The sequence below is a fragment of the Acanthochromis polyacanthus genome, chromosome 19 (genome assembly GCF_021347895.1).
Source record: "Acanthochromis polyacanthus isolate Apoly-LR-REF ecotype Palm Island chromosome 19, KAUST_Apoly_ChrSc, whole genome shotgun sequence".
NCBI classification, from domain to species: domain Eukaryota; kingdom Metazoa; phylum Chordata; class Actinopteri; family Pomacentridae; genus Acanthochromis; species Acanthochromis polyacanthus.
Window position 1 is genome coordinate 22428476 of NC_067131.1, and position 143668 is coordinate 22572143.

A 143668-nucleotide genomic window follows, 5' to 3' on the forward strand; every position below is an offset into this window, starting at 1 on the left:
CAGCAATACACCATATTCTATAAGATTATCATATGTCTGTATCACAAAAAACAAACAAACTAGTTTTTAAAAAAGTTTTATGGCATTTGTATTAAGACTTTTTTGTTTACAACACAATTCCATATGTATTCTATTTTAATTTTGATGTCTTCAGTATTAACTAAAAACAAATAAAAAAGGAAAAAAAAAAAACCTGCAATATATAAATAAGGAAATAAAACCATTAAATGATTTAATATATATAAGTACAAGTACAGCAAATCTGTACTTAGGTACAGTACCTGAGTAGTTCCACTTCACCACTGGAATTCACATTTTTGCACATCCTTCATAACTACAGTGCATTTTCAGAAGTGTACTTTCCTACATCTTCTCATACTCTCTAAATCAACAATATCTATTTTTTCTCAAAATTGCTGCAGAACAGGCTGACGGCCTTCCTCCCAGTTCAATGAAAAACCTCTCAGAACTCATATAACATCCTTGAGATATTGTGTATAGTTTTAAGATAGCATTTAATATACTTGTACAAATTCCAGTGTAATTTTTAATGTTTGTACTATGTGTATCTTATCTCCATTATCTTATAACATATTATATTGCACTTTGTCCATGTTGTTATCTTTAGCACAGATCAGGTACCATTTAATTGCAAATCTTTTAGTTTCACTGTGACTCAACATAAAGCCAAGTCATCATTTTATCGAAAGCTTCCTCAACTGAACTTGTGGGTTTTATTCTCGATTTTACACTGACATGGAGTTGCATTTGGATAATTTACATACAAAAGTGGAAGTCCTACTTGTTTACAGCTCATTTATTCAAGCACACTCATGCTGCAAAAATGAAGTGTTTCTTAGTAATCCTTCAAAAAATCGAATAGCACACTTTCATTATATGCTTCAATCTTTTGGAGAAGGCTTTTAAGACTGATTTTCCTAATCAAAACACCTGCTGTTGAGACCCAGAGTCAGTTAGAGAGTTGTATGGGTGGGAAGCCAGTGAGGGACTTATCATTGCACTATACTTGGTTGTTGTTAATGATCATATTCACCAAACCTCCAGCATAACTGTTACTATATTTTGTAACCATAATCCAACTATATGCATCCATTAAGACTCCTAATGTAGTGAGCTTAAGGACATAATTAAGAGCCATTGCTCAGTGTCCATTTATCTCTTCTGAATTCTCACATCTTTATCAGCAAACTGCACCTGTTGTTTCAGTATGCGGTGAGTCCTGCAGCGTCCCGAAGCAGAACAAATTAGTAATGCAGCGAAAACAAACACTAACACCTTCTAAAGTCTTGTCACCGCATAATTTCCGCTACCTTCAAACATCTGCACAGGAGAACCAAAGAGAAATCTCAGACTGATACTAAAGCTTTTTGGTGTTGATTTCCTATTAGTAGTTGTGATTTTTCATTATTGTCCACCTTTACTGAACTTTAAGCTCTACTTTTGTCTGATTTCCCTTCTTTACTTCTCTCACTTTGGTTTCTATTGTAGTTTTTAACATTTTAGTGCAGCAGACTGACACATTATATGACTTTATAGGTGGCTTCCACTTTGCTTTGAGTGCCGAACTAGACAGTGAGGAAGTAGAAATACAGCTGAGCAGGGCTTTAAAGGTTTAAAGATGTTTTTCTTAATGTGCTGCAAAAAGGAAATCACTTGTCGTTCAAAGTGCACATTTTTAAGTGCTTTAGGCATTTATGCCCTGTTTTATAGAAATCCAACTGTTTTTACTCTTGGTTTTAGCATGAAGCTACATATGGATCCTGGTTTCCCATAAGAACAGAAGCAGAGATGAAACACTTCAAACACGTTTTGTGCCAGCAGAGAGTGAAACACAAAGTGTGGAATTGCCCAACAGTTTCACTTCTGAGGTGGAGAAAGTCAGTTTAGTCACATCTCTGCAACAACTGCCTGGAACACTCAGCAGTGCATTGTTACCTGTCAACACCAACTCAGATATTCTTCTATCTGTGAGAACTGTCTGTTTGGCTTATATGTAAGGTTATGTAAGGTTTATATATTATAATTGCACATTTTAAATCAAGTAGTTAAAAAACTCTGGCGTCTAATGCACTACATTATGCTTTGCATTTTAAGTGTCTTGTTCATGCAATGTTTACTTTTGAAATGTGTAAAATGTTTGCAAATTATTTTAAATCAGTTTGTACAAATGTGTAAAAAGCACAACTAAAATAATTAAAAATATCAAAATGATTTTACTAACACATGTTTTAGAGGTAGGCTGCACAGTGGTGTGGTGGATAGCACTTTCGCCTTGCAGCAAGAAGTCCCCGGTTCTAATTCCCAGCCTTGGGCCTGGATTCTTTCTGCATGGAGTTTGCATGTTCTCCCTGTGCATGCGTGGGTTTTCTCTGGGCACTCCGGGCTTCCTCCCACAATCCAAAAATATGCTGAGGTGAATTGGCTATTCTAAATTGCCCGGAGGTGTGAAATGTAGTGTGATTGTTTGTCTGTAATATGTAGCCCTGTGACAGACTGGCGACCTGTCCAGGGTGTCCACTGCCTTCGCCCGAGTCAGCTGGGATAGGCTTCAGCACCCCCCGTGACCTAGTGAGGGTAAAGAGGTGTATAGAGAATAGATGGATGGATGTTGTTAGAGCTAACATAGTAAGTTTTGTGTGTAATCAAGAGGTGAGATTTGTTTCAGGTCAAAATATGTCTCTGCAAAATATTAGTCAGTACAGTAGGTTTGTTTCATTGCAGGCATTTTGACTTGTCATAACAGGAAAAGCACAGGTATGACTAATATGACTAACCTTGCCTCAGTTCAGTCAGTGAAACTGAGAGTAGAACCAGGCCTAGACTGGAACCCCTAAATATCATACACTACTGTTCAAAAGTTTGGGGTTACTTAGAAATGTCCTTATTTTGAAAGAAGATGAAGATGACATTAAATTAATCAGAGATACAGATTAGACATTGTTAATGTGGTAAATAATAATTCTCGCTGGAGACGAGAAGTGTGAGTTTTCATAGAAAACATGAAATTGCCTGGGTGGCCCAAACTTTTGAACATTTAATATATATTATAGTATATTAATACTCTATAATAATTTAGGTAGTTACACTGGTGGATTTCTATGTTTCTGGTGATAGTAAAATAATCTGACATTGTGCACATTTTATTCTATAAGCCCTCTTATTTGTTCTTACAGTTTGTATGCAAATTAATGTTTTGGAATAACCTGGTTTTTCTGCATTAGCTGGCAGGATAGTGCACCCCAACACACCACAAGAGAGCTTAGGAGTGGCCGGTGAACACAACAGAGCTCAGGTGTTCATCCAGGTTCCACACCCCCAAATCCAAGTCTTATTGACCATTCTGTGTGATGGCCAGGATAAGCCTATAGGTAGATCCCACCCTGCAACCCCCCTGGACCCAATAGCCACCATATCGGTGCCACAGGAAATTCCCACGGGTCTGTATACAAAAGATAATACTACCAAGGGACGAATCCCTTGTTTAAAAACAAAGGTCTAATTGTATAGAATTCAATGAGAAATTACCCTAATTTTTAGACGATAAGGCAAAGTATGCTTTAGGACGTGTATACATTGTGATTAACAACTTGCTCCTGTATGGGTGTGCATCGTGTCCCGAGTTCTTCGTCAGACTCACCCCTCACATTGTCCTATTTCAAAAGACCAAAATTATGAAGTCTAAATTCCAACTTACGGCTTCAAAGCAGTAGTCCATATACCACCGGTTGATGTCACAATGGCTATGTCACTGCTTGCAAAACAAAACAAATGAACATGCAGCATGCCCTCTTTGAATGCCAATGTGCCAGTGAAAGCAACACAACAGAGAGCAAAGGAATGATGCTAGTTGTAGAAAATATTGCAGAGAAAAGACAGCGTCATTGTTTCTAAAGACTTACTTTATCCATTCTACATCCAATATAAAACACCAAACTAAAAATGGGTTCAGCAGAGTCCCCAAAAATCTTAGTTTTGGGGTCATCAAGTGCTTTGCAAACCACTACAGAAAAGTTATATAAGCACAGCTCATATACCATTTTGTTTCAACTCTCTCTGTTGTAAGCTTACTTTGATATTTAGGGTCAGGCCACCAATAAGCTCCAAGTTATGATGCTGCCTCCACATGCTTTACCTTGGAATGATGTTTTTGTGTTTTAACCCTAATGCTCTTCTTACAACACACATATCCACTGCATGTTCTTCACAAACAATTTAAAACCTAATTTATTCAGTCTACACAACCTTTTTCAATCATTATTGGGGAATGTCAAGGCTCTCTTGAAAACCTTTATGTATACAACTGTTTTTTTTGTTTGTTCTGTTTTGTTCAGTAGCCTCTCAATGGCTCAGTGCCATGGATTGCAGTTATCTGTTACTCAGAGCTTCCGATTTACCTCACTGAGCATACTGCATTGCAACGTAAGCATGAATAGTGTATTTTCAAGGTTATTGAGGTCCATTTGTATAAATAATGTATGTTTATAAAAGGACAATTACATCTACTATTTATTATTCAAAACATCGTAGTTTCTGCACATGGGTTTCTGTACATACAGCTCAAGAGGAGTGATTAATTCTACAAGCACTGGCATTAGACTGTCCTCATATGTGTGTGTTTGGGGGTGTGCGGGGGGATCCTCCTCCTGCACAGAGGGGAAGTCCCAGATCAGGGGGTGAGCTCATATACAAATTAGCTGGCATGCAGAAATATGGGTCGGTCTCACTCTCATCTACAAATCAAGGATTCTTCCACCACTTCTTCGGCATCTTGCCAGGTAAGTGATCTCCCCAGGCATCATTTTTTAATGCAAGGTATTACAACAGTACCATACAAAAGTTGCGTGTTCAGTATTCGTTGTGCAGGTGAGAATCAAACCCACTAATGAGTATGATTAAGCCAAGAGTGGGGCTCAAGGAATATTTCTACTTGCTGCAGTTAGTTAAGTTATGAAATCATTTGTATGGAAATAATTACTTTTGTTTTGATATTGGTGACTGCCAGCAGTGTATGTGTTAACAGTAATTACAGATTAAACTTACAGTACATTAAAGCTGAAGGGGAGTATGAGTCGGACAGTTGGTGCTGTTTACTGAGGGGTGACAGATATACTCAAGAATAAATCAGGCCTAAAACCCTGCGTGTGAAAGCAGTGGGGGAGGAGGAGGGGGATTTAGATCTGTGTGTCTTTCACACTCCGCTGACTCAGTGCTAGCTGAACCAAAGAAAACTATGTTTTGGAAAAAAGACATGATTTCTTAAAGGAGGTACAAGCAGGCTGGAATGTTGCCGTGACAGTTAATTGCTTTGATTTACTGAGTTGGTACAGGGTTTTTGTAAGGTTTAACTTGAAAAAGGTTTAAAACTCCAGCAGAAATAAGTCTGCACTGTGTTTGACAGAAAAGCATCTTCCAAACACCCAGTCTGCCCTAAATAGTACATTCTTTAACTGGTGTAGATGCAGTCCCGACAGTCTACAACTGTTGCTTACTATTATTGTTTACACTTGCTTGTTGCAATTTCACAGTAAAAAAAAAAAAAACTTTTTCATAGCACAAACTCCTTCGCCTTATCAAGGATTTTTGTCCATCGAAGAAAAATTGTACTTTTTAGGGATTTTGTCCAATCACTGCAACCTTTCTGTAATTTTGGTCCACCTCCCATGAGTTACACCAATCATAGCAGTCCCAACGCAAACGTAATGCACATACACACATGGACAAATTGTTGGTACCCCTCAGTTAAAGAAGGAAAACCCACAATTCTCACTGAAATCACTTGAAACTCACAAAAGTAACAATAATAAAATTGATTGAAAATTAAATAATCAAAAACAGCCATTACTTTTGAATTGTTGATTAACATAATTATTTAAAAAAACAAATTAATGAAACAGGCCTGGACAAAAATGATGGTACCTCTATAAAAGATTGAAAACTATTTGACCAGAGTGACATGATTAACTCAGTGTGGTCATTTAATTGACATCACAGGTGTTTCCAAACTCATAATCAGTCAGTCTGCCTATTTAAAGGGAGACAAGTTAGTCACCCTGCTGTTTGGTGAAAAGGTGGTACACACTGAACATGGACACAGAAAGCGAAGGAGAGAATTGTCCCAGGACATCCGAAAAAAAATATAGACAAACATCTTAAAGGTAAAGGCTATAAGACCATCTCTAAACAGCTTGAAGTTCCTGTGACAACAGTGGCTCATATTATTCAGAAGTTCAAGACCCACGGGACAGTAGCCAACCTCCCTGGACGTGGCCGCAAGAGGAAAATTGATGACAAATTGAAGAGACGGATCGTTGGAATTGTATCCAAAGAGCCAGAGCAACCTCCAAAGAAATTAAAGGTGAACTCCAAGGCCAAGGTACATCAGTGTCAGATCGCATCCATTCGTCGTTGTTTGAGCCAAAGTGGACTTCATGGGAGACGACCAAGGAGGACACCACTGCTGAAAAAAACTCATAAAAAGCCAGACTGGAATTTGCAAAAATGCATGTTGACAAGCCACAAAGCTTCTGGGAGAATGTCCTTTGACAGATGAGACCAAACTGGAGCTTTTGGTAAGGCACATCAACTCTATGTTCATAGACTCAAAACCAAGCATACGAAGAAAAGAACACTGTCCCTACGGTGAAACATGGAGGAGGCTCAGTAATGTTTGGGGCTGCTTTGCTGCATCTGGCACAGGGTGTCTTGAAAGTGTGCAAGGTACGATGAAATCTGAAGACTATCAAGGCATTCTGGAGAGAAATGTCTGCCTAGTGTCAGAAAGCTTGGTCTCAGTCGCAGGTCATGGGTCTTCCAACAGGACAACGATCCAAAACACACAGCCAAAAAACACCCAAGAATGGCTGAGAGAAAGCGTTGGACTATTTCTAAAGTGGCCTTCTATGAGCCCAGATCTGAATCCCATTGAACATATGTGGAAGGAGCTGAAACATGCCATTTGGAGAGACACCCATCAAACCTGAGACAACTGGAGCTGTTTGCTCATGAGGAGTGGGCCAAAATACCTGTTGACAGCTGCAGAACGCTCATTGACAAATACAGAAATCGTTTAATTGCAGTGATTGCCTCAAAAGGTTGTGCAACAAAAATTTAAGTTATGGGTACCATCATTTTTGTCCAGCCCTATTTCATTAGTTTGTTTTTTTAAATAATTATGTTAATCAACAATTTCAAAAAGTGATGGCTGATTTGATTATTTAATTTTCAATAAATTTTTTATTTATTGTTACTTTTGTGAGTTTCAAGTGATTTCAGTGAGAATTGTGGGTTTTTCCTTCTTTAACTGAGGGGTACCAACAATTTTGTCCACGTGTATATGTCACCGAATTCTCACTTCCTTGTTAATGGTTGCAGATACAGACATGTCCTATAATATCTTCATTTACCAACAAAAAATTACTGCTGTCTACAAATCCACCACTATGGACATATCGTAAATGATACATGGAACAACTGATTAAATTGTGGAGGGGTTTCTGAGTCCCATCAATTCCCGCCGTCTGCTACATATTCCGTCATGCGATTCGGCATATGTTACATGCATAACCACGCCTGTGTTCAGCACAAGTTCAGGGAATGAAAGTCTGGTGCAGTACTGAGCTCTGAATGCTTTCTTGTTAATTCACATGACAAGCTGTGAGCATGTGTGTGAATACGTGTGTGCCAGGAAGTGAAATTAACTTTTTAAGCCACAGACAGATATGTTCAAATGTGTTTCAGTCCAATAGTAAATTTTTCATTTTGTGCCTTAAATCTATCAACCACTTCATGTTATATGGCTAATCGTACAGTATATTGTAGTACAGTATTGTATAGCAGTACTGCACGATATACTATAGTGTCAGTCTATAGTACAGAGTAGTAAAGTATAGCAAAGTATAATATGGCATATTGTAGCATCTCTGGACAAATGACAAATTTGAAGATTATAGAAAAAAAAGAGAAAATGACCTTTCAGCAGCACCGACACATGCCAATGCACTCTTACTTTTAACTTCATGATCTTCAAAAAACAAACAAAACTACAGTAGTACTTCAGTATTGTAAATCTCTAAAAATTTCACTGACCCTGTAAGGCAGAAGAAGAACTGCATTGGGAATGCCCAGCTGATGACAAATCCTGCACTTCATCAACCTTCTCAGTATAATTTACATATTTGTAGATACTCATATGCCACAGCTGTTTCTCTACAGTTATCTGTTGTTTTTGTGTGTGTTTGGTCAGTGTGCGGGTTATCAGGGCTGATGGAGGCACTGCCCAGAGGTCAGTACCTTGGATAACTTGCTCCGAAGATGTATGGACTGTAACAGGGAATGTGGAAAACCGTATTTACCTCCCAGATGTACCAGTTACTGTGGTGGAGTACACATAGGGACAGATAGTTTTACTGAAGCTGTTGTCATTGGCTAATTAAATAGCGGCTTTTCACCTACTGCCATGAACTCTCATCACCCATGTTTGCCTCATGCAGAATCTGAGGTGATAATAAATGGATTTTGATAAAACTTGTGTGAATTTGCACAAACTAAGTCACTGTAGCGGTTTCTAATTTCCTGAATGGCAGGTGCAATCATTTAAATGTCACAGTTTAATTACAGTTGGATCAATGGCAACTTTTTACTAACTGTTTTTCACAGAAATGTCTTCAAATTAAAACTCACACTGTCAAATCTAGCCAGAATTGTACACTGTCCTCACTATCAAATTTGCAATACTAAAAAGGCTTGGATGTAACCTGTTTATAGAACCTGTTTTTTGTTACTTGTATGTGATTCAAGAGTAACAGCAAAAATAAGAAACATCTTATCAGCATTGGCAGTACCAGAGTTACCCAGTCTTTCTTATGTCCTCCATTTCTCCTCATTGTTTATCACACAATATGTCCTCCTATGTCAGAGTCCTGCCCTTTGTAAGGCTCTACCCTGGTCATACTACGACCTGCTGCTGAGAAATGCATCAAGTGTAAGAGATTTGTGGCCAACACACACCAGAATGCTCTCAGCACTGCCAGAGTGAGTACTGACCCCTTTGCCCTGGTTTAGAAACTGAATAATTTAGCAACTTCCTTTTTCTCTTGTTTGTTGGTGTCTGTTAAACCTCTGTGGACAAAGTTGCCAGAACACATGAAGGAAGGTCTGTGGTATCTCAAAGTGCTGTATGCTTGCTGCAATATAAACACTACTGCCAAGTCCAATAGAAAATCTGTTGGTATCCATAAGTAGCCTGTAAAAAGCCTCGTCTTTTCTCCTGCAATTCAGAGTCATTACCAATGTATTCTTCCTGTGTATCCCAACTCACCTTTAGCTCCGTCACCTCCTGTTACCACCAAAAGCTACTGGTTGAAGTTACCTCACATGTGTCGATCTCAAGAAGGCCTACATGGTTGGGAGACCACAATATCCTGCTTTATTCCCTCCTGGGTGTGTGCCTGATACTGCTGTTGTCTAGCTTGTCTCTAGCTTTGGCAGTCTTTCTGAGGGGAGACAAGACCAAATCCTCTAAGCCAAGACCTTCAGAAGGCACTCGTCGCAAGCCAAAGTGTGCTGTCCAGCAACGCCAGAAGTTTGGCCTTCCTAGTAGCCAGCTGCGGACGACCTCTACAGGTTAGTCAAAACATGTAGATACAATCAGTGCAATCAATGAGATGTTCAGGCCTGGGCATCTGTTTCATGATTTTGTTTCAACATGTGAGAATTACCCTCACTGTTTACAGATTACCCAACAACTTCATGCTGCCCCACTAACCGTGACCCGTCCGATGACTCCAGCCCAACAGAGACCTGTATTTGCATCCACTGTTTCCCTGATCTTAAAGCTCTGGGCCAGTGCAACAACAGGCCACCGAGAGCACCCTTCACATTCAACCAGGAAGCTGTTCTACAAAGAGCCCAAATCCAAAAAGGCGGCTCCCTATGGCCTGAGGAGAGCCTCCACATACCTGGACAGATGGTCCAGGGGGGTCCAGCAGTGGGATGATGATTATTTGTGCTCTCTTGAAGTGTCTCACTGGAATATTGGAAGGGATAAATATGTCCGAAACATGTCAAAGAAGGTTGTCAGTCTTAATACAAAAGTTCAGAAGACACAGTCTCAACATACAGCAAAAATGTAACTATTTAGGTTTTAAAATTGTGAAAACTTAAATTAAAAAGGTTGCATGGTCATTTACAACCCTTATAAACAGTTCAACAGGCAACAACAGTGGTTTCAAAAAGCTGTCCCTTAATAAAACAGCACAAATTTGGAAAAAATCCGGAAAAAAAAAACTTTACCCCTGATGTTGGCATGATGAAAAAATGTGGAAGGTTGTGTCATGAGAAGGTCTAGTTGTTTGCTCCTACTGTATTCCAAGTGCATTAAGTACCACTGAAAATATGTCCATGCACTGATCCGCCACAACATTGAAACCCCAAGGCTAACACTGTGAAGGTCCACTTCGTGTGTCAAAACAGCTCTGATCCTTTAGGCCATGAACACAGGACTTCCGGGAGTGTCCATTGGCAGGGGCTTGTTCAGGTCTTGTGAGTTGTGTGGTGGGGCGTCAGTGGATCAGGTTTGTTCTGATGGATCCTGTGAATAATTGATTGGATTAGGATCTGGGAGGCTATGTCAATATCAAATAGCTAAGAGAACACAACAGATTCAATATCTTGGACTCTCTGTTGTGTTCTCTTAGCTATTCCTGAGCAGTTTTTGCAGTATCTTGCTGCTGGGGAAGGTTGCCTTATTGGGGATGTTTGATCAAATTTTTTAATCCCAAATCAGAGTAATAATAAGTATCTTCTGATACATCTCAAATTAATAAAATCATTCTATTGTATATACACACGTGGACAAAATTGTTGTTACCCCTCAGTTAAAGAAGGAAAAACCCACATTCTCACTGAAATCACTTGAAACTCACAAAAGTAACAATAAATAAAAATTTATTGAAAATTAAATAATCAAAATCAGCCATCACTTTTGAATTGTTGATTAACATAATTATTTAAAAAAACAAACTAATGAAATAGGGCTGGACAAAAATGATGGTACCCATAACTTAATATTTTGTTGCACAACCTTTTGAGGCAATCACTGCAATTAAACGATTTCTGTATTTGTCAGTGAGCGTTCTGCAGCTGTCAACAGGTATTTTGGCCCACTCCTCATGAGCAAACAGCTCCAGTTGTCTCAGGTTTGATGGGTGTCTTCTCCAAATGGCATGTTTCAGCTCCTTCCACATATGTTGAATGGGATTCAGATCTGGGCTCATAGAAGGCCACTTTAGAATAGTCCAACGCTTTTCTCTCAGTCATTCTTGGGTGTTTTTGGCTGTGTGTTTTGGATCGTTGTCCTGTTGGAAGACCCATGACCTGCGACTGAGACCAAGCTTTCTGACACTAGGCAGCACATTTCTCTCCAGAATGCCTTGATAGTCTTCAGATTTCATCGTACCTTGCACACTTTCAAGACACCCTGTGCCAGATGCAGCAAAGCAGCCCCAAAACATTACTGAGCCTCCTCCATGTTTCACCGTAGGGACAGCGTTCTTTTCTTCGTATGCTTGGTTTTTGAGTCTATGAACATAGAGTTGATGTGCCTTACCAAAAAGCTCCAGTTTGGTCTCATCTGTCCAAAGGACATTCTCCCAGAAGCTTTGTGGCTTGTCAACATGCATTTTTGCAAATTCCAGTCTGGCTTTTTTATGAGTTTTTTTCAGCAGTGGTGTCCTCCTTGGTCGTCTCCCATGAAGTCCACTTTGGCTCAAACAACGACGAATGGTGCGATCTGACACTGATGTACCTTGGCCTTGGAGTTCACCTTTAATTTCTTTGGAGGTTGCTCTGGGCTCTTTGGATACAATTCCAACGATCCGTCTCTTCAATTTGTCATCAATTTTCCTCTTGCGGCCACGTCCAGGGAGGTTGGCTACTGTCCCGTGGGTCTTGAACTTCTGAATAATATGAGCCACTGTTGTCACAGGAACTTCAAGCTGTTTAGAGATGGTCTTATAGCCTTTACCTTTAAGATGTTTGTCTATAATTTTTTTTCGGATGTCCTGGGACAATTCTCTCCTTCGCTTTCTGTTGTCCATGTTCAGTGTGGTACACACCTTTTCACCAAACAGCAGGGTGACTACTTGTCTCCCTTTAAATAGGCAGACTGACTGATTATGAGTTTGGAAACACCTGTGATGTCAATTAAATGACACACCTGAGTTAATCATGTCACTCTGGTCAAATAGTTTTCAATCTTTTATAGAGGTACCATCATTTTTGTCCAGGCCTGTTTCATTAGTTTGTTTTTTTAAATAATTATGTTAATCAACAATTCAAAAGTAATGGCTGTTTTTGATTATTTAATTTTCAATCAATTTTTATTTATTGTTACTTTTGTGAGTTTCAAGTGATTTCAGTGAGAATTGTGGGTTTTTCCTTCTTTAACTGAGGGGTACCAACAATTTTGTCCACGTGTGTACTTGAATAGCTTTACAGTATATCCAAGCTAGTGGTGTCAGAAGGTGGGGGTACCGTGGCTCCACAAGCTCCAAAAGTTGGTGAAATACTGTAGTTACCGTAGTGACCCTGAGGAGACGGTCATTTGAACTATGGGAAGTTCTGTGTTAGCAAACGGAGCGTATTCTGGAGGTTTAACTCACAACAGGCACCATGACAAAGACTACTCAGATGCTTAATGCCCTTCGGCAGTGCTCGTGTTTTAAACAAGCGAGGACTGATTAGGAAATCGTTGCTATACTCAATGGTATATGTAACAGAGCTGACTCTTGGCCCATATCGTATGCCCCATGACTGAAACAGCAAGATCAGAAAAGACAAATGTCCGCTATGCAAAATTTGTGTCCATTAGAAATTAACTATTGATTAATTATTTAAAGATCTATAAAAAAACTTGCATCCCTGACATCCCACCACAAACTGTGCTCTCTCGTGACAGCAGACATAAGCAAAGGAACTGCTGATATCGATCATTGAAAAATGTCTTGATCAGTCTTGACCCCGATCTTTGACATTGGACCAGTACATCCCTCATCACTGCATGAGTGTATTTTTGCCATAGAGGGGGTGCGTTTGCAACAATATTTAGGTGGGTGGTACGTGACAAACTGGCATCCACATAAATGTCAGGACCCAAGATTCATTGCAGTGCAGTCAATAGTTGATGTTATTCATTTCAGTCAGTGGTTGGAATGATGTGGCTGATCACTATATATCAGAATCATATTCTGAATTAGCAGCGAACACATAACCCGCGGACTCTTACAAGGTCATTTAAAAGGCAGCAAATGCTCGGCCTCTGACACAAACACTGACTGCTGAAGACTGACTGATGCTTTACTTCATGTTTCTATTTCTTATAATGTATGTGAAGATTCGCTGCTCTTTTTCACAGACTGCCACTGAATCAGCCAGCCAAACTGGTGCCAGTGCCAAAGATGACTCAGTATCATTTAACTGCCAGCTGTCAGCTTGGCTAATAAGTCCCAATTCTGTAAGACATGCATTAGAAAGATACAGTCACAGAAAGATAATAATTGCACATCTAAGTTCACAACTGTCACTCTGGAGAGAATCACTAGTTGCTTTTCCAAGTGAAACGCAACATGCATGAAGAATGTATTTCAAGAAACCGAGAAACGCCATATACAGTAAGAAATGTCATCCAACTCTAAAAAGCTAAGAACAGTCAAGGACTCTAAGTCTCAGTGGTGGGGAAGTTCCCATCTGCCACCTGCAGCTCTACACGTCAGTTCTAAAATAATGAGCTAAATGTCAACCATGAGTTCATTTTGTAATCGGTTATATTTAGAATCTATACACACCCCATAAGATGAATTACAAAATGTGCATATACTGTATATTAACCTTCTCACTACTAATCTATGACTTTTTTGTCATCAGTTGCTTTATTTTGTCATTTCAGTTTTTCAATTCTTTGTCCATTGGTTCCTAATGACTTCATAGCATTGTGTTCTGTCTCTGTTTTAATTAGTACCTCATAAACAAAATGTAACAGGCTCCTCTAGGGGAACACAGATTTCCTCGTGTTCGTTCTGCTGACGACCTAAATATTACTCTTCTTAAAATACAGTGATCTTCAAAGTCAGAAATACAATACATGATTACAAAATAAATGATTCATGACAAAAAATCTAAATGTTAAGACCAGAAAAATCTTTGAAGCTGTAGAAGGAGACAGTGAGGACGGTGGAATTTGAGAAGCTTTGATCTGTTTCTTAGAGCTCCAAAATGTGTTTGACTGAGATAAATCTAGAGGATATCTTTATAGTGTAGTTTTGGATGATATCAGTGTTAATTATTTTAATTTACAATGGCCAGCAGATCAAAATTGGAAGGTGTTGCATAGACATAAAAATAGCATGAATAATACTCACTTAAAATAAAATGACATAGGAATGAGAGGATGATAAATGAGGTTTTAAGTGTGAACACGGATTGTACTTGGGATTAAACCTGCAAATTTGTAATTAAGAAAACTGTCCATTTTCCTTTGAACATCGACAATTTATTGGAATTTCCCCCAAAAATGTGTTTTTTGCAGATGATATTGACATAATTTAAAACAAATTTGATGTGATGGTTGTTTCATAGCAATTTGTCTTATGATATGATACTGTCGTATGTTATATATGTCAGTGGGATAAAGGCTACAGCCCACTCAACTCAAAACTTGCCTCATCAGTAACTCCACTTCACTGTTCAGAATGTACCTCTGTTAGAGCACGACTTTGTGAGACCACAACTGAAATCCAATCGTGGACGTACTAAAGTGAGCCTAAAATGAAGAATACATTCATATTCACAGATTATGAATTTTTAAACGAGAGAATGTAATTTTTAAAAAATGATCAGACATGAATCATTATGCAAAGCAGCATATTTTTGTAAGTCTTAAAACATCCCCAGTGGGAGGAGAGGCTTTCAGAGGCGTTCAGATTATCATCTTTTGTTTGCATTCATGTATATCTTTGTTGAGCTCTGTTCTAATCACTGGGAGTTAATTGGCAACATACAGTTAAGCCCCAAATTATTTATATGTGTCAAATTTTGATTTATAGTGAATTTCTATGTGACTGACAGCTTTCTCCTGGCTGGGAATTACATAAGTGAGAAAAAACAGCTGGACACTGTTTTAAAGATGGAAATTAGAAGTGGTCTTTTTGTTGTTGTTTTAACTAAAAATGTCATGTACCTAAAGTTTTTAGTTTCAGCCATGAGTTGCAATTGACCAGTGCCCACTTTATCACCTACTCTTAATGTATAGTGTATTGGAATGCTGAGGAACAGGGGTGTCAAACATACGGCCCGCAGGCCAAAATCGGAACTTGGAACGACATTGTGAAGTGTAAAAATGACACTTTAAAGACATAAAAGTCCCTGCTATTTAAATTTGTCCCCTGTACTGCCACATCAATGTATTTTTTATGTACATTTTATACATTTACAAGGCAGGGGGATAACTCAACCTTTTTTCTTGATAGTTCCCAGTTAGTTTGTTTGGGTGTCAGTTGAGGTTGTCAGGATTATTACATAGATGTGGAAATGAATGTAAATTTAAAATAACTCTAGATCTTGACAAGTTGTTTTGATCACAAAGTAAAATACTAGATGTTCAGTTTCAAATATCTGTGACTAAATGTTTTGTGCCTTTGTAGATACGCTGTCATCTATAAGTTGTAATTTGTAAATGATAAACTGAGGCATAATATTGCTGAAATTTCACTTATTTTTCTTAAGAAATTTCAGTTTGCTCATGATGTTTTGCAAAAGGATAGTTCATTAAAAGTGAACATTTTCAGAATTGTACTTTTTTGCACTAAAACAAAGGGAAACATTTGGAGTTACTTGTAGGTTATTATGCTTTGATTTTACTGTTCTGGCCCACTAGAGATCAAATTGGGCTGAATGTGGCCCCTGAACTAAAATGAGTTTAACAGACCTGATCTAGAAGATGGTACAAATGAACAGGACCATTTTGGTCCAGAGGCTTCATTTTTCAGGGGTATTAACAGTTTTGGGCATGGCCATTTTGAATAAAAACACCAAAAAAAAAAAAAAAAAAAAAAAAAAAAAAAAATTCAAAAGACAACATAGAAATGATTAAAATGTATCACTACCACCTCTAGCACAACACTTTTTTTTCCTTTTTTATGTCATCTACATGTACACTACTGGTCAAAAGTTTTGAGACACTTTCTCATTCAAATAAATGAGAACCTGTCTCAAAACCTTTGACCAGTAGTGTATTTTACAGCCAGAAGAAACCTATTGGTCAAATATAAAGTCTCTGTCAATCAAAGTTTAGCATGTGTATAAAGAATTTTTGGCTTACCTATTATAATTAGTACTGTTGTTCTGGTAACCTGCAGTGAGACGTAGCTCTCTCTCGAAGCCTTCAATCAGTGTCATCAATTTATCTACCAAAAACACAGGTCATACTACACAATCAAAACCCACAAATAAGCAGCAGAGATGCGTTTACAGATATAGATTTTTCTTTATTTGAGTGTCTTTCCATCACTGTGTCCAGTTCTTGCAGCAGTTGCATGTGTGTGCAAGGAATGACTGACCGGCTCAAGACAAGTTTCTTCTGATTACTACCCCTGTGGCTGGATCCAGCAAAATCGAAGAACGAATCAACTGAGGTTTCCCCATTTGTCTCTTACATACAAACTGTACATATATACTTATACATACATCATCAACATGTGGAAAAAAATCCTATCAAACTGTGATACCCAGCTCAGACGGCATGCTGAATGCAAGTACTGATTCAGTACACGAACAAATGGTACATACGCACGCGCACGATACACGTGCATACAAACAGGAACACATACGCACTTTGTTTTTTTTTTTGTCTCTTTACACGCAAGTAACACATTTTATACAAACACACCTACGCTGAGTTGTTTTTTTTCCCCTCCCATTTCTTGGGCACACACACACACACACACACACACACACACACACACACACACACACACACACACACACACACACACACACACACACACACACACACACACACACACACACACACACACACACACACACACACACACACACACACACACACACACACCGAATCAGAGCGACATGCGGCCGACAGTTAAAACTGCAGGATCGAGTTTCTGACCAACTCCAGTTTCCATTTTTACTTCATTTCTTTTTTGCCATTTACCTGAAACAGCATCACGACAACATATCTAAAACGTGGAGAATATGCCTTCGGAAAAAAGTTTGCCAAACAAACAAAGAAAAAAAACGATTAGAAGAAAGTAAAAGCAGCCATAGCAGCATTTTTTTTAAATCATCAGCACTATTTTGAATTTTGTGTACAAAAACATGATTGACGGCACAATGTAACACAGACGAACAACGCGTGAGTTTAGGGAGAATGCAAAACCGTAAACAAACCTTTTAATTGCAGTATGTATAAAAATATAATATTCACTGTGTAATCTATACCCCTCCTTTGACTGTTGGAAGCAGCAAGAGAGGCAGAAAATAACAGATCTTTCACATCCTTTTTGTTTTCTAAAAGTATCTGAGTGATAACTACAAACTCACGAGTAATAAATGGAATAAACTTCAGAATACTATTCGTCTGGTGATTCCCCCCCCCCCCCACTTTTCCCCGATAGTTACACTCTGAACAAAAATGCATAATAAGAAAACTTCCATCTCTGTGATATTTGGTCTTTTGGCGGAGTGTGGATGTGTTTGACAAGTGTGCTTGTGTCTAGAAAGTTGCCCGTTTGAATCCTCGCAGGTAAAGTGAAACACTCACTTTTCTTTTCTAAAGCAGAGCCTTGCACCCCAGTGGAAGGCTGCTGCTTTGCTTGTTAGCACACCTGGATGTTAATATTTGCAGCTGAGAAAGCATGGAGCAAGACATTGGTGAGGACCAACATTTGTGATCAAGTAAAACTTCCCCAGATAAACTACGCTTGTGTCTGATTAAGGAAAAATGTAGAGACTCTTCCTCTGTTATCTGCAAGCAAGTGCAGAGTGATTCTGTAAGCAGACTATAACAGTTGCTATCTTCTTCATCCCCTGAATTCAAGTGAAAACTTTTGCAATGTTCCTTTAGAGATTTCCCTTCCAACTATCTTGCATTTTATGTGGGTTCTTGTATTTTTGCCTTACACTGCACAGCAGACACTCCTTACAGAGGAACTAGATTAGCATGTAGTACAGGGTGGGTCCATGTTCGAGTGAGAGTTGCGACTCTGAGTGATTAAGGTAGGCTTGCGTTTCTGTTTCCTTGCCTCTCTCATCACTCTGTTTCCTTTTCCCATGCAACTAATTCTTGCATCCTCCCTCAGCTCCTCCTGCAGGCTGCACTGATGGAGGGAGCTATTCATACTCCAGGAACTGTTTGTGGTAAAACAAAAGGTACCTGTAGAGATGAAAGCAGCACAAGGTTAGCAAGCAGCACTTGTAAAAGGAGAGCAATCACTGTCAAACTTATACACAAACCTATTAAGTTCTGTCAATTTGGAGGTAATTTCTGCTCTATTCCTTGACTTTATATAACAGAGTGGCAGGATGGAGTGCTATGCCCAGTGCCATGATTTACTCACCCTTCACTATCCAGTACGTCCTTGATGCTGGCCTTGGTGATGATGGCGTCGTCACATTTGAACCACTGGTCCTTGTGCTGCCGGATGAAAGTGGTGTAATGTCCACTCTCTAGTGTCCCCTGGTGGTTCACCACTGCAAACAAACTATACCTGAAATACAGGACAGAAAAAAACCTCGAGGTGACGCATAAAACCCAAATGACGGGGCACAGTGGCTTAGCACACATAGTTAGCACATTCGTCTTGCAGCTAGAAGATTTCTGCTTCGCGTTCCACCTTTCCTGGGATCTTTCTGCATGGTTTGCATGTTCTCCCTGTGCATGCGTGGGTTTTCTCTGGGTACTCCGGCTTCCTCCCACAGTCCAAAAATATGCTGAGGTTAACTGGCTATTCTAAATTGCCCGGAGGTGTGAATGTGAGTGTGATTGTTTGTCTGTATATGTCGCCCTGCGACAGACTGGTGACCTGTCCAGGGTGTCCACTGCCTTCGCCCTAGTCAGCTGAGATAGGCTCCAGCACCCCCCGCGACCCTAGGTGCACTTTGCAACTTGGATTTTGGAAAGTGTCCTATAAATACCGATGATTATTGTTAGTATCAGTTTCATTGCTACTCTATAATTGTATTTGTGGCTTGGGGATTAAGCAGTGCATAAATGATGGATGGATGGACTATCCCATACACACTGACTAATATGCATCCCAAACCAAAGGAAGGAAATGCGTGAAGAGAGCAGAGCACTGAATGCAGAAGTACAAATCAATGCAAGGACAAGGAAGCAGTATAAAAATCAATCACTTGTGTTCATGAAAACAATGTTTTTTTAATATGTTTGCTGCACAAGAACTAAAATCTAATTTGTCAGGTCTGATTCCAGGAGAATCAATTTTAGGACTTTCCCAAGATTGGGGACAGATTGATAATAAACTGGTTACTTTGGATAAGTCTGGAAGGTTGTTGTTGTTGTCTTTCCTATTGTAAAGGTGATTCTGAAAGAGGCTACATGTAGACAGCAGAAGGGGAGGGAAAGCTGCTAAAAGTGCACAGCAGAAATGGCAGGATTATACCAGAAACCTATACACCCGATGAGTCAGACTAACTTTGGATTACTTGGAACCTGTGCTGGTTCAGAAACAGCCGTTTGACTTACTTGTTGTCGTTGTTGAAGGGGTCCACAGTCTGCTGGTACTGCCCGTTCATCCGGCTCTCTTTACTGAAACACACAGCAGAGCAGACTCAGTCCCAACAACACCAACTGTTCTTTGTGTCAGCAAATAGTTCTGATTTTCTTTAAACTGTCTTGTTTGCTCCATAAGTCCAATAAAACAAAGCAAACATTCACGTCTATGTGACGTTCTGTTTTCTGCTGCTAAGGACTCTCATGTTTTCTTTAATTCCTGTGTTTGTATTGGTGCACCCAGTGTGTATGTTCAGTAAGGATGTAAACAAATATGTTATTTGGATATGAACTGAAAATGCGTGGTGAACAGATACGATGCATCAAAGTTTTTGGAGCTGACTGACAGGCCTCTTCTTTTTCAGAGGCATAACTCAGTCAAATCCCAAAACATAGATATCATATATACTCGGCTACAATGATCAATCTTTACAGTGGTTGATTAAAGCCGCTGTCCGGAGTTTGAATCGCAGCGTCTCCCAAAACGCTGTTGGTCCCTCCCTCCCTCTGATTTCGCCCCTTTATTTGTGCACGCGCGCAGTACATGAGAGAAGTGCCCGGAGTGCTGCACCATCTCGCCTGTTTTGCTGTTTTCCCCTCTTCTGCATTTAGTACATTTAGTAAATAATAAAGGAATTACGTTAGAATGCTGTATTGAGTCTAACTTGTCCTAATACCAAAATAACATGAATCTGCTAGGACGAACGAGTAAAGTTTCAATATGTGATTACACTCGTGTATCCCTCTCGATGACGTTGTTTATCAAACTTAGTGCATTTACGCGTGTATATGTGTTAGATTGTTTATTTATTTCTATCTAGAGTTCAGAATTGCATGACTCCTCTGACGAAGAGTATGTCCCAGACGCCCCAACATGCATCTAAACGAAGCCGTCAGGCGGGCTATGGAGGCCGTGGTCGGGGAGCGACGCGAGCACCCCGAGCCAAAAAACGTCCTGCAGTCTCTTGGCCTGACAAGCCGTGGGATTGGTAACTTTTCTGGAAGTTGCTGATCCCTGATGCTCTCTCCTCCACAAGCAAAACAAATGTGCGCGCGGTTGCGTAGTGCGTAGCTCGCCCACCTCTGCATGGGCTTGCTTGCTGTGCGCGTAACCGTTGATTGATAGCATGACAAAGCTGAAGCTCGAACTTGATTGGTCGGCAGCAACCGGCGCTTTTTGGAATAACATGGGGGTCTATGAGAGGAAGGCGGAGCTCAGGAATAAATTTTCATATCGCGTTATACTAACATTATATTATAGTATCGAACTAGACTAACACATTTAAGCTTTGTTAAAAAATGATACATAAATTGAAAACAAACGGAAACTCCGGACAGCAGCTTTAAGGACAAACAACTGCTTAGGAATTAAAATCTATTTCGAAAATATAGAAAAAAGCTGATGCTTGTAACATTTTGTGAACAGCTAACACTCTTGATATTGCTGTTAACTAAACAGATGATCATATCGCTGGACGACTGAAGCTGAACACTGATGCTACAACACAGACATCATTATTTTTCTTCCACTACACAGGGTCTTCCTTTCATCTTGCCAGCTGTGTTAGTTTTGGTGCACCTTACTCTGTTTTCTTTTCTTTCAGTCTTCATTTGAAGTGTGCTCACCTCGAGGCCATGAAAGGAGTCATGTCCAGCTCCAGTGGAAAGGAGACATAGGTAGTGATCTTCCGCCGTAGTTTGGCCGAATGCTCAAACCTCTGAGAACACACACACACCAAAGTGTTAGAACACCGCTTTGCTTATCGACTGGCCGTAAATTAGCAGTCAAACATCTTACTTTGAGGTGAAAGCAAGCCACGATGGGCAGCTTCTTCATGGTCAGCTGCTTGGTGGACTCCTGGTAACTATGGCAACCACTGCACTTGATCTTGGCACTGCTTCCGAGGTGCTCTGGTCTGGTGAACCTAAATGGCAGAAGAAGCGATTTAGTTCATGTGTGTATGTGGAAGTCTATCAGTGCTGCTGCTTCCTGAGGTCTCTGCTCCAGTGAATATGAGAAGAACAAGGATTAGTTTCAGTGTTTTCTTGTTACTTGCGGCCCCTATAAAGATGAGTTTGGTGATTCTGGGAAGTGGTTCCAGACTAAAGATCTGTGACTCAACAGTGCACAAACAAACAAACTATAATGGATATTTCTGTTTAGGATTATATAGCAAGAAAGAAAATTCTCTGTAGAGATTCTCGACCATATTTGTCTGACACATCAGTTACCTGCGCAGACAGTCTGTGAGTGTTGTGGCTCCAGTGGTGTGACTTTCTCCATTAAGTGCTGATCCGTCTCCTCCGGGGCTGAGGGGCCAGAATGGTGTGGAGGAGCCTGGAAGGTCCAGGCTGATGTCCCAGAACGGGTCGATGGTTGTGGAAACGCCACTAAGGAAAAGACAGAAATGTGCACAAAAATGTATGAGGTGTATGAAATGAGGTAGCATTATGGCTTCACTAAACAGGTACAATATTTTAAAGTCCATATTACGTCCCTGTGTTTATGCAGTGCAGTGGTCGTCAACCCGTCGATCACGATCGACAGGTCGATCTTTGCCCTGTTAAAAGTCAATCTTTAAAAAATGTATAAAATAAATACATAATGTAAAATATATTTTTAAAAAAACATATTTACTACTTTACACCAATCATAGTTTTGTTGCAAATCTGTCACTCTGTCGGTCATCCAAATCCGCAGCTGCGGGCTACTAGCATTTTAACAAACGAAGAAGAAACCGCTCGGCAGGGCGAGCAGTCGAGATGGGGGATGAACACAGAAAAAAGGAGAAAATGTACCACTTCCACTCTGGGTGGGAACATGACTTTTTGTTCACATTGGTTAAAAACAAACCTGTGTGCCTCATCTGTCACCAGTCTACTGCTCTCTCAAAGAAAGGTAACTTGGAGCATCGCCACGCCCCAAACCACGACAAGTTCAGGGAGGAGTACCCGCTGAAAAGCGCCCTGCTCACCAGCAAAGTTATGGAGCTGAAGACAGCACTGAAGGCCCACCAGCAAGTTTTTTCCAAGCCAGTGGACAACAATAAGGCCACGACTGTCATTTCGTGTGAGTCAGCTTTTGGCTAAACACAAGAAACCCTTCACTGATGGAGAGCTGTTTAAGGAGGCAATGTCTGTAACTACGGACACTTTATTCAGAGATTTTAAAAACAAGGATGTGATCAGACATGCAATTGAGAGTGTGCCACTTGGTCCTGCAATGGTGGTGAGAAGGATCGAGTCTCTTTCATCCCAACAAGTCCCAATGTCGGATTTATTGTTGTGCGAGTGCTTTTCTCTGCAGTTTGATGAATCGGTTGACATGACTGACACAGCACAGCTGATGGTGTTTGCTCAGATGATTTTTGAGGATTTAACTTCAAAAGAAGCCTTCCTGACTCTTTTACCACTGAAGAAGAGGACCAGAGGCGAGGACATTTTCACCGAGTTCAAATGGCATGTGTGTGACAACAATATTCCCATTCATAAGTTGGTTGCTATTACAACAGATGGGGCTCCAGCAATGATTGGCACACATGCTGGATTTATTGCACTGTGCCAAGATCCTGATTTCCCCGTTTTAGTCAATTTTCACTGTGTTATCCACTAGCAAGCTCTTGCTAGTAAGGTTGTGAACTTTTCCCGTGTAATGATGCTGGTGACAAGGATTGTTAATTCAATATGAGCAAAGGGACCGCAACACCGTTTATTCAAGTCATTTCTGGATGAGATGACGCAATTTATGGTGATTTGCTTCTGCATGCTGAAGTGTGTTGGTTAAGTCGCGGAAACTTCTGCAGTGTTTTATTGACCTGCTGCCTGAGATTCACTCATTTCTGGAATCACGTGAAGAGCATTATAAAGAACTGTCAGATGATGCATGGCGGCGTGATCTGGGATTCCTCACAGACCTGACAGCCAAAATGAAAGAGCTCAACACGGAGTTGCAGGGTTAAGACAGAGATGTAACGCACATGATCAGCGCTGTCAGCACATTTAAGGCCAAACTCGTTCTGTGGATTTCTCAGCTGAGAAATGGAAAACTGAAACACTTCTCAAACCTGGAGAGACTTTCAAATAATGTAAGAGAACCCCACCCTGAACATTTCTGTGTCCATCTAGATAACGTGAGGGCTGAATTTGACAGGCATTTTCAAGAAATGGATAAAATGGAGGACATTGTGAGATTTATGAGCAACCCATTTATTCCCACAGACATCGAGGCACTCGCTGCTGTGCTTCAGGAGGTGTTTTCCTTACCTAATGGTGTGGACATGGAAATTGTTGAAGTGCAAAATGACACTGAATTGTAGGCAAGGGCTAATGACAGACACTTTTGGGGTCTTGTAAACAGAGAAAAGTTTCCCCTTCTCTCCTCCTGTGCTGTAAAGTTCAAATCCTATTTTGGCTCCACATATCTCTGTGACGTGGCATTTTCACACATGAAAATAAGAAAATCAAAGCGCAGGACCCGTCTGACTGACAGACACCTTGCTGGCTGTGTGAGACTAGGTGTCTCCAACTATGAGCCCAACTACACTGCTTTAATTGATGGGCTGCGGGTACAACCATCACACCAACTGTGATTGTGATGCACCTAAAAAAGACAGAGGTTCAGGTTGATTTGTCTTGTGCTGTGGTGTATCATTCTTGCCATGATTTGATGCTTCAGTTTTGAATGTTGAAATATAAACAAAGGCTCACATTTGTAAATACATTTAACTACTCTGCTATTAATTTACATGTCAGCTGTCAAATGTATGTTTAAAATGTTTTGGCAGTAAAACGACACAGCATGAGTCATGAATTAATTTCTTTATTTCCAAATTTTAAAATCTAAAAGCTGTAAAGTAAATCTGAAATGGATGGTAGATCTTTGCTTTTTGTCTGACATGAAAAGTGATCTTATATTGAAAAAGGTTGGTGACGAGTGATGTAGTGCTACATATTCAGTGTTTCCCCTCCTATATGACCGACGAGGCGGGCCGCCTCGCTGGTATAGGCCACCGCCTCATTACAATTTTGCCGACATTGCCCCCTTACTGGTCCGCACTAAAAAAAAAAAAAAAAAGAAAAGAAAAAAGTAATGCTAAATATTAGAAAGCATTGACACATAAGTCCGGTATATTCGCCGCTGAAATCAACAAGCCAGAATGGCAGCCTTTTCTCGCCGTGGCTGAAGACAGCAAGGCACATCCCCATTGGTAGGTAACACTCAGTTCTCGTATGACATCCCGCGAGATCGTGTTTCAAATGTCGGTCGTTTCGATTGGCGAACGTTCCTAGCGTCAACAAGCATGGCGGACAAGAAGCGGCAGCACTCCATCGTTTCATTTTTCGGGACTAAAAGCAGGTGTGTATCACTGACATATGTCAAATTAAGTATCAAAACTATCGCATGTCATCAAAATAAAGTGAGCAACACAGTGTAGGCATCGATCTCGCTTCCTTTACTGAGTTTGCTTACTGTTTTGTTGTCCGCGGCGATACGAATTGACAGTGACTGCAAAAACATCCCGTTAAAACATTTAGGTATGACAAAACCCGTTCTCACGAACGAGACAAATTATTTCACCAGAATATAAAGTTCCTAGTTTCTTTTGATAAAATGATTTATAGGAGTAAAATGAAAAGTAAGTAAAATGAAGGTCATGACATAACCTTTTTATTATAAATAAAAATGAAGTGGGAATTTGGTACCTAACATGTAGTTGTTTTTAGAAAAAAGTAAAAGTCACCACTTGATTCCAGATTCAAGTCTTTTGTCATCTTTTTCAAATTTGTAATAAGAACTGATGTGGCATTTTGGAATGGCTTGTGGAAATCTGACCAGAATATAATGGACTAGTTGACATGTTTTGATCGCAAGGACAAGTGGGTTTATATTTGTCATATTTTCTCCCCATCACTAATTTTTAGAAAAGAAACATGGAAATTTTATTTAATTTAGTTTTTGGAAATGGCTACAAATACAACAAAATGTGCTCCAAATTGTGCCAGAATGCCCCATTTTGCATCTTGATTTTCAAAATTTTTTCAGGGGGGCATGACCCCGGATCCCCCTAGTTGTTTCGCGCCTGCGGCGCTCGCTGATGTAAGGGCCTTTGGCCCTTGCCTACACCCCACCACCTCACAGCCATTTCAACCCAGGGGAAACACTGCATATTCAACAAAGCTTACAACCAGTAGAGACCATTAGTAGTGCAAATTTCTATTACTGGTTAAGAATTGCTGTGGGAGGATGAGTGCATCATCCGGTCTGTTCCCCACATCACAGGAGGTGCATATCAGTACATTTGTTTGGACACAGCTTCTCATTTAATGGTGTATACTTAAATATTTTATACACTGTAGATTAATACTAAAGATATCAAAGCTATAAAAAAATAGATATGGAATTATGTTGTAAACAAAAAAGTGTTAATCTTCAATATTAATCTATAATTTAGAAAACAATACAAAAATAAAAAGCATTGGTGTCCGAACTTTCACTGGTAGTGTATGTTAGTTTGCACTCACAAAGAAAATTTGTAACCTAATATTACTTCAGATTACTGTTTAACAAAGCTAGGTTTACAATTATCAAATCCTGATTTAAAATTAGGCAAAGTTCTGTCACAATGCAAAATTAATCCTTGTTTAGTAAATCCAAGGTTATCAATATACGTCTTGAACTTGGCTGAACTGCAGGCTGTGTTTACACAGGGGTACAGGGTTTTAGGATAGTGTTACTTTTAAACCAACAATTCAGTCAGAAAGGATGTTTTACCTTGGGATTCCATCCTCCAGAGACCACCAGATGCCGGGGGACATGGCCGGTCTGACAGATCTGTCGGACCGGCCACGTGATAAAAAGGACACGTAATGACACGTAAGATGATGCTCTGAAGAAGACGGCAGATGCCGTCGAAACATGTCAGCAAGGTAAAACATCCTTTCTTACTGAATTGTCGGTTTAAAGGTAATGCTATCCTATAATAACTAATGACAAAATGAATGTAATCCAACTAGTACAAGGTTTTGTTTTTCAAACTTCAAGAAATAAAGATAGTATTTTTCCTCATTATGATTTATGGCATTTTAACGTTGTCATACTGTACAAAAGGCACTTTGGAGTTCCCTCTACTTGTAGTCACGGTTGTGTTGTCTCCATAGAGTGAAAAAAAGCCCAGAAATTGCTTGAAGTTCAGAAGGTGAAACATTGTGGAGATGCTTGCTTTCTCTAATTAAAATAAATGACTACAAAAATAAAAAAATAAAAAAGATTTGTGTGCTGTCTGGACCTAGTAATAATAAAAATAAATTGGAAAGACTGTTAGTTTTTGGCTCCCATTTGACAGACTTGGATGTATTGGTTCTTCAGAGTTATCACAGACTGTGTGCTCAGCAGACAGTTGAAGCAGTTGTGCCAGTCAAACATGTTTCCATTTACCAGAAACTTTATGTCACCAGAAACATCTCAAGGCCACAAGAAGTTGGAGCTGCATTTCTTTCACTGCAATGCTTGGCAGTTGGCCCAGTCATCTGGTTCAGCTCCATATCAGCTTCTATAGTGAACCAGTAACTTCAGCAGCATCATGAAGCTTTATTGTGTCACGTTTATACCTTAACCTTAAATGAGGAACTTGATCATTTAGTCCAGACATCTCAAGAAATTAAGCTATTTTAATGGTTAATGATCCTCAAGTGTAAGTTTTAAGTTAATAAATATAAACACTACTGTTCAGTTTGAGGTCACTGAGAAATGTCCTTTTTTTTGTTATTTTACTTTTAATTAATTTTGTGTTAATAAATGTACATCATACCTTCGTATACAAGATATTAAGGCTAACATCTGTTTTTCCATGTGATAGTTATACATTTCACTGACTTATTACACAATTAAAATGCTCTGTAGCCATACAAATGCCATCTATATATAAACAGACATTGTGGAACTGATGTACATTCAACTGAGATTAGATAACAATGAAGTTTAATAACAAAACAGAACACAATGAACAATCCCCTTTCCCCGCCCTCCCCAGCCGTCAGTCAAACAAATGCACTATGAAACAGTATTAGTTAATTGATCAGTTTCAATTATATTCTGATTGTCAATTCCTAATTTGTGTTAAGAATGGTTCCCAGATTTCAGTAAAAGTGTCTAACCTCCCGTTTATTTTATATATTAATTGCTCATATGAGGCTGTTTCTGTTAACGCATTCAGCCATTCAGAGTAGTTTGGGTTATCTTTTCCCGTCCAATGTTTCAATATAACTCTTTTAGCAGTGGTAAGTGCTACTTTTAGCCACTTGGCTTTATTCTCATTTATTCTATTGTTCCCTTTCATACTATTCAAGAGACATAAGGCAGGAGTAAGGTTGATATTCATTCCAAGACTGTCTATGATTTTTTCTGTAACTCTCTGCCAGTAGACATTTAATATGGGGCAATAAAGAAACATGTGGAGAAGATCTCCTTTATTTGTTTTGCAGCGCCAACACGTTTGACTCAGTTAGCTCCATCCTGTTCATCCTCACTGGTGTCCAGTATAATCTGTGGAATATTTTAAACTGAATGAGTTTGGACCTAGCATCTCTCATTGGGTTTAACATCTGCCTAGTCAGTCTACTCCATTCTTCCTCCGCATAAGTCATTCCTAGGTCTTTTTCCCATGCAGCCTTTAAGCTTGTTGTATTACCTTTAAACCCATTTATAAGATGATTGTAAATTTTGCTTACCAGGTGAGGTGTTGTACTTAACAGTAAAAATTTTGAGGCAATAGGAGATTGGATTGGCAGTTCTATCCCTCTGGGAACTGCCTTAGACATGCAATCCCTGAGTTGTAAAAATTTCCAGGAGTCTTTATTGTGTATGTTATATGTTTCTTTTAACTCTTCGAAAGATTTAAAGGTTTTGTTGTGGTAAATACATTGAATATGATTGATTCCTTTGGTATGACATTCTCTCCAGAAGAACACCTTTCCCCCTATTTTTAATAAGGGGTTATTCCATATAGATGATGAACCTGTAAGGAAAGGAGACACGCCTTCCTTCTTATGTATGCGGTGCCAAATGTCCCTCGTATTGGAAATTATTGGATTTTCATCTTGAGATTTTGAACTATGACTCAGGTAATCTACTCTTTAAATGGAGCAATTAATTCTTCTTCTAGGTCCACCCACACAGGTCTGGTACCTTTCTGAATGAGAGTAATGATGTCATTTGAGCCCCTATAAATGATTCTTGGTAGAGCTTCATATTAGGAAGACTCAAACCCCCGTATTCTACTTTAGCTTGTAGCCTTGTCATTTTCATCCTCGCCCTTTTCTCAGCCCAGATAAATTGATTGAACATTTTGTTTATGGTTTTAAAAAGAGCCACTGGTATATTTAGAGGTATCATGTTTAAGAGATAATTCAATTTTGGGGTTATGAAATGTCCTTATTTTTGAAAGAAAAGCAGTTTTTTTTAATGAAGGTAAGAAATATCAGTCTAGACATTGTTAATGTGATAAATGACTGTTCCAGCTGGAAATGACTGATTTTTAATGGAATATCTCCATAGGGGTACAGAGGCCCATTTCCAGCAACCATCACTCCTGTGTTCTAATGCTACCTTGTGTTAGCTAATCGTGCTGAAAGGCTAATTGATGATGAGAAAACCTGTGTGCAATTATGATAGCACATAAACATGTGTGAGTGTGAGTTTTCATGGAAAAAATGAAATTGCCTGGGTGACCCCAACCATCTGGAGGGTAGTGTCAGCTTGAAGTTAAGTTAAAGTTAATCTAGGCTTAGAATAAACACTGAACTAAAATTAAAAGGGAGTTTTAAATTTCATTTTTGTTAAGTTTTATAGTTGGCCAGTTTTAAAGTTTGATGCAACACAATTTAACCCATAAGAACCCACGGTGACACCAGTGGTTGTTTTTCTTTACTGACAACAATAAGCAACCATATGCAACCAGAGTTTGCATTCAGTCATGCAGCTGTACCGAGGTCACAATATTTAACAAGCACTCAGAGAGCGCAGTACTCTGCCAAGGCTGTTCATTCCCCCATATGGCATTGCCAGAAATGCATTTTTTTTAAAACAAAACAAAATGACCTTGTGCTGAGCACAGGCATGTCTTACGCATGTGTACGTTATGTATGGATACCAAACCACATGACCTAGATATGCAACGAGCGGCAGGAACTGATGGGACTCGGAACACCTCTGCAATTTAATCAATTGTTCCTTATATCATTTCTGACAGACAAGTCCCAGTAAGTCCGGAAAGGTCAATTTGTAGTCGGATCACAATCGTGATCATCAGCAGGCAGCTGACGTTGTGTTCATTATGTCAGCTGCCAGCTGCCTTCAGAGCTTCAACATAAGGTCAGAAGCCTACCTAGCTAATGAGTGAAAGAAAAATTGCTTCCCCCAATGTATCTCTGCAGAAAATAGACAACATAATATTTATATAAGTTGTTGTCTCTTTAGATTTCCAAGTAAGTGACAAACATATGACATTATTTCAACAATTTTAGCTGAATGTAACAGCAAAGCATTGACTGTTTTGTTGCTTTGGCAGCGTAACTCTCTGACTGTTACACTCAATGCAATTACCTGCTTGTGAGATGTCAGGAGAGTAAATTATACCGTGATGGGAATAGCACTGTCACACTAGATAAGAGTATCAGCTGCTGGGAGCTCTCCAGATTTATTCAGGCTTTTGTTGAGTACATTCATCTCTTTTTGTTTGTAGCATTTGCAAGGTGCTTATTTTTAATCATTACATTTTGCAGTGAGGAGGGATTGCGCCAATAAGTAACATGGCTTTACATAATGATGGATGCTATGACAGATATGATGCCATAATATCTTGAAAGTGGATGCTTACATCTTGATCTACGGATATATGTGCAGCTACAGTGTCTTCATAGTAGTGACATCGATACCATCGGGAGCCATTGGCTATATTTTTATACTGTGTGTGTGTTCGGCATAGAGGTTGATTATGTTCTCCACTGGACTTCCAAAGGTAAGCCAATTTGTGAAAGTCTGCTTTGCTTGAAAAATCCTCAACATCATACAGCTCTAATATGATTTATGGCACCCACAAGGACACTTCTAGTGGGAAAAATATCTAAGTGACATGAAAGAGTGGAGAGGCACTGCAAAAATATACAGACAGCTACATTACCTTAATTTTAAAAACTAAATAAATTCTTACATAAACAAGGAACGTCCTCAGAGAGTGTCGTACTCCAGCTGCTCAGTAGTATCATTTTAAAAAAATAGTAGTAGAAATCAAGGCACTATAGAATGTGGCCATTTAATATAGATGTACCCATGAACAAAATGACCTTGCGCTGAGCACAAGCGTGTCTTATGCATATGCATGTTGTGTACAGATACTGAATAGTGTGACCTTAAATATGTAGCGGGTGACGGAAATTGATGGGAATCGGAAACACCCCCACAATTTAGTCAATTGTTTCTAGTACATTTCGGACAGATAAGTCTCAAAGTCCACAGCGGTCAATTTGTTGTAGGATCACAATCATGTGATTGTCATGATTGTGATGTAGTGTTCACTGCTTGTCATAGTTAAAGTGATGCCGTGCCGCTATCTTGCAATGATACAGAAATCTTTAACAAATCCGTGGATCCAGACTATAAGCCGCATCACTGCCAAAACCTAATCACTTCGTCCTTGTGTCATTTCTGACCTTCTCTGAAAATTTCATCCAAATCTGTTAGTCCGTTATTGAGTAATGTTGCTAACAGAGAGACAAACAGATGGACAACAGACAGACAGGCAAATGTAAGGTGATCGTCACATAACTCCGCTGTTCCTTGGCAGGGTGATAAAAACAACAGGCATATAACTGAATTCTTAGGCAGAAAAATGAGTCAAGAGCTGAATATTAAAAAATGCAATTTACAAAAAAAAAAAAAATTGAACTGTGGGCAGGGAGTTATGCTTTGCTTTAATTATACCTGAATAGAAACTCGACAGCGATGATGTAACAGTGAAAATCAATTAAGATGCTTACAGTGAACATTTAACTGCATTTACCTCACTGTTCTAGTGAATCATCAGATATATTAATACTATCACCGCCTCCACGTCTGTAGGGCTACTGTACAAGCTAATCATCTGTTGCCTTAGTAAAATCAGATGAAAAATACATAGAAATTGTGGATGCACATTCTTTAAGATTCTCTATATTTATGTGTATTTAAGTGCAAAATGTACATATCTGACGGATTAAACCTGCTACATCACGATCATCATGAGGGAATATATTTTGGTGGAATAGTCTTGATCCCCCCAGTAAAGACTTGTAGACCCAATGCCAAGGAACACTTGAGCTGTACTGCCACACTTATAGTGTTTTTCTTTCAATTTGTCTCCCTGTCAAAGCACAAAGCTCCAACAGTCTCAACAAACCACCAGGTGGAACTAGAGATCCGCTTTACAGACTGGCTGCCATTAAAGGCTTTTCCTGTTGCTGCAGTGTAGCAGCTCCAGTGTGTGTGATTGATGGTGCAGTATGTGATAGACTGAGGAAGAGGATGCAGAGATGAGGGTGGGTGGTCAGTTCAAGGCAAAAAAGTAGGCAGGACTCACACCCCATGTTCACACTTGTTGGAGACGTGTCCGATGATTGATTGATGTTGTAGAAATCATAGAGACTTAAACTGAGATGTGACTTGAATGGCTGGGACTGGCACTGCTGCTTGACAACTTTTCGCAAGTTTTCACCGCATGCAGTTTGGTAGTGTATGATGTCACCCTCCTCAAAGCGCACAAGAGACAGAATTCGTTGGTCGCTCACACATATGAAGCCTGAGATCCATATGTGTGAGCCCTGTTACAGAGACTTTTGATGCTGTTTTTTAAGCGAGTGCATGACGGAGTTGTTCGGTAAGACAGCGCAGTAGTCTGCAAAGCCACGGCTTTGTTGTATTAGACTCTAATCTCTTTACACAGTCTCTAGTGAAGCATAAATGATGTTTCAGGGTGCGTTTTGTTTTTCCGCACGCGCAGACACACACACGCAGGCACACACAAACACGCACACACACTTACTGGCAGACTTGACAGGTGACGTCAGACTGCAGACCCCCTGTAAAGATTTGGTCGATGATGCAGTTACAGTGGTTCGGGTTGTTGGCTTTCTTCCCGTTGTCATCTGTGTGGAAATAAAACACACACATACACACAAAAAAATGCACTGTCACTAAAAGCAATGCTGTGTAACTTCACAGACACCCACTCTGCTTATAAACTGATGAGAGAGACAGAGAGCACTGCTTCTCCATCCGTCTGTGTATCTCTCTCGTCTTTCTTCATCCTCTCAGCTCCACTCATCCCTCATACCAACCAGCTCTCCTCCTCTCTGACGAATGTCGAGTTGGAAGCCTCCTCTCTTCCGCGTCTCTCTCAGTTTTACTGTTCTTATCAAGGCTATTTAAGTGTGTCTGACTTTACCTTTGCAGTGTCTGTGCAGGACGTCCAGTGCTGCAATGAGGAACTCGTGGGCGTCCTGCTGCTCGTAGCCGGCCAGGTGACGTGCATGCGTCCAAACCAGGTGGAGCAAGCGGAATGGGATGTGAGGCGAGCGGTGACCTGAGTAGAACTACAAAAAGATGGCGTGTGTGAGAGGTGAAAGAGAGAAAACTTCTACACCTCTTAAATCCTCTTCTTCTGCTCCATTTGGACAGAACCGTCATACTTACCTCCTGAAACAGTTGCGACATTTCACAAACCAAGCAGGAGTTACTCTGCATCTCGCATTTGTGTCGGTCGGACAGGAAGAAGTCTCTCAGCAGTGGAGTGTGCGTCAGTGCCTGGACGATGCAGTTCATAAAGCATGTGTTGCCCAGGTTTATCAGACCACGCAACCCTAAGAATAGAGGGGAAAGACATTAAAAGTAGTCAAGAACAAAGAATATTAAAAGACACGGAATGGGTGGAGGAGAGGGAGGAATCAAGAAAAAGGGAGGACAGAGAGGGAGCCAGATAATTTTTCTCGGCTGCTGCAGTGGGGCAACTAAGCTGCAATGCTGTTAATAGTAGACAACACACACTTGCGCACACACTCACACAAACGCACACACTAATACCGTAACATCCCTGAGGCAACGTTGGACTGCATGCAGGAAAACCCTTGTCAGATTACAGCAGAGCCAACCACACACCGACACAGAGGAGGGAGGGAGGGAGGAGATAAGGTGGAAAGAAGGCAACAGGGGGACTTAGGATGAGGAGTAAGGAAGGAAGGAATGAAGGAGGTAGTGTTCAACAGAAGAGCAACCAGGCCTGTAATTTCTCCCATCCAAGACAGTGCCAGGGATGTTAATGGCGCGAGAGCAGATCCCCGCAGGCTGCTACAAGGTGTTAAATGTATGCCAGTTCTCCTCACTCCCACACACTGACTGATCCCTCAACTCCTTAACTCTAATATTCCCTATTGCTACTTACTTAAATAGGTTTTGTTACCTGAATAAACATCACCTCTTATATAGTATTTATCCACCTCTGCATGGCTTCTGGGCTCAAGGTTTTTATTGTCGACTTCTTCTTTTGCATTATTCAATAAATTATTGCTAGAAAATGGTAAAAATGGCCTAAAACCCAGCTGCTTGTTTTGTCTGACCAACAGTACAAAATGCAAAGATCTGATTCACAATTCTGTAAGCAGAAAAGAGTTCCATTTATGAATTATGGTCAGTTAATTTTTTAATTTTCTTGGTATTTGAATGTTTACTGTGAGGTGTAATTATTTGCTTTCTTGCAGAATGTTTAATGAGTTGATCAATAAACCACTAATGTCTGCATCAAGCAGCAACCTCCAGGGCTGAAAACTTTAGTCAACACAGTAGTGCCACAAACAACTGCAGTTCTTCTAAAGTCCACTTGAGGCTGGCTTCAAAAATGAGTCACTCCCTACGGAGCTTCATGTTAAAATGTCCACCTTGACAGTAGAAATAAATATGTTTCCATCGTGTTACAAAGAGCAGTTCTGCTCTCTATAACTAATCTCCCTGTTAATGATGTCTGTACAGAGCAGGGCTTTTCAACTTAACATGGGCCACATAGAAAAATATCTCTGTGTGGACCGCAACCTAAAAATTAGGAATTTAATAGGACTGAATTATACAAAAGACATTTAAATAATCAAGGTTATATTCAATAACAAAATATCAGACAGTTTTTTTTATAAGTAAAGAACAATTTCAGTCGGTTTTTATAAAAGTAAAATAAGATTTTGTGGCCTGAACATCATACTTAACCTTATAGATCTATTTGTGGCTGTTTTCTGTATTTCCATCACTGACAGTAAAAAGCAAAAGGCCAAACGCCATCAGACAAAAAGATTGTCATCAATATCAAATTACAAAATGAGGCTTTATTCACAAAATATGAACAAAATGACAGAAGGCTAAATATACTTACTGTGCATAATAGCACATTTATTTTGCAATAAATAAAAGTAATGTATTTTAAAATATTTTTCAAGAAAGGTTTTTTGAGAAGTTAACTAAATTACAAGTACTACTTAGTACAATTACTAAGTAGGCTTTATTCCAAAAAATAAAATAAATTAAGAGATTGCTTTTAAATATGAATTTGCCTACCACTAGAAAAAATAAATCAAGAAAAAATTAACTTTTGCACATAGATGAGAAAAAACTACATCTGTGGCCAAAAAAAACAACCATTGTAAAACATAGTTTTTAGGTGACCTACTTTTTTTTGAGCCATGAAGTATAACCAAACTAAATGAAATACCTTATAGGCTTAGCCTAGCCGCGCTAGACAACCCACGGCAACGAATTTAAGTCTCTGCCAGGGTAGGTCTAGTTACCCTCGGTAAGCCTCGAGGTTGGATGCTCCTAAAACTGGCCAACGAATCGCCATGAAGTGTAGAGTCAGAAGGCGGGCGTAACTAAGTGACGACAGAGGTGCGACGATTCTGACAGAAATAACCGGAAACAACTAGCCTAGCCGTGCTAGACAACTCACGGCAACGAATTTAATTCTCTGCCTGGGTACAGCAAAAACGACAATAGTCGTTGAGCTCCATTAGCACCGACTCTGAAAAATCTTTCTGTTAACATGTCTGTAATATACTTGAGCTTCACCATTGACTGTATAAATAAGGCTTCACCGAACTCGCGCATCCTCTGATTTCCGGCGCTCTAGGAACTATGTCAGCCTATTCGTTGCGCCGATTGGTTGTATACCTACCCAATTGCTGCAGAGTGATTTGAAAGACAACCTTTTAGTCCGCCTCCCTCCCTGTAGAGAGTTCCTAGAACCTTGTTTCTTCAGACCTGGGTCTAGCACGGCTAGGCTATTATAGGCATATATTATTCACAGAAATTGTGCATCAATAGGCAACCCTGATCTGTCATAGTGGTAATAGAGAGTTGCACGTTGTAGAATGGACTGTTTCTGGCAAAGAAGGCACACTGGTATGCAAATTCTTCCTCCCATGACGGCTGCAAAGTCCTGTGTTCATCACACAACTGGCTTGTAACTTTCTCAAAGGCAGCCATGAACTCTACTTCGATTAGCTTTCTTTTGAGTTTGATTGGTGGATAGCGAGAAATCTATTCGTGCCATACTGCCAAGAACTGTTATAGTCCCATATCACTTACCTGCCTGTTGTCAGAAGGTCAAATGTATCGCCATCTAGTGCCAACATGTCAGAAACTATTTGTCCTCATTAAAAGTAGAAAAGTATACCTGCGGGCTGTGCCATTAATGAGTTGAGTGGCACAGGTACAGAGAGAGAATAGTTATGCAACTCATTTGTTTAAATTGTATTAGTCTGTATGAAGATATGCATGCTTAAAAACAATTGAAACAACTGTGAGGAGCTACCACATTGAGCGTCAAAACTGCTGTGCAGAAAACTTTTGGGTGCCATCACTGAGGGTTTGTCCATCGTTATATACAGTCTATGGTCTGCATGCTGACAACAGGGAGATCGTTTTCTTGGTTTAGCACAAAGACCAAAACTTTGGGAGAATCGCTGGCATGGCACTATCTTAAGACAGACAAGAATCCAGAAAGTCACTACTCACCACACAAATTCAGCTCACAAATTATATGATTCCAAGCAGACAACTGGGAGAGGTGGTGGTGGCCTCTAAACACACACTGGTATTTTGTTTGTTAGATATGCAAATGTCGTTACCACCACTGAGATAATGGCTGTAAAGTTTGTGGTCTATCCATCTGAGTATCTGTTGATTACCATGGAATTAGTGATTTGTCATTGTGCATTACCATTGTTATCTCCCTCCTGGATGTCCAGTCTGTGTCTCAGAGAGAGTGACTGGGCCAATCAGCAGGACAGCCACCAGCTCAAGCGACATTTTGTGTATGAGAAAAAGAGACACTAACCAATTGTACAGTTGGAGGTAATTCTCCTCCTTTTGGGGTTGTGGCGAAGCAGCTCCAACTCCCTCTTTGTGGGCTCCCATGTTGAGTACTTCTCCCCTATGCCTGAGACAAATGCCAACACACACATGCATTTGAAGAATTTGTAAATGTATTTAAATAGCACCTTGCAAAAGCAAAGTGTTGTATCTAAGACATAGAAAGGTATAAGGGGGACAAAATGCAAAATAAAAAGACAAATACACAGATTATGAGTTAAATGCTGCAAATAAAATAGAAGGTAAAATAACCAAAGTTGAACTGAATAAAATTGACTAAATTAGGAAAGAAAAAGCTGTGTATAATCTGTTTAGATCAAACACTTTGCAACTAATATGTTGTGTCTCAAAGTAGTGCTGTTGTAACTTCTTTTTACACAGAATTTACACCTAATGACCACTGACCATGGTTTTTTCACTTAATATTACCTAAATTAGAGACCTGTTGTCTAGACATGACCCAGAAGGGATGATTCATGATATTGTTTTCTGCTGATTGGACGACTTTAATGTCCTGTTCTAGATCTCCAAAAGTAAACTTTTATCACGAACTCAGAATGCTGCTGTAAGGCCGCTCACTAGAACAAGACAAGTCAAACACGTCAGAACTGTTTTATACGTGGTTCTGATATGTTTGGCTTGGAATGACTTGAATGACTTTTGTACTTGTTTTTATATCAGTAGCTTTGGCTAGAAACATCTTTCTCAATTGGTAATTCTGTGTGAACCCACTGTATTAGTAGACCTTCTTGTTAACACAAAGCTTGTAGTTAATGATGCCTGGCACTGAAATAAGCTGCATGAAATTTTAAGATCAGTTTCACCTGTAGAAACATTTAAAACCAGACAAGAGCTTACCTGTTCTTCACTGCCTTTACTGAACACTAAACACACACTATCATAATGGACTTAGTGAAAATATTTTTTTAATTTACTTTTAATTAGGCATGCTTAAATTGTTATTTTTATTTCCCCCACAGTGGCATTTTCTCCATTTTTCTTTACTGTCCTTGCTGTAATATTCTTTCATTAAGCACTTTGAATATCTCTGGATATGGAATACGCAAAATAAACAAGGTTTCCTTGCTTTGCCTTGGCTAGATATGTGATCCAAACTTTAATTAAAGACAGAGACAACCAGAAAGACATGAAAGGTAAAATTGTGTCTTCCTGATTGCCCATACTTTAACTCTGCTAAGTTGCTTTTTAGTACTTGGACCTCAGCTGCAGGCTTCTCCTGTCTTCTAGTTTCTGAGGTTCCCCTGGTAAAAGTAGTTTTTGGGGTGCAAGGGTCCTCCTACAGTGTTTCCCCTGGGTTGAAATGTGAGGTGGTGGGGTCAGTTGGGGGGGGGGGGGGGGGGGGCAAGGAAGGAATTATATATACTATCGGGCCGTCTCCGCCGCAGCCGCACACCCCCCGAGTGATAAGTGATAAGTTTCACTGATACTTATCACTCTAAATGCAGTAATTGTATGGGACCATACCTAGTTGGTAACGTTATATAAATCTCCATGTGGGAGATAACATATTCTTGCCCAGCACTGGAAAGTCCAAATTTGCAATGTTTTTGCTAATCCTCTAACCTTTAAGAGCCGCACCACTGGGGTTTATCAATGGGGACATCATTTGGCATAGTGTGTATGTGCCACACTGTGTTCAGGACTGTGTGTTTAACGTTGCCTTACCTTGCATCTTCCAGGCTTTCCTTTGTTCCTCTTTGGCAATCTGTTCCATCTCTTTGTCATAAATGTAGTCTTGGCACATAAAGCAGTAAATTCCCCCATACAGCAGGTCAATAGCTGGAGAGACAGACAAAGAGAAGGAGAGAATGAGAAGCAGAAACAATTCATGGAAGCCATTTTATTGAAATGCAGGGACACTCAGTTTATCTGACTGTCAGAAGGTAATAAAGGGCCATGTGTCCCTGTGAGCTGTGTGAACCGTTAACTGCTTCATCTCTGTCATTTTCTATTCAGGTCATGTTGCCATGGAGCTGCGATGCCAGGTAGCTGGGCTTATCTGCTGACATATCAGTGATCTGTTTACACCATCCAGAGATGACAGAAGAGGCATCCCAAGAGGTGCAGAGAGCAATGAGAAGTCAGGAGGTGAGGAGGAGGAGGAAGGAAGTAGAGAGGAAGGGGGGGCGCCTATCTAAGCAATCTCTCCCCGTCACACACTCACTTAAATGTTCAGGAACAGTCCAAACCACTCCTTCCACTCCCTGTTCCCCTTCTCTCCTCACCTGCTCTGTATGCTGCAAGTACCTGTTTGCTGTTGCCATAACAACCTGTCTATTGGCCTTGCCTATCATCCTCTGCAGGTATATAGAGAATAAAGAAAAAGGAGGGAAGGATTGAGGAAGGCAAGGAGGTAGGGAACGAAAAGCCTCTCTTGCACTGATGAAAGACAAATAGAAATATGAAAAGGGAAAATGGCAAGAAAAGACGAGGTTGTTGGTAGAAGTGCAATTAGATGAAATCCTTTAACAATTCTGAATATCGAAAGGGTCATCAGGTAACCATGGGAACAAGAGGAGGGCAAAAGAGAAGAGGACAGAGAGCGACAGATGAGCCTAGTACAAGGCGGCAAACAGAATATGGCAAATGGTTGAGTGAAAATGCATACAACAGGCAGATGAAAGAGACGAAATGGTAAAAAAATAAAGGACGAGGAGAAACAGGAGGAGGGGGGAGGAGGAGGAGGGGCCAGGAGTATAATGGAGTCTAATTCCACAGGGTTTGTTAAAGATGACTTAATTACCTCCTGACCAGTCTGCTGAGATCTGTCCCTTTTTTAAAAAATCTTTTCTCTCCCTGTGTATGAGACTGTTCCTTACTCTATTTTTGCAGCATTTAATTTGGCAGCTAACCTAATTAAACTCACAATTACACTCTGTGGGAATCTCACACACACACGCGCACACACATACACCCCACAGGGGGTCTCCCTGAGTCGAGTGATAATGCAGAGTAAAGGAGGCTTCATAAAAACCAAACTGCAGATTCTCAACATCTGCCAAACCCAGCCTTTGTCATTGACACCCTGAGTGCCTTTGCTGCGGCAGCGCTCTCCTCCAAACGCTGCAGTGTAATGTACTTCACTTGGAGCTCAAACAGCCTAATTCTATTATGTGGAGAATAAAAAAGAAAGCTACTGGGTGTAGAGCTGGCATCGTCGCTTTCAGACTAACAGGATGATGTGTTGTGTTGAAGATAATATGCTGTTTTGAACGCTGCCTCCTAAGTCTGTCCTTGTTATTTTCTGCACTAATATTTTATACAATAAAAGGTTGTACAAATATGTGATGGCATATTACATCTCCGGCAACTGTAGCCTCAAAAACAATGTCCCTGAGTCTCAAAGCTGAATATTCTGCCATGGCTGGTTCATACGGCTCAGTCTGTGCATGTTTGCTGCACAGCAGTGCACATGACTGCCACCTACAGCATGTTTAAATTTATGAATGCACAGTGCCCCCAGGCTTTCACATGAACAACGTGTGGTACGCCCGCTGCAGGGATGCTCACAGAGTACAGAGGAGCCGAAAGCGGATGAAAGGATTCTTCATTTGTGCAAAAGCACAGATGAAAGCTCTCCCAAGACCCAAACCACCAGCCAACACTGGAACGTAAGAAGTATCTCCACCGCTGGTATTCAGTGTCACGTCTCATGATTTCACAGCACGGCACCCACAAGTGTGACAACTATATCGTACAATAATACAGAACTACAATCAACAATGTTTTTTTTAAATTACCAATCAATCAGACTATTATTTCCTTGTTTAAACAATACATTGTCATAGGTTTAAAATGTTGAAAAAATGTAAAAATCGTGAAGAATTATATTGTTTGTTTCATATGACCAACAGTCCTAAACCAAAACATATTGATTCTAAAAATAAGCAGAACTGTGATGCTGAACTAAATTTATTAATTGACGATCAGAGTAGTTCCAGACAATTTTTTGGTCGATCAGCTACCTCATTATTAAGTTAATCATTATAGTTCTACACAAATAGGGGCTTACTGTGCAAGACAAAATAACATGGATTTATACAAAGCTCACTGCATATAAGTATGCTCTTAACTAGTAGTGCTAGGTGTATCTGAGAGCACCACAACTCAACAAATTCCTTGTCTGGAAAAACAGTATTTAATGAACATAACTGACTGGCTGTCCATATCTTTCATATTAGACTTTAATGACTTCCACTGAAATCTTACTCTGATGATACTATGTACTGCTGGGTTGTTCTAAGAAGTTCTGCTGTCAAAATAAGTGACTCTAAACAAGGAGAGTTAGACTTCAAAATTTACATCCAGGAAGAATCTTGTCTTTACTGTAGTGACACGTAAGGCTGCAACAATGAATCAGTTAATTTTCACCTACTGTATTAACGGACAACTAATGTATTCGATTTGAGTATTATAAAAGAATAAGAATAACAAAAGTAAAGTCACAATCCTCTGATTCCAGCTCCTTAAATCTGAATATTTTCTGGTTTCTTTTCTGACATTTTAGAAACCAAACAACTAACGGATTAAGAAAACTATTTACAGATTAACTGACAAACAAAGACGATTGTCAGCTGCAGCTCAATGCTATGCTATATTTAACTTTCACTTGAATTAAACAGCGCTGTCTCACACCAAACATAAAACCCCAAATTGCTGGAATCTTCTTGTAACAAATGATGCTCATCCCATTAGCAGAGCTGAGGAGACTTGGAGAACGTATGATAAGAAGTATTGGAGCTGTTTTGGAAGCTCAGACCAAAACAACAAGATGTTTAATGTTGTTTCCTTTTATTTTTCAGCCATCTGGATATGAATATTGCCCATCCTTTACACACAGGACATTAGGTTCTTTAGCAGCTGGTTTCACTGCCTGAGTTAAGGTAATATTCACCAATATTCTCTGCAATAATTCTGTGATTTGTGAGCAATATTTTGATTATTACAGGCCGTGTATCCCTGTGGGAGTAACAGGGATAGGGGGAAACAGCCAACTGTTCCTGGTGTTCAGCAAACACCCACGTCTTTATTCAAATCTGGAGCCATCCAGATTGTGTCTGTTTGATGCAAATATTTAATTCAGTGAATTGTAATACAACTTTCCGTTCCTTACTGTGAACGCGTGCCAACAAAGCAGCCTCCGTGTGAGCTGTGGTGAGACACACAGTGTGATTGGATCAGTTCCTGAAAACAGAAGCCCTCTCAGTCACTTTTCAGGAAGAATATTTTAACAAATTCAATGCGCATTACCACTGAAAGCAGTGAGGTGCAATATTTTGCATTACCTTCTCTGACCTGGAATATTAATCCTGTCAAAACAAGGCAGAAACAAATCTTGTTGTTGTTCTCGACCCTATAAATACACATACCAATGAATGTTTTGAAGGATTTCAAAGGAAGCTGACTGTAAAGCAGGGACGTGTAACCAGTTAAGCACAATAGTAAATGTGCTCAACTTTACTCAGCCACCTAGACAGACGTCAGTCCCTACTCATTAGTAAGTTCACTAATGCATATATTCTCTCTAATGGGCTACATGAGGCCAAATACACAGGTGACACTGAAATCCCCCATGAGGCCCAGCCTTATAGATTGTGTTGCAATTACGTTGCATGAAGTTGCATAATAGCTCAAAGCTCATTTTCTTGGTTAAATGCGTCACAAAATTACAAATATGTCACAGTAAGGCCTGTGAAATATATATAACTAACTTAAAACAGGTCTTAAATACAGACTTATGTACACATGGTTTTAATGAAGCATGAGTGTTTCACAGTAACACTAGGCTACATCTTCATTGGCCACTTGCTGTATAATAATTGGCCCTTTAAGGAATATTTTTAGAGAAGCATTACTGATGGCGGTGTGCTCAGATGTGCATGGCGTGTATACTGTCTTCGTCTGCCTATAAAGAAGAGACCGACATATCTAAACAAAGGAAGGTTATTTGCAGTTTTGGATGTGTAATTACATCTACCTTCAAATGTACGTCACTTTGGATAAATGCGTCTGCTAAATGAAGTTGTAGAATTGTGATGTTACACGACATGCGAGCCCGATCTCACGAGGATTCGTGAAACTGTCACGTAAGTTTTAGTTTCGGTTTCGTGCGCACCAACATGATTTCGTCATGTTTTTCGTGCCGCTCACCACGAAATGCGCACCAATGTATTTTAAACGGCGGACTTTTCGTGCCACTCAGAACGTATTTCAAAAGAATGTGTATATTATATTTTTAATGTAAAACCGTGGCGAATCCAACGCTATATTTTGCATGACATCGTTCCTAAACATAACCCTAACCATAACCATAACCATAACCTAACCATAAGCCGGTGGTACACTTACCAATTTGCATAGGAATTTCAAGAATGTCCGGCGGCCGGCGGCCACAAACGCGATCACACAAGCAGTATACGCCGATGGACAGCTTAGATCGTCATGAATCCGCCGGTATAAACCACTTTCAGATGTGATTACCACAGCGAAAAACATTTCGTGGTGAGCGGCACGAAAAACATGACGAAATCGTGTTGGTGCGCACGAAACCGAAACTAAAACTTACGTGACAGTTTCACGAATCCCCGTGAGACCGGGTTGGACATGCATAACAAAAAACATCTGTTCCAGGTGTACTTGTGGACACTGAATGCTTTTGTATATGATAAGGTTGCATCAGTTACACTGTTCTCAAATGGTTTCCATTATATTTAACAGACAAAGTCTATTTACTGCTATGCTGATGATACACAAGTATACCTGCCACTGAATCTGGACAACTCCATTTGTAATACATCCATCCTTAACTGCTTTAAAGAGGGGAGTACTGGATGGCAAAGTATTGTCTTCAGCTGAACAGTAATCTAACAGATGCGACTGTTTTTTTTCTTTCCCAACACCACAAAGAACATAAGTAATTTAAAGACATTTACTTTGTATATTCAATGTTAAATAATGTTTTGCTTTGGATGCCATTCAGATCTGACTTGCTGGAACAAATTAGCCATTGCTTTGCACAGTGGCAGCAGCTGCAAGAGACTACTTACACAGTACCTGTTTTTAGTCAACATCATCATTTTTTTGTAGCCAAAACATTTCCACGCAACTGATGTGTTACTTTTTTAAGCCAAATTGGCACATTCTGAAATAAAAGCATTTTCGAGAAGGCCTAAATCTGTGTAAATGATGTTCCATCAGACAGACTTTTCCTGTAAATTCATGGAAAATGAGAACTGTGTGAGTTTTCTTTTGGTAACAAGCAGCAAAAAAAGTTAGCATCTTGTGTTTGAGTTAATTTCACATCACAACTCGTGTAATGGTTACATTACACACATTGCAATATCGAAGCTGAAACACTATATGGTGCAGCCTCAGCTGGCACCAAACAATGGAAAGCATTAAACCAATACTAGCATCTGTGCACTGGTCAGCTGGCCATACCGAATGGATTTTAAGGTTATTCTATTTGTCTATAAAGCCATGAGCAATTAGGTACATTTCAGAACTTCTCATCTACCTCAAGGCCTCTGATTTTAACTGTTCCTTGATCAGGGCTGGTGGGTAAACAAAATGCTTCCTTTGTGGTAGCAGTTTTGGAACAACTTTCCACTTTCAATTGAATGATTGTGCATACTGACAAAGACAACAATCTTAAAATGGGCATTCAGTGGCTTTTGGTTGCTCTTAAATTTTAGTATTTTACCATCTGATTTTACAATTTTTGTTTTCCATTTGGCTTTTTTTGGGCATATTGTTGCTCTTGCCTGTTGTACACACGTGGACAAAATTGTTGGTACCCCTCAGTTAAAGAAGGAAAAACCCACAATTCTCACTGAAATCACTTGAAACTCACAAAAGTAACAATAAATAAAAATTGATTGAAAATTAAATAATCAAAAACAGCCATTACTTTTGAATTGTTGATTAACATAATTATTTAAAAAAACAAACTAATGAAACAGGCCTGGACAAAAATGATGGTACCTCTATAAAAGATTGAAAACTATTTGACCAGAGTGACATGATTAACTCAGGTGTGTCATTTAATTGACATCACAGGTGTTTCCAAACTCATAATCAGTCAGTCTGCCTATTTAAAGGGAGACAAGTAGTCACCCTGCTGCTTGGTGAAAAGGTGTGTACCACACTGAACATGGACAACAGAAAGCGAAGGAGAGAATTGTCCCAGGACATCCAAAAAAAAATTATAGACAAACATCTTAAAGGTAAAGGCTATAAGACCATCTCTAAACAGCTTGAAGTTCCTGTGACAACAGTGGCTCATATTATTCAGAAGTTCAAGACCCACGGGACAGTAGCCAACCTCCCTGGACGTGGCCGCAAGAGGAAAATTGATGACAAATTGAAGAGACGGATCGTTGGAATTGTATCCAAAGAGCCCAGAGCAACCTCCAAAGAAATTAAAGGTGAACTCCAAGGCCAAGGTACATCAGTGTCACATCGCACCATTCGTCGTTGTTTGAGCCAAAGTGGACTTCATGGGAGACGACCAAGGAGGACACCACTGCTGAAAAAAACTCATAAAAAAGCGAGACTGGAATTTGCAAAAATGCATGTTGACAAGCCACAAAGCTTCTGGGAGAATGTCCTTTGGACAGATGAGACCAAACTGGAGCTTTTTGGTAAGGCACATCAACTCTATGTTCATAGACTCAAAAACCAAGCATACGAAGAAAAGAACACTGTCCCTACGGTGAAACATGGAGGAGGCTCAGTAATGTTTTGGGGCTGCTTTGCTGCATCTGGCACAGGGTGTCTTGAAAGTGTGCAAGGTACGATGAAATCTGAAGACTATCAAGGCATTCTGGAGAGAAATGTGCTGCCTAGTGTCAGAAAGCTTGGTCTCAGTCGCAGGTCATGGGTCTTCCAACAGGACAACGATCCAAAACACACAGCCAAAAACACCCAAGAATGGCTGAGAGAAAAGCGTTGGACTATTCTAAAGTGGCCTTCTATGAGCCCAGATCTGAATCCCATTGAACATATGTGGAAGGAGCTGAAACATGCCATTTGGAGAAGACACCCATCAAACCTGAGACAACTGGAGCTGTTTGCTCATGAGGAGTGGGCCAAAATACCTGTTGACAGCTGCAGAACGCTCATTGACAAATACAGAAATCGTTTAATTGCAGTGATTGCCTCAAAAGGTTGTGCAACAAAATATTAAGTTATGGGTACCATCATTTTTGTCCAGCCCTATTTCATTAGTTTGTTTTTTTAAATAATTATATTAATCAACAATTCAAAAGTGATGGCTGGTTTTGATTATTTAATTTTCAATAAATTTTTATTTATTGTTACTTTTGTGAGTTTCAAGTGATTTCAGTGAGAATTGTGGGTTTTTCCTTCTTTAACTGAGGGGTACCAACAATTTTGTCCACGTGTGTATGACTTTGTACAACACTTTGTTCAGCTCTGGTTGTTTTAAAATGTTCTATTTAAATAAATAAAATTGATTTGATTTGTTGGGACAGTGAGTGCGTGTGTGTCATACCTAGGTTATGCCTTTTGCTCTTGGCATGTTCGTGGATATGTTTTTTGGCAAAGCAGGCGAAGTAGACGCAGTAGAGGCAGGAGTGCAGTCTGTTGAGGTGGGCACCGCACATGTGGCAGATACATGACTTGGCCTGAAAGAGAGTGGGTGTGGATTGAGGAAACAACAGGGAAAGGGAAGCAAAAAACAGAGAGACAGAGGAGAGGATTGTGAGAATTTTTAAATCTTGTGCTCTGCACCAACAGATATGTTGCAAAGCTGAGCTGCTCAGCCTCCTCCGGCAAGACATGGGCCTAAAAATCATCTTTAAAATGGCATACAAATGGAAAACATAGGGAATATTCATGCTTGTTTTGTCTTCCCCATCAATCCACTCTCAAGAATGCATAATGACAAAGTGAAACCATGTTTTAGAGAATTTTTTGTCGATGTATTAAAAATCAAAACCTCTCATATAAAAACATATTCAGATCCTTTTCTATGCCTCCAAATTGTGGTCAAGTGCATTGTGATTCCTTTAATAACCCTTGAGACGTGTTGGCTGGCGTCCACCTGTGGCAGACTGAATGGTTTGGTCAAGAGTTTAGACAGGCAATTATCACCCGACACTGCAGATCCCTTCAGCCCTGAGGAGTGTTTCAGCATCTTTTAGCTCAATGTTCTGGCTTTTTGGCCCACATCTTTAATTTGCTGGTTCTGTCTCACTGCTTTCATCAAGTTTGCTTTCAGTCACAGCATACAGCTGTTTCCATCTAAAAAGCTTGAAGAAACTTAATGACAAAGACAAAATTAGCAACCAGCTGGTGAATATAGTGAAGCATTTAGCATCTAAAGAGCCAAATACTTTCCACGGGATTTAGTGGAGACAAAAAAGGAAGCTAAAAAAAAAAACTATTGCTGAACCTACATTTATCTTGAAAAATGAAATAACTTCAAAGTGAAAGATAATTTGGCTCCATAGATAAGCAAATGCTTGCACACATGCTCACCATAACTTGGGGAAACTGAAATATGTCAAAGTCTTGCTTTTAGCTTCTTTTTCTGAATCAAAATGGCCTGAAAAATCAAAAGAATGTAGCTTGATTTGTTCTTTTAGTCAAGACAAGAAAAACACAGTAATACATGACATTTCATGAAACAAACAGGTCATCTAATTAATAGACAGGAGCCATGCTTCCAATACTTATGATATGCCCATAGCACACTGAATAAATAATAAGAACCAAAATGAGCTGAAAAATAAAATAATTCTTATAATTAAATCACTGAACAACTCATCAGTATTCAGACAAACTCAATATTTGGTTACTTGTTATTGGTTACTTGCTATGTATGCATGCAAATTTACAAATATTTACGTATTTTCTTTCAAACTAATTTGGATGTCCAGTTTCAGGACAGGCATTTGGGGCAGAGCTGTTCTGTAGGCTGTGACGTACAAATTGCAAAAGCAGATCTGTGTAGAAGTCCCACATTAAACTTCTTACCTTAGTTTGAATCAAGCTCACTCTAGTTTGCACCCTCTCACACAGAGGGAAACTTTTTAACTTCCTGCTACAAACACAATAAAAAGCATCATTTGTATGATCAATGTATTTTAATAGGTGACTTCGTCCAGAAACACTAACATTTTGGCACACTTTTGTCCCCTTTTACATACTTATCCAGACCTGGAAATGATCAAATATTCCATACTTTTCCAAATTAATGCTATTGATACTACCTGTCTATCTGGGGGATGGGTAAATGAGCTATTCTGTTATCATAGACAGGTCCAAGCCAGGAAAAAAATGGCCAATTTTTCCTGTCAAGGTTTTCTCAGTGGATTCTGGTACACAAAGACATGCTCTTGAAAATTAGCCCTGGGGACATCTTTAATTTTGCTTCAAATTCAATATGGCCACCGAAATTCCAAAATGGCGACTAATAAACCGTAGCCACTGTTTGAAAGCATGTTATAAAGTGTAATGCAGTTCTTTTTTCAGTATTTTGTGATAATTGAAGGAAATAAATATGAAAAATTGGTTAGGCGTCATTTCAGCCTCATTGGCTCATAAATCTAATATGGCCGACTGCGTTAACATGATTTTGGAAAAAAGCTTGTCTTTCCTCAAATATTTGAGATACAAGTACAAAATTGGTGTCTACACCTAGGTTTTCAGGGACAAGGAAACCAAATATGACATCAGATTTTTAATTGGGTCAGTAGGTCATGAGATAAATTCAAAATGGCTGTTAAAGTTGACATCCATAGTTAGCATAGTTTTGCACTCCAAACAGTGGCAAAACCAACTTTAAGAAAAGAAATTATGTTTCAGAATATGTTTATTTGCCTAATACATTTACTTTTCTTTATGATTTTTTTTATCAATGATCAGCTGTTTAAAGCTTATGTGATACCTATATATATTAAGTTATATGTGTACACATATATATAGATGCTATAGGTACATATGAATGTGGCTGGGTCATTTGTATTCACCAAAATGTATTTATTTCCAAGTGACAAATGTTGAAAGCCATCAGAGTGGTTGGTACACAAAGTTCTGCATAGTTGTCATCACATCAAAACATGTAGATGTTTGAACAGAATAGTATCACCTGTACATCGGAGCTTACAACATGGCACTTGCACCTTTCCTGAGTCCCAAAGACACTGACAAGAAGAGATGTAGCCTTTGCAATGAATACATCAAGGACAATGAGTTCTGCAGAAGAGGTTCCAGAACATGAGCAGGATGATGTTCCCCCATACAGAATTCAAAGGTTACCATCCGAAAAGAAGAAACAGTGTTTCGTGTGTGACACAGAGACCCCAAATGATATGAAAGCTTACAATGATGGTGGCCTTGGACGATGCTCAGAGGACAATGCATACACTAAAATCGAACAGTCTATGAATATGAAGTTGCAAGATGATATCAAATATCACACAGCAGCAAAGCGGTTAGAAGTTCAACTGAGTGGAACATCCTATGATGTGTTTGCCCTTGATTTGTACTATCACAAAACTTGCCACAATAATTTCACATACACATACAGCAAGAATCAGCCACCCACAGACAGACTGGACACTCTGGTTATGGACAGATTTTACCAGCTATTTCACCGCAATGTCAACAAAGACCAAGAGGCCTTCCTTATGACCGAGTTGTTAGAAGATGTCAAAGAGCTCAGCCTTGAGAATGAACTTAAAGACCCACCAATAACAAAAACTGCAACCCTCAAGTTGAGACTGTCAGAGAAGTTCGTGGATGACATTGACTTTCACAAGATAGTGAAACGGCTTGTGGTTCATTCCAGCAATGTAAACCCCTTGTCATATACTGCTGCCACAATTGAAGGCCATGGTTTGAGGGAAAGCGATTTGACATTTGCCAAGCTAGTCCGCTGCAAGGTGTTCAAGCAAGAAGAGGTCAAGTGGCCTTTAGAAGCAAACGAACTGTTAAGCCTACTTGAAAGCCACAAGCCCCTTCAGTGCATTTATAATGCCATTTCTTGGTCCATCAATCCTCACAGATCTACAAATGCACTGGGATATGTTACATCTCCAAGCAAAGCAAAAGCAGAAAAGATCTCAGCAATTACTCAAAGTTGGGAAAAACTTGTAACTGGTCAAAGATTACCATTAGGAACAGCTTTGAGTCTCACAGTACACCGCCTCACCGGTAGCGAGGCAACCACTCTTCTCAACAGATGTGGAGTTGGTATACCATACACTGATGTTCGTGACATCAACAACAAATGGGAGAAGTCCGTCTTCATGCAGCACAAGCAGATGCTTCCACCTGGCTTTGTCAAAGGTCGCAGTGTGCATGTAACATTTGACAATTCAGATGGGAAGCAACAAACACTGACAGGAGCTTACACCACTCATCACACAACGGGTACCATATATTCCAAAGTAGACAGTCACTTGATGCAGATGTTGTGCGTGCAGCCCAAGAGCAGCCAGATGTGCCAAACATCATTGACAATGAAACGCCTGACTATGGATCATTCAAAATTCCCAAACAGAAGACAGACCCACCATCATTTCCCGATCTTACAGATGAGTACAAGGACTCAATGGTCTTGACAGAAGCAATGGAACGCAACATTGCTTGGGTGTTATTGTCTGCAGAAGGCAAAAATTGCCTGGAAGAACGGAGTCCTGAAACAGACAATGATAAAATTGGACCAGTTAGATCATGGACTTACTTCATGAAGAATGTGAGAAACTCATCCACTACAAAATGCAAATTTGATTAGATTTCAGTCATTCAGTCTGCCACCAGGAGATAATGTCATCAAATGGTACATGGACATGATGGTTCAAATCGCAGATGATCTTGATCTTGGTTGCATTTATCATTCACACTGGTAGTTCGTACTACAGATTTTTAAACAGTTGCAACTTAATTTTTATCATTAATGTTGGGTTTAAAACTGGTTTGGAAAGCAGAGATGCAACATCAACAATGTACGAGCATGAGCTTTAACAGCTATTTTGAATTTATCTCATGACAAACTGACCTGATTAAAAATCTGATGTCATATTTGGATTCCTTGTCCCTAAAAACCTAGGTGTAGACACCAATTTTGTACTTGTATCTCAAATATTTGAGGAAAGACAAGCTTTTTTCCAAAATCATGTTAACGCAGTCGGCCATATTGGATTTATGAGCCTGAAATGACACCTAACCATTTTTTTCATATTTATTGCCTTCAGTTATCACAAATACCAAAAAAAGAACTGCATTACACTTTATAACATGCTTTCAAACAGTGGCTAAGGTTTATTAGTCGCCATTTTGGAATTTCGGTGGCCATATTGAATTTGAAGCAAAATTAAAGATGTCCCCAGGGCTAATTTTCAAGAGCATGTCTTTGTGTACCAGAATCCACTGAGAAAACCTTGACAGGAAAAATTGGCCGTTTTTTCCTGGCTTGGACCTGTCTATCACTGTATAAAAAACATTTTGTTTTCACCATATTCTGCTGCAACAAATAGGTCTGAAAACCAATTAAAGCAGCTTTCAAGATTCATATAATTCTGTTTGTTCTCTCCGTGTCATCCATCAGTGGTGAGAGAACAAAATGAAACAAATAAAATGCAACATTTGAAAGTACCATGTAGTAATGGCCATCTCTCACCTCTGCAACAAGGACATCCATTGTACAGTACTTGGCTTTGACAGCAGGTCTGACATGTCCAAGCAGATACAGTAGATGCACTTATTATTTGACATTTCACCACGTCAGAACCTATTTTTCAACCATTATGCGATATGTTACCATTTGTTGCTGCGTTTCTAACTTCCATTGCTGTTTGAGTAATGATTTTTCTATCAGCATCCCACATAGCTTTCCTTCAGTCTGGTGCCCTGCTCAGAATGACAATAGGCGACAGGAAAGCAATCTAGCACGGACATTTCTTTCATTGCGTTTGTGTGTGTGGGGTTGTGTGAGACTTCATCACTAAGTGGATGAACACAGGCTCTAAAACCTCGGAGTATGCAGACCTCGGCTTTTTCAGTGTTACCCTGAACTACAGTGCAGCCCGCAGGAAACCCATGTAATCAATGTGTAAACTTAACATGGAGTATACAACTATTAATTATTAATTGAGCTTCCTATACATTCCGTTTGATAGTCATGTTGGAGAGACGAAGGAGGGCGGTGTGACTGTGGATGGAGGGCAGATAGCAACAGTTCAAAAGCATGCAGATAACAAGCTGACATGCCAGTGGCCCAGCATGAATATGAAGAGGTGAGAAGAAATGAGCAATGCTTGGAAGAGGAGAGCAGGGAAAATACGACTAACGACAGGAGGGAGAAGAAAGCGGACAGAGGACGGTATGAGGGCAATGAAAATGGACAGAGACAAGTGAGAAAATCAAAAGGAAAATTAAAGCTGAAAGGGAACCCATAGCCAAGTGGTTTGAGTATGAGGGGTGCAAATTCCCAGAGCAGTCGGTCCCCGGCCTGAATCTCAGCTGGCTAGACCATTGCTGCATGTCATTCCTCCACTCTCTCTCTCCCCATCACCCTGACAGATAACAACAAAAGATGAAAATGCTCCAAAAAATAATCTTGAAAAGAAATTTATGGCTGAAATCATGCAGATGGTTGATTTCAGTGTCAGTTTTATGCTTTTTTGTGGGTGCATTCACAGAATGTTTTTGTTTTACCTTCAAAAAGGAACTGCAGACTTGAATAATTAATAATAATGCAAGAAAATGGAATTTGTAGGAGTTGAACCTTTATAGAATGACTGGCATCCATATGACTGGTGGAAAAATTGCGTCTTCAATGCAAGATATTGTTCATGAAAAATCATTTATAATGCATTTAAAGTGGAACTACAGCACACCAGCATTATGTAATGTATTATTTATTCAATCTTTGATTAATAAAATGTCAGGAAATGGGGAAAAAAAATGTCCATCACAGATCCTGAGGACCCAAAGTGGTGTCTTCATGTTGCTTGTTATGTACAATCGACAAGCCTAAAACCTAACGGTAAGTCAACTGACATTGAGAGAATGACTAAATCTGCCAAGTTTCAAAGTGATGTGAAGACTGTCTAACACATTTAGTCTGACATTTTTTGCTCCATCAGTTACACTACATAAGCTTCTTGCTTTTATTTTCTAAATGCAACAGAGGTTAGCTTCGCGTCATATAACGACTGGAAACAGGGAGTAACAGCTAGCTTGGCTTTGTGCAAAAGTATCAAGCTTGCCAACATTACCCCTTTTAAGACATTAAATATGTATCATTGCCAGCCATATCAACCTATTAAGTGATGGCATTCTGACATTCAGACATTAGGTTACGTGATATTTGCCATACAGGCAAGATTGGACAGTACATCAAAGCAGCTACTAATAAACAAAAGACTCAACCTAAACTAACTACAATCTTAGGATTGGAGGGCAGAACTGGTCACGAGCGAATGGCATTATGTGGTTGTCTTTGCTTCAGACAGAGGAGCTGTCACACAGAGTCCCACTTTATAAGTTGCTATGAAATCATCTGTAACATAGTGACAGTCCTAAGATTAAAAGAGGCATCAAACTGGGTCGTGCTGATCATGCTCACCAGTAGTTCATATAAATGCCCTCTTGTGGTCTTCGCAACTCAATTAATGAGAATGTTCTGAAAGTTATGAGTCATGGAGATTCTTTGTTACTCTGCTAAGGAACAGTGGAGTTATGTGACGATCGGCGAACATTTGTCTGTTAGTTTGTCTGTCTGTTAGCAACATTACTCAAAAGTGAAGTCACTGATTTGGATGAAATTTTCAGGGAAGGTCAGAAACGACACAAGGACCAACTAATGACATTTTGGCTTATAGTCTGGATCCATGGATTTGTCAAAGATTTCTATATAAATATAAGACAGCGCCATTGCGTCACTCTAACTATGACAACAAGTGAACACTGCATCAACTGCCTACTGACAACCACATGATTGCGATCCTACTACAAATTGACCACTGACAACTTATTGGGACTTATCCGTCGGAAATGATACAAGAAACAATTGATTAAATTGTGGAGGTGTTTTTCAGTTCCATCAATTCCCGCTGCCTGCTACATATTTAAAGGGGAACTTCGGTTTTTTTCAACCTGGGGTCTGTTTTCATATGTCATTTCATACATATGACATTTGCATTCCGATCTGTTTATGTAGTTTAGACTTGGCTTATAATGCAAGTGTCTTTGTCTAATCTGCACACAAAAAAAGAAGAAAAACAACACCCCAGACAAGCAGCTTCCCTGCATTTCCCTTTTTTTGTGCTAAGCTAAGCTAATACTGCCCTAGTAGTAGCTTGTCATTTAACCCACAGATATGTTGTATTGATCTTTCCATCTTATTTTCAGTGAGGAAACAGATAAACAGTTTAAAAAAATGTCACACACGACTGGACTCCCCAGATTCACGTTAACTGCTTTGGAGACCCGCCCCATCAAATGGGGTCTGCCAAAAATTCATTTTGAAACACTCTAGATCTGACACTTTTGAAGTTCATGATTAGATCCTTAAATGTGTACCGAGAAGAAAAAAATCTTGTTGCTCTCCATTTTAAAACAAGCTTCTCATGCAAGGGACATACACACAAAATGGAAAAAAAAAATACTTACCAATTGTTATTCCAGTCACACACACGCCTCCCCATGCATAAGTGCTTAGACAGCACATGAATTATGAAAATATGCATCAATATGCAACAATCTTTCCTCACTCATTCTTCTAGCTGTCAGTGTTACAGTGTGCACGTGTATTTTTCTAGTCCCTGAGGACATGTTATTCATGTAGGAATTTGTGTCTGCTTTTCTGCTGTGCATCCCCACATCCTCAACTGTCATCCTAGGACAAGTCAAAGTACATATAGCAAGGAGTAGGTAAGTGCATACAGTAGTTTTGCTTTAGAACACTGGCAGTGAACTAAGAGGCCTTATGGTCTTCTTAACACCCGAAGAACAGCCCAAGTGCTGACCATGTCATATTTCTCCAAGTGCTGTGATGTCAGTGACAAAGCCATCTGCAGGCAGGATGTTATGTGAGAAGAGCAGGAGAGGGTAATGGACCGTAAAGTTCCCGGTTAGAAAAGTGTAAGTGAAGACATCAATACACTCTGAGCTGCATGCAGCAACACCTGTCTTATTTAGGGCAAAGACCTGCATCCACAGTATCAAGAAGATGGACAAATTAAAGGACTATTTCCTCCAAAACAAAGTCTCAAATATGTACCAAGTCTCAAACATGGAAGGGAAAAGTAAGGAAAGAAAGAATTGTGTCATTTAAGAAAGACAGCACAAAAACAACAAAACTGGCATGTGTTGCTTGTCCTCCAAAAGCAGCAGAATGGATAAACAGAATAAAACACTGCTTGCCAAGGAGACATCAGATCAACATTTATTTTATCATCAAAAAATGGAAATCCTTCTTTTCCTTAGCAATCTAAGAAAAAAAAAATACAAAAATAAGGGACAGACTGCAGAGCTGCAACTAAAATTATACTTACATTTAGCACAGCAGCTGCCACTGTTCTAATGGGAGATATTTCACTGACCTGTCTTTTAGCCACCAGATCTGAGCTTACAACTCAATGGACCTCTTTTCCTATTAATTCCATTTTGTGTTGCTGTACTGAAAGGAGGCAGCAGCAGCAGTGGCACAACCTGACAGAAGACAGCTTTAACAGAACTTAGAATAAAAGTAGTGCTGAATCTGTTAAGCTGTGATGTTGAATAAGACTGACTCACTATTTTGCAGGTCTTTGGTCTTATTTCACGTCTGCCTGCTGCACGCACATAAACATGTGCAGCACGAACAGGCTGTAAAATATGATTGTTTGCAACTAAAACACAACAATGGTTAATTATTGATCATTCTGTCCTATAATAAAAAATGAGACTGTGTTATCCTCTGTTCGACGTTCCCTAATGCAGCATCGGGGGAAAATGTGGTTTCCTTCGAGGTGCACTGATAAAATCCAATGCACCTGTCATTCAGATGTGATAAGACACTGCTGTGCTTGTCAGTGAAGCCTGCCAAAGAGTGGAGCCTTTGAATTCTCAAGGTGAAAGAATGCTTAAAATTCAATCTGCATCAAAAGGTCAGTGGGCTGTCTGATGCAGACCGAGTGTTGATCGTGACCATCTGAGACCGACACTAGAGGCAAATGGTCGGCCTGGAGTGGATAGGGAATGATGGAAGAGTTGTCTGATATGTATTTTCGGACCAGTAACACTTTCAAGTGTTGCTGCTCGAAAATGATGGGGGGAATAACTGTCAAAACGGGTGCAGTTATATTTCCTTTGGAGGGTGGTGGATTCACAGCATTTTTCTCTCTCCTCTGTATCACTGCTACACCCAGGCAGAGTGAATTAAGAGTGGAAGCAGCTTGGCTAGAATATCTGGTTACACCTATGACACTGCCCCGTGTCCCAGAGGATAATGATCCACGATAAGCTAATGGGTTCAAAGATTGTTCAAAGACAAATTGAAGCATGTGGCAGAGCTGAGATTAGACTGAAAAATAAATGTATGACTTATCTGATGGAAAACATCAACGACCCTCTTAAGTAGCTACCGAACTGATCTGTAATCACAATCTTTCAAAACATTCAAAGATGTTGTCAACCAATGTTTTTCTCTTGGCCAATACCAATTATAAGTAACCAAGTAGATGACTGTCAACATAACATTTTGAGGCAATATATATTTAGTAATAATCTTGTATTCAAATTTTAGAATAACAAACTCCAATACGGAACTTTATTGAAATGTCTTTGTCTGTGCTTTCTATATTTTTTAATTAAAAGGGAAGCTTTTAGCATTTATCCTTAAGTGCTGATATGCTATTATTTTTATTGTATATTACTTTAAAGAATAACTGATAAGTTACGCCTATAAAATCGTGAAAAATGACGATCGTGTTTCCCAAGGCCCAAGACTTGTTTTGTCCACAATCCAAAGATATTCAGTTTGCCGTCATTGAGGAGTAGAAACCAGAAAATATCCACACCTCGCAAGCTGGAATCAGTCAATTCTGAGTTCATCTTTCTAAAAAATTACTCAAAACATGAATGAACGAACTGACTAAGTAACTGGTGCTGCAGATGACATATTGTTTGAGATCACACGGTAATGACTTCAGATAGACAGGTCCTGCATCAGAGTTAAATATAACACATTTTAAGTTTATTCATTTTATGAGTGAAAATACATCAAAATCTGGATAAAAAACAATATGGATTATCAGAAAAATGCATGAAATCGAATCCAGTGTTTCACTTCGTTGATAATCAACACCAAGATTAGAATTTGTCACCCATTGAATAAAGTATATGGGAGTCAAAAGCAGAAACACCAACAAGAACAGTGTGTCTGAATGGAAAACTGAGCCACAATTAATAAAAATGCAGTTCCACAGGAACCTCTAAGCAGGGATGTGAACCCTCCTGCCAGCTTTATCTGCTCTTCAAGGCAAGGTGGAGCAGAGAACCCAGCAATCACAGCAGGAGGCCACCCTAAAAATAAAAAAATATTCCACTCAATTTGGCATACACGTCTCCTGGACTACAACCTCCCACTGGTTTCACACATGGCCAGGGACACAGGGTTGTCCCAGAGCACGCGTGGGTGCAGGATGCATGCAACACTACAGATGCTAACACTGTGCACATCTGCTCTGTGCCACATGTTATGTAAATCTATGGAATTCACATGACTCAATAAGAGAAGAGTCCTTATACAGAAGAACACAGGGACAGGCAAGCTGTTCTCATGTGATGACACACACATCCTACTGCTCTGCCAGTTAAACCTTGTTGATCCTGTCATGCAGGGATACATCTGTTATTTACACTGAGGATGATCGTAGGTAGAGAGTACGCGGAGGGGTGATACTGACGAATGTTTACTTGATTTTAAACCCATCGATGCTTCAAAATCGAGGAAATACCAGCGTCTAATGCAGGCCTGCGGTCTGCTGGTGGAGGGAGGTGGAGCCACTGCAGGCGCAGAGCCAATGCAAACAGATGCACATCAGCTTTCTGATCTATCATGCGGTGTGTAGCTTCGATGCAGGCTAACGCTCGGCTGTGAGGGGTTAACTGCTAGTAGTTTGCTACACAGAGTTATGCCGAGACAGTCAGGTGTTGCTGGTTCGATCCCCAAACGGAGGCAAAACAAGCCTCTGAGCGGTGATAGTATCTGACTGAGAGCTATCAGTCGTTTCAGGGTGTCTGTGTGTCGGATGTTTGTGTTGTTTGTGGAAGGGCGGGGAACTGTCCACGCACGCTCTCTCTCTTTCTCTCACACACACACGCGCTCGCTCGCGCGCACGTGTACACACACACACACACACACACACACACACACACACACACACTCCGAGGTACGTTAGAGTCCCTTCAAAGCACTTGTTTCCTCATTACCTTGCGTTTTCTGGTCTCAGCTGAACCGCTCCACACGAAACACTGATAAATAACCCTCAGGTTCTGCTTCCAGTTGTCCACTTTGAAGCCGTTGACATGGGGGCAGCCTGCGGGACTCATGGTAGTCACAGCATCCGGCTTTACGGTTCTCTGAGCGACGAAACCTGTTCCAATCCCTCACCGCAGACCGAGTCCAAATAGGCTCACTGGCTAGCTTGCCAGGTTCGTTATCCACCGATTGCTGCGTTCTGGCTAACTGGACATGTCCCGGTTGCAGTAACTGAGACGAGCGCAGTAGCAAACATGAAGACGAACTATCCAATGTGCTTATTTAGGAGATAAATGTTTTTAAAGCGTTTAAGTCCAGAATGGCGCTGTATGTGTAGTTCTTCACATTCGCGGAATTACATGTTAGCAAGCTGGCTAAAGTTGGTTAGCATTGGAATTTCAACAGTAGCTTACACGGTGAGCCTTGTCAAGACCCACCTCATTCATAGCGCCGGACCAATCAGGAGCGAGCACTGCTCTTGATTGACGTGTGCCCACTTTCTTGTCCCGCCTCTACGAATCGAGTGCTGCATCGCGATTGGTGGATTATTCCTGCAAACCACATCCGCCTGTACAAATACAATCATTGGCTGAAGGATAAATCAGCTCCATTGTATCAATCAAGAATGTTACAATGTGACAATCAGCAGTGGATGAGGATTTAAATGCATCTCACAGATACGGGATCGAGTCGATGAGAATCTTTTCACAAAGCCATGAAAACCAGAGCTATATTCTTAAACAATTTATTATTAACAGATCCACAATCGCAAAGCTCAAGCTCTCAAATGACATGACAGTTTGGTTTCATCTGTTGACTTCACCTCTTGTAATAACAACCTGTCAAAACGCTTTTCTGTACAGTGCACTAGCGACCTCTAGTGGATCCGACCTAAAAAAACAAAAAAAAGAAAAGAAAAGAAAAACCAAAAAAACAAAACAGTGCACCAGATCGTGAACGACTCCTCCATTGTGCCGGGTTTGGTCAAGGGCATGTCCATGTGTACAGATTTTGCTATTGATGATATCTACATTCTAACCAAAAGGAGTGAGTGGGAAACGATCATTGCAGTCTTTACAAATGTAGAATATAATCAGATTTATTCCTCGTCAGCCATGGATGTTTTACCTCATATGTAATGCCCTCGAGTTACGGCCATCATGCAGCAGAACCAAAACAAACAGTGAGATTATTCACACATATGTTTGGAACAAATAAGTCCAGTTTTTATTATTGTGGTTTCTGTTAATGTAGCAGTGGCGCTCCAACCTGAACATTGATAAATAAAACACTGACAAAATTGTAATCTTTTTTCCTTTTCTGCAAGAATCTTTTGTTATTCTTAAGACACTGTGAAGTAAGAATAACCAAATTTATCATCATTCCACACAATTAGATTTTCCTTGACCAATGTCCTTATGCAATAGAATGTTTGTTTTCTTCTTTTAAAAAAAATCCAACTCATCCTGGGAAGAACATGTTGGGTGGCTGCAGCGTTCTGTCCCTGTCAAAGGCCCCTCAGGAATAACTTGATGTTTTGCTACCAACATCATCCTCCTGCGATCCCATACTCTGGAAACAAGGAAATAAAGCATGTCAGACTTCAAAATGATGACTTGTTAAAGTCACAGAACAGACAAGTGGTTGAAAAGCTGTTTCACTGCACTAATGGCTGTTGGTAATGAGTCAACAAACAAAGTAATGAGAGTCCCTTTCTAGGAAGCATAGGCATGAGAGCTGTATTACAAAGGAAGTTTCGTAGTAGATAATGGGTATCACGAAGGTGGTTATCAACTTTCTTTGTTAACTCAGGTTTTCCGCTTTCTGCATTCACACAAAAGGGGGTGTTTAAACATGTCATGTCACTCTTCGGCACAAAATGAACCTATCGTACTGGAGCTGTTAAACTACATATATTCAAATATGATATTGTACTGAAGTGTATTCAGGTCTTACACTGTTCCATAATGCAAGATATCGTTTAAATTTTTGGCCAAATCAAAGTGAAGTTAATATAACTGATTGAATGTTCCCTGTAATAAATACCAGTAGAACAATCAGTTTTCTTATCTCTGTTCTATCAGCTGCACTACCAGCAGTGTAAAGGGACTTCACAGCAAATCAGGATCAAACATAAAAACATATTTATACAATTTCACCAACTAAATACATGTCATGTTCCCATGGCAATGTGATGTATACAGTGTGTGATACTGTAAGCTCAGGGGTGTCAAACTCAGTTCCTGGAGGGCCACTATCCTGCATGTTTTAGATGTTTCCCTCTTCCAACACACCTGATTCAAATGATCAGCTTATCATCAAGCTCAGCAGAAGCCTGATAACAAGCCTGATCATTTGAATCAGGTGTGTCGGAAGAGGGAAACATCTAAAACACGCAGGATAGTGGCCCTCCAGGAACGGATCTTGACACCCCTGCTGTAGCTGTATGTTTTCATTCAGTGGTTGTAGAAACATACAGCTCAAGGTGTTTACAGATAGAACATATTCTCACATATTTCTCATGAAAAATCATCAGGAAATGTTTTGGTTAAAGGGAGAAGCTTTTCAAAGCCGATTTAAATCCAAAACTGTGAACATAACCCAAGTTAGTGCCACAGCATGAGTTATCATGTCTCCATGATAACTTGTGCTGTGGCACTAACTTGGTCCAGCAGGTCAGCACAGAGCTTTGTGATCCTAAAGCCTCTGACTTTTGGCACAACATATCTTGCTAACCCACTAATCTTGCTTTGTAAAGCAAATTTTGCGTTAAGTGTAGTAAGTTCAGATTTAACTCCTGATTTTAGGGCTATGATGGTGGTTCACCTCATATGGGTGTACATCATCTTGGTAGCTTGCCCTATGCTTCACACCTAACCTGCTCTGGGTAAGGTTATGTTCAAGCTAACAGATGAGAACAAATAATAACACAGCTTTCTGATCAATCTGTTCTCTTGGAAAATAGTTTCATTATTCAGTCCTACAAGACATGGGGAGCTCAGACAGTGAGAAGTTTCCTTTTAGGAGGGAGCAATTACATTTTTCTGTAAGGCTTTGTATAGTGATCTTTCAGTAGAGACTGATTAAAACACTAAAGCTTCTTGCTAGCTGAAAATTTAATTATTTTTAGCACCACCAGGGTTGCAGGAGAAAGAATGAGGCTAAAATCGTCTGACAGACCTTGAGAATACATCTTAACACTTAAATTTAACAGAGCACACAGTTGTAAATACAGTAAGATCTACTTGTGTGATGGGGCAGTGATATTGATAAGCATTTCACATTACTCATTCACAGTCAGCTACTTTTTGCCAGCTTTTGCTTCCTAGCTTTGGCTGCAGCAACTGCATTAACCCTATGAGCCCCAGCATGTTTTCAGCATGATTTCACTACCTGTACTTTTAAAACTATTTGGTCATTATCGGGGCGAGTCATATATGCTGTATCTTGTGTTTTTTCAGGATGTGCAGTAAAAATATTCGATTTTCTCACCTGGTGTTGCCAGTAGATATCTTTCACAATTGTGTGGTGAAGATTGACTAAAATTTGGCATTATGAGAACTGTGACAGTGCAATGTTGTACAATTTAGAAATTGGAAAAAATATGTGCACCGAAACTTGATCCGTCTTCACAATATTATTAAGTCGGTATGTGCAATTATAATAACCACAAAGTCTGCGTTGCTCTTTCTTGTGATATTCAACGAGAGTACCGAGTGTGTGGATGGACACATAGCTGCATACAGGCTGTGTGTGATTAAATTTTATATAAATTCCTAATTATTTTTCTCATTAACACTTTGTCATACAGACAAGCAGTGGGCAGTGTTGGAAAGGTCAAGTTACACGGGTTTACTACTAATGCTGCAAGAAAAGCAACAGAACTGAGCAGACGTATTGTGAATGTGCATCTGTTGGGCTTTATGGGTTCAGGTACTTTCAGTCTGTATGAATTATATTTACATATTTTACCTTACTCGTATTGGTGTAGGATTATAGTTTGTTATTGTGAGCAAAATGCAGCTGTAGACCTGTTCATGTTTGTGATTGGTCCTCTGATGCAAAAACTGAATTTTTAATCCGTAGTATCTTCTAGAAAAACAGTTTTTGATATATATATATATATATATATATATATATATCTTTACCTATGTCAAAATAACTTATATTCCTTAGAATGATTGGATAAAACACTTGTGTCATTCTGTCATTTATAATGAAACCAAATACAGATGGAAATTTGTACCATAATCTGTCATGACGTCAATCTTGTAGCGAGGTGCAAGGCATACTCCATGGCAACAGGTTAATGCCACGAAGCAAAACACAGTCATATTCACATAGAACCAAGTGTAAGTATGAGGAAAGAGTGATATACTGTTATATAATGCCTTACCTTCTGCACAAATTGTGGGTTTACTGTGATTTCCTGATCCATAGACTTTAGTTTCTCATCCAGCTCTATACATTTCAACATCTGACGAGAAAAATCACATTTAGTCGCTTTAAAAAAAATAAATAAAAAAAAGCAGCTACCAGAAAGAGATTCAAGTATAACAATTCAAAAGCATTTGGGCAAAGCAGAGAAAAACTGAAAATAGATTGGGGCATCTTCACCTCTTGGTCAATTTTGTGGAGCATTGCTGGGTTGTTGTATTTTTCGGGGTTGTCATGGAAGCAGACCATACCATCCTTTTGGTTAATGCTAGCGTAGATCTCACCATCTTCAATCTGCAAAAGAAGTACAAGAGGAATTATAAGGAAAATCCAATGCAAAATATCAATCAATAGTAAATTACTAATTGGTAGATAGTCAGATTTAACTTTAAATAATACCAGAAATTGCAATAAAAGATTAAAAAATGAAAACTACTAGCTAAAGGTCTTAGCCGTAGAGTTGTAAAACTATTAGTGACTATGAATGGCAGACGTAATGCTGTATGTTGTAAAACATATTGTACAACTACTTGTGCTAAATTATCAAAAAGTGCATTCCCTATCATAATACCGATACTGATAATCTTTCTCCATCAGTATCACTTCGAAGCACCGATGACAGCTGGTTCAGCTTTTCAGGATTAAGTCCTTCTGGACCAACTCACCATGTGTAAGACGTATTTCTCTGCCTCCTGGGGGCCTGAAAGCTGCACTCGACTTGCCATGTCTTGCAAAGACAGCGTCAGGAAAGTCTGCAAGGGTGCGTGAAACAGAAATTCATGAGAGACATGGAACCTATGAGTGTGAAAGCATTTTTCTTTGGTTGAAAACGTAGTATCTGCAACTGGCTGATTGAAGTTCACACTGCTCAATTTAATGCAGGCAAATCACCTGAACTCACAAGCAGCTTGTTTACCAAAGAATTCCTCTAATTTCAGTAAAATATTCTTAATTAACCAATTAAAATATTCTTAATTAACCAATCTCTGATCAAATATCTCAATAAAAGAATATATTGCTATGTGGTTGTGATGTGGGGATTGAGTACTGTGTGCTTTTAGAATACGCTTCTAAATAGGAATATTTTCAGAGAGATAAGTAATTGCTAATGTGAGTAAGATGACTAAATAGGTGGAGTCATTATTCATTCTTACTTAAAACAGTCAACCAGGATCAGGATATCATACCAGCCAACACTAGCAAAGCCTTTCACACCAATTTCGTCTACTCTCATATCATGATTTAGATACTACAATGAGTAATGACTGAGCTCTAGGTGAAGACAGCGAGGTCTTGTTTCACTTGTGTGTGGCCTTCCTTTCCAAGAATAAGTAACAGCTGGTTATCAGATGTCTACTTCTGTCTTCATACAACCATATTTTTGGGATGCTTTCCTTCATTTAGAATACTGTGAATTCCAATGAACTGCTGACCTGGAAGACTGAGACACATTTTCGTTAACTCTTGTTTTTTTTTTTTTTTGTATTTTTCCACTGAAAAAATTCATCCCATATGCCCAGCCTGATGTCACCAGCACACCAGCTATGCATCATGTGAAGACATAAGGACTGCAAGAATTCCACCCACACTCTCGTGAAGACATCTGGTGTGTGTTAATATATAAATCAAAGAAGTCTCCATTTAAAAGAAATACACAGGCACACCCCACCTTTGTTAGCCTCTGGATGTTCTTCTTGTAGAGGGAGGAGAGGCACTGTTTGACCAGGCCTGTGTTGTTGTCTCGTGTGAAGGTCTCACTGTGTTTGTTGACCAGGCTCCGCAGTTCGGCCGGGTTGTTGGTGGTGTAAACCTGGGCTAACTCGTGGTATGCGTTGCTCAGGGGCTGAGGGCAGAGGGAAAAAAATAGAAAAGACAGTACAGAGAGGAAACACATTAAAGAATAAAGTAACAGATCAGCTACCAGCATAGATCTTTACTTAACGACACAATTTGTTCAGATAGCAAGATATATGATTATTCAGTCAGAGATGAATAGAAACTAGCAGATTACTAAAAATCTTACTCAAATTATAAGATTTACAGCTAAAATGTTTCTAATGATAGAACTCCTTGTTTCTGTTGCAATTGTATTATTTACCATTTTGCCACTGTTAGTTCTGCCTTTAAGTGTGAACTGTTCAAGCAGGAAATAATAACCACCCTACACTGTTTACAGCTAGTAAACAGTGTACTCAGATGCCCCTTTTAACTTTTTTTGCACAATCTCTAAGACTTCCTGGCACTGAAAAGGATAAGCTCTGCAATCTCATTATACATTGTATTGTATAATGACAATAAAGAATATTCTGTTCTTCTCTATTCTAACAATTTACATGAAACCTACTGAGGATAAATAGCTATGCATAGTGGCTCAACCTTTTACCTATTTAGAGGTGTGTATTATCCAAGCTTCATAAAACAATAAATACAAGGAGGCCTGCCCACACAGCTTTTTAATCACTATCTAGCAAATCAACAGCACTAACTATGTTTGTGTAGCCTGTTCACATTAACCTAAATTTATCAAGGGAATATATTACTGCACTCCTGCATACTATGAGTATATGCTTTCAGCCAATGTATAAATAAAGATTTCTGTATAAGTGATATTGCCAGCTGTGACAAATTGCCTGAAAGCCTGTCACAATTATCACATTGTCGCCTGATTGCAAGTATTTCAGCTCTGTGACCATTTTGTATAATCACTGGAGCTTTTTCCAGTAATTTGTATGATAATTACAGAATTAAAAGAAAAAAAATAAACAGTAATGCCATATTTTCATCACTATTCCCACCGTTTGTCCTGTCTTCCTCTGCTATGGTTGACATTAATGGATTTAGATACAAAGCCAAACACCACAGTAACTCAGTGAGCACACTTTGGTTTTAAGCTAAATGCAAAAGGAGCTCAATATTTCTAAGGAGATGATTTGTCAGATGTGCAGCAAAAGAGGGACAGTCGGAGGTTCAACGGAACAGATTTGTCAAGTCTACAGAAAAACACAACTGAATCATTAATTGGATTTATTTGTATGACAATGGATCATGACCTAAAGTTTCATGAGTGCAAACAGCCATAATTTCTGTGGCACTACTATGAGGCACAAGTGTGACAAATGAACAACACCAAAGCCACACTATACATCCTCACCTTGATGAACCTCCCTACTATTTGTGAGGTGTATTTGGGCAGCTGCTGCACTTTGCCGTGGAGAATGAGTGACACCAGGATGTATTTCTTATAGGCTTCCAACATAATGTGGCTCACTGCCATGGCTGGAGTGGTTATTGCCTGCCGGGGAAAATAACAACATGTAATCATTTACAGAAATGCCAGAAAGAAAGTGACAATTTATCATGCCTCACAGAATTACATAGGTACAAGTGACAAGTGCAGAAGAATTACTGGTCCCATGAGAAACCAAAGACTTCAGCTACTACAGAGCATCACAATCATGTAGATATGCATTAAAAAGTACCTGTTCATAAAAATACAGTGCTCTTTCAAAGTTTTTGAGGCCCGTGTAGATCATGCCACCATAGTAGTAGTAACATAAAAAGTGCTTTGCGTCGTAGGCTCCATTCTCCTTACAGATGTCCATCATGTCCAGCTCCAAGAAGGGTAGGGCAGGCTTGAAGCACTTTGCTAACAAGCACAGCTGCAGGGAGAAAGGTAAAATGTGAGGATGAACAGAGTAGGTTAGACTGGATTGTCATACTGGAGAGAACGTGTGCTGGGACTCAGAATCTCTTTGAATTATTTACCACATGGCATATCCAACAAACATGCATTTACCAGAGATAGATCAAAAACAATTACGATAACATGGCAGACTTAGATTATGATTACACATAATTTAGTAGCAAAATTACATGTGCAACATGACACCTTGTATGATCAAAATGATTTATTTCATAGTGATAATGCAGCAGAGCCAATTACTCACCTGACACAGGTCTGCATGAACTGAGGTAAGTTGGTTTGTGTTCATCTGCATTTTGTCTATTGCCTGTTTTAGGACGACGACACCCCTCAATGGCTGTAAGAGAAAGAGAAAATAGGATTTTTTTTAGCTGCAGCTTTCCTGAGACATTCTAACAAATGGTCTGGGTCTGTACCACACTCTAAAATTCATTAAAATATTTAGATCAACAAGGAAAAGGAAAACATGCTACTCTTGGATGCTGAAGCTTAGTGCTGTGCTTGTGATGGGATGACTCATGTGAGATTTGACTTTGTGGACAGCAATGAAAAGAAGATTAAAGTGGACTAATTCCACTGTCACAGAGGGAAAATTGTTTTTGCTACAAGGTGTATGGAAATGTTAAAATATTTCCTTCACACAAAAACTACACTGTCAAGATGCTGCACTGTGGCCTTTGATACGTCATACATGCCAGATGGGCCTGTTGATAAGCATACATCCTTTTAATGAGAACATCATGATCACAAAAATAATAGACAACATGCAACACATCAACACTAACACAATTATTCAGGTAGAAGGAAGTTGTGGTTTTTGTTTTCTCTATTAGGCAGCACAGGCTGGAGTCATATGACCGTCTGCTGAAGCGCAGTGGTTCTGGTAATGTATTAGTTTGTCAAGTACTATTTAGAATTTGAAAGTGCCTGTGAATATACTTGTGTATGTCAGTGGTGGCACATACAAGCTGTAAGTCAAATGGCCTATGAGTGAACACTATGGAAATCAACTGTTGATAAGACTCCAAAGCCCTGAAGCTTTTAGAGCTGATAGTCTGTCTACATCAATAGATCACCAGTCTGTCAATGAATACACACTGAAACTTTTTGAAGTCGCAAACCAAAGGCAGACTGGACAAGGAGACAACAGCAGACAGACAGACAGACAGCACTTGAAAACAAACAAATAAACCCCACTTGCATTCTGTATTCGCAAGTGATATTTAATTTGTTCAGTCTTCATTGGCAACCACAGCACTGCAGACTACTGCAAAGGCTACAGTCTGAGAATCACAAATGAAAACTAATTGTTTGGCGCAAGCATAACAGCATTATAAATTGTGTAATCTATGAAGAAGCAGACATTGAAGAATAGACATTTTCCTCTGAGGATGTGGAGAATTATATAAAGAAAAACATCTTTACTGCTAGATCTTAAAAGACAGAAGTGCATAGCAGTGCTTAACGTATTCTACTGATTCATTTGGAGATTAAAGAGATACTCAATAGTCTTACCTGTTTCCGCTCTACAAGGGCGTTTGTCAACTGGTGGCAGAGACCAGCAACTGTGAGAGGAAACAAGAAAGTGTTAAAAAGTATGACTGACTGAATTAATGATTGGTCATACACTATCATGCACTGCTCACATGTGTGAGCAGAACATACCTAAGCATTACTACCTGGAAAAATACATACTCCATTAGAGATGCCAAACTGTGGTAACAATACAACCTATATATGACCACACTGAAGCCCTTACAGAAGAAAGAGTTGGCATTATTGGGCAAATACATGTTCTTGACACATGAAGCAACAGACCACTGACCAGTGTAGAAATCTGCTATTGTGCAACTGGAAACTTACACAAAATAAGTACAACAAACAGGAAAGAGAAAAGCTCCCTTTAATTCTTGGATTGAGAAGTTGGTTGGTCAGGACTTACAAGTGTCTGTTGCATATCTAATGTGCTCTCCATTGCAGGTACTGATGAAGAGCTGTACTTGGGAGAAGAGCGTCTCGAAGTCAGGGATGTTTGGCATGGAGAACTTCACAAATCTGGATCAAAGGAGTGGAAGGTTAGCAAAGGCATTTCAGTGAAACAAGCAGACTTTCATGTTAGCCTGTGAGATCAAATGGTAAAAAACATGCCAGATGAAAACGGCTGAATGGTTTATTTTCAGAGAAAAACGCAGGAAAAAGGCATGAATAATTAGCAAGGAAATTAATCAATCTTTACTGGCAATTCATGTTCAGGAAACAGAAGTACATTAATAAACAGCTGGTGTGGTCATAGTTCATTGTTAGAAAAATACTTCTCCTGAGTAGTGGGATATATTTTTAAATACGTACAACTGAGCTCAAGTTTTAAAATCATACTCATAACCATTCAAATATTTGACACGCCATTTATTTACTTTCTAAATAACGAGAAATGATTCCCTTCATTGTTACAGTGTTAAGCTGCTTCATGCCTCCCAATACTAACTGTGCATGCAACAGGTAATAATAATGGATTAGATTTATATCGTGTTTTTCTAGGCACTCAAAGCACGTACAATGAATCCATTATTCATTCACTCACACATTCTTACTCTGATGGTGGTAAACTATATTTGTAGCCACAGCTGCCCTGGGGCAGACTGACGGAACGGTGGCTGCCAATCCGCGCCTACGGCCCCTCCGACCACCACCAACATTCATACACATTCATACACCAGTGTGAGTAACCGCACAGGTAGTCTTTCACTCCGTCGTGTCTGTGTAAAATTTGCTATGTAACATGAAGACTTTAATGTAATTTCTGTTAATCAGTTTGGTGGTTTATTTTTTAATGTAGAAACTGAGCTGGCACCAAAATTATGTGCACCATTCTCTCACAGTTAACAGTCTTCCCCCGACACTTTACTACTCTACACCCAGTTAATCACAGAAAGTACAAAATGACCTTCAGCAGACACACCAATAGCAGAGTTTTTTGGTCCAGTTAAGACAGATATTGAGGAGATACAAGGATCATAAAAAAGGCAAGAGTGAAGGGGAATGCTAGGCTGGACAGAGATGAAGAAAACAGTAAACAACACAAAAAAAACAATAGCACAGTCCACTGAAAAGCAAAGTAAGTCAGAGTTGTTGATTAGCGGTAACAGCACCAATGACAACAAATGAGGAATAGGCCAAGGTGGAAGTGGGAACTTACAGCACAGCCAGTACGCCTAGGGAGTGCTCCTGGATGTCCAAGGCCCCCAGCACCGTGTCCAGGTGGGACAGATTTTTGGCCAGCAGCTCCCCACTCTTGTTGATCAACTCGCACAGCTGAGTCATCTGGCCTAGGGGCCAAGGTGAAGGGCAGAAGAGCAATGAAAGATTAAACCACTTTGGACTTGCTTCCATGTCCTTAAAGTCATTTGAAGATTAAACCAAATGTCTCAAACGTTTAAGGCAGTTTACTTTGCAATTCTAGATGCACACTAAATGTTTTAAACCAGTGTTAAAGGGCAAACCCACTATTTTGTAACAATCAAGTTGCTGTAATGAGATTTATTGCCACTGTATTGCGATTGCATAGATTTATTATTACATTCTGTGATACCTGAGGGACACAGAAACTAAAATGTAACTGCAAAGGTTACCAAAACCAAATTGTCATTTCAACCCTCTCCCCTTCACAGCTATTCTACATACTGAGGTTACATTAATAAAACAAATAAATTAGAAAAGGACAATTTTCTTCATTGTTTAAGTGGTCAAATTAATGTAACATTTAGAATTTTTAATGTCTATGAAAGCCAAGAGGTTATTCTTTATAGATGTACAAGACAAACATCCGTATTAAAGTCTTTATAACCATCGTGTTGTGGGGTATTTCAATATAAATCGGCCGGTCAAGTGTGCTGTCAAGGCCTTGCAACAGAGGTAATGCAAGTGCGATTGACAGGTACCTTTGAGCCAATAATATTGGCTAATTCTGTTCATCAGCCAATCATGCTCGGCCAGGGCGGGACTACCGGTAGGCAGTCCCCAGAAATTATTTTCTAGATCAAAAACAAAAAGTGTAATTTTCACATTTGGTTTGATGAGCTACCAAGTTCGCGGCTATCTTTGCCGTCCCCGGGTACTACCGCATGTTTTGGTGATAGTTTACAGAACTCTTGCAGCCCCAAAAAGTCATATTAGCGGTGTGTTTACATGATAAAGCAAAAAGAGGGCTCTAACCAGTTTGACTGCTTAGCTATCGGCAAGGCATTGGATAGCATATGCTAGCTACCTAGCTAATACTTTTCACTCGAATGAGTTTAGCAAGCCTACCTTGAGCGGAGAGCTGCCGCACATTGTTCACAAACTGCTCCAAGGCTGAAGCCATTATTTCCTGGGTCCAAAGAGGAGGTAATTTGCACTGTTTTTCATTCAAACGTCAGAAACAACTCCGTCCGTACTGAGACAGGGGGCCACACAGCCGCCACCGAGGTGAACCTATCGCGAGATCAGAAGAACAGAACAGACTGCAACGATATTTACGAGCCGACTGTTGGATTCTTAAAGGGACAGACACACGATTTACTTAAAGCTTTTCAGTGTCGTAATTTTCTTAATGACATTTTCATTGGGAAGTTAAACTTTGTTCAACATATTTATGCATTAACAGGCTACAGGTTTCGCTTTCAGATTGCAGTGCCACTTTTCTATTGAAGAAATAAGAAACTGAGGAGCTGACTTACAATTTAACGGACAAGGTACGTTTTCCCCGGGATTTTTGATGTAGGAGCACTTGTATGATAGTGAATTAGAATTTCCTGTAATTATGCCTTTATTTTTTAAATTGATGTAATGGACAAATTTCAGTTATGGCATGCAGCCGGACAAGGTACGTTTTATCCGTTTGATTCCTGGCTGTAAAAGACACAAGCAGAAACAAAAAATCAAGCCGTTTTTTCGTTTTTTCATTTTGAGCAAAAAACAAAAAAAACAGAAAACGGTTCGTTTTTTCGTTTTTTCGTTTTGAACAAAAAACAATAAAAGAGGAAACGGTTGGTTTTTTCGTTTTTTCGTTTTCACCCCCAAAATGAAAATATGACTCCATATTTCGTTTCATTGGTGGGCGGGGTTTCAGAGCCCACCGGTGCACAATAAAGCTCCTGCCCATCACAATAAAGCTCTTGCGCTGGCATTCATAGACAGACTGACTTTCATTGTATTGCCTGCCCCCACTGCACTTCCCTAACTCTAAATCAAAGCAAGTCGTGTACACAGTAATGACAGTCATAACCAGTGGTGTAGTCTAGTTTTTTCTAGTGGGTATACTCCAACCTCATAAACCAAAGCCAGGTCAGGTTCTCATATATGTGCGCGTGCACTCACACGTCCACACACACACACAGCAGCTCCTTTATTTCAAACTACCAATTAGATACTTATAGACATTATAGCGTCAGCAGCTCCTCCTCCTGCCATCAGGTAGAGCTGATGTTTCCTCTTCATCAGGTAGAGCTGATGTTTCCTCTTCATCAGGTAGAGCTGATGTTTCCTCTTCATCAGGCTCCCTTTCCTAAATGTTAACCTTAGCTCCAGCTGTAGTGTTCCCTAAAGCGGCAGTATTCACAGGACAAGCAACAGGCTTATTAAAACACTGAAATAGTTTCATTTAGCTTTGCTTTCTTTTTCTCCACTGACTGATGTTGGGTCATTAGAAGATGTTGTCACGAGTTAGCTAGGCAGACCCGAGCCGAGAGCCACTATACCAGAACCGGAGAAGTTGAAAAAGGGTTTTATTGTACAGGGGTGGATATGGCTGGAGTGCAGAGACCGGGATGCAGGAACAGGGATGCTGGTGGAGGGAGGATGTGGCCGGGTGGGTCTGGGGACGGGGATCGGCGGTTGTCCAAGGTCCGGGCGGGACCGGAGCGTCGCAGATGGCTGTGGGGGATCCCTGGCGGCCAGACGTCAAAGGGCTCAGAGTTCGATGGAGGAGGAGGGGTTCGGAGGGAACGAGACGTAGCACTCTGACGATCCGGGGGGCCGAGGTGTTGGACTGGCCGGGCAGAGACGGCGTCTCGCAGGCGATGTTCCGGGACGAGCTCCGGGAGGCAGGGAGCAGTCGGTTGACTGCTGCAGCTCCAGCGGCCGGGAAGGAAATGGGTCGGGGGTTCCAGGAGGGGGTCCGGGCGGAATGGGGGATCCGAGTGGGGAGGAGACCGGTGCCGAATGGGTTGGGGGGTTCAGGTGAGGGTTTCGGGTGGGTAAGTTCCCGGGCAGCTGGGTCTGGAAGAAGGCAGGAGAGAGATACGCTAGAAAAACGTCAAATTTTCAACAAACTTTCTGGAGGCTAGAGAGTGAACTGACAGCAGTCTATTTCAACAATCTGGCAGGGTGTGGAGTGTTGAGCCGGTACTTATTGCTTGGTGAGTAATCAGGATGATTTCTTCCAGCTGCCCGGGACTCGTGGAGGAGGTTGATTACCTGAGTGGAGACGGCTGTGAAGCCGAACTCCACTCAGGTGCAGTGCTGTGAGGGAAAGCAGAGGAAAAGGGATGGATGGGAGACAGGAGGCAAGACAGGGAGGAAAAGGATAAGGGAGGGGGTTTTGTTTGGGATGCCAGGTGGGGAGGGAATGAGGAGAGGACCCTGACAGTTGTAGACTCATGTCCCTCTTCTGCTAAGCCAGGGGTATTCAGCTAAAATTCAGAGAGGTCCAGTCAGCAAAGGTCCAGAACATCATAATGTCTAACTTGAGTTACTGTGATATATGCTGATGTAACCTGGTAGTTTTATTAGAGTCTGCCTGTTATCAAAAACTGACCGTCAAATAAATTCAGTACGGTTCAAAAACATTTAGACATTTATTAATAAATAACTTATATATAACAGTATATCTTAAAATAAACTGCAGAACTTAAAAAAGCATGACTGAACAACCTGAATCAACTTCTATACATCACCAATTATGTAGGAGTTCAGGCATCCCACGTGATGCTACTCAGCCAATGACATCGCTGAATTGCATCGCAGCTCTGCCTTCAAAAAGCAGCTGAGAGATGAGGGACAGAGAGGACAGTAGTGATGCAAGTTCGGCTCTTTTTTTAGAGAGCTTTTGGCACTGCTTCCAAAGAAAAGCCGGTTCTTTCGGCTCCCAAATGGCTCCTAATTTATTATTCTTTGTAGCCTCATATTTTATCCTAACCTGGCAAATATGAATCGTTTGTGTTTTGACAAACTCTTTTTCATTCAGTGTTTTTATGAGAAGCCTTATAATTGACTCATTTTGTACATTTGCTCTGTTACAAAAACAGGTATTCTTGCTTTTGTTTAATATTTCAACCAAACTTTTTTGCACAAAAACAAATGAACAAAACTCTGCACATGAACCCACAGAACCAGAACAGAAACAGAACCAGACTCAGTATTCAAACAGTATAAATGTCCTCAGAGCAGGCTGACATTCAGAAAAATCAGATGGCTGAGCTTGGATGGGCTGATACATTTCCTCTTTCAGTGAATATCTGCCGTGTTTTTGAGAAGATTCTCTCAGATGGAAGAAGTTGTCTCTCCTCCATCACCTTCACCAGGTGGGGCAGACTGAGGCCTTGTCCTGCCTCCAGCTCAGTGGGTCGTCTGCTGGTTGGATGAGGGGTTCCTCTAGATATGATCCTCCATTACCACATCAGCTGTAGGATTTCTTCTGAATCATCTCCTGCAGCTCTTCCATCAAAGAGGCTCCACACAGCAGAAGTTTGAGGTTCCTCCTCCACTTGGTCCTCTAATGGTGGAGGTGTCAGACTGCTGCTGCTGCTCTTATTCTCTGAAGTTTCTCATCAACAGCTCTGTTGCCACTGAAGGCAAGCTTCTTTAATCTAGGATCCAGTAACGTGTTTTCTGTGAGGACAGTGTTAAACTCCATACTCCATTAAATACGTTAGGAGTCGGCTCTTCAGATTCACTACAAAGCATCGGCTGTGAGAGTCCTATCTTTTGTGCCTTATACATCTCTAGAGGACAGACTGTGGTCACATGCTGACCATGTTTGGCTCAGCAAACAGCTGTAAGGCAGCTTTCTCAACTATGAACATAATCAAAATATGTTTTGAGAACGGCTCAAACAAGCAGCAGCTCAGCTCTCCCATTAAGCCGCAGAGATATTAGGGGAGTGATATGAGACAGACAAAAATGTAAAAGTGTTCAAATGTTTACATTTATGAGATTTATGTATTGTTAAAGATGTATAGAAGTTGATTCAGGTTGTTCAGTCATACTTTTTTAAGTTCTGCACTTTATTCTAAGATATACAGTTACATATAAGTTATTTATTAATAAATGTCAAAATGTTTTTGAACCGTACTGAATTTATCTGACGGTCAGTTTTTGACTGCAGGCAGACTCTAATAAAACTACCAGGTTACATCAGCATATATCACAGTAACTCAAGTTAGACATTATGATGTTCTGGACCTTTGCTGACTGGACCTCTGAATTTTAGCTGAATACCCCTGGCTTAGAAGAAGAGGGACATGAGTCTAGAACTTCTAATGACCCAACATCAGTCAGTGGAGAAAAAATAAGAAAAGAAAGCAAAGCTAAATGAAACTATTTCAGTGTTTTAATAAGCCTGTTGCTTGTCCTGTGAATACTGCCACTTTAGAGAACACTACAGCTGGAGCTAAGGTTAACGTTTAGGAAAGGGAGCCTGATGAAGAGGAAACATCAGCTCTACCTGATGAAGAGGAAACATCAGCTCTACCTGATGAAGAGGAAACATCAGCACTACCTGATGAAGAGGAAACATCAGGTCTACCTGATGAAGAGGAAACATCAACTCTACCTGATGGCAGGAGGAGGAGCTGCTGACGTTATAATGTCTATAAGTATCTAATTGGTAGTTTGAAATAAAGGAGCTGCGTGTGTGTGTGTGTGTGTGTGTGTGTGTGTGTGTGTGTGTGTGTGTGTGTGTGCGCGCGCGCGTGGACATGTGAGTGCACGCGCACATATATGAGAACCTGACCTGGCTTTGGTTTATGAGGTTGGAGTATACCCAGTAGAAAAAACTAGACTACACCACTGGTTATGACTGTCATTACTGTGTACACGACTTGCTTTGATTTAGAGTTAGGGGAAGTGCAGTGGGGGCAGGCAATACAATGAAAGTCAGTCTGTCTATGAATGCCAGCGCAAGAGCTTTATTGTGATGGGCAGGAGCTTTATTGTGCACTGGCAGGCTCCGAAGCCCCGCCCACCAATGAAACGGAATATGGAGTCGTATTTTCATTTTGGGGTGAAAACGAAAAAACGAAAAAACCAACCGTTTCCTCTTTTATTGTTTTTTGTTCAAAACGAAAAAACGAAAAAACGAACCGTTTCCTGCTTTTTTGTTTTTTGCTCAAAACGAAAAAACGAAAAAACGGCTTGATTTTTTGTTTCTGCTTGTGTCTTTTACAGCCAGGAATCAAACGGATAAAACGTACCTTGTCCCCCCCCATTCCCTAAACTGCGTTTTATAAATGATAATATAAATTCATCAGGTCAACACCATTTTGTAGGGTCCTAACATTTATATTTTAATCAGGTAAATTTGTACTTTATATAATATTATAGAGCTTTAACCTTAATTTTTAATCTTTATGTTTAACATATGATAAAATGTTTTGCTTATTTAGTCAGGTAGTTTTGCATGAAAAGTCATATTGTAAGGTCTTTTACATTGCATTTAATTTTTAAAACTAGTGTTGTTTCCTTACTGAAAACACTTTTAATCGACAACTGTTAAAATGTGCTGTGTAACTGACTAACTAAAAGACTTCACATCAGTCCTATTAATATTTAATTTCTTTAATTATTTTACTTGTATTTATTGTTATTTGCACATTGTATTTTTGCATCTGTAGTCTTTTTGTTTTAATTTTACGCTATTTTTTGTTATGTTAGCTTCTTGGTATCCAGGTTTTGCATTGTCTGTTAAAACACTTAGTAAAACCTTGTTTTTAAATATGCCGTATAAAAAAAGCCATTATTATAAAGTTGTTATTTTAAGTAAGTGTAACATATTAATAAGATGGTATGATATCTAATCTAAATTAAGGTGATGATAAGCAGACACTTTTTACAGTAGTATCTTAAGAATGTTGTTATTGAGTCTTAGTTTTGGTCTAATTTACAGAATGTTACAGAGTAATATTGCCAATTTATGTCTGAAAATGTTCTTTTCCTTTAATATGGAAGCCTGTGTTGAATCCCCACATTCATGAATGTGATTTAAATTCAGTTATCTTTAATAGTATTTCTCTCAGTACCAGTTTTTTCTATCTGCAGTGTACTAGTATGTAGTGTTCTGTATAATTCTGTATAAAATTGTGCAAATTGTATTAAAATTTTGCATATTTTCTGTAAACAACTGACATACAATCAGAAAAGATGAGCAAAAGTTAATTAAAACATAAAAGGTATACTATTTATGTTTGTCATAGTTTTAAATATATAGATATAAACATGAATGCATTTTATTTGCAACTCATGGAGTCCCTGTTCCCTAAATATTCCAATGTTAAAAGCAAAATAGTTTCCTCTAAAGGCATTCCACCAAGTCCAACAGAATCACGTGCTAGTTAGAAATGCTTTCATTGCTCAGATATAAACCCATAATGTACTCGTAGGAAATAAAACATTCACATTTGCCATAATAGTGATGGTAAAATATTGTATTTATTTTCTTTTGTCAAATCTGTAATATTTTAAACTGCACATTTTACCGCAAATGGCTCTTGAGGATGTAACCAGCCCATTCATTTAAAATGTCTTTGTTGCTAGCAGACTTTTAGTACAGTTTCTTTTCACAACGGACCATTTATGATAGAATATAGTGTAAATATATTTAAACTTATTGTATTGCACCTCCATTGACGAATGGAAACTGTCATGCATTCTCCGGTCCTCTAGGGGGCGGCGATGTGCACTTGAAAGCTGGTTTGCTGTCTACCAACTAAAATATAAAGAATAAGAGGAAGTGACACTGCTGAAGTAGTAGTTGTTTACCGTTTTTTACAGTTCAGGTTTTGTCAGACAGCCATTGTTGCAAACGCTGTTAAATTAAGAAAGGTTGGCTTTAGCTGCGGACCACATATTACACCCTGACAAACGATGCAAACAGCTCTCTGTCCACTGTGTCCAGAAGCAGGTCATATTTGACCTGCCCGCTGCTGCTGGTGCTGCTAGCCTGCCAGCTAGCCCCCGACCGTTAGCTCGACTGCAGCAGAGGAACAGTCAGAATGACTAAAAGTTAAGCTAGCACTGAAATAGAGCTCCACAAAAACATGAATAACAGCACTGGCAACACTAATGCAGAAAACAGTGTGACTGTCGCAGTGCTTTGAAACTTTTCTACTCCCATGCGGACTTTATCCAGTGTTTTAAGCCGCTGTTTGCAGAGGGTAGTAATTTGTAGTGCTTGTACTGGAGCTCACTGTCAGCGATGTTGTTGGTTTGTACTACACGCATACTCGGAAGTGGGAGAACTTTGCTCCGTTATCCGTTAAAGAGGATTTGCATAAACATGTCATCGTCCTCCACTTCTGGCAAGAGACTGCGGGTTCTAGTGGACATGGACGGGGTCCTGGCGGACTTCGAGGGCGGTTTCTTGAAGAAGTATCGGGCCAGGTACCCGGAAGAGCCCTACATCACCCTGGAAGACAGGAGAGGGTTCTGGGTGTCAGCGCAGTATGGACAGCTGAGGCGTGGCCTGTGTGTAAGTCACAAGACTTCATTAGTACAGAAATTGTGGCTGAGATTCACATTTGATGTCCTGCATATAATCAGATGTCCTTTTGATGGTTCCTTGAGCCATTTAATTAAGAAGGATGTATCTCATTTACAGACTGCACGAATGGATAGTTTACAAGTTGAGATCTGCTTGTGGTTCACTGTAATAAAGTAGTATCTCATTGCTAGTTAGTTTGCCCTCATTTTGTGTAGATTTTAGATTTCATGCAGTATCCGAGGAAGCAGAAAGTGACCAATATCTATATTAGATCTTAATGAGAACATAACAGAAAATAAACTACTTCTATAGTGATCCTGTCAGGCATGGCTAGTTGTTCTGTATTAATTCAAATCCAATGAGCCAAATGGCACAAAACTATTTTGTGACTCACAACAAGAAAATATTTAATTGTGACTGTTATCCAGTAAAGAGACTCTTCAAACAGACTACCCAGTTTGTCACCATGTGTTTTTTTGGTTACTGACAGACCTGCAGATCAAGATTTCTGTTAATGTTGACCTTGCCTCATATGTCCCTGTATATGTTTCGAAAATCAAGTCTTTGTTGTCTTATCAGTGATATGTAACAGAAAATAAGTCAAGAGACAATGAACGAGGCCATTTGAGCACATTTTCCCTTTGTCACTATTAAAATATTAAAGAAGCCCCGCCCATATTATAGTCTAATTTCTATATCAGCTTTTCTGATCTTGACACAGTTGACCTCTGTACCATCTTTCTTCACAGCATGTGTACACTGGGATGGTTAATGAGTGATTTGCAAAATGTTTGCATCAGACTTTTCAGTTTTTTATTTTGGAACTATAAAACAGTGGGGAAAAATGTATATGGGTTACAGTATTAAACTTTATGGAATTTGGGTCATCATTTACTGCCTTAGCTATTCACAGGAACAGGAATGTAGACCAAGGGAGCCTGTGTATGCTGTTGATGATAAGCTGTACACCCCTGTGTGTTTTAATTGCAGGCGAAAGCCATCAGTATCTGGGAGTCCAAAGACTTCTTCATAGACCTGGAGCCCCTGCCAGGAGGAGTCGAGGCGGTCAAGGAGATGGCCAAGATGGATGAGTAGGTCTTAAAGATACACTTCACTCATTTAACATATAAACCGATTTGATCTAATGTAGCAAAGTCTGATTCAGATGAGTTTCTGATACATAAACTGCACAAATCACTCTTTTAATGTGTGAAAAACGTACATAATGAAGTATTTCCCTTGAGCAGTCTGGTCAGTTTTTATTGGGAACATATGAGAAAGAAAGAGTGTTTTCAAATAAGACGGCTCACATTGCATATTTATTGTTGGCATAGTTTGCCAGGGTCTTTTACAATTTTTCACAGAAGAAGAGATGAAAAATTGGCATGCACCATATCATTCCTCAAACCAATGTGTCTGATAAAAAGGGCCTATTAAATGCAGTGTTGACATAGTTTATTACCAGTGAACTTTAGCTTGTGTACACTGTAGTCATCTTACACTATGGGATCCTGTGTAGCATAACACATCTGACGTGTCCAATGTCTGGTATAGATTATCTTACTGTAGAACTGCTGCAGGAAACCTTTCTGTCTAATATGGGATCAAAATTTATTTATTTTTTATTTTTTTGCACATGATAATTCCCTCTTTGACTTGGGATGCACCACTGTGTATTTTATGGTTGATAATGATCACCAGAGTTTGTGTTTCTTGGCCAGTCTCTGTGAATGAGTCACTTAGAGTTTTACAGCTTCAGCTGCAGATTATGTCAGCCTCATGTTGCATACATTTATAACAGCATGTACATAACATGCTTTCCCAGCAGGTGTTACAGCTTGTTTCTGCAGTTTTGTTCATCTAACATCCACATTAGGACTCCAAAATGGAATAATCAAGCAAGCCAGACACAGACAACCAGCAAAGACTGAGGTTTTATATTTCAATTTGATTCAATTTACATAGCACCAATTCACAACATAAGTTGACCAGATTCAGGGAGGAAAAAGAACAAGAAAAAATATTCCTATTACCTCCCGCACTGCCTACATGAACTGAGGTCCTGTCACGCTTTAACTTGTTTTATGGCACTTATTCAGGTTGTTTTCTCCTGACTAGCTCCTTGCTTGTGTTGTCTCTCAGTTGTACGTCAATTTGGATAAAAGTGTCTGCTAAATGAAATTGTACAATTGCAGGACAACCTAAGCCATTTGAGGTTGGAGTAAAGGGGAGAGAAAACAGGATAGCAGCCGGAAAATGACAGGCAACAAACAAGAGAACAACAAACACTGGGCCAGTTGGAGGGGTCATTAACTTCAGTTCAGAAATGTGCCTGCAGCTCCAAAGCACAGAGTGGACAAACACAAACTACAGGACAAAAAGTCACAAATTCAATGACATGCAGTAGTAGAGGAGAGGTGCTCTGTGCATCATAGGAAGTCTACAAGCACCAGCAGCATGACTAAAGGGATAACTGACAGCCCTTTCAGGTAGCCATAACTATAAGCTTTATCCAAAAGGAAAGTTTAAAACCTATTTTTAAAATTAAAGAGGATGTTACTTCCTGAACTGGTTCCACTGGAAAGGAGCTTGAAAACTGAAGGCTTTGTCTGGCTTCCAAAAACGGAGTGCTAATTTGGTACTGTGAACCATATTGACAACTGAGCTTGGTCATTAAGTGTGAGGAGAAGGATTGTTAATTCCATTCTAGGTTTTACAGGGAACCAATGAAGAGAAAGTAATACAGGAAAACGCGTGATCCGTCTTACTGGTTCCTGTCAGTGCTCTTTTGAATCAGCTGGAGGTTTTTAAGAGAGTTATTGGGAGATCCTGATAATAAGGAATTACAATAATCCATCTTTGAAGCAACAAATGACTGGGCTAGTTTTTAAGTGTCACTTAAAGACACGGTGCTCATTTTTACAAACTTTACTTGTCCCATAAAACAGAGTTGTGTTTGCATGACATCATTCCAGTGTCAAGTCTCTGGGCTGACTGGGAACATTCTGGCAGTCCTGGTGGACACCGTTTTCTCCAAACCTCTGTTTTCCCCAAGCCAACTTTTTCTGATTTTTACAGTGTACAGCCTTTTTTGGAAAAACTTTCATTTTTATGGTTTTAGGCTACACTTGGGGTCAAACTGGAGGAAATGATGAGCTTACAGATTTACCTGCCATAGTCTGGACAATGGACATGGTGGTAATGTTGAGTTGCCAGTCTCACAGATTTGATGGAACAAGTATACTCCGATTTTAGTCAAGATTTCTACACAGAGTAGTAACGGTTGTATTTCATTTGCACTGTACACACTTAAATGTGACTAAAGTGGACTTTTCTCTCCTATGAAACCTACAGTGATAGTTTGTCAAAATCAGATGACCTATAATTCAGTTCTGTGCCTGAAGGCATCCTGTATAGACACATACAGTCCACTAAAGTTCCTGCTCTGCTGCAGCCAAAATTTTTATTTCTTTGTTTATTTTGCAGAGCCAGTGTATAATTGAAAATAATCCCACCACAGTTAGCTAGCAGCTAATTTGCATCCATTGTCCCTGAGCATGAAGACAACAACCACTGAACAATAACTACACTATGTAAAACAATAGAAACGTAAAGATCAGAGTACATGAGGCAATAAAGTAAAACAATTACATGTAATGAAAACAAAGTAATTATTGGTAGTGACTAAAGTCAAACCTTATGGCTGCAAAACTTCTTTAATCTCTAGTGTTTATGGAAATGGAATTCCCCACTGCTTCAACTAAGAAAGCAGATTAACCAATTGGAAATTTAATGTATCTGTGTTAAGGCCTGACCTGGATAAAATCCTTCTTGACTGAGAGGAAACGGTGTACAAAAATGGGTGATAAGTGGAAAGAAAAGCAGTTTATTCAGTGAAGATAACATTAATCAGAAATACAGTCTAGACATTGTTAATGTGGTAAATGACTATTCCAGCTGGAAGTGGATGAGTTTTAATGGAATATCTACATAGGGGTACAGAGGCCCATTTCCAGCAACCATCACTCCAGTGTTCTAGCGTTAATCACTAATTTGGTAATATTCTGGGAGTTTATATTTTCAATCTACACTGCAGGAATATGCACTACAACATGTGAATCAGTCATTAAACAATGTTAATGAATAGAGTAGATTTACTGTTTTCTCCAGTTTAACTTCAGAGGCTCAGCAGATGTTCAGGACTACTGACAACACAGAACCTTAATGTTACTGTTTGAATCACATTTAGGTTTTCTAAATGTTACATTAATGTGAACCAGCATCTCCACTGACAGTTTTATTAACTTAATGTACCACATTACAGTAACACAATACACTTCAGCTGTTTACATGAAACTCAACACAAACATCGTTAGCTTAATGTTACGTTAGTTTTAATCAGGCTGCAATGGAGCAGCTAGCTCGGTTAGCATCGCTGATTCACATTAAAGCTAATCTTTACTGGATGCTAAGTCTCTTCTCTGGTCAACACGCAGAGAAATAAACTCCATCAACATCTGGAGTGCATGGCACACATTGTATCTGACACTACAGGTGTATATAAAGTGCAGTATAACCAGCACCAATAGGAAAATAAACATAAACTTACTGAACTATCAGAGTCCTTTCAGTGTCTGATGGTAAAATCAGCCGAAGCGCCATGGTGACATCACTTCACTTCAGCCATGCTAGGAGCTGGAATCCTGTGATCAGATACTGACTACCCACCCTGAACAGAAAGGCTTTTGCCTTTGCTTTTACTTGATGGACTGAGGAAAAAGCAATGACAAAAGGAAAAAGCAATGACAAAATGGAAAAGACTGACAAAAGTAAAAGACCCTAAAAGACTATTTTAACTCTACAATTGCTACAAAATTCAGACGCACACGGGAACACATTACATCAGTTTTAAAGTCGCTGCATTGACTCCCCGTCCGTTTCAGGATCGATTTTAAGGTTCTTTCATTAGTTTTTAAATGTCTTAACGGACTTGCACCTTCTTATTTATCAGATCTGCTTTTAACAAATCGACCCTCACGGATCCTGGGGTTCTCCAGCAGTGGCCTTTTAGTTATACCACAAGCCAGGATAAAAACCCACGGTGAATCCGCATTTAGCCACTATGGCCCCCGCCTGTGGAATAGCCTGCCAGAGAACCTCAGGACTGCAGAGACTGTCAAGGTTTTTAAAAGACGGCTAAAGACTCATCTTTTTAATCAGGCGTTTAATTATCCTTTAATTCTTTTTCATGTTCTTATCATTCTCTATTTATTGTTTTATGTATTTGTACTCTTTTAATTTCCCACCCTTTACTTACCTTACAAGTCTTTTATTCTATCTTAAACTTTAAATTTTTTTAGTTTTTAAGTCCAGTGTTTTCTCAGGGGGGTCCTCCACACTGGGGGTGTCTCTGGTCTGCTGCTGGGGGTCTGCCCATGGGTCACTTTGGCCCGGCTGGTTGCCCCCCCCCCCCCCCCCCCCCCCCCCCCCCCGGTGTGGGGGTCCCCCTGTCTGTCAGGGTCGGGGGCTCCGGGTGCCAGCACCCCCAGCAGTCATGACCTCTGACTCCTCCTGGTGTGGACGGCCCCAATGGGGGCGTTTTTCCATAATCATCAGTGCCATGCCATGTCTCCCTACAGTCAGTGGTGAGGGTGTGTGAGCGTGCATGTGTGTGTGTGTGCTTGTGCTTGTGTAGTTGTGTGCATATATATTTATATGGAGGGACGGAGGGATGGGTTTTCTTGTTTTTAATGTTTTTAAATGTTGTGCAGCACTTTGTGTTGCATTTTTAAACTGTATGAAAAGTGCTTTATAAATAAAGTTTGATCGATTGATTGAAGACAATGACAAAAGGAAAAAGAGAAAAGGGAAAAGCAAAGACAAAATTTACCGTTTTATTTATTTATATATTTGTTTTTTCTTTTATTTATTCCTCTTTATATTTACACATTTATTTCCTTATTTTTAAGCTTCATTTATTTATTTCTCTTTATATCTACATTTTTATTTCGTTATTTTTAACAGATTTATTTTTATTTATTTCTCTTTATGTTTACACATTTATTTCCTTATTTTTTTAACAGATTTATATTTTATTGTGGTACTCCTGTGACTCCATAGGATGGATATCTTTCTTCAGCCATCAGTGAATGAATGAACCCGTTTTCTTATCAGGGGTATCGGCCGTATGCAGTGATCTCTCATTTCTCTTTCTTGTTTTGTACCTTTTTTCCCGCTTAAGTGGGAAAGTCCACCACCTGTCTTCAATTAACAGTGCCTATCAATTCCAGTTAAATAAATAACCAAAGTGGCTGTCAGACCTTAGGTGGAATATAAAGATGATTGTTATTTGTTGTCATTTCTCCTCTCTAGTCTATTTTCCCTCTTTCTTTCCGCAGCACAGATGTCTTTATTTGCACCAGCCCTATAAAAAATTACAGACACTGTCCTCATGAGAAGGTAAGCCATCTGCCAATCAGTGACATGCATCCTTTTACCTTTGCAAATGATTTGCTATGCTTCATTTTACTAATGAAATCTGACCGGTGTGTTTTGTCAAGTACGCCTGGGTGGAGAAGCATTTGGGTTGTGACTTTCTGGAGCAGGTCATTCTGACCAGAGACAAGACATTAGTCACCGGTGACCTCCTCATAGATGACAAACCTGACATTCTAGGTGAGGACTGTCTACGTGCTGGTGTAAATGCATAAGCAGTGCTTGTTCATCAATATACATAAAGTCAAAATCTGTACAGTAATGATATGATCTTTTTTTTTTGTAGTTTATGCTGCTCTCAGAGCTCTGTCTTTGCTCCACCACTCATAGTCACCATTGCTTTATCTGTCAGCTCAGTTTTCAAGGACACAGGCAGCATTTTCAAACCAATGAGTCCTTGATCTTGATTCAGACAGAAGCAGCTCCTCATTTCTATCTTTGGAACCTTAATTTTACAGATTCGAAGAACTCATGTCAGCAGCTGTTGCTTGCAAGCAAATTAGGATAAATTAGCAAAATATTTTTAAGTCCAATATATCAAATCCAGTGCTTTCAATGACCCTAAAAGTTGATTAAATACATATCTGACAATCTGAAATAATACCTGTAGACTTGTAATATTGACATATTCAGTGTTTTGTATAGCGATATTTGCTTACAAGAAAAGAGTTAAAGGAGGTAATAGGAGAGCAGTGTTGTAACATTACAAGACTGAGGTGGAGAACACATAGTAGAGAAACTACCAAGATCGGTTCAGGATATTGCTAGACTGTTATTTCACTTTTACATAAACTTGTTTTGCTGCCCATTTTCATTATTTACTCATTCATATTTTCAAATTTTTTTTTGTCCTTTTAACATCCCATAAGAAAGGATTTTTGGGTACTAATTGATGTGCTCACAGAACACTTACTGTATTGGGTTATGTTGGCTGGGAGTGTAAATTTGATCAAATATTATCAAAACTAACATACTGCTGCTAGTGTAAACTCCGTTAGCTTGTGTTACCAGCTTCTACACAGTTGGGAAATATTCCATCTGTGTGTTTATTGATTAAACTCCTAAAAGTTCATCTCTCATCTGTCACAGTTATATATTTGGAACTTTTTTTCCACTGAATATAATCCTTTCTCTCCTTGCAAATAACTTAAATGTAGCTCTTCACAATTTCCTCTTTAAGAATGTGGACAGATTTGGTTCCTTACAGTTGTTGCATATTAAAACCATATTAAAAGCATCGGTACAGCAGTTACAAGATGAGAATTTTCAGTCATGGTGCTCACTGTTTATTTTGCTCATCATATGCTTCTAGTACATAAAAATCACCATATTGGCATGCTAACAAGGTAAAAAAACAAAAAAACAAAACTTCATTTTCACCAGAGATTAATTTTAGAATATGGCCCATGACCCTCTATAGTCACGGTAAATTAGAGCACACAAATAACTGTTAAAGCCATACCTTACGCTGTAGTTTGTGTTTTTAAATTTGCAAAGGAAACAAATAAATACAACAAATAAAACACACCGCCATCAGAACTCGTTCAATGTAGAGTACATTACCGTTCAAAAGTTTGGGATCACTTAGAAATATACTTATTTTTGAAAGAAAAGCATTTTTTTTTTCAACGAAGATATCATTAAATTAATCAGAAATATAGTCGAGACATTATTAATGTGGTAAATGACTATTCTAGCAGGAAACGGCTGATTTTTAATGGAATATGTACATAGGGGTACAGAGAAACATTTCCAGCAACCATCACTCCCATGTTGTAATTGTACATTGTGTTAGCTAATAGTGTTGAACGGCTAACTGATGATTGGAAAACCCTTGTGCAATTGTGTTAGAACATGAATAAAAGTGTGTGTTTTCATGGAAAACATGAAATTTCCTTGGTGACCCCAAAGTTTTGATTTGGTAGTGTGTATATCTCACACTACAATGCATACTCTTTGCACACTACTTAAACACAGAACCAAAACAAAAGCAGGTGAGGCTGCACATTTATAGCCAAAGTACTAATCACAGTTACTTTTATCAATATTGGGATCATAATTATTAATCACAGTTATTAATTGATTTTACAAACAACATATTTTTGTTACACTTTCACATTTAAATAAACAGAGCAGCTTTCACTTACTGGCCGAGTTATTGTTGCCAAGCTGTGAATGAGCAGTAAATGAATAGGGAGAAGCCGTAGCAGCAGTGCTCTTATCAGAATTGATGAGTTGAAGCAGCGATATACCGCAATGAAGATGTGAATATGTTTTAGAAAAGTGTCCTTAAAATAGACACGCAGCATGAATGTAAAGCATGAATGGTATTTTAAAGGTAGATGATTACATAATCCTGTTTTTGTAATGCCATGTGGGTGCTATAATTGCTTACATACATCCTCAAAGCTTCATTTGCATTTAATGAAACAGCTGCCACAGTGCGAGTGCAGTTTGTCACAATCTGCTGGTTTGTACGCTCCACACAGTTAAAAACATGTGGTTTGTAGTTACATAATGTTTATTCCAAACATGTGTCCTGATTAGGCGTGGAGCCCAAACCAACGTGGGAACACATCCTGTTCACTGCCTGCCATAACAAGCATCTGCCCATCGGCTCCTCCCAGAGGCGTCTCCTGTCCTGGTCGGATGACTGGAGGGCCATCCTGGACAGCAAACGGCAGTAAGGAGCTCCCTTACTTATGACCCTGGCATCTTGGTTAGTTAAAATTTTGAGGTTCACTGTCACAGTACCGACATCACTGTCTCACCAGTGAGCGTCCAGGCTCGGAGAGGTCAAAATGGAGGTCATGTGTCATACCTACACTAGACAGTTGGTAGTCTATTGTGAGAAGGTGTTCTCGTATTTCACCACAAGGGGGCACTCTGAGACCGACTATGAAATCATGTCAACAACAACATTTCCAGCAATTTCAGTGAAAACAAATTAACAGGAGGACAAAACGACTTCATAATGGACACACAATAAGTTTCAAAGGGCAGATGGTGTTGATGGAGCCTTTTGGTCTGCAGTCTGGATGTTTCTTGGACTCCTAGCTGTGGACATTTCTGTTCAAGATCAAGTAGATTTTGTTTTTAACCGTTTTTGATTTGTTTGGTTTATCTGTGGCCTTAAACACAAAAGGCTTATTAGTAGTTCACAGTACTATGTTGCATTATGATCCAGTGATTCACTCACAACAGGAAACTCCACTATACAATCAGAATTTACAAAGGAGGACTCTCAGAACTGTATGCACTGGTGAGCTGAGCAGGAACTCTACATACACATTTTAAAGTGACCTCAACTTACAAAGACTGTACAAGTTTGAGTAGATTATTTATTTTACATGTGTTTCACAGGAGTGAACCATACCACTGTTATGTAAACGCACACGTAGAGGAAAAGAGTTGAAATGTCGACCTTGGTGCTGTTTTTTAATGTTTTTTCTCTGCATTTCACAATTATCTATGCATTTTAGTTAACACTTGACAAAACACTTGCACATACACACACGCATGTTGCCAAAAACCTCACAAGTACAGAGTATATCAGTCACTAGAAATGTGTGCAAAATATGTGATTTATTTAAAAAAAAGCAGATTGCCTATTGTACATACATTTAAATGAGAAAATATGTTGAGAACCGCAACACACAGCACCAACATACAGTGTGTATTCAGACACATTTTTACTACAAGTTGTCTATATAAGTGATCTCTGCCATATACAATTAGCTCGTTGTCTTTATGTCTCTTTATGTCAGATAAAACCTGTCTCATTTCAATTAGATTTTATCTTTGTTTTAATTGTAGCTTGTTTACTAAAGCATATTGCAGCAGATTTTAGTTAGTTTTTTTTTAAAACTCCAGGTTCTCAGAGTACCTCCACAAAATATTATGTATTTCTATTTATTTTAGCATGTCATTTAACAGTTGAAAATGCAAATCGATTGAAAAGTTTTTACACGGTTCATTTACATTTGTCGCAAAGCTTAATTTTTTTTTTTTTTTTTTTTTTTTTAGTTTCAGTACAAAACTCTTCTATCAGTGGATTTTCTTTGTCAAGATTTGCTTTGTTCTGCTTCATGTTCTTTTAAGACACAGTAAGTGTTCACAAGCTGAATTAGAACACATTGTGCTTCTTTCTGACAGGCCAGTTATGTTTTTTGCCTGTTGCTGCTAACATGCCTCTTTTCTTGTCTTTTTTGGGTTTTTTTGGAAACAAAGCAGTAGATACGTAACGTTTGTTATGGAAGATGTACTTAGTGCTATGCTGTTGTGCCTAGTTTAATGTATAAATTCAAACATGTTGATTTCTGTCAATGTGATGTTTTAATGCTGTGTTTTGCTCAATTAAAACACGCACAAAAAATAATCTGTCAACCAGGGCACTTTAAGTGGTCGTCAGTTTGTGTATCATTAAAAGTGCATTTTACTTTCTTTGCTTTTTTTTTAAAGCTTCTTTTAGTTACACACTTAGTCTCATGAATTCACAGATGCTTTTGACTAAAGTTCGCAGACTTACCTGCCCTCCTGGTTAAACATCCTGGCATTGCACTAGAGTAAACTAAACATAGTGAACATGCCTCTTTGTGCTCTTTCTTGTAATTTCCTCTCTCTGCAGATCATATCAGTTACGAAAACATGAAGCAGCAGAGCTATTAATCCAGACTGCAGTTTTCAATTTATTGTGCCAGAACAGATATTGCAATGTATGAAAAAGTAGTGGTTATTAAACATCAACATCTCCCTACTTACACTTGGGACACCTTTCTGGTACTGACTCCTGTGGCTTGTTCTGCATACATTCTGACTTGCAAGAGCAGAATAAAAACCTGAGCCCACATCTATTAAGAGTTATCTTAAGGAAAGCTATTTAGGGACAGCTTATGAGTTAGTTCAAAATAAGACCTATTTATCACGTGACATCCTCCTACATACAGCAGAGTTTATGAATAACAACTCTGAAGTTATTACATAATTGAACACAGACACAGGTTTAAACACCATCTACTATTTTTTCAGTCATAAACAATTTTTTCCTCATATTTCAAGTGACAATACGCAACATCATACTTTCCTTGTATAACAATATATAAAAATATGAGTCAAGTAATAGGTAATTGGCTCGATTGAAAACTAAAATTACTGTTATTCAGAAGCCTATAATTATGTGGAATGTCACGCCAAGTACTAATAATGGAGATGCGTCAAAACATCTGATGTGACATAATTGGTGCTGTAAACAACTCAGAAGAAAATGGTCGCTGCATATTTGAAGAAAAACGTGATATTGTTTCACATATTGTATTCATCATGAAACATGCCGGATTGCACACTCATACTAAAACATGAAGTTGAGGATGTGTCAGAGGATTCACTGAACCATGGAGGAGACTTCGAGGGCTCAAAAATGAACAAAGAACGACCATGATGAATACACTACCGCTCAGAAGTTTGGGGTCACCCAGAAAGTTTCATGTTTTCCATGAAAACTCACACTTTTATTCATGTGCTGACATAATTGCACAAGGGTTTTCCAATCATCAATAAGCCTTTCAGCACAATTCGCTAATACAATGTAGCATTAGAACACGGGAGTGGTGGTTGCTGGAAATGAGCCTGTACCCATATGTAGATATTCCATTAAAAATGAACCGTTTCCAGCAAGAATAGTCACTCACAACATTAACAATGTCTAGACTGTATTTCTGATTAATTCAATGTTAGCTTCATTGAAAGAAAAGAGTTTCTTAAAAAATAAGGACATTTCTAAGTGACCCCAAACTTTTGAACGGATGTGTCACAAAGGATTCACTGAACCATGTAAGACTTCTATGGCTCAAAAAATGATTGAAGAACAACTATGATAAAAACAAAAAAGTAAAACAAAAAATGAAGTTTTGCTTCAACTAAAACCTAACAAGTTGTCCATGTTGCAGCCTCACTGCAAACATTTCCGGTTGAGATTTTGGTGTTACCTAACTAGCATCTCATGTAGCCTCAAACTACGATAAGGAGGTTTAATTCTAACTCCAGACTCCCAGATTTATTCATTTTCAAATTTGTAGTCTTTATAACTATAAATGCTCAGATTGGTTGGGTGAGTGTTGATTATACTGTCTTTCACATCTGCAATTGACAGGGCAACAGAGAGGGCTGGTAAACAGACAGATAGGGCTGCCGGCCTACTGATGTGGGAACGTATCAAGATTTGTTGCAGAATGCTCATGTGCCAGTGCAGAATTTTTCTTCATGCCACAAGGAGCTTCATAGGACTTGTTTTCACAAACACACTACTTCTCCCCAACACCTGTAAAGAGATATGTGAAATGACTGTAGTTTGCTTCTCAGCAGTTTAATAAAAATGGGTCCTAATTTTTAGGTGTCTGAGTTTCACTTTCACTAGGCTGTATTCCACTGCAGGAACTTGCTGGAACCTTAGCTGCAATCTGAATCTTCGTGCGTGTTTTACCTGCAGAAACCCACACTGTAGAACACACTTGAATGTGTTTTATGGCAACCAGGTTGTTTTCTCCTGACTGGATCATAGCTTGTGTTGTATCTACTCTCAAATGTATGTCACTTTGGATGAAAGTGACTCCTAAATTAAACTGTGGAATTGTCCTTATCGAGGGGATTAAACTCAGAGAGACCACCAACACCTTTTTTCAACCATCTTGGTTACCTCAAGTGTCACTTGTCTCCTCTCTCAGATTATCATTACCAATGTAGAATTCACCATTTGTGCTCATAGAACTGGGGTTTTGTCTAACAACTGTTTGTTTTGGCACACCAGGAGTTAACATTGTGGTGAAAGCTGTTGGATGTGAAGCAGTGGAAACAGAAAGGCTAAAAGGTCCAAGTAGAGGACCGTTCTTGTAAACATTTGCACCATCCTGCATCTGCTACAATTTCACAAAGTGGAAAGCCACCTACTGCTTTTATCTTGCAAACTCTCCAGCATTTTCATTCTTAACATACATGCAAATGTTTTTAACCTTCAAGTTTCGAAGTCACCAAATCCTATTTTAGACCTCCTCGACAAATCACAAGACAAGTTGTCCCAGTTTTCACGTAACTTTTGCACTGTGACACAAAACCCTGGAAGCAGCAGGGTCAGGACTGCTGGAAGCCTAATTTTCCAAATCCATTCTTAAAAGGAAATTCTTTCTTTTTTTGGATAAAATCCTCCAACTGGGACACAGTTTGTGACTTGTTGCACAAGTGCTTCCTGACCATATTCCCAACCACAGTCAACTGATCAAATAGGTCAACTGTCTCTCAACTGCTGGGAGCTTCCGAGAAGGAACCTCTCTGAAGTGTTAACCGTTCCATGTGATCACCCTCTTCATGGCTATGTTGTTGTTCAAATGAAATTGCATAATAGCAAAAAGCCAACCCACCGTTACAGAAACACTGCATGGGTGTCACTTGTATGTGAGATATTTTTTGTCAATGAATGTCACACTGATCATTTTACTTTGCTGCAGCAGCTCCTGTAGTTGTGGGAGAAAACTCACCTTTCAGAAATATTAGGTTTCATAGAGAATTCCAAAGTTTAAAAAAAATAAATCAGTTTTAAGATGAACCTTAGTATGAAACTCCATCCGTGGTGCACAGCAGAGGGTGTTGTTACATAGGCAATTGCGTGCAGTTATTCTCCAATTTCTGTCAGTCTGTAGAAGCAGACAAGTTAGACTATCTTTGATCTGTCTAACCCAGGGGTCGGCAACCCGCGGCTCCGGAGCCGCATGCGGCTCTTTCAGCCCTCTGTTGCGGCTCCCTGTAACTTTGGAAAATAAAGTGTTCTGTCTTTCAGGCGCGTTTCAATGTATTTTAATATAGAGAGTTTTATTGTGAAATTACCGCTCTTACTTTGACGTGTCACTCCACCGGATGTGCTGTGCCTGTGACGTGAGAGCGCAAAGCTGATGCAGAGAGACAACACGGAGCTTCCGATTCCCACACGTTTCATGCCTTTTTTCTGTTTTACTCCTGGAGAAGCAACGCCTGTAATTTCACATCGTTTTGTACTCAAGAATGGCAAGCCTGTATATTAAAGCTCCACTCCAAGAAAGACACGTCTTGTCTTTGAGTCAAAAGTACTCATGATAGGGTAATACACGTTACTCGCAAGAACACGGCAGCAGGTCAGAGAGTCAGAGGAGTGTCGTCTTGGAAAATAGGGCAGCGACTTACCGGAGAAAAGTTATTAGCTTAAGATAAATAGATAAATAGATTTTACAAGTAAAATAGATATTCGCAAAATAGTGATTTTCAGCTAACATTATGTAACGTATGAGGTCCAGGAGCAAAAATGACATTAACCAAGTAAGATAAATATTAGTAGAAGGACACAATTTTTAAAAAATGAATATCTAATTAGAGACTTTGTAATTAATTAATCACGACTGATTAACAAGGGCATAGAGGTAAAAAAGCGATATATGCAGTGTTGTCTTCATTTTACATGCCAAAAGGATTTTGCGGCTCCCGGTGTTTTCTTTTCTGTGGGAAACGGGTTGAAATGGCTCTTTGAGTGTTAAAGGTTGCCGACCCCTGGTCTAACCTGTCTAGTTCTAGGGTTCTTTCAGGTCTCCTATTCACTTCATTGTGCTTTTTAAAAACACTTGAAATTTCACCTCAGCGTGTGCCGGAGATCTGTTTTGCTGCTCAGTTGAACTGCATCTTTTGAGTGTAATTTTCACAGTTGTGCTGTTGAATAGAACAAAAGCGGACCAGCACTTCATTCATGTTATTTCTACTTAAGAGTTTGCAGGACTCAGAGGGAGACAGTCTGAGTGTTTTTTTTTTGTTTTTTGTGTTTTAACAGACTGGCAGTCCACGCCAGGACAAAGATGAGCTGTGTACAGATCCTCAACTACAGAGTTTATCAACAATGGGGAGCTTCTCAAAGCACTGTTTTTGCAGAATTTTTCCTGTCACAACTGGACTGTTTTCAGCGACTAATTCATGAGCAGTTAGCACTTGCCAAAGCTGGAGATTATGAAACATAATTGGATCACAATATGACTTCATTTTAAAAATCTGGTAGGCGGTCGACCAGAATTTTGTCTTCGGCCTAGCATTCAAACTCATGAACTGTCTGCTTGGCTCGCATTTCTGTGAATAGTGTGAATATGGAGTGAGATTTTCCAGTGTGTCTAACACCACTCACAGAAGCCAGGAGTCCACCCAAGGACATATTGCTGTGAAAATGCAGCCATTATAACTTTAAGCGCATATTTATCCCCTGAGGTGTCTCAGACCGTTTATGTAATTCTAAATTTAATTCAGCACAGCAGTTTTTTTTTATAGTTGTTTTATGGTTTTGGCTTTGCATTCAATCCAATTGACACTCTTTGTCTGTACTGTAGGCGTCGGCACAGTGGAGGTGTTAGAGTGCGAGTGGAAGGGGATGGAATTGAACTGTATGTCTTTTGGGTTTGTTGTTGGCCTCATTTCATCTCAACAAGGTGCTGCATAACGGCACCAAACACAAATAGCACAGACAACCCAGTTTGGATTGTGTTTCAGCACAGGGTGTCATCTGAAGTGTTAACGGATGACAAACCTGTTCGATTACCAGACAACTGTGTATCCTGTGTCATCATCGAGCCAAAAATATACAGTGCCTCATATGTAACCCATTCTTCATCGATGACAATACGGTCGGCCTTCAGGCAAAACAAAACATCCCTGAAAGCAGCCAAACACGTAGGGAAATGGGTCAAGATTAGATTTTTTAAATGTTTTTTTGTTGTTGTTGTTACTGAACTTTTTCATCTGACTGGAAATATTCAATTCAGTTTTATTTATATAGCGCCAATTACAGTCAAATTGTCTCAAGACGCTTTACAGAACCCATATGCCTGAAAATACTGATGCAATAAGATAACCTCTTCTGGCAATGATCACGTCTCTCTTTGTGTTTGTATGTAAAAGAAAAAGTTGGCAATCATCACACAGTGGCTCACTTCCACCCATAACACCAGCTGAATTTCAAGCTATGATTTATGTTTGGAACCTTTATTTCTGCCTCTACAAGCAGACCCTCTGACAGCCATGCATCTTCTGTATGTGTCCTGGAGGTTAAGCAGTTTGACAGGGTAACATTAAAAAAAAACTTGGCTTTGACCTATATTTTTGCAGAGGTGTAAAAATATTGTCCAGCTGCTGTTGAAGTTGCAGGTTCTTTTTAGGCCAAATCAAGAAGAGAAGTACATATTTAGAGCACATATCATTCATCCATTATCTATACACTGCTTAATCTTCATTAGGGTCGTAATGGGGGGTGGGGGGTTTGGTGGCGAGTGGGTCTATCCTAGCTGACGTAGAGTGAAGGCAGGGGACACCACGGATAGATCACCAGTCTATCACAGGGCTACAAATACAGACAAATAATCACACTTGCATTCACACCTACGGACAATTTAGAATTCCCAATTAACCTCGGCATGTTTTTGGTCTGTGGGAGGAAGCCGGAGTAAAAACCCACAAATGCACAGGGAGAACATGGAAACTCCAGGTAAAAAGGTGCTGGGAATGCCAGGAAGTGATCCAGAGATCTTCTATCTGCAATAGGAAAGTGCTAACCACCAATCCACTGTGCAGCTTCTGCCAATATCATTTTTCAATTCTAAGTGTCATGTGGCAATAAAAAGACTAAATCCAACTGATGCGGAGTCATTTTTAGATGTGTTTGGGTGAGCTATGCAGTCACTGAAGGCATCAAAAAGAAGGAAAAATATTTTTGTATAAATTTCACCCACCAAGTCTCATTTTTAAAAGTTTTTTCACCGCTTCAAACACCTGACACTGAGAGGAGACGGACAGTAGAAGGACACTCTGCGGGCAGCTGACTCACTGTCTTGTAACCTGCTCGCTGGCGCTCTTGGAACAACACTGCTCCTTTACCTGCACTGTTGTGTAACCAGATTGGTTATGATTCACGCAAACATTGCAATATGAGCAACACTGGCGTTAATAATTTTGAATATGCATAATGCGTGCAGGTGTGTATTCAACTTGAGTCATGCAGCCACCGGTGAGTCAGTAGCTCTAACAAAAGGCAGCTAATAATGTATTTATGATGGTTGATGTCATGAGGCAGGCCAATGCTGTTATTTTTGATTTCTTGGTAACCTAACCGCTATAAATCCAGATGTTTGCTCCTGCACTGACAGGTTTCAAAGTCCACTTTTTTTAATTACAACACTGTTGCCACTGAGATGCTGTGCTTTAATTACAGCACAAAGCCGTGAACGATGCAGCCAAGTGATGATTTTGCTTCAGGCAAACAACACCCCTGAAGTGCTGCTGTTCATTTCATTTTGTTAAAGTGTCTTTTGAAATCTTTCACACTCATAACCCTCTTCAAACACATTACATAAAATACACAAGAATGTCCTATTTTCTAAATTACTTCAAGCCAGCAGTCTTACTAAGTAGTATGGAGACCTAAATTGTGCACTGCAAGTTGTATAATGAGGGGAAACTGTGCTATTTAATTTTTAAAAACAAACAGAGAGCCATAAATGAAAGTCTTGTATTATGAACACCTGCTCCTCGACACAGAAATGACAAACGCTGTGTGTGATGTGAAGGCTGCAAAGACATTCCTGCATGAAAATCTGGTTAAGTATTATTTTTGAAATCTAATTAAAACTCGGATAAGGTAAAGGAGGGATTAGATTTGGCACCAAAATTACCAGAAAATAGTCATTCTCAGACCCAGTCCAGTTAAAAACTGCTTGAAATACAGCATGCACTACTTTCCAAAAGTTTGGGGTCACTTAGAAATGTCCTTACTTTTGAAAGAAAAGCTTTTTTTTTTCAATGAAAGTAACAAATTAATCAGAAACACAGTCTAGACATTGTTAATGTGGTAAATGACTCTTCTAGCTGGAAACGGCTGATTTTTAATGGACTATTTAAATAGGGGTAGAGAGGCCCCTTTCCAGCAACCATCACTCCTGTGTTCTAATGTTACATTGTGTTAGCTAATTGTATTAGAAGGCTAATTGATAATTAGAAAACTCTTGTGCATTTATGCTAGTACATGAATAAAAGTTTGACTTGTCATGGAAAACATGAAATTGTCTGGGTGACCCCAAACTTTTGAACACTTGTGTATTTTGGTAAATAAATCCATATATTGCAGTTTAATTAGATGCATAATTTATGTATTTAATTACAGAAAAGTTCACATGTTCTCTCACTTTATACAATGATTACACACTGTATGTGTCACGGTCTGAGCTGGTTGGACCTGAGCAGAGAGCCACACTACCAAGGCTGGCTGAATGAAAGTGATTTATTGTTGGGGGGGTGAATAATGGCACGGAGGGGGGAAATCCAGGGTGCAGGAGTGGCTGGTGTCGTGGAGGGTTTTGGCCAGAAACAGGGGGGTCCAGGCAGGGAGAAACCGGTGGTGACTGGGTTGGGGAGAGCCGGAGGGGAAGGAGGATGGTGGGGATCCCGGACAGCTGAATCTGAGGGCGAGGAACAGGAGAAAACAACGTAAGTGAAGGCAAAAACTCAATAGACTTAACAGGAGGCCAGACAGCAAACTGACTGTGGTGTCTTGGTTCAACAATCTGGCAGGGAGTGGAAGGATGAGCCGGTTCTTATTGTTGAGGTGGGTAATTAGTGTGATGTCCCTCAGCTGTCCGGGAGCCGTGGAGGTGGTTGACTGCCTGAGTGGAGTCAGCTGGGAAGCTAGACTCCACTCAGGCACCGAACTGTAGGGGGAAAGACAGGGCAGAGGAGCGGATGGGAGACAGGCAAGACAGACAGGGCAGAGGAACAGGAGAGGGGGAGAGGAGCATGAGAGGGAGGAAACAGATGGGGAAAAGGGGTATTTGGGGATGTCAGGTGGGAAGGACGGGGGTGAGGAGGGAGCCCTGACAGTATGACTCATTGTTTACATGAGAACTTTGATTGGTGCAACTTTAAATGTCTTTTCATGTGTGATCATTTAGTCAAGCTCCAGTTTATCAGTGGAGGTTGATTCTGCTAATCAAAATAATCAGCTTCATAATAATACCATATTATTATCTTGGTCTAGCTCCAAGTCTTGGTTACTTATGATGGTAACATAGAAACCGAAGGTTGTTCTGCTGTTGTGCTAAGTACAATATGTGTTCAAGAACCCAATAAAAGCAAATAAATCTGACTGTTTATCAAAAGCAGCAGTAGTCAAAAATCTTCCATGTACAGCCTTCCATATAAAATGCAGGCTTGTCTGAACTGCCCTATATTGTACAGAAGTTTGTCGTTATTGGCCAAATGCGTCAGAGTCCTGAGGAAATCCCAATAGGGCAATAAAAGTGGAATAGAGCAGGAATTTCTCTTTGAGAGTCATATGGAGGCCTTGTGGGAATGTACTCATATTGGACATATTGAGGAAATGCTCTTTAAAGAACATTTTGTATTGTTTGTGCAGAGGAGATGTAACGTACAGCATGTCCTCTCTGGGACAGGAGGTGGCTCACAGTCAGCGCTTATTGTCATTGTTTGAATCAGCGTAATGATTAGATAAATGTTATGGTTAACCACGTGTTTGCTGGTTGTGACAGTTAATAATTAGAGGAGCCACATATTCCCTGGAAACTTCCACGGCTGTTAAGAGCATATATCAATGTGTTGTCTTGTGTGTATGCCAGCATTTTTTTTCCTGAGCAGTACAAATGCATGACCGGAAAAAACTAGAAGTCCAGAAAGAGATGAAGCACATTAAATAGAACAGGTCAGATGGAGCTTTTCCTGTTAGGAAAGTTGTTTTTGTTCCATTCATCATAGGCCAGTGACCACCTTCTCTCTGTCCCTTACACCTTGTGATAATTTCTTTCTGTTTGTTTTGCTCTTCTTCCATTTATCTAATTACTTTATGGCAGAGAAGGAAAGTGTGTAGTAATACATGTTCCAGACTGTATCATCTGCACACCACAACACACAGCCTGTGAGTTTTACTGCTTGGCAGTTCCTTTTTTTTAAGTATTGCAATGTTCCCACTTGAAATTTACGCTTATGTTTACTAACATGGAGTACTGGTAGTACTTAGTAGCACTACCAATAAGCAAAAATGTAGATAACAATATGATAGCATGACTTGCGTCTTTTAAAACTGTTGTAAGCATTCGTAAATGACAATCTGCATGACAATAGATGTGTTTGCGGATAATTGGTAAGTGAATTTGAAGGACAAGGTTTGACATGTTGCACAAAAAAAGAAAGATAATGCAAATCAGAATTGTTTGCATTAACTTCTTTAGAGTAAATAATCTAGAATGTAGTAGTATCAGAATATGGGAATATAGACTGTAATCAGTCAGAAACAAAACTGGACTGCCTGAAAACCAAGCAATAGTACAACCTAAACAAGAACTTTGATCATCTATATAAACTACAGGAAAAAAGGGTATCTGCCTGAGTCCTGAGGAATGGAACAAACTGAAAGACCGTATTTCAGAAATTCACGATGCCATTAAGAGAATAAAAGCATTCCTTTTAGTGTTTATCTGTTGAACTAATTGAACATGTCAACTGATTGGTTTTGTCAAAATCCATCGTATGGTCGCAGAAGGGTTGGAGTCTATCCCAGCTGACTCAGGGCGAAGGCATGGGACACCTTGGACTGGTCACCAGTCTATCACAGGGCTACATACAGAGACAAACAATCATACTCACATTCACACCTAAGGACAACTTAGAGTTGCCAATTAACCTTAGTATGGTTTTGGATTGTGGAAGGAAGCCGAAGAACCTGGCGAAAACTCACAAATGCACAGGGAGAACATGCAAACTCCATGCAGAAAGATCCCAGGCGGGGACATGAACCGGCGATCTTCTAGCTGCAACGCGAAAATGCTAACCGCCAAGCCACTGTACAAGCCCCAAAGCAGCAGAAGGACACATTTCAGTGGTTAATAAAATAGATCATGTAGCAGTCAGAGCTAATAGAGAGTGACTATCAGACTCACATCCACAGAAATAGGCAACTGTTTTCTAATAAGTCAACAATATCAGTGCTGAAGGTGCTGATGTTTAAAAATAAAGAAAAGTTGATTGATTGGGTGGCAGTCCTGTGTGTGTTAATCATTACAACTGGCCCATTTCATATTGCACGTCTGTGTTTCTTCCAATAAACTGAAAGGTGCAGCTTTGAACAGGTCACACTTTATTAACTGCAGTTCTTTGAATTCTGAATGACAAAAACAGTTGTTGCTTTAAAGCTAGCTATCCCATTTTAGCCACAAGTACCATGTTAATGACAATGGTTTAGAGGTGTTATTTGATGCTGGCATGCTATTTTTATAATAAACATCAAATATGATGACCAATGACTCTTTCCACCTGAGCCTTTTCCTTTATAAGTACAGGCCACTGGACTACACCACAGCTGGTAGCGCCAACTGGGCAAATTTCAGCAATAATAGCAAAAATGCAACATCAAAGAAGGTCATGACATGTAGTTGTTTGTATTTTGATGTAAAATTGGTAGCAGAGAACAGTTAAGGTCAGCTGTACTGTATGAGTTTACCACTCTCAGATGACTGTGTTTTCACGTGCATATGATTCACATGCATGTGAAATGTTTCAGATGCTGAGATGTAATATCTGAGTCAGTAGTTAGCATGGATTTGCCAGTGCCAAACGGACTGATTCATCCACAGGCAGCATTCTGTCAGTCTGTTGGTCTAGCTTATTGTCATCTGTCACTCTGTCTTTCTGTCATCTTTCCATCCGTCTGTGTAGCCGAGGAACAGGACGTTGTGTTTTGGCTGAGCTGGTGTTATGGGCGGAAGCCAAACACTGTGAGTAATTACTGAAAAAACACAAACCTGCACTCTCTCACACTACAGTAACACTGATAAGATAGTTTTATGGTATCTGTGTTTCTACTCTTACGTCTCCCTCCCTGTCCATTTACTGTATGTACTCTATGTTTCTGAACAGTTTATTCAGTTGTGCTTCATACATTCAATTTATGCTCATAAAACCTCATCCAACCTAAAAGCTGCTTTGTCAGGTGTGTGCTGAAGTGATTCCTGAGGGTGACTAAACCCTGCAGACTGACAGCTGAAGAGGGAGAGGACGTGATCTGAGGCACGAATGTTTCAACTTTCATCAAGAAGATGGGTCAGTGTCGAGGTATAGAGTCCATAATGGGGGCTATGCATGCAACTTTCATTTAGCCTGCAGAAATAAACATAGTGAGTCTCCGAAGATTTATGACCACTGCTGGAGTAGTGTTAGGAGGCTTTGCATTTTGTTGAATGGAAGCATATTTGCACTTGGTAGCAGTGGAAACGAGCTCTAAACACAACTCTCCATATGCAGCATTCAACAATATTGAATATCACCTAAATTTAGAATGCGTCCAAATTCCATCACCTTACAGCAGAGTTGTCCAAACTTTTTTCAAAGACGGCCAGATTTGATGAGGTTAACATGTGTGAGGGCCAACTATTCTGCCCGACGTTCTTTGAACCATTAAAATCAAATGCAAATTGGCTATTAGATAGAAATTTCATTGCAAATGACATATTTTCATTTTGTACATGTACAAAATGAAATGTTTCCATAAACAAAGGGATCAGAGAGTACAGTGGACAGATGAGCACTTCTCTCTGGTGACCAAAGAGTGTAAGGTCAGTGTAAGCCAAAGCATTTTGATGGGGATAGGTTTATTTCTGAAAAGTTTTTGACTTCTTATTAATAAATACAGTGTTTTTATGTATGGCAAATCTAGACAGGTCTATCAAAATCACTCTGTTTGACCCAAAGGCCAAATAAAATGAAATGAGCTGAACTGAGGAAAAAAAATCAGGATTCAAATTCATTTTTAACATTAAATATTATTGGTAATGAATGTTGCCTAAGACATATGAACAGGAACAAAATACCGACAAAAACACCAACACTCAACTTATAATGAAGTGCAAATTCCATGTGTTCAGATATATTTATAACTGGTTCTGACCAACACAAAACAATTTAAAGTAACTGCAATTTTACAATATTTTCACCTCAGATTACCAAAGCAAATGATTTTCTTGCATTAATGGTTTTTCAGTGAAAAAAAATATGTAATTCACTCATGAGAACAGGAAGTACAGAAAGGTGCAGAATTTACATCATGAGCAAAGAGAAAAGGAGCAGAAGGAGAACAGAGGAACAACTTTACGTCATCCCCACACACAGTAGACATATGGCAGCTCTGTACAGTATTTGTTACTGATTGATCTGAAGGGGGAACACTATTTGCCAACTTAACATTTGACATCTAAATGATGTTGCGCAGAGATGTGTTTGCTTCTTTTGTATATTTTGTAAATCACGTTCAAACATCATAGCAAATTTTGTTTGTTTTTAATACATTAACTATGAAGCAACATGAGTATTCCTTTTTTTTAGGTGTGTTTCAAACAACAGTATGAATGTATTTTGAATTTTTTAGTTTTTTCTGCAAACTCTTTTTGGACATCTGGTTCTTCAGCTGCTAAATGGTTGACTGTATTCGCCAGCGGGTTCATAACTTTGACTGTCTGGGAATAGCACTGATGAGAGCTGTGACACTGAATCAAAACAGTGGATTTGTGAGATATGAAATCAAGATGGTGAGCTTGAAAACATTGAAAGACTCCTTAGAACTGAAGTGAACCTGCAGAGCTGTGTGAAAAAGTGACCTCTGATTATTTGAGCCAATGTGAAAGTGAAAATTTTCAGTGTAACACTTTGAGATTTGTGCCAAAATGAAAAGTAAATTACAAATAAAATGCATTATTATTATTATTTTTAAAATACAGATCAAAGTTTTTTGAATGACAAATAGCACAATGTTCTTGTAACTTGTTTTTTCTAAAGCTGCTATTTGGCACTTGTAATAAGCTCTAATTGAAGCCACTAACTAAAGCAGACATAGATTAGAAGGGTTAGTAGGACAGACAAAGAAAAGAGCCCCATGCTCTGATTGCAGTGAATGCAGATGTATCTAACAATGCAGAGAGACCAGACAGAGAGATTTCCATGTAATTAGTCCAAGCTTAAAGAAAGATGAAATAACAGTATGTTTCCTGTCTTTGCTTTTCTCACTTCAGACTTTTTCTGTGAAAAGCTGCTGTTTAGAAACCATTTGCATATTTCAGAGTTGCAAAAGATGGGACTTCATTTTCTTTTCAGAAGAAGACAGTAAAATGAGCATTTATCTCTAAGTAGAACAGGCTGTTAAATAAGTACCAAACTGCATTCAAAGCACTTTTCTCAAGCAACACTGTTCACTGTCACACACTTCAGATAGTGATTAGATGTGAATAAGCTCTCTTCTGGTGTCGATCCCTGGAAATGTAATTCACTTCCGAGTACCACTTGATGATTTCTGCAGAAAGGGGAAACATGATGAATGTGGAGAAATAGGTTGATATGAGTGAGCGATGGTGTGGAATATTTTAGTCAAGTTTTAACTTTAAAAAGGAAAAAATGTATTGTCTTAGTTTCATCTGAGGCTGATAATGGGTGTGATTAAAGTAAGTTTCATATTTGTCTGTTATGTGCTTTTTTAGACCTGCTTTCATGGGTTTTGTGTGTGTGTGTGTGTGTGTGTGTGTGTGTGTGTGTGTGCTTAGGTGCTAGCTATAGACCCTTTATTTGTTTACAAACATTGTGACGTTTTTTTGTGGGCGGGGCTTATGCTGGAGGCAAAAGCGGAGCGAGAAGTCAAGCGGGACTGAGAGTATATAGTTTGTGCTGGGAGTTTGCGCTGCAAACTCGAGCATTTTTAACCCGTTAAACTTCAGTGTACCGCCGGCGGTACATTTACTAATTTGCATAGGAATTTAAAGAATGTCCGAAGGCTGCACACGCGATTATATAAACACTATACGCCGATGGAAAGCTTAGATTCTCATGAATCCGCCGGTATAAACCACTTTCAGATGTGATTACCGCAGCGGCTAATATAAACACATTTGTCCGACAAACAACGAATATCCATCCATCCTTTCTCTGTACACGGCTTTAACGTACACAGCGCGACTCACATTTGCGGGTTCATTATTACACACAGATGAAAATATTCCACAAAAAACGGCCATAATCCAACATTGGACATCCAGACGACACAAGCCAGTAAACTATTTTGTCCAAAACATGTCTTGAAGTCAGTATATAATCCACGAATTGGTCGTTTTCAAGGAAATGCACCTCGCAATGCGCGTCCAATATTCCCTGTATTTCTCGTCATATTTAACGGGTTATTGTTTTTGATTGTATTTTTTTCTGTGTCTTGTCGTGTCCTTGTTCTTATGGTGTGTGTATTTGGACCCAGTGTCTGGAATAAAGCTGAATTGAATTGAATTGAATTGAATATTTTTTATTTACAAATAGAATATTAGCGATTTTTTGTCCTGAAAATGGCTGGAATTGACTGCAGCTGATCGTCTCTGTCCAGTCTTTTCGCCTCAGTGCATTTAACCACAACTGTCTTCGTTCCGTCTGAGCACGAGTGTTCGGTGGAATCCTATAAAACTTTAATTTGCGTTCGCCAGTGTCATTCCTCCTATTCTGGCATCCAAAAACACAGCAGGACGACATTTTAGAAAAGTTGATAGAGCCTAGTCCCTCAGTCTTTCGCCTTTCGGTCACGGCCGCGGGCTTCCTCTTTTGCCTCCAGCTAAAACTGTGACGTCATTCGTGACGTGGGTCATTAAAGGGTCTATACTTGTGGGGACCAAATGTCTCCACAACTGTAGGAAAACCGAAAACAATGTCACTTGTGGGGACCTAATTTCAGTCCCCACAAGTTTAAACAGTGTTTTCTTGGCCATGTTGTTGTTACTGAAAATAGTAAAAGTGCAAAAATGTTTCTTTAGGGTTAGGCATTGTTTTGGCCTGGATTAAGGTTAGGGTTGGGTTAGGGTTGGGGGTTAGGTATGAATGGGAGTCAATGGTAAGTCCCCACGGGGATATAAGAACCAGACGTGTGTGTGTGTGTGTGTGTGTGTGTGTGTGTGTGTGTGTGTGTGTGTGTGTGTGTGTGTGTACTTGTTTCTGCTATACCGGTGGGGACTTTGACCTGACTATTTGCTATAAAGGTGGGGACTTGTCTTACGGTGGGGACCTAAAATGAGGTCCCCACGGGTGGCAACACCGTTTTCTTGGCCATATTGTTGTTAATAAAAAATGTAAAAGTGCAAAAACGTTTGTTTAGGGTTAGGCATTGATTTGGTGATGGTTAAGGTTAGGGTTAGGGTAAGGGTTAGGAGTTAGATATAAATGGGAGTCAATGGTAAGTCCCCACCGGTATAGAAAAACAAACATGTGTGTGTGTGTGTGTGTGTGTTAGTGTGTGTGTTAGAGGGAAAAATAGAAGAAAAAGCAGGTAAATTTCCACTGCAGTGGTGCACCAGATCACCACATTATTCTGCCATCTACACTGAGGAACAGAGAGTGCTGTTAATGCGTTGATGGCTGGAAAGACACCATCTTTTTATAAAGCTGCTTCGTTACCAGGCACAGAACCAAGCTGGAAAATTTTCACATTAGGGTGCTCACATCATTCATCAACACACACTTGGGTCCATTTTATTCCATTTTTAATTAAGTTCTCAGCAAATGAAAGGCCTCTCTGTTGAAACACGTTAACTCCGATTTACCAAATGCATGCACACGTATATGCAATAATCAGAACCATGTGCAAAACATATTGAAAGCACCGCCACCATGTATCCATGTGTGGCCCAAAATGAAAGTAATGTTTCCCATGAAGCCCTAAATTTCCTGATGCAACTCAACTACCCTTCCCTACATAGTGTTCTTCCATATGCATCTCACTCCTGTGCCAGAGCATAGACATTAGCTTTTTAAAAAATCAACCAAGTTCTGACTGGGAAACATTATTAGCCAGCCTTCCAGTGGTAATGATGTACACCCCCTGTCAAAAGTTTTGAAACACTTTCTCATTCAAATAAATTAGAACCCGTGTCAAAACTTTTGACGGGGGTGTAATGGTATATTAACTGTTAATATAATTCAACTGTGAGATGCAATGTCTTTGCGGTGGATTTTAAAGCTGCAGTGACATTGTTGAAGCAGCTGGGTTGGGTGGACTGAATTGTAAACACAGTTTTAATGTTTATTTACAGTATCTCACAAAAGTGAGTACACCCCTCATATTTCTGCAAATATTTAATTGCACTACTCACAGTAAGTTAGGGATATTGTGAGGTCCTCAGTGGATTTCATACATAAGGTGTTTGTTTCACTTCAGTGATTTTGGATATAGGGAGGCAATTGTATTAGTATGCTTGACACACCTCATTTTGTGTTTTCCATGTAATGTCTCACTGTGTACAGTGCACCTTACAGATTGGGACCAGTACAAAAAAAACCAAAAGACAGCCTTTTAATAGTTGGATTAGGTTCATTTTGTCGTTCATTACTATACAATAGCGTTGCTTATTTAAACCGACAATTCAGTAAAGAAAAGTTGTATTACCTTTGCTGACATGTTTCGACAGCTTCTGCTGTCTTCTTCAGAGCGTCATCTGACATTTGGTGACGTGTCCTTTTTATCACATGGCCGGTTTGACAGATCTGTCAGAATCTGTCAAACCGGCCACGCCTCCTGTCGTCCGGTGGTCTCTGGAGGATGGTGCCCCAGGTATGAAAGAGAAGACCAGAAGCCGACTTTCATTCAATATATTCATACTTTCATTCAATATATATCGACTTTTATTCAATATATATCGACTTTCATTCAATATATGTCGACTTGCCTGGGGACTGGTCAGGCAGGGGACCATCTGGAGGACGGGCTGAGGACCCCTCCGGGGGCTTGACTGGGGACTGTAGTGGGGACCCACTGGGAGCTGGATGGGGGACCCCTCCGGGGGCCGGACTGGGGGCAGGACTGGGAGACCACTGGGTGCTGGGGCAGCCACAGCGCCAGGGGAGGCATCTGCTGGTTCCAGCACTGTCTTTTGGCTGGGGGGATTTTCAGCAGGGGTGGGGTGGGGGGGCGGGGGACCGGAGCTGAGACAGACCTGGGCGGAGTGGCTGGCGGAGAGCCAGCAGGAGCAATGGACGAGTCAGGCTTTGAATGCTGCTGATCACTGATCGGGCACAGCTGTGCTCCTTTAGCAGCTGTGTCCAGTAGGCCTGGGCTGTCAGCTGGTCTGAGGTGTAGCACAGAGGAGGGAGGGGCCATGACAGAGAAATGGCAAAAGTCAGACAAAACAACACAAAAAACAACCAAAATAAGATAAAATATTACAAAAACAGTGACACAAAATTACAAAAGAACAATACACAAAATAATTTTGTACTTTATGATCAAAACAACTTGTCAAGGTCTAGAAATTATTTTGAATTTATACTTTTACAAATTGGGCTGCACAGTGGCGTAAGTGGTTAGCACTTTGCCTTGCAGCAAGAAGATCCCTGGTTCAAACGCGGGAGTGGGCCTGGGATCTTTCTGCATGGAGTTTGCATGTTCTCCCTGTGCATGCGTGGGTTTTCTCCGGGCACTCTGGCTTCCTCCCACAGTCCAAAAAATATGCTGAGGTTAATTGATAACTCTAAATTGCCCGTAGGTGTGAATGAGTGGGATTGTTTGTCTGTATATGTAGACTGGCGACCTGTCCAGGGTGTCCCCTGCCTTTGCCCAAGTCAGCTGGGATAGGCTCCAGCACCCCCCGCGACCCTAATGAGGATAAAGCGGTGTATAGAGAATGGATGGATGGATGGACTTTTACAAATTTACAATTTGCAGTTAATGTCTCTATATAATTTTTACACTTTACCAAATCGTCCCGCAGGCCGGATTGGACCCTCTAGGGGGCCAGTTTTGGCCCATGGGCCACATATTTACATTCCTTTTCTAGAGGAAGCAACAGAGTTACTTTCAAGGCAATTAAACTCTGTAAGCGCTTATTTTCATGGATGAAAACTTCTACATTTGTAAGTTTGACATACAGAGATGAGTTTTTCGAGGTTTCATCAATGACCAGTGAGGGACTTTAAAGTTTAAGAAAGAAACATTGTGATTGCACCGAGTAGTGAAGTCAACATACCATATTGACCTGCATGATTTCTCCCAGCAACTGTGTTTTATTCCATACTATTTTTAAAATATTCTTCATAGCTCTTCTTTATAACAAGCTGTTCCTCTTGACTGACAGTAGACAGCACATGATGAGGTAATTATGCGAATGAAAAGTGAAACAACATGATAAAATGCCCCCTTTCATGAGAGTGTGACCAGAACTTGATGAAACTTGGTTAACAAAGAAAGTGGACAATGACTGTTGTGATACCTTATGTGGTCAGAACCACTGCTTTATACTGCTTTATAGTTCACCCCACTGGTGTCAATAGTTGAAACTGCTGTTTTCATATGAAATGGAAATAAGAGTGCATCTTATGAGTAAAATGTTGAATAGGGGCTCCAGTGTTTGTACCATTTGCACATTTTCTGACGTTTTTCTCCTGGTGTAGCAGTTGAGAACCTTTTTAGTGACATACAAGATGTGACGAAATTGAGAATGACTTTTTTGAAAGCCGGTGTCCACACATGTACACTACCAGTCAAAAGTTTGGACACACCTTCTCATTTAATGGTTTTCTTGATTTTCATGACTATTTATACTGTAAATTCTCACTGAAGGCATCAAAACTATGAATGAACACATATGGAATTATGTAATAAACAAAAAAATGTGAAATAAGTCAAAACATGTTTTATCTTTTAGATTCTTCAAAATAGCCACCTTTTGCATTGATTATTGCTTTGCACACTCTTGGCATTCTCCATCACTCTCCTTCTTGGTCAAATAGCCCTTACATAGCCTGGAGGTGTGTTTGGGGTCATTGTCCTGTTGAAATATAAGTAATGATACAACTAAAGTGGATGGGATGGCATGTCGCTGCAGGATGCTGTGACAGCCATGCTGGTTCAGTTTGCCCTCAATTTGGAATAAATCCCCAACAATTTCACCAGCAAAGCAGCCCCACACCATGACACCTCCTCCTCCATGCTTCACAGTGGGAACCATGCATGTAGAGACCATCCGTTCACCTTTTCTGCATTGCACAAAGACATGGCTGGTGGAACCAAAGATCTCAGATTTAGATTCATCACTCCAAAGCACAGATTTCCTCTGGTCTAATGTCCATTCCTTGTATTTATTGGCCCAAACAAATCTATTCTGCTTGTTGTTTTTCCTTAGTAGTGGTTTCTTAGCAGCTATTTGACCTGATTTGCGCAGTCTCCTCTGAACAATTGATGTAGAGATGTGTCTGCTATTAGAAGTCTTTGTAGCATTTATCTGGGCTCTAATTTGAGGGGCTGTTAACTTGCGATATCTGAGGCTGGTGACTTGGATGAACTTATCCTTAGCAATAGAGGTGACTCGTGGTCTTCATTTGTGAGCCAGTTTGTAGTGCTTGATGGTTTTTGCGACTGCAGTTGGGGGTGTATTCAAAGTTTTTGCAATTTTCCAGACTGACTGACCTTAAGTTCTTTAAGTAATCATACATCATCATTTCTCTTTACTTAGCTGATTGTTTCTTGCTATATTGGTGGCAGTGGTGGGATCGATCTGGTCAAGGACAGATTAGTATTTTTTGCATTTTTTCAATTTTCTTGACTTTTTCCTGGCTGATTTTTGGAAAAAATGTCAAACAATGGTGAAGAAACAAAAGCTGAAGAGGAAATTGAGGAACAAGAGGAGGATGGAAAAAAGGAAGATGAGCAGCTGATTGAACCAGGTGGGGCACATGGGCTGGAACCAGGTGGGGCAGAGGCTGTGTGCAGGGAGCCCACAGTGGCAGATCTCGCAGGAATACTACAAGCTTTAATGGGGCAACAGGCAAAACAGGAAAGAAAACGAGAAGAGGAGCGGGTGCAGCAAGAGCAGAGATTCAGTGCTTTACAACAGCAGCTTAAGCACCTTCACCGAGAAGTAAAGGCCTGTACACCTTCACCCCCAACGCTTGTGCGTGTAAACCTGGATGACTCACTGAATCGGACCTGTTCTCCCTCAGAGCCTGAGGACTCCACTACAAGCCACATGCTCACAGGTCAGTCTCGATTGCTGCATGAACCCAGATTAGAAAAGTTGACTGATGAAGATGATATTGAGCACTATCTGATAACATTTGAAAGAATTGCAGCAGTTTGTAGATGGCCCAAAAGGGATTGGGTTTTTCGCCTTATTCCTTTGCTGACTGGAAAGGCCCGGGCTGCTTATGTTCACATGGATATGGATGAGGCTCTTGAATATGAAAAAGTTAAACTTGCTATTTTGCAAAAATATGATATTAATGCTGAAACTTAGAGACAGAGGTTTCGTTCTCTCGAGGTAGCCCCTGGAGAGAGCCCTAAAGAACTCTATGTAAGGCTTAAAGAGTTATATGGCAAGTGGATAAGTCCTAAAGGCAAAACAGTCAATGGAATCAGTGAAATCATAATCATGGAGCAGTATCTAAGAATGGTGTCACCTGAGCTACAGGTTTGGATTAAGGAGCATGACCCTAAAACAGCTACCGAGGCTGCCACTCTGGCAGAAGTTTTTGTTGCTGCCCGGAAGAAAACCCAGCCATGGACGCAGATCGCATGGAAGGCTGGCAGGGAGGCTCGAAAACCACCTCCACTGCACCATCAGAGGTCAGCTCACAGTCCTGCAAAGACTCCTGTAAAAGAAGGTCAGTACCAAATGACAAACCCAAATCAAGTGTCAAAACCAGCTAAAATACCTACCTGTTATCTGTGTGGACAAGAAGGACATACTAAGCCCGTGTGCCCCAAAAATCCCACTAGATTAACGCAGATGTGCTTTGTTCCCCGCCAACCTCGGATTTCTAAAGAAGAAAATGTCCAGGCAACAAAAATGGTTTCTGTGAAAATAAATGGGAAAAAAATGAAGGCTCTGTTGGACACTGGTAGCACCCAGACCCTTGTGCACAGGAAATATGTCCCAACCAACAGTATTTGCACTAAAGACACTATTCCCATTTGTTGTGTGCACGGTGATGAAAAGCCATATCCTATTGCTGATCTGTATATTGAAATTCAAGGACAATTATATCTAATTAGTGTGGGGGTGGCTGACAATTTACCATTTCCAGTGGTGTTGGGAGATGATTTGCCCATTCTTTATGATTTGATAAAACCAGTAAAGAACTGTAATGTTGTAACAAGGGCCCAGGCTAAACTCAAATGTGACTACTCACCTACCCTCAGTGCTTTACCTTTTTTTGATGCAGAGCTGGAAGCTAAACCCGGGAAGTCTAGAAAGCCCCGCAGTCAGAAAAGGCAAGAGAAGTTCCAGCATACTGTGGTGACATCTCCGAATGAGTCTGCCCTAAATCTGCCCCTAGAGTTTAAATTGCCCACCAATTTAAGTGAACTGCAACAAAATGACCCCACTCTGTCTAAATTGCTGCTAAAGGCTGAGAAAATGGATGCAGAGGCAGTTGTTGAGCTATCTGGGAGTCAAGAGGAATATTTTCTCCAAAATGGTGCTCTATATCGTCAGCAAGGACAATGTACCCAGCTGGTGGTGCCTCAAACAGCTCGAGATTTAATACTCACATTGGGCCATTCTATTCCCTGGGCTGGCCACCTAGGGAAACATAAGACTCTAGCACGTATTAGACGTCATTTTTATTGGCCTGGTTTACGCTCAGCTGTTTCACAGTTTTGTAGAAGTTGCCCAGAATGCCAGCAAACTTCAATAAGAGGTCCAACTAAAGCTCCTCTCCAGCCTCTCCCCACTATTTCAACCCCCTTTGAACGTCTCGGAATGGATGTGGTAGGCCCTGTGGAAAGAAGCAGAACAGGCAATCGATTTATGCTGGTGATAACAGATTATGCCACAAAATATCCTGAAGTCTTCCCTTTAAGAAATGTCAAGGCAAAAACTGTGGCTTTTTCACTGGTTCAGTTATTCTCCAGGGTGGGTTTCCCCCGTGAAATTGTAACTGATCAAGGAAGTAACTTCATGTCTGGACTCTTAAAGCAGGTCTACAAGTTGCTGGGCATCCGAAGTGTGAGAACGACGCCATTTCATCCAGAAACCGATGGTTTGACAGAGCGCTTCAACCAAACACTTAAACAGATGCTCCACAAGTTTGTTAATGACACTGGCTCCGATTGGGATCAGTGGCTCCCCTACCTCCTTTTTGCATATAGGGAGGTACCTCAAGCCTCCACCGGTTTTTCTCCCTTCGAACTTTTATATGGACATGAGGTGAGAGGCCCCCTGTCTTTGTTAAAAGAGACCTGGGAGGGAGATTCGGGGAGAGGGGAGCCCATTAATGTTATTTCCTATGTCATACAGATGCGTGAGAAGCTGCAAAAGATGAGTGAGCTGGCCCAGGTGAACATGAAATCTGCTCAACACTATCAAAAACATGGTATGACCAAGCGGCCTGCCATAGAAATCTGGAGCCTGGGACTAAGGTATTGGTCATGCTGCCTACCAGTGACAGTAAACTCCTGGCAAAGTGGCAAGGACCATTTGAGATCTCCAGAAGAATGGGCCCCACCACCTATGAGGTCTCCATGCCTGGGCGCCGGCGGTCAAAGAAAATTCTCCACGTGAATCTCCTAAAACAATGGTTTCCACGGGAGGAGAAAGGAGCTGAGGTGATGTTTATCAAAAAAGTGGAGGAAGAGGAGGAGGTGGATGACCAATATCTACCTACACCCGGAGGTTTGAACCTGGATATTGACCACCTCACAGAAGAACAGCAGGCCCAGGTAAAACCTCTCATAAATACAACTGTGTTTTCTGAACTGCCTGGCCGAACAGACCTGGTGGAACATACCATTGTATTGAAGCCAGATGCACCAATTAAGCGTATGAGTTACAGGATACCGGAGCGCCTCCTGGTGGCCTTGAAGAAAGAAGTGGACCTGATGTTATCCCTGGGAATAATTCAGCCCTCCAAGAGTGAATGGTGCAACCCTGTGGTGTTGGTTCCTAAAAAGGACGGGACCATCCAGTTTTGTATTGACTTCAGGTATTTGAACTCAATTTCAAAATTCGACTCATATCCTACTCCACGAGTTGATGAACTGATCGAGCGGTTGGGGAAAGCCAAGTATTTGACCACCATTGACCTCTGTAAAGGATATTGGCAGGTCAACCTGTCCCCACAATCAAGGGAGTTGACAGCCTTTCGCACACCCTGGGGGCTGTTTGAATTCACCGTTCTCCCGTTTGGTCTCCATGGTGGTCCACCAGTCACTTTTCAACGACTGATGGACCAGGTACTGTGTGGCCACTCTGATTATGCCTGTGCTTACTTGGATGACATTGTTGTTTTCAGTACCACTTGGGAGGAGCATGTGGAGCATCTTACAAAGATCCTGGATGTTCTGCAAGCGGCTGGACTCACCATCAACCCGGCGAAATGCTCCCTGGCTCAGACTGAAACACGGTACCTGGGTTTCATCATTGGAGGTGGGAAAATCAGACCACAAGTTCATAAAGTTGAAGCAATTGAATCTTGTCCTCTGCCCCAAACTCGAAAGCAGCTAAGATCTTTCTTAGGAATGGCCGGATTTTACCATCGCTTCATTCCCAACTTTTCTGCCCGAGCTGCATCTCTGACTGATATGACTGGCTCTCAGCAGCCGAGTCAGCTGAAGTGGACAGAAGAAAGGGTTGCCGCTTTTAAGGACATTCAACAAGCATTGAGTAAGGACCCAGTTTTGTTTTGCCCTGATTTTGACAAAGATTTTATTCTGCAAACAGATGCTTCAGAGAGAGGCATTGGAGCTGTGCTGCTGCAAGGACCACCAGAGGACCTCCATCCTGTTGCGTACATCAGCAGGAAATTATTTCCTCGGGAGGTTCGGTATGCAACAGTTGAGAAGGAAGCTCTAGCCATGAAGTGGGCGATGGACTCTTTCAAATATTACCTTCTGGGAAGGCAGTTCATCCTACAGACGGACCACAAGGCCCTGTACTGGTTGGAGAAGATGCAGGATACCAATGGAAGGATCACAAGATGGTATATTGCGATGCAGCCATTTCGGTTTGTGGTCCAGTACATCCCTGGAAAGGACAACCATACAGCGGATTATCTCTCTCGTTGCCATGGCGAGGCTTCCGAAGAGGGGGGGTATGTGATGGCTACCCCAGCCACACCCAGTCCTCACACAGGCTGTCACTCAGCCACCAGGCTTGGAGGCCTGGACTCCGCCCAGGCCTGAACCAAAGCAGACTGGGGAAGGGGAAAGTTTGGGGTTGAGTTTCCTTACTTATGTTGATTTATTTATGTTTATGGGATTTTTGTTAATGTGAATCATTGGGATTTTTTGTTAATGTGAATCATTGGTTTACTGAATGTTAAATTCCCTGTTTAGTTATGTCCTGTCTAGTGGTTTGTCCATGTCAGTCTCCCCCATCCTTATGTGTGTTGGAGTGATCAACCAACTTAAGTGTTCCAGGTGTGTCTTGTTTGGCAGGTCAATTGTTTTTTGTCTTGGTTCAGTTCAGTTCTGTTTGGGGGAATTTTGATTCAGTTAATTAAGATTATTTTGACCTCTTTTACGAGCCCAATTTAATGTTATTTTTGAACTTTTGTTGGCTACAATAAAAAGCCTTAAACTTTATGATTCTTTTGTCCTTTGTCCTGCCCTCGGTCCCTTCCAGGGGTGTATTCAAAGTTTTTGCAATTTTCCAGACTGACTGACCTTAAGTTCTTTAAGTAATCATACATCATCATTTCTCTTTACTTAGCTGATTGTTTCTTGCTATAATATGGATTCTAACAGTTGTCAGATAGGACTGTCAACTGTGTATCAGCCTGACTTCTGCACAACGCAACTGATGGTCCCAACCCCATTAAGAAGGCAAGAAGTTCCACAAATTAACCCTGACAAGGCACACCTGTGAAGTGAAAACCATTTCAGGTGACTACCTCATGAAGCTCATGAAGAGAATGCCAAGAGTGTGCAAACCAGTAATCAAAGCAAAGGTTGATATTTTGAAGAATGTAAAATAGAAAACATGTTTTGACTTATCTTCACACCTTCTTGTTTACTACATAATTCCATATGAGTCCATTCGTAGTTTTGATGCCTTCAGTGAGAATCTGCAGTATAAATAATCATGAAAATAAAGAAAAAGCATTAAATGAGAAGGTGTGTCCAAGCTTTTGAATGGTAATATATGTTTTATTTGAACGACCTTTTGGTCCTCACAGCTTGCCTGGGGTTACATTTCCAGAATAAATCAGTGCACTGGTATGAATGTTTCATTCATTCATCTCATATGTTGTATGGTGTATGACTCAACAGGCTGTTGCATTTTTAATATTAGTTCAATTCCATCATGTGGTCACATTCCAAGAGTAAGGTTGAAGGCAGTGAAGTTTTCCTTTCAGTACAAGAGGGGAAATAATGCTGGGAGCTCAGAGGCAACAGAGACTGAGAGTACATTAGAGCAGGAGGAGTGGAAATTGAAGATGACGCAAACAGCACAACACACTTCTATTTTGTAGTGTGCATACTTTATATGTGTGTGTCGTCTGAGAGGAGAATGGAGAAAGAAAGAATGCTTCATGCCAGTGCACTGCACAGATTGACTCACAAAGTCTTTCTACAGTTTGTGATGTGTGTGTTTGTGTGTAGATGAAAGCAAGCAAGGGTGAAGAGCTGCCACCGCTAATTCTGAGTCACTCAGCTCTGAAGTGAGAAAAAAAGTTCTAAAATTGGAGAAAAAAGTAATTTAAAAAAAGGCAAGTTCACAAAAATAGCTTTTTTTCCCTTTCAAGGAAGATGAATCATGTTTGGTGTGAAAATATGAGAGCATGTCTTCCCAGCTGGTGCTAAGCGAGTGGAATTTCATAGGGATGTCTTGTGGATTTTAAACCTCGGGAGGTGTGGTGTGAGACCGAAATAGCAGCTCGGTCTAATTGCTGGCTCAGAGAGTTCGTGTTGCTCCAGTCTGCTAGTTTTGTCCCATTGCCATCTACTGCTGCAGCAGTCCAACATTCTCTGTGGGATCATTAAAAGTGGTGATTATTCTACTTTTTAAAATTTTCTTAATTTTAAGTCTGTCACTCTAGTTTGGTCATGACAAAATCGGTCGGTCTGTCGGTTTGACAAAAATGCATTTCTCCCAGATTTTCCTCTCTTTATAAAACCATCCCTTTCCAGTGATGCAAATTCTTGTCTTGATAACATGATAGGTTATTATGCGAAGAAAACTTCCACTTGTGTACTATGGGGGGAAAAAGGAATTGGGTTTTATGTATTATGTAATTGTAATAGTTGTTTGTTACTCCCTGAACTAATGCGCCACAGTTATGTGAAAATGAGCCTGCGTTTGTCTGTCTGTCTGTTAGCAGGATTACTCACAAAATGGACTAACAGATTTGGATGCAATCAAGGAAAGGTCAGAAATGACACAAGGACCAAGTGGTTAGATTTTGGCAGTGATGCAGCTTATTGCCTGGGTCCATGGATTTGTTAAAGGTTTTTGTATCGTTGTGAGACAACCCAGTCTCATGGCCAAATGTGAAATACCTACGTTTGTCCACAGAACAAAACGTAACAGTCTCACAATAAAGGTATGAAAATTGTAAAATGTTTACGTTTTTTCTCCCTATTATTTTCTATTGGCCTGACGACAGGTCACGTGACTGCTTGCTGTGGACCTCTCAAAATGAAAACATGGCGGCATTTTCTTTCATTCTTGGTTGAAAATGCATTATTTCAAGACAGTTTGGACTTAAAAAAGCATTTTGGTGACATTTCTAGTGAAAAATAGACATTTTAATTTCACAATATTCGTTCAGTTCTTGTGTATGATCTTTGGTTTGTTTGTTATTACAATGAATCTTTCACGTCTCCGAACGGAATTGTTACACTGTTACGTTTTCCTCCGTTGCTATGGTGGTTGGTAAGGACGCTTCCACGGGCTCAACCAAATGGCGTAGGCCTATATGTTATTGTATTTATTCGTTACATTGTGCCGTTATCTGAGCTCTTAACATATTTGTGTAGTTACTGACGATATCTATTGTTAACCTTTCCTGCTGTCCGCTTCCTGACCGTGGTCGGGAAAACACAGGCTCCACACTTGTTGCAGCGGTGGCACAAACACACGCAAAAGACAGAGGCCGTTTAGGGATAGGGACAGGGATAGTGTTAGATAAAAGTTTGTTCATGATGACGTTTCACCTGCGACTCCAGAGTGTCGATATTTACTCAACCGCCAGAGATCGCATACGTCAAAACGTAACACTGGGTCGTAATACGGGCATGTACAGACGACCTATGTGGTCGTTTTTTGTTTGAGGACAGGCTGGATTTTCCAGCATGAACACTTAGTCAGATTTTTCTACAGGGACCCTGGGGCTGATCTTTTAGTATGTTATACTAGGCTATATTTGGAGCTGAACTGTGGTGGTTTGGTGTCTCTATGACCTTCCTGGGACCCCTGGCACAGGAAATGTCACATTTTTGGACATTGAAGCCCCATAAATTAGTAATTTTTGCATCAGATGAGCTGAAACTTTTAGGGGTGATTCAGGTGACCTTGGTGAACAATTGATCTGAAGCACAAGTCTCTAGGTCGTTCCTGGAGCTACTTCCGGTTTGGGAGGGGCTAGCAAAACGATGTTTCAGAGGTACCAGATCTCTGAGTGTTACAGAAGAGAAATGAGAGCAAAAGAGGGACATTTATGAAAAAACATGCTTTTTTGGCCCTCATTCCTTCTTCAGGGCCCCTGGAGGTTTGAAAACGTGCATGAGCGTTCACATTAGCCTCTATATATAGAACCTGTGCAGTTTGGTCCAAATTGGTTAAGGAATGTGTGACATTTTGACGTTTTTAGCCCGTTTTGAAGCATTTGGACATTAAAGGGTTCATCGTCCAGTGAGAAACAGTCCCATGCTCGGGCCCCTTTTGAGCTAACTCTCTGAAAAAAAAATATGCAAGGTCAGGGGGTGGTCTATTCAATTCAATTCAATTTTATTTATATAGCGTCAATTACAGTCAACTCGTCTCAAGACGCTTTACAGAACCCAAATGCCTGACCCCCAGAGCAAGCCCAAAGGCGACAGTGGCAAGGAAAAACACCCTTTTAACAGGGAAGAAACCTCGAGCAGAACCCGGCTCTATATAGGGGGGACCCATCTGCCTGCTGGCCGGGCGGGTTGAGAAGGACAGAAGAGGGCAAGGGGGAGGGATGGGAGAAGAGGGAGGGGTGGGAAAGCAAGGAAAACACAACACACATTTGGATACATGCATGACAGGATATGTGACACAGACAAAGTATAAGCTAACATTGAAAACTGACTCATAATTTACTCTTATGATGTACGGCTCTGACATTAAACATACTCCATATATAGCTAGCAGTAAAATTCAAACAGTATGTAAGTTAGCATAACAGTATAGTGAAGGCAATGCAGAGTTGACTGGTGGAAAAAGGGAGTTGGAAGCAGAGGGCTGGAGGAAGGTCAGCAGCAGCATCCCACAGTGGACATGGTGGAGACTGGACCAGCTGGTGGAACATCAACCGCAGATCTGAAGCATCCAGCTCTGGGACCAGGGACACTCGGAGAAATAGCACAGGGGCAAACAGAGTGAATGTACTGCAATAGCGGTATACATATTAAATGTAAAGGTAGATAGAGAAGGGCTCAGTGCGTCAAGAAAAGTCCCCCAGCAGCCTAGGCCTATTACAGCATGACTAGAGGCAGAACGAAGGGACGTCCAAGAGGGAGTCAGCTGTGCAAATGAAGACACAAGCCGAACCCCTGTGGGTCACCCAGTCAGCCCCAACTATAAGATTTGTCAAAAAGGAACGTTTTAAGCCTGGTCTTAAAAATAGAGAGGGTGTCTGCCTCCCGAACCCAAACTGGGAGCAGGTTCCACAGGAGAGGCGCCTGATAACTGAAGGCTCTGCCTCCCATTCTACTTTTAGAAATTCTAGGAACAACAAGTAAGCCTGCAGTTTGAGAGCGAAGAGTTCTACTAGGATAATAAGGTACTATCAGATCTTTAAGATATGATGGAGATTGGTTATTAAGAGCTTTATATGTCAGAAGAAGGATTTTAAATTCTATTCTGGATTTAACAGGAAGCCAGTGAAGAGAAGCAAGTATAGGGGAAATATGATCTCTTTTGCTAACTCCTGTCAGTACTCTCGCAGCAGCGTTTTGGATCAACTGTAGATGTTTGAGAGAGCTATTTGGACAACCCGATAATAAGGAATTGCAATAGTCAAGCCTGGAAGTAACAAAAGCATGAACTAATTTTTCTGCATCACTCTGAGACAGAATGTTCCTGATTTTTACAATATTACGCAGGTGAAAAAAGGAAGTCCTACAGACTTGCTTTATGTGTGAGTTAAAGGACATGTCCTGGTCAAAAATAACTCCAAGATTCCTCACAGTAGTACTGGAGGCCAATGTGATGCCATCCAGAGTAACTATTTGCTTTGAAAGCGAGTTTCTAAGATGTTTGGGGCCAAATACAATGACTTCAGTTTTGAATTTAGCAGTAGGAAGTTAAAAGTCATCCAGGTTTTAATGTCCTTAAGACAATCTTGCAGTCTAGCTAACTGATCAGTTTCATCTGGCTTCATAGATAAATACAATTGTGTGTCATCTGCATAACAATGGAAGTTAATACAATGCTTCCTAATAATATTGCCTAAAGGAAGCATGTATAATGTGAAAAGTATCGGTCCTAAGACAGAACCCTGAGGAACTCCATGATTAACTTTAGTATGCTCAGAAGAGTTATTGTTGACATGCACAAACTGGAACCTATCTGATAAGTAGGATTTAAACCAGTCCAGTGCTGTCCCTTTAATGCCAATTGAATGTTCTAGACGCTGTAATAAAATGTTGTGGTCGATTGTGTCAAACGCTGCACTAAGATCTAACAAAACAAGTATAGAGACTAGTCCATTATCTGATGCTATGAGAAGGTCATTAGTAACTTTCACTAGAGCTGTTTCTGTGCTATGATGCACTCTGAAGCCTGACTGAAACATTTCAAACAAATTATTCCTTTGTAAGTGTTCACATAATTGATTTGCAACTGTTCTTTCCAGAATTTTAGAGAGAAATGGTAGGTTGGATATCGGTCTATAGTTAGCTAACACATCTGGATCTAAAGTGGGCTTTTTAAGCAAAGGTTTGATGACAGCAACCTTAAAAGCCTGTGGTACATAGCCTGTTACTAGAGAGAGATTAATCAGATCTAACATTGAAGAATTAATTAAAGGTAAAGTCTAGTAGGAGTGTGTCCGATTTGGTGTCACTAGACCCAAAAATAACCGAGCAGGAATTTTTTTTTTTTACATGTTTTAAGGCCTCAGGCTTCATCACTACTAGTAGGCCTCACTGCTGAAAAAAGCGCGTTCCCATGGGACTAGACCCTTGAAAACAGATACAGTGCTTCATGTGACTGCTCTGAATAGTCCCTCACAATATCAGACTTGAATTCCACTGGGAATGACTTTTATGATACTCGATATGTTGCACAAAATGTCACCTTCATATGAAGTCTTCAGATTTAGTGACCCTTGACCCCTTCAAAGGTGTTTTCACTGCAGACTTGCTCCCAGAGCATTCAGCACACCCTGTTCTATGACTTTATGCACTTTGGCGCACTTTGATTGATGTTCTCACACTGTTTCTCATTCATTTTACATTTCCATCTTAAAAAAAATTTTGTGAGTAATGCTGCTAACAGACAGACAGACAAACGCAGGCTCATTGTCACATAACTGTGGCGCATTAGTTCAGGGAGTAACAAACAACTATTACAATTACATAATACATAAAACCCAATTCCTTTTTTCCCCCATAGTACACAAGTGGAAATTTTCTTCACATAATAACCTATCATGTTATCAAGACAAGAATTTGCATCACTGGAAAGGGATGGTTTTATAAAGAGAGGAAAATCTGGGAGAAATGCATTTTTGTCAAACCGACAGACCGACCGATTTTGTCATGACCAAACTAGAGTGACAGACTTAAAATTAAGAAAATTTTAAAAAGTAGAATAATCACCACTTTTAATGATCCCACAGAGAATGTTGGACTGCTACAGCAGTAGATGGCAATGGGACAAAACTAGCAGACTGGAGCAACACGAACTCTCTGAGCCAGCAATTAGACCGAGCTGCTATTTCGGTCTCACACCACACCTCCCGAGGTTTAAAATCCACAAGACATCCCTATGAAATTCCACTCGCTTAGCACCAGCTGGGAAGACATGCTCTCAATAACAAACAAACCAAAGATCATACACAAGAACTGAACGAATATTGTGAAATTAAAATGTCTATTTTTCACTAGAAATGTCACCAAAATGCTTTTTAAAGTCCAAACTGTCTTGAAATAATGCATTTTCAACCGAGAATGAAAGAAAATGCCGCCATGTTTTCATTTTGAGAGGTCCACAGCAAGCAGTCACGTGACCTGTCGTCAGGCCAATAGAAAATAATAGGGAGAAAAAACGTAAACATTTTACAATTTTCATACCTTTATTGTGAGACTGTTACGTTTTGTTCTGTGGACAAATGTAGGTATTTCACATTTGGCCATGAGACTGGTGTGAGACAGGGGCATGGCATCACTGTAACTGTGACAACAAGTGAACACTACATCAGCTGCCTGCTTACAATCACATGATTGTGATCCTACTCCAAATTGAACCCTGCAGACTTATCAGGACATATCAGTCAGAAATGATACAAGGAACAACCGATTAAACTGTGTGTTTCCTAGTCCCATTGGTTCCCACCGCCTGCTACATATTTAGCTCATGCAATTTGGTATCGGTGCATAACATGCACATGCATAACACACACCTGAGCTCAGTGCAAGGTCATTTTTTGTTAAAGATTTCATCCGTTTGAAAAGATACGGCTGAGCAGCCCTGGTAGAGTACTACACTTTCTGTCAGGGCTCCCTCCTCACCCCCGTCCTTCCCACCTGACATCCCCAAATACCCCCTTTCCCATCTGCTCCTTTCTCCTTCTCATGCTCCTCTCTCCCTCTCATGCTCCCTTCAGTCTCCCATCCACTCCTCTACCCCTGTCTCTCCCTCTGTCTCCTTGGTCTCCCATCCGCTCCTCTGCCCCTGTCTCGCTCTCTGTCTCCCATCTGCTCCTCTGCCCTGTCTCTCCCTTGCAGCTCGGTGCCTGAGTGGAGTTTGGCTTCCCAGCTGACTCCACTCAGGCAATCAACCACCTCTACGGCTCCCGGACAGATGAAGGACATCGACCTGATTACACACCTCAGCAATTGAACCGGCTCATCCTTCCACTCCCTGCCAGATTGTTGAACAAGGACCACGCAGTTCAGTTCGCTCTCTAGCCTCTTGCAAAATCTGTTTGAGTTCCTACCTTTTTTCTTACATTGTTTTCTCCTGCCTCCACTCAGACCCAGCTGTCCGGGATCCAGCCACCCAGAACCCTTGTCCGTTTTCCCCAGCAACTCATCACCTGTTTCCTCCTGCCTGGACCCCCCGTTCCTGCCTGGACCCCTTCTGTTCCTGCCTGGACCCCCCGTTCCTGGCCAAAACCCCCCCACTACACCAGCCGCTCCCCGCTCCTGCAATAAATCATTCTAAATCTCCTCTGGTCTTGGTAGTGTGGTTCTCTGCTCGGGTCCAGCCCTCCCTAGTTCGTGACAGAACAATCTGGCCAACAACGGACCCGGAGAGCCCACTACTAGGGCTTGGACCAACCCTCTCCCCTCATAGTCTTCGCCATCTCCGCAACCAGAATCCCCCCTGCTCTGCTCCACACCATCCTGTTTAGTCCCCAGCCACCATGTCAGGTTACGATACATCCTCTCCCTTCTGGGGAACCCGACTGGCCTTAAAGCCGCCACCCAAGAAGCAGCATGCCCCCCGGAAAGGAAACACCCAGCCCCCATTTTTCTCCATCACCTCCCACGAGCTAAGTGACTTTCTGCTAGATCGAGCCCTGGGTTTGGAACCCACTAGTTTTCCATCCAACAGCCAATCGGGCTCTGTCTCTCCACCAGCCGCCAAGAAACCTGGTTTCCAAAAACGTCGCACCAGGAAGCACCGCAACTCCCCGGCTCCAGCTCCAGGAAGGCCCCACATTGATCCTTCACCTCCTGTCTACATGGGGGCCATCTACCTGTCCATTCCCCAAGACCAGACCCCGTCCCTGTCCGCTGCTCCCCAGAACCAGACCTCTGTTCCCCCCGCCCCAATCAGAACCAGCCCGCTGATCCTCTGGACCAGGCCCCGAATCAGCCCTCTGCTCCCCAGAACCAGACCTCTGTTCATCCAAATCAGAACCAGACCCAGTCCTCAGCTCCCTAGAACCAGACCTCGGCCCAGCCTCCAAAGAACCCGGCGGATACCCCAGATTACCGGGACCTACCCCTGTTCCCCATTGGCCCCTTTTCCATTTTTTTTTTTAGTCTATCGAGGCCTGTGAATACATCAGGGGTCTCTTCATTCTGCTGCGCATGTGGGTGAAGGCAGATAAACAGGAAATCCGAGAGGGTGTGGTGTCATTGGCCCGCCAGGAGGCTGCAAAGCGACCTGAGTTGGTTCCTTATCTCCTCTGCGAACTCCTGGAACTCCTGCGGATGCCAATGAACCTGCCCCGTCTGCTGGACCTCACCCCGCCTCCTGTTCCCGTGGGGGTCGACGCCCTGCCTCCTGTTCCCGTGGGGGTCCCTGTTCCTGTCTGTCCGGCCCCCGGGCCGCCCGCCGGAGCGGCCCCGCCCGTCTCCGAGGGCCGTCCTCGGAAGTGGACCCTCTGGCGAGTCCAGCTTCGGCCGGCCCCGCCTCCAGGCCACCCTCTGAAGCGGGCCCTCCACCCGGTCCAGTCTCGACCTGTCCCGCCTTCGGGCCGTCCCCCGGAACAGGCCCTCCGCCCGGTCCAGTCTCAACCTGTACCGTCTCTGGGCCGCCCCCCTGATCGGACCCTCCGGCCCGTCCGGCCTTGGCCTGTACCACCTCCGGGCCGCCCCCCTGATTGGACCCTCCGGTTTGCCCAGCCTCGACCAGTCCGGCCTCCGGAGCGGACCCTCCGGCCCACTCATCCCCAGCCAGTCCGGCCTATGGTCCGCCCTCCAGAGCAAACCCTCCAGCCCACTCATCCCCGGTCAGTCCGGCCTACGGTCCGTCCTCTGGAGCGGACCCTCCGAAATGTCCATCCCCGGCCAGTCCAGCCTACAGTCCGTCCTCCGGAGCGGACCCTCCGGCCTGTCCATCCTCGGCCAGTTCAGCCTTCGGGCCGACCCCCGGAGTCCTGCCCTCAGTCCAGTCCAGTCCTGCCCTCAGTCCAGTCCCAGCCCAGTCCTTAGTCCTGTCTTAGTTCATTCCCTCTCCCAGTCCAGTTGATTCTGGGTCCAGCTCCAGCCCAGTCTGCTAGTCTTCTGAGTCCCCTTGGGTTCTCACCCCGGCTGACCTCGTAGGGCGCCAGGAGGCGCCCTCTGGGGGGGGGGGGGGGGGTACTGTCAGGGCTCCCTCCTCACCCCCGTCCTTCCCACCTGACATCCCCCGTTCCTGCCTGGACCCCCCATTCCTGGCCAAAACCCCCCCACTACACCAGCCGCTCCCCACTCCTGCAATAAATCATTCTAAATCTCATCTGGTCTTGGTAGTGTGGCTCTCTGCTCGGGTCCAGCCCTCCCTAGTTCGTGACACTTTCTGAGTGCTTTTCTTCTTGATTATGTGTTAGGCATGATAGCGTTCTTAAATCTGCTTCTGCACCTCTCTGTCTTTCATGAATACCAGCGTCCCGACCTGCTCACCCCTTCTGACCCCACACTCTGCCTTTTTAGGATAATCCTATGTTTCCATGTATGCAGCAAATTTAATTATTTAAAATGTTCTGATTGAGTAACACAGTGAGTACCCACAAACACTCAGAACAAGTACTGTTTGAGTTGTTCGATTTCCACATGTATAGTTTAGCATGTAATGTTTTAGATGAACAAACCTCTGAACCTCAAAACCTGCCACGAGCTTCAAAAGGATTGTTGTCTTTTTAAAAAAAAAAAAAAATCATTAAAATAAACAATTTATGAGCGACAGAGACTGTAAAAACAAAAAGAATCTTCAGAATTGTAATTTTCCAAGGGTTTCTGACCTTATCATACGTGATGTGCAGTTCCTTGAGGAAAATCAACCAAATCTTGTACAACAATTGCAAAAAAATCAATTGCACATGAATCATATACTGTAAAACAAAAACAAACCCTAACATATCTGGGGGTATTCCACGAAGCTGGCTAAGACAGGCTGGGCTTACGCCGGTAAGCGTGGCTTTAACAAGCAGCAACTTTAATCTCAGCTGCAAGTAGTTCCACAAACGAGGCTCAGCTGTTTTTCAGAGACGCTGATCCAAGCCAGGCTGAGCGCGCGTCCGGGGGAGATAAAAAGCCCTGACGTGTCGATCGTCGATATGATGACATATCTAAAAACAGAGCGGAGACTTTCTCTTCGGCGGAGCAGAAACTTCTCACGGAGTTGTAGGAGGACTACAGGGAGATTATCACAAGAAAAGGCAACACGGTTGCGATAAATAAAGCTCGAGACGCTGCCTGGCAAAGCATTGCCGACCGTTTAAATGCGTGTTTATTTTCTTTTTAATGAAGCACTTAGTCTGAGCGTACACACGCACACGTCTGAAAATTTAATTTTCAGAGGGCAAGTTTTTGACACCGATTAGGGATAACCCACAACTGCAGTGGTTGATGACTTTTTTTTCCTCACCCTACTACACTACTGTGGCCCAGAGGAGATCAATCTTGATGAAATAAAGCTTTTCAAAACCCATTGAAGACATTTTTTTATGTGTGTATAAACATATATATGCATATATATATATATATATATATATATATATATATATGCGAGAAAGAGGCTACAACATAGCCTGGTTTTGTGTAATGTGATGGTGGTTTTCACTTTTTACTCTGGTAGGCCTAATTCATGTTCTTGATTTGACAAATATATATCCACCATAGATGAATAAAGCAGGAGGTAACACCTAAAACCAAAGTAGGAATACTTTGGAAAAAAGGGGCAACTTCATGTGGAGATGTTTCATCAAACACTCAAGCTTTGAATGAAAAAGCAGAAAAAACATGTAGGCCTATAGAGGAGATGTCATTTTTATTAGAGATGATAGTGCTACTGTGCCCTACATTTAAATAAGGGAGAAGACACAAATGAGCTTGTACACAAAATAGTTATCTCATCATTTGGCATCACCTTTGGATTATCATCATGATCAGATTGGACCGCTGGTAAAAGGAAGGTATTCTTTATGGAAAACTGTGGCTGTTGTGTCCTGCTTATTTTAAGACAATCTGTGCCTATTCCTGTTATGTGTTGACTGCACTTTGAGGGTGAAAGAAGAAAGAAAACCAGATATTTCCAAGTATTTACCGCTGGTGGATTCGAACCCATGGCGCAATGAAAAGTAAAACCACATTTTATCTACTTAACTACACTCTAACCACTGAGCCACAGTTGTGCACTGTGACAGAATGTGTAGTGTAATATGATAGAGTTTGATTCACGGTTATTCCGGCGTTATTTAAATAAGAAAATTTAAAAAAGGTCTCAATGTATGTCACCGAACAAGAACATCATTGATTACAGATCAAGATGAATTTAATGTGTAACATGCGGTTCACAGGTGTCTTTCTGAAGCTCGTCAGAACCTTCTCTGACATGGAGCTAAAGTAAGCTCGACTGTTAGCCTGCCCCGGACCAGGCTTGTCGCTCTGGCTGAGTTACCATGGTTACCAAGCCAGGCTAGCCCTAAGCCTTGTTGGTGGAACAAAACTCTCACTAAAGTTAGCGAAGCTGACCAAAATAAGCCAGGCTTAGACCTAAGCCAGCTTCGTGGAATACCCCCCTGGGCACTTCTGACTAACCAATAAGCCATTAGTGATTCAGCTGTGACCAACAGTCACGTGACCAAAATTGCTGTTACTGTTTGACTGAACTGCAGGTAAATAGCAATACTGCAGGCTATGTTTGAACAGAACAGACATAAAATGTAGAGAAGCAAATTAAAAATCTGAGTAGTAAAACATCTGTCACATATTGAACCTTTTACCCCAGCTATTGATAACACTACACATGGAAAAAAAGTTGCTTCAAGGTTTTTTTCAGGTTTTGTAAAATAAATAATTAAAGAAGTCCAACTATAACTGTTTTGATTTGTTTTTTTATGTGACTTTTTAGCCTTTGTATTTTTGTATCCTGCACAGATGACATGTTTGAGTTTTTCAAGCCATGATTGTGATGTATCTGTAGAGGTGCAAGACTTCATATTGCAGAGAGAAATTAGCCCACAATGAAATAAAAAGAACAAAACCCTGCTGGAGATTCAGAAATTGCTTGTAGACAAGAGATTGTCTGTGTGTCTGGTTTTCAGAGAATGGTCCGAAAAAGAGAAAATATGCAGTGAGCATCAGTTGTGTGGAAGAAGATGCCTTGTTCATGTGAGATGTCAAAGGAGGATGGGTAGCAGTATCTCAAATAATAATTACAAACAAGGAATGCACAATACCATCTCTGAATGCACAACACATCCAACCTTGAAGAAGATGGACTGCAGACCACACTGGGTGCCACTACAGTCAGCTAAGAACAGGAAACTGAGGGTATAATTCACACGGGCTCACCAAAGTTGGACAACAGAAGATTGGAAGATCGTTACCTGGTCTAATGAGTCTCCATTTCAGCTGCAATGTTCAGATGGTCAGAATTTGGAGTAAACAACATGAAAGCATGGATCCATCCTGCCTTGTATCAACAGTTCAAGCTACTGCTAGTGGTGTAATGGTGTGAGGGATATTTTCTTGACACACTTTGGGCCCCTTAGTGCCAACTGAGCATTGTTTAAACACCACAGCCTACCTGAGTACTGTTACTAACCATATCCATCCCTTTATCAACACAGTGTACCCATCTTCTGATGGCTACTTCCAGCAGGATAATGCACCATGTCACAAAGTTCAGATAATCTCGAACATGACAAGGAGTTCCCTGTACTCCATTGGCCTCCACTGTCACCACATCTCAATCCAAAAGAGCACCATTGGGATGTGGTGGAATGGGAGATTTGCATCATGGATGTGCAGCCGACAAATCTGCAGCAACAGCGTGATGCTATCATGTCAATATGGACCAAAATCTCTGAGGGATGTTTCGGACGCCTTGTTGAAAGTATGCCACTAAGAATTCAGGGAGTTCTGAAAGCAAAAGGAGTCCGACCTTTTACTAGCAAGGTGTACCTAATAAAGTGGCCAGTGAGTGTGTATATTTATATGTATATGTTATTGAGTAGGCTCTTCAGTCGGCTGTGTTCATGCAGGGCTGATGATGGAAGTGGATGCGTGGTGCCCGTCTTGTCAGATACTTAGATATCTGTGGATCAGTATATAAACAGTGTGCTGAGTGGTTCTGAGTCATAGCTCCGTCAAGCAGTGACACAAACGCACACAATGATTACATGTAGGTGCCCAGACAAAATGACAGCAGCCCACAAACTCAAGACATAAAATGCTCTGGTACATCATTAGGTGATGCATTCAGCATATCAGTCATGTTATATGATCACTATACAGTATACTGTGGCATCATCTTATTCAATAGTGGATTTCTTTCTTGTTTGTTTTAATACCGCATGCTGGGTTTTTCTCTTCAACATAGTATCAAATGATGAAAAAACTTCCATATTTTATAATGCATTTTGCTTTGTGGTCATTTTAACTTTCCTTGGGTTTTATCTTTATCTTTATATCTTATTGCATTTTAATTGATTACTGTTATTGTTATTGTTTCTGTTGTGTATTTTACTGTTGTGTATCACATTTTATTGTGCTGGATTGTTTGTTGTTTTTGCTGCTCACTGAACCAAAAATTGCCCCGCGGGGACAATAAAGATTTCTTGACTTGATTTGACTTGATATTTTAGTTAAATAGGGAGACAATGTTGCTAAAATGAGAAAATATGTCAGAATAACATGAAAAGGATTTTGGCATCTGACACTGCTCACCCATTTAACACCAACCACGCCCCTGTCTCTGTATTTAATGTTTGCAATGTTTTTCTCTGTGTACAATGTGAATTTGTGTGTGTCTAGTTGAAAAAGAGGGCGATGAGCATCTTCGATGCTGGCTGCTTTTTCAGTGCCAGGAAAACATACTGACGTCTTTGCATAACAGATTGTGGCTGCGATAGTGAAGAAAGCTCGCAATATGATGCCCCAGAATGACGACAAGTTGTCACTCACAAATGTGTGTGGTTTTATTAACGTGTGTGTATGAGCCTCTAATCAGAGTCAGTGTGTTATTCCTTACATGGCAATCCCTCCAGCTCCCTGGTGTTTTGTTGTTTTTAGACACAAGCTGACGCTGTGTGTCGTCACTGGACAGTGGGAAACCTGGTGCATCCTGAAGCCACAACACACTGTGTATGTGCATGGATTGCATAGCCATTTAAAGTATCTGTTAGTGAAAGCAGCTTGGATAAAATTTCTGCACCCAATTGGAATATTGTTTCATCTGAGTTTCACAGCTAAGACCAGCTAGTTCCATAATAAAAGCTGTTGATAATTATGTTATGTACCCTGTATGAATTGTTAACTGATCACATGTGAGCTTCAGTAAGAGGAATATATGTGGATAATTCCAGAATTGGAGGACATTTGGGCTTCAAATTTTTTGAAAAGGATACCTTCTCTTTTACAATTTTTCTGCTACATATTCATCAATAGTAGATAATAAACCATATAACGCTTGAATGATTCAGCTTACACATCAATGGCAAAATTTTTGTTTCATGTTTTATTTGTTGTTTGCTAACCGGTTTCTAATCCATGTTAATGTTAGCTTTTCTCAGGAGTAGGAGCTAGACATTTAGCTAGCTGTTACCGCTGACCAAGAGGACGAACTTACTTATGGTGCTGTCACACTCTAGCGTATAGAGGCAGCGTATGAGGAACGTATGGACTTTTTGGGCATACGCTGACATACGCTGAAACACGCTAGGGGTACGCTGGAATACGTTTCAAGTATGCCGGGGTACGTCGGTGTACGCTGATGTACGCTGACGGCCAAAAATTTTTTTGAACATACACAAACATTTTCAGCGTATGCCGACGTATGAATTTTACACTCCTCATACGTTCCTCATACGCTGAACAGGCTAGAGGTACGCTGAAGCTACGATACTCATCTGTCGAGTACGATTTTCATACGTTGAAATTGAGTGGGTCAGGAAACCTAGCGTTAGAGGAGCGTATAATGAACGTGTGTCTGACGTGTGTCTAACGAATGGCTAACGTTATGATGGTACCCAGCCAGCACAATCACATGGGGCCCACATGGAATTTCCTTGGGTTTGATGGGCTTCAACTGGGCATGGGCTTAGAGTGGGCTTTTAAGTGGGTAGGTGTTGGACCCCACATAGGCATCCCAGAAGAATCTACATGGGCAAGAGCTGGGCATCCCACTTGAATGGTACACATGGGTGCTGGATGGGTCCCATTTGGGCTATATTCTACTATAATAATCTTTATTTATAAAGCACTTCCTGTACAAACTACAGTGCAAGGTGCTTAACTATAACAGTAAATTATTGTTTCAGGTATGTATGTATGCATTGCTGTAGTTATCAATGAAAGAATAAAAGCCCGCTATCCGGCATTTACAGCTACTTTCCGTTTTGCTATTCCTTTCACATTTAACAAAGCATATTCAAACAGACATAGCCATTTAAACAAAAATGACCCCAAAAAGATGGTAAGGAAGGACGTTTGTTCACCATTATTAAAAGATCGCTTCTAACGTTGTCATTCCACATAAGCGCTCCTTGCGACGCTAAACGCAGCGCCAGCGAAGAAGAAATAGAAGGAAAAAGGGAAAAAAGAAGCGCGAATTTTCCACGGATTGGCATCAGAGGAGGACACAAGCGAAACGAAGCGACACGGAGTGACATATAAAAGGGCAACCAAGGTAAGTCCTGAATAGCTAAAAACACAGTGTTACTGTTAGTGTGATAGCCTAAATGTTTGGCTAACTACTTTTTGCGCTAATGTGTGTAAAGTGTACGTTTTAAGACGTCATTGTAGCTAGGTGGCTGGTTGTTAGCTAAGCCGAGCTAGGACTCAAAGAGAGACATAACGCTGGTTATAATGTCCAAATCTGCCAATGTAGATTGACTAGAGCTATCCGACTTTCCTCATGTATAAGTCCTTATCGACATTTATTTCTCAAAATGTAAAACGATAATTGGCGACGTGTTTACTAAGAAGTACTACATTACTCACAATCCTTTATTGTAACATCAGGATCTGTGATTGGCCAAGCTTGCTGTTACCCACAAGCTTGCAAATACTGTGCTTCAGTTTAAAGTTGTATTTCGGTTTGGAACAAGTTGGGTTCTATCACCAGATATAGGGCAGCAATTACCCCTACAACAGTGTTTGTGTGCAACAGAATCCCAGAGCGCCGTCACCGAGCCCCTCTCCCTGCGCTCTGCTCCATCTGTGCTTTCCTCTGCGTTAGGACGGGCTCGCAAAAAGCATATAAACTGACGCCTACCGAATAGAGCGTGGATGCGGACGCATATCACATTTTCCTGGTAGGCGTCTGTTTATGTGCTTTTTAGCGAACTAAAGCCTGGCCCCGAACGAGCGGAGAGGAAATCACAGACGGGGCAGGCACAGAGCAGGGAGAGGGGCTCAGATTCTGTTGCACATAAACACTGTTGTATGGGTAATTTCTGCCCTATATCTGGAGATAGGACCCAACTTGTTCCAAACTGAAATACCACTTTAAATAAACCTGGACAAATGTGTCCAGTCTTAGTACATTGTGCAGGCTATAAAATACAATACACTAAATATTTATTGTATCTCTTTATTTATTACTTTTTTCTTTTTTTTTAAGTTGGTTCTTGAGAGTGAAAGCCAGCTGTGGACTTGACAGTTATAAACTGCTGCAGAGCAGAAAGACTTGCATTGGCCACAAGATTACACTTAAAATGGAGCGTTCTGAAAGAACAAAAAGAAGGAAGATAGCAGCTAAAGTGGCTGGACATTTTCGCCATGTTTCAGAAGAATGTGAATTGCAGTTTGGAGCAGCCTATGAGGATTTTTCAAAGGAAGAAGATTATGTATATTATGATTGTTTTGAGTGTGTTGCATGTACTGCAGTAGAGGAAACAGAATTTTTTTTATGATGCTTTTGATACTGATATATTTGATGATACAGAAACTGGGGAACCTGATGAATTAGTTGAGTCAGATGAGTGTTCAAGTTCAGATGCAGATTCAGAGACACTAGACGATACAAGTGGACTTCGAGAATGGGCTGCTGAGTATAATATCTCACAGACTGCACTTTCTGCCTTGCTGAAAAATCTAAGACTAAAAGGACTAAGTGTGCCATTAGACGCAAGAACCCTGATGTCAACAGAAAGTTCCTTGAAAGGAACTTTCTTAAAGTCCAGTGGATTGATTTAAACTACTTTGGAAAATGGATGTGTTATCACTCTTTCTCTGCCGAGGTCAAAAAGAAATTAGGTTGGTGAATTATACAACAGACATCTGCCTTGTAATACATTACATTTCATGTTTCATTTTTGTGGACAAGGACTTTCATGTCTGGTGGTTGTGGTTATAACTTCCTTGAGGTTTAAATGTCCACAAGTAAGCACTGTGGTATTTAGCAGCCACATTATGACTAGTAGTGTGTTTTGCCATTATTTGATTTGCAGCTTCTTTTTCTCTAATGTGGAAATAATCTTTTGTGGATCTACTGTATCTGTTTTAATTACAACATGAATTACAGCTGTCTTTTTCATGCTTTTTTATGTCCATGCTTATGACTAAATATTGACAGTAAGTTTTGTTCACTTTGATGATGCCCCATTTAAAAAAAAAAAAGAGAAAGAAATCCAGTTGCACCATTTTTAACTAACGCACACACTATACACTACCAGACACCCCCATGGAACGGGTCACCTTAGACATCATGGGGCCACTGAACGAGACAGAGCGCAATAATAGATATGTGCTAGTTATACAAGATTATTTCACCAAGTGGGTTAGAGCCTTTCCCCTGCACAATGACCAGGCTGTAACAGTGGCTTAAGTGCTTGCCTCAAAGTGGGTGTTCGTTATGGAGCACCACAGACGTTGCACAGTGACTAAGGCCAAAACTTTGAGTCTGAAGTGTTCCAGAAAATGTACACGTTGTTTGGTACTGAGAAAACACATACTACACCTTTCTGGCCTCAGTCTGATGGCCAAGTTCAACGGTTCAGTGCCACATTGCAAAAGATCCTGGCCACAACAGCAGAGCGTTGCCACTTGGATTGGGAACTCATGATACCCTACGTTGTCATGGCCTACAGAGCAACAAAGCGCAGTGTAACTGGTTTCTCTCCCAATTTCATGATGTTTGGCAGGGAAGTGAGTGAGCAAGTCAACTTGGTAGCCAGCCTGCCTCCAGAAACTGACACAACTCCTTCAGGCCCTGAGTATGTTCAGGAGCTCTGAGAGCGCCTGGAGCTGGCACATCGAATAGTCAGAGAAGCTCTCAGGGAGTCAGTGCAACGTGCCAAGAGACAATATGACAAGAACTGCTGCTGCACACAGTACCATGTCGCGGATGCTGTGTGGTATCTCATCAAAGGCACATGAAAAAATCAAGAACAAAGTCAGAAAATTCCTGCTGGCATATGAGGGACCATTTTTCATACTGGGACAGTTAGATGATCTGGTGTATCGCATCCAGAAAGGCCCCAAGACCAAAGCTAAAGTGGTTCACCATGACTAGCTGAAGCCCTATTGCAGCCGGGATCCACTGGACAACATCTGGGCCATGCATAATGCTTAGAGCTGGACACCGATGGAGGTGTCAGCCCCAGCCTTGGACACTGATCCTGCGGACCCTGACATGGGTTTGTACCAGCTGTTTTCGAATGCAGACCCAGAGGGAGCCTCCAGCTTCAGCTTATCTGATCCAGCAGGGGATATTTCTGCAACTGCTGTTTCCCCTGCCCCCCACTTTCCTCAGATGGACTTTTCTGCTCCTGGGGAATTTCAGGATAGTGGGGATGGTGTGAAGGAACAACTTCACCAGGGCCATCGTTCTCTAAGGCCGAGCTGCAAAAACAAGTCATTATGAGATAAATCTGACCTTTGTTTTAAATAAATTATAGATAGTATATTATGGATGTCGAGAAAATGTTAACAACGATAACTGTGTAGTGAAAAAAATGATATTGTGAAAGTCCGAGTAGAATTTTTCAAAGTATTTTAAAGGTCCTAAAATACGACAAGTCTTTCTGAGTGGCATGTAGCTAAAATTCACACTGCTATACTGCAGCCAAACCAGCAAATAACCATTAGATTGACATTTGGGTCATTCCGTGTGGTTTCACCAGATGGTGGTTGCCGCACCATTTTCAAATTAGTCCTAAATTTATATGCCATTAGATAGTCACAAAAGTACTTTCTATGCAAAATTGTAGGCCTGTAGCTCAAATAGTTTCTGAGTTGTGGGGGTCTGAAATTTTCAGAATTTGGGCTATCAAAAGCTTCACCAGTGTTTTTTGCATCTTTAAGTGGCTATTTCTCAGCCTCTAGACATACCAGAGAGCTGTGAGTTGGTAAACAAGGCCTCTGCATGTAGCTAGTGCCCCACAAATATCCTCAGATGTTTCCCTACACTCTGCAGGCCATGGGGGCTTGCTAAAAATGCTAACAAAATTAAGAGATACCTACTCACGAGTGGTGTTTGGGACCTTAAAAGTACTAGAAATACTGCACAGAAGTGTTCTAACACCCTTGGTTTCCATTCTACACAAACTTGTGTGATAACTTACCAAACTGGAGCTTTCTAGGTACCTCAGTTTGGAAAATATGAGCTCCCAAAGTTGGACGAGATTTTTAATTGGCTATTTTTGGTGGCAAAAATCTCAGTGTGGGACAGGTACCAGAGACCCGAAATTTTTCTACAAAACAGTTCCGTCTGTCTTCTATCACTGTACAAAAAAGCAGCAGGGTTATATTTGTAGTTACTGAGATATTCTTACTCAAAATGGCATGGGTAATGTCAAAATCGTTTTTTGCTTTTCAGTACTTTAAATTGGGATACAAGTATTAGTAGTCATTCCAATGGTAGTATTATGTATGTTTTGTTCTTTTTGAAATGTTAGTTGTTAAAGGTGAATACCTTCAAAAAGTGTAATGGTATAACTTAGGTATACCTAAGTTATAACTTAGGTATAGGTTCTTTTGCTTGTAACATGACATTATACAATTAAATTTCACATGTTTAATCCCACTGCACTGATACTGTAAAATTCAACTAATTGTTGTTATTTTTAAATTAATCAACCATGAACTACTACAGAGCTCCCTGAATTCAAGTTAGTACATGTAATTTGTATGTGTATGTTATAATTACATGTTTGCATTGCAAATGGGTGTCAACATGTCATGATATCTACAGGTATGGCTCTAAACTAGACCTTGTGACACAAAAAGGGCATTAGACTTTTTTGCTTTTCAGTACTTTGGGATACAAGTATTAGTAGTCATTCCAATGGTAGTATTATGTATGTTTTGTTCTTTTTGAAATGTTAGTTGTTAAAGGTGACAACCTTCAAAAAGTGTAATGCCCTTTTTGTGTCACAAGGTCTAGTTTAGAGCCATACCTGTAGATATCATGACATGTTGACACCCATTTGCAATGCATACATGTAATTATAACATACACATAAAAATTTCATGTACTAACTTGAATTCAGGGAGCTCTGTAGTAGTTCATGGTTGATTAATTTTAAAATAACAACAATTACTTGAATTTTACAGTATCAGTGCAGTGGGATTAAACATGTGAAATTTAATTGTATAATGTCGTGTTACAAGCAAAAGAACCTATACCTAAGTTATAACTTAGGTATACCTAAGTTATACCATTACACTTATTGAAGGTATTCACCTTTAACAACTAACATTTCAAAAAGAACAAAACATACATAATACTACCATTGGAATGACTACTAATACTTGTATCCCAATTTAAAGTACTGAAAAGCAAAAAACGATTTTGACATTACCCATGCCATTTTGAGTAAGAATATCTCAGTAACTACAAATATAACCCTGCTGCTTTTTTGTACAGTGATAGAAGACAGACGGAACTGTCTTGTAGAAAAATTTGGGGTCTCTGGTACCTGTCCCACACTGAGATTTTTGCCACCAAAAATAGCCAATTAAAAATCTCGTCCAACTTTGGGAGCTCATATTTTCCAAACTGAGGTACCTAGAAAGCTCCAGTTTGGTAAGTTATCACACAAGTTTGTGTAGAATGGAACCCAGGGGTGTTAGAACACTTCTGTGCAGTATTTCTAGTACTTTTAAGGTCCCAGACACCACTCGTGAGTAGGTATCTCTTAATTTTTTTTGCATTTTTAGCAAGCCCCCATGGCCTGCAGAGTGTAGGGAAACATCTGAGGATGTTTGTGGGGCACTAGCTACTTGCAGAGGCCTTGTTTACCAACTCACAGCTCTCTGGTATGTCTAGAGGCTGAGAAATAACCACTTAAAGATGAAAAAAAAAAAAACGCTGGCGAGGCTTTTTACAGCCCAAATTCTGAAAATTTCAGACCCCCACAACTCAGAAACTATTTGAGCTACAGGCCTACAATTTTGCATAGAAAGTACTTTTGTGACTATCTTATGGCATGCAAATGTAGGACTAATTTGAAAATGGTGCAGCAACACCCCCAAGGAATATCTGGTCATTTCACCTGGAATGATCCATTTGGAATTTTGAATGCCACATCTTGAATTAGATGGATATCTAAAATTTAGCCACTACTTAATAGTGTAAATTAGCATACGACAGCATGTTAGCATGCTAATGTGTAGTGCGGAGCATGGTAAACGTGGAAATATTGGAAAGTAGCAAATTTCCATTGCAGCATTCACAAATGTTTACAGCAACAGCCTTGTAACCAGCCCCTTCAGCATGTTCCATGGTTTAGGATCTGACCGCTTCAGCTGCAATGTTAACTTCAAATGTGACAAACTGCCACCAAGTTCCTGCAGTGGAAAATGGCCTAGAGTCATTGTGAACATGTTACCTTTGTGATGCTAGCACAAGGCGGAAAACACTCATGTGTCTGCAGACAGCCTCTTGGAGCTCCTACAGTAGTTGTAGGTGCTTCATGTTGCTGTGATATAGGTCACTGGGGTGGTTGCCTTTTTTAGTGTGCTGAGACATTTACCCAATTGTCTTTGATTGATTTTAAATTTGTGACTAATGGTGTTTATTTCTTCTTCAATATCTTGCAGATCTATGTCGCTCAATGCATACAATTATTCTTAATAGTGCATTGGATATGAATTAAGCTGTCGTTTAGATAAAGCCTTAATAGAATTATACTAATGGCAGAATAACTTCCCTTATTTTTATGCTGCCAACCCTCCCACCCAACTGCTGTCTTTAGATGAGATAAGAAACCTAGGCTGTGCAAGAAAGAGCACTAATGCTGGGTTATCATCATACTGTCAATCATTATGCTTTCATCATATTCCTTTATGTTCTTTCACAGACTATAATCACTGCTACTCCATAAGACTCCCTACATTCATTCTGTGATGTGTCTGTCAGTCCTTCCCCACACCTCTTAGTATCCTGCTTGTATGGCGTTGTCTAGAAACGCACATGATGGAAGCTATTAAGTGGAATTTTGAGCAAAATTCCACTTGTGCATCAGTCCCACCTAATGACTCGGTCATGTGCACACATATAAATGCAGTCCCATAATCTAAAAATTAATAAAAAATGACTTGAATAATTCCTCTTTCTGTCTATGTTGTTACATATATCACCATACAGGATTTATACTATATCACCATACAGGATTTATACTCCTAGAAATACTCTTTCTAACCCCTAAGAAGGTAGTTTCAGTTTATTTTGCCCTAATTTTGGAAAGTGACTTAAAAAAAAAACATTACCAGACACATGCTATCTGTTGATTTTCAGCTGAATATTACTCACTATAATATTTGTATATTGGTGGAACTCACTGAATATTATTTGTTTTTCAGTTTTAGGAATGTGGTGAAAGACACAAACCCACAGAAAAATTTCCCTCAACTTAACAATTCCCCTCAGCTGTACAGAGCATTTCAGTGTTTTGTGGCTCATTCCTCCTGGTTTTGTGTCCCATAACTGTTTGTTTCAATCTCTCCTCTCTTCTTAACCTTGTTGAAAGTACTCACATTTTTTTTATTGATTGATTAACCTTTATTTAACCAGGAGAAATCCTACTGAGATCAACAACCTCTGTTGGAAGGGAGGCCTGGCCAAGACAGGCAGCAGCAAATACAAAACACAGTTACAAAATTACACAGTTAAAACATATTTAAAGCACAAGCAAAAAATAAATAAAAATAAAAATAAATAATTACATTTACAAGCAAGTTATGACAAACAAGTACATGTTGTGGAGTCGGCCTCAAGAACTCAAGTTTTTTCACAGGATTTAAAACCTCTCAATGACATTAACTCAGTTTATTTCCATTTTTCTGCAACATATTCCACACAAAAGGTGCAGATGCTTCTGTTTTAGTGAAAAATTCTGCATGCATCTACTCCAAGCCACTTAGATTGTATTTACAGATTCTTAAGCTGTTAGTAAGTCCCCAAATAAATTCCATTGCTGCCACTTTAGTCTTGTTATATAACAACAATGAAAAATGTGCTTGAATGCAGCACTTTTTTGTTTTACAAAATACAACTTAAAACATAAGGAGAAGTAGTGAGCTCTAAATTTAAACCACAAGCATGAAAATAGAATAGAATAGAAAGCCTTTATTGTCATTGTATAACGAGTATGCAACGAAAATTGGGAGCGCTGCTCCATTTGGTGCTTAGAAAAATATATGCAAAAGAGACAGACATGAGGTAAAACTATCCATCCATCATCTGTACACCGCTTAATCCTCTATAGGGTATTGGGGGGGCTGGAGTCTCCAGGCCAGGACGCAAACCAGGGATCTTCTAGCTGTGAGTCAATGGTGTTTACAATCGAGCCACCATGCAGCCCTGAAGTAAAACCACGGTACCTAATAGATGATCCCTATCTCAACCACTGAGTTGATTTGAGGACAACATAAACAGGGAGTCATTCAGTTTTTAAGAGCACAAGAAAATAACAGTCAAACTCTTTGATTTACGTAATTGTACTTGAAAGATTGTCTGTGTTTTCCTCTGAAAAGTGGGACTCATCTAACCAACAAAATTAAGTTTAATGTGCCTGAACTGAGATTTAGTCAAATACAAAATAAGAAAGAATAAAGAATTCATTTATTGAATGAGTGTTTATCAGCTGTTTTGTGGGCTCTTAGGAGAGCATTATAACTGCTTTGTGAACACAGCCGTCATTGTCCTTTGCTTCAACAGCAGACACATTATATAACTAGTGGTTGTCTCTCTAGCTTTTGGGTGAGGCAAGAGAATCCTCATGATGTTGGTGCTGATGCACGATCGTGACGCCCCACACTGCTGTCTGTGCAGGCAGTATGAGGTGGCACTAAACAATATAATGTCAGTCAATCAATCAAGTGGTCATTTCTTTCCAGCTTCTCTGATCTTTTGCTCTCTGAAATGTGACTGTTGCCGTTCCACGTGTAGCCATGTTGTAAGTCCATCTATCATTTTCATTCTCTGTCTGCCTTGTCCTCTCTTCTCGTTAATTTTTCCAGTTGTCACGATATATTCCAGAGTTTCCTTCCTTAAGATGTGTCCACAAAATGTTGCTTGCCATTTCCTAATTTTGTTCAGTAGTGTATAATTTGTTTTTAGTGTTTCTAAAATGTCTTCATTGGTAATTCTGTCCATGTAAGATATATGCAGCATGCGCCTGCAAAACCACATCTCTGCTGCAGTGATTTTGTTTGACATTTTATTTTGTTCCAAGATTCACATCCGTATATCAGAACTGGTAGGATGTAACAGCTGAGAGTCCTCATATGGATGCTAATTGCTATTTTCTTATTTGTCAGTATATTTTTCATTTTTCTAAATGCTTCTCTTGTCATTGCTACTCGAAATTTGATGTCTGTTTCACATCTTCCATCTGATATTATCCATGAACCAAGATATTTGAAATGATTAATCTGCTTCAGTATTTCTTGGTTTACTTCTATGTTACAGGTTTTTCTACTTCTATTGACCGTTCCATAATAGTTCTTAAAATGTACATTGCGTTTGAAGTATCGTTGTCCTCTATAAATCTGTATTGTGCTTCACTAATCTCTGACTTAATTTTGTTCTTATTCTGAGCATTATGATTCTTAATCATAATTTTGTGAGGTGGCTCACGAGGCTGATTGTTCTGAACTGCCCACATTGTCTTGTTACTGGTTTCTTTGGGAGTGGGATGAATACTGACTTCACAAGGTCTTTTGGAAGTTTACCGCTGTTGTACATCATATTTAGAAGAGTTGTTAATTTCTCTATTCCAAATTTCTCAAGAGCCTCATGCATTTCCACTGGGATGTTATCTGGTCCAGTAGCTTTTCCCTTCTGCATGTTCTTCATAGCATATTCCACTGCTGCTTTTAGTGTTGGTGGTCCATCGTTATTGCTGTTGACATGGAAAGTGCTGTCCCGTTCTCTGTCTTCATATAATTCTCCTATGTATTCTGACCATATTCTCATTATCAGGTTCCCATCTATGATTATCATACCATCCTTTCCTTTTATGCAGCCTGTTGCTGTCTTGCTCTTTTCTCTGTTTGTTACCTCTTTGATTTCATCATGAATGCTTTTGGTGTTGTTTTTCTCTGCAATTCTTGGATAAGTCTGCATTTTTCCGTAAGCCACCTTTCCTTAGCTTTTTTTTTTGCGTTTTCTCGTAATCTGAGCATGCAGTAGTTCATAAGTTTCTTTATCATTTTTGACTTCTCTTCTTTGTTCCATGAGGTTCAGGATTTAGTCTGTCATCCATTTCCATTTCCAGGATGGCAGGAGCTGCATGGCGCGCCCGGTCGGGACCGGGGGAAGCGAAGCGTGGCTGTCTCGGGGCGGGGGGGGGGGGGGGGGGGGGGGGCGTGAACGGACAGGCGGTGTAGGTTTGGAGAAATGAACGTGTCATCTGGAGGTCGACCGCCCCCTGCTACGTGTGCGTGTGAGGGGAGGTGAGGAGGAGAAATTCTCTCCCTGGCTGCTCAGCCTGTTTACAAAGAAGCCAATGCAGAGGCGCGAAGAACAAGGCGCATGATGCTTAATGCAGCATTTAACCGCCTAGTAAAATATTAAACGTTTAATAAATGAGTAGGCGGTTAAACGATTAAACGACTAGTCGCGCACATCCCTAACTCTATTTATATATTTTCATCCTTCATGCTTGTATATATTGCATATATATTTTGTTATTATAATTATTATATTTTCTGTATATTGCTGCTGTAACACGGGAAATTTCCCCTGACATGGAGAGTAATAAAGGATTATCTTATCATACTGTCCGAGGGCCCATGGTTGAGACATGTCAATTGGATTTTACTGGAAAGTTCAGACTTTCTTTCTTACCATGAAGTTTTTTAAAAAAAAAATTAAAACAGATGGTTTTCAGACAAAGCCTCACAACAGATACCAGGTGGATTTCAGGATTTTGTCCATTGCTGTCAGTCAAACTTGTCAACTGCCAAACAGGAGGTGAGATCATGTCTCTAAATACAATGTATTGACACCACTTGCCCTCAGCACCCTCCCTCAGGTTGACCACTGTAGGGGGATGCAACAAGAACCAACATGTTTTTCCTAATCCCTAACACCGGCCTTATAAAAGTGGTTGCTTTCTCAGCAGATCTCAAAGATGGGACCTGACAGCCACTGTACTGCATTTTTTCGAAAAAGCTGTCAATGACCACAAACAGTGCCAAATCTTCCTCAAACTTGCAGACAAATCTTCCTTAGACAAATCCTCACCAAGTTAACTGACAGATTCTTAATTTTAAAATTACAAATCAGCTATAGGCTCTCAAATTTGGATGCAATGCCTTTAAAAAAATAAGTATGAGGGCATATCTCAGCAATGCTTTGATGTTTTTTGTTTTTGTTTTTTGTTTTAGAAAAAAAATGAACAAATGAATCATCAAACTTAACCAGTTCTGCTTGAAGAGTTGATAGGAAGAACGCAGCTCAGTAGGGCCTGAGTTTTTGGCATAGCAAAAGGTAAAATTTGAAGAAAAAAGGGACGGTGTAGAGATGGCTTTCATACAAAACAAGTGGATATTCGCAAATCACACTGAGGATAAAAGATTTAAGGATTTCCCCTAAGATATCCAGATCCCACAAAGTGACTGAAAGCCACACAAAGATACACAAAGCCATGAAGGTCACTGCTGTCTGCCTAAAAGTAATGGTATGCATTCCTGCAAGTAGTGCAGTTTATCATTATGACAGTGTTATGTGTAATGCATATAGAATACAGAAAACAGCAGAGATATGAGAGTCTAACAATACCATAGTTTGAGTGGAGTTTTCCTATAAATGTAACTATATGATCCATGGCATTTACAGTCTTAACTCCTGTTTTCACTCTAAAAAAGTACATATTTCCATCTGTACATCGCCAAACAACTCCACTCTCTTTTGTACCAAATTCACAGTCTCGACTTGACACTAAATCTCACAAACAGCATCAGCAGGTGATGCAGCAGTGGGGTGAAACGTCGAACGAAGGCAGTTCAGACAGAGGGAGAGAAATTGATGTCACCTACTTTGTAATCACATCACACACGATCACATATGTGGAGGTGTCATTGTTCTGCTTGTTTTACATGTACTAATATTGTGACTCTAACAAGCTGTAATAAACAATAAACCTGTGGAGAAATTCCATGTAAAATACATTGCCTTTCCAAAAATTAACTAAGCAAATAAGAGTCTTCCACTGGATAATTACTGCAGTGATGAATATGTTTTAGCTGACAACTTATTTAATGCTAACTGATGCTTTGAGGAGCTACTCATTTTTTAAACAACCATGTTGGAAGAAATTATTGGCCTGCTTCAAGCAAAGAAAACAACTAAAGAGATTGCTGAAACTAATAAAATTGTGTGATGCACCCATCATGCCTAGTGCCTACAAGCCTGTGGGGGTTAGGGTTATGATCTGGGGTTGCTGCAGTTGGTCAGGTACAGGTTCAGCAACGTTGTTCCCAAAGAATGAGGTCTGCTGACTACCTGAAAATACTGAATGACCAGGCCCTCCATTAGTGGAGTTTTTCTTCCCTAATTGGCATATTCCAAGATGATGATGCCAGGATTCACACACAAGATGATGATGCCAGGGCTCGCATTGTGAACGAGTGATTCAAGGAGCATGAGACATCATTTTCACAAATGGGTTGGCCTCCACAGAGTCCAGACTCCAGTCCCGCTGAGAATCTTTGGGAAGTG

At 40.3% G+C, this 143668-nt stretch overlaps 3 protein-coding genes and 1 long non-coding RNA gene across 4 annotated transcripts; 1 reads left to right on the forward strand and 3 right to left on the reverse strand.

Annotated features, from left to right (window-relative positions):
• Nucleotides 1-16538: 16538 nt before the first annotated feature.
• usp22 (ubiquitin specific peptidase 22) lies at nucleotides 16539-59233 on the reverse strand. The gene is made up of 13 exons (XM_022207732.2): nucleotides 58734-59233; nucleotides 46798-46930; nucleotides 38949-39062; nucleotides 37228-37329; nucleotides 33549-33715; nucleotides 33301-33448; nucleotides 32899-33001; nucleotides 22058-22216; nucleotides 21624-21750; nucleotides 21452-21543; nucleotides 19799-19861; nucleotides 18651-18800; nucleotides 16539-18466 (listed from the first exon to the last, which is right to left on the reverse strand). The coding sequence occupies exons 1-13, from the start codon at nucleotides 58851-58853 to the stop codon at nucleotides 18424-18426; spliced, it is 1521 nt and encodes a 506-aa protein (XP_022063424.1). The 5' UTR covers nucleotides 58854-59233; the 3' UTR covers nucleotides 16539-18423.
• A 280-nt stretch (nucleotides 59234-59513) lies between these two features.
• On the reverse strand, nucleotides 59514-71419 carry cops3 (COP9 signalosome subunit 3). The gene is made up of 12 exons (XM_022207733.2): nucleotides 71228-71419; nucleotides 70119-70248; nucleotides 68865-68977; nucleotides 68438-68487; nucleotides 67167-67259; nucleotides 66699-66878; nucleotides 66371-66511; nucleotides 64889-65062; nucleotides 63885-63971; nucleotides 63400-63513; nucleotides 63179-63259; nucleotides 59514-60354 (listed from the first exon to the last, which is right to left on the reverse strand). The coding sequence occupies exons 1-12, from the start codon at nucleotides 71280-71282 to the stop codon at nucleotides 60301-60303; spliced, it is 1272 nt and encodes a 423-aa protein (XP_022063425.1). The 5' UTR covers nucleotides 71283-71419; the 3' UTR covers nucleotides 59514-60300.
• Nucleotides 71420-72667: 1248 nt separating this feature from the next.
• On the reverse strand, nucleotides 72668-73692 carry LOC127531036 (uncharacterized). Its single transcript, XR_007937880.1, has 2 exons — nucleotides 73259-73692; nucleotides 72668-73177 (listed from the first exon to the last, which is right to left on the reverse strand). It is a non-coding gene; the product is annotated as an uncharacterized LOC127531036 (long non-coding RNA).
• Nucleotides 73693-77848: 4156 nt separating this feature from the next.
• LOC110960482 (5'(3')-deoxyribonucleotidase, mitochondrial) lies at nucleotides 77849-91536 on the forward strand. The gene is made up of 5 exons (XM_022207734.2): nucleotides 77849-78644; nucleotides 79647-79747; nucleotides 85055-85115; nucleotides 85217-85331; nucleotides 87699-91536. Exons 1-5 carry the CDS (start codon nucleotides 78372-78374, stop codon nucleotides 87836-87838), a joined length of 690 nt encoding a protein of 229 aa, XP_022063426.2. The 5' UTR covers nucleotides 77849-78371; the 3' UTR covers nucleotides 87839-91536.
• The last annotated feature ends 52132 nt before the right edge of the window (nucleotides 91537-143668 follow it).

What these genes read in the sequence shown, in the direction of transcription:
- usp22 (XM_022207732.2), bottom strand. Translation starts at nt 58,853, where the DNA reads ATGAGTCCCGCAGGCTGCCCCCATGTCAACGGCTTCAAAGTGGACAAC. An exon ending in TGTCGCAACTGTTTCAGGAG is followed by an intron (nt 33,449 to 33,548) that starts GTAAGTATGACG and finishes ATCTTTTTGTAG; the next exon opens with TTCTACTCAGGTCACCGCTC. An exon ending in CCTGCACAGACACTGCAAAG is followed by an intron (nt 33,002 to 33,300) that starts GTAAAGTCAGAC and finishes ATTTCCACACAG; the next exon opens with ATGACAACGGGAAGAAAGCC.
- cops3 (XM_022207733.2), bottom strand. Translation starts at nt 71,282, where the DNA reads ATGGCTTCAGCCTTGGAGCAGTTTGTGAACAATGTGCGGCAGCTCTCC. An exon ending in CCCTTGTAGAGCGGAAACAG is followed by an intron (nt 67,260 to 68,437) that starts GTAAGACTATTG and finishes TTTCTCTTACAG; the next exon opens with CCATTGAGGGGTGTCGTCGT. An exon ending in ACCCACAATTTGTGCAGAAG is followed by an intron (nt 60,355 to 63,178) that starts GTAAGGCATTAT and finishes CCTTGTTTCCAG; the next exon opens with AGTATGGGATCGCAGGAGGA.
- LOC110960482 (XM_022207734.2), top strand. Translation starts at nt 78,372, where the DNA reads ATGTTGTTGGTTTGTACTACACGCATACTCGGAAGTGGGAGAACTTTG. An exon ending in AGCTGAGGCGTGGCCTGTGT is followed by an intron (nt 78,645 to 79,646) that starts GTAAGTCACAAG and finishes TTTTAATTGCAG; the next exon opens with GCGAAAGCCATCAGTATCTG. An exon ending in TGACAAACCTGACATTCTAG is followed by an intron (nt 85,332 to 87,698) that starts GTGAGGACTGTC and finishes TGTCCTGATTAG; the next exon opens with GCGTGGAGCCCAAACCAACG.